The 117,433-nt window shown below is 35.8% G+C and overlaps 2 protein-coding genes across 5 annotated transcripts; both read right to left on the bottom strand.

Annotated features, from left to right (window-relative positions):
* Positions 1 to 66,308: 66,308 nt before the first annotated feature.
* On the bottom strand, positions 66,309 to 74,041 carry DTWD1 (DTW motif tRNA-uridine aminocarboxypropyltransferase 1). 2 transcript variants are annotated; one of them, XM_088172546.1, is made up of 5 exons: positions 73,987 to 74,041; positions 71,666 to 71,944; positions 70,527 to 70,670; positions 69,426 to 69,699; positions 66,309 to 66,601 (listed from the first exon to the last, which is right to left on the bottom strand). In XM_088172546.1, the coding sequence occupies exons 2-5, from the start codon at positions 71,936 to 71,938 to the stop codon at positions 66,372 to 66,374; spliced, it is 921 nt and encodes a 306-aa protein (XP_088028672.1). In that variant the 5' UTR covers positions 71,939 to 71,944; positions 73,987 to 74,041; the 3' UTR covers positions 66,309 to 66,371. The 2 variants fall into 2 exon arrangements, with proteins under 2 accessions (XP_088028672.1, XP_014743272.2); XM_014887786.2 differs by lacking the exon at positions 73,987 to 74,041 and adding an exon at positions 73,489 to 73,829.
* A 13,337-nt stretch (positions 74,042 to 87,378) lies between these two features.
* Positions 87,379 to 116,373, bottom strand: FGF7 (fibroblast growth factor 7). 3 transcript variants are annotated; one of them, XM_014887766.2, is made up of 4 exons: positions 116,165 to 116,373; positions 115,071 to 115,655; positions 91,533 to 91,636; positions 87,379 to 91,145 (listed from the first exon to the last, which is right to left on the bottom strand). In XM_014887766.2, the coding sequence occupies exons 2-4, from the start codon at positions 115,354 to 115,356 to the stop codon at positions 90,951 to 90,953; spliced, it is 585 nt and encodes a 194-aa protein (XP_014743252.1). In that variant the 5' UTR covers positions 115,357 to 115,655; positions 116,165 to 116,373; the 3' UTR covers positions 87,379 to 90,950. The 3 variants fall into 3 exon arrangements, with proteins under 3 accessions (XP_014743252.1, XP_014743253.1, XP_014743250.2); XM_014887767.2 differs by having other exon boundaries at positions 115,071 to 115,640; XM_014887764.2 differs by having other exon boundaries at positions 115,071 to 115,570.
* Between the last annotated feature and the right edge of the window lie 1,060 nt (positions 116,374 to 117,433).

The raw sequence follows: 117,433 nt of genomic DNA, 5'->3' as shown, positions 1-117,433 counted from the left end.
AAACTCCCTTTGTTACAGCTGCAGTTGTTGTGGGATCAGTTTTTAGTGTACTTATCCTGCATTATGTAGCTCACCATCGTAGAGTTTAATATAGCATGATTATTTCACTGCAAAACTTAACTATTGAATTGAATTTATAATGTAGACTTCCCTTAGGATCTTTCAATGTACATGCTGGGGTGCCCTGGCTAGGTGGAAACAGCAGCACCGTTTCTTGTGCAGGAGGCAGGAAAAATACACACATGGAAATACTGAAATTGGTTCTGTCTCTGCTCTCTATGAAGATGCTGTGTAAGTGTTGCAAAGCACCACAAATGACAATCCCACCACAGAGCATATTTCTGAATGCTGTGTCCTGAAAGAAGTCTTGCAGCTGGCAAACTTCCAGGTCAAGGCCTTTGCTAAAGTCACAATGAAATGTTATCACCTGAGAACTGTAAGGTAACACTATGGTATGAATCATGTCAAAACCAAGTTTTCTGACACATTTCAAGTATTTGTGGGGAACTTGAGCAATTGGTTTTGAGAGAGACATTTAATTGGAAAAAAAATCTCAATAAATTAGAGGAAGTAATTTTCCTTGTTTTTTATTTTAAAGGAAGACAACTGATTTAAAAAGCTGGATTGCTTTCCATTTTGTTAATGCATAATGGTAATGTAGAGAGATTGACAGTAATAGATCACTTTGGGAGCAAAAACTTGTTTTAGCAAATGGTTTCTCAAAAAAAGTTATTTTGTGTGCGCCAGCTTCAAAGAAAGTAATAAAAATGTAATGGTTATTGGATGTTGGGCTGAGAATTATTATTTTTAAATAAAAAAAGTATTGACAACATGCATGTTAGAAATGGAAAAAGCCTACTGTGGCCAAATAGTTCAAAGAATGCTGGACAAGGTTCTTCAACCTTACAAGGAGCAGTATATTTATTCAAAAATAGGCTTATAGCCTGAATAATTACAGGATTTAGCCCTTTAACCTGTAATTGGGCTGCATGATGAGTGGAAAACTATTTCTGAGAAATGTCAAGGGTTTTTTTTAAATAGTAGTGGTAAGCTAGTTTGGAAAATATGTGGTATTTGGTATGCTTTTCATAGCAAGCTTAAGTTGTGTTCCAAGCACTTGGCTGTAGGTTAATTAAATGAGAGATGCTTTTTCATGATCTAGAAAATGCTAAGTTTTATACAATACTTAATGTCCTTAGGTTTACATTCAGAATGAACTCTTAGGATGTGATTTTGTGTCTTAATGGAAGTGCTACATATTCCTGAAATATTTCTTCTTATGCTAGCACTCACTTGTCTTCATTAGTGTTGCAATTTTGCCATAAATTGATAACCAGGTGAACAGCTAACAATCTGAAGTGTTCATTGGTGACAATATTGCAGCTATTAATGACTTAATTTTAAAGTGTATGTTTATTTTACCAAGTCTGATAATTGTTTATTTGCATTTTATACTATTAAATTATACATTTGAAATTTCAAGTGGTGTTTTCACAGTTTTAATTTTGAACAAATTTAGAAAACTACTGTGCTGAGAACTAACTTTAGATGATTAAAATACAAGATCTTTTAGTTTAGTCAGTTGTCTTTGTGACACTACCACTCTTGAACAGAGTGCTTAAGGCATTTCTCATTATCATTGTGTATTGATTTGGTCCTGTGGAGCTACTCTATTTCCCTGTGTTGTGTATAACCCTACCTTATTCTCTTCCAAAAGATAAAACCATCCAGATTTTTTGCAATGTATACAGCAACGTAGCTGATAGTGCTTGGCTTTATTTGTTTAATTCTCCTTTTATATAAATTTATAAGGCAGTTAATGAATTCCTACAAAAATGAGTCACAAACACAGATGTGTGTGGTACAATGCCCACCTTTGCAAGTGCAATGCAATGGTAAAAGAGAAATGAGATTGCAGTTTGGGAGATAATTCACATCTTGCTGCTCTTGTGACAGTCCTCAACTAAACAAACATTGTATATATGGGAAATTATTTTTAACTAAACTTTGGTATTTCAGAGTGCTTTAAACAGGGGGAACTTCTAAAAGCTGTGCAGCAAACTTCTTGAGAGAGGTATCACCAGCTGTCCTTGATTTTTAGTGGCTTACATGTGTAATAGTGAATCATATTTGTGTGGGTTTTATGTATAAACTTTTTTAAATCGAGGAGGTTAACACTTGGAGCATTACAGTCCGTGGTATTGAATTTGTAGTCATTGAAGTTTTTATTTTTATTCCTTAAGTCAGGTACAAAAATAAAACAATATACCTCAATTGATATTTAAGAAGTCTGAGTTTAAACATAAACCAAAATTACTGCTTTTGTCTTGCTGTGATTTATGTGAAACAATGTATCCACAGAGAATTCACAGAAGTCTTAAATGTGTATTGGTGAGTAGAATTTGAGCAGTTTTTTAGATGGCCCAGTTTCAGAAGCAGACTAAAATTTGGCCTCTCAGTCACTTGATAGTAACTGTTGTATGGCCAAAGCAGATGGACTGCTTGATGCACAGCAATTTTTCTTGTCTCTCTGATGTCTTGCCCTTAATCTTTCACCACTTGTACACCACATGCAGCAGACAAAGCATCCATCAATGCAGTTAGTCATAACCAGATAAGTGAGATCAAAATTCCTGCCTTCAGCTCTACTTTATTTGCAAAACTTTTGCTTATAAACAGATGTTGGTGGTTCTTGTTCAGTTCTTCTCTTAAAACATTTTGCCCAGCATACTGTATTAAAATCATGCTGCTGTTATTATTGACACATGCAGGTCACACGCTGAGCAGTAATGAAAAGCAGTCCAATCAATTTTGAATTTTGCATGTTGTCATAATTGCAATTATATTCTTTGCATCATACGAGTGAAATTGGAATAAATAGGATCCTTACTGGGATGAATATTATAGACAATTCCTGTGCTTTTCTTTCTTTTTGAGTGTTCCTCAAACATCTCGTCTAACGGATTTGACAGAAATAGCAACATACTCACTTTTTCATTAGCAACAGATTCTCTTATTAAATAGTTTAAAAGTTGAGTAATACAGAGCTTAGATCCACTATCCTTATATAGCAAATGATGTGGGTAGCTCTCAGTCTTCAAAAGGAGTTTTATATGTTAATGTATTTGAACATCTGTCCACATGTAATTGTGGTGTAAATGCATCTGCCCAGGCAAGACAGAATTTTTTCTAACTCTCCTCTTATTCAGTGCACAAAGATAATGAAAGTTTCTCATTTTATTAATTTTAACTCTTCTCATCACTTTGGTATCCATCTCAGCATTATGATAGTGATAAACTCTTTTTGGTGAGTCTTTCTTCTCTAGTGAGATCTGTGTGAAAGCTGAACTGATGCTTGGCTGTTACAATAAGCAGAGATTTCTCTTTGTGTCGTCCTCTGTGTTCTTCCATGGGGTTTGAACAACTTTATAAATGACAATGTGTTTTTAGTGCCTTACTGGTGAAGGAGTCTCTGGGATTCAGAAAGGTACAACCAAAGCAGAATTGCTGATGTCTTACAATGTTTTGTGTAATGCTAACAAGGTGACTGATCATGGACTTACAGAAGTAACACTTCAATTTGCACAATTAAAGTTCAAAATAAGTTTTGTGATTTTTTTTTTTCTTTATAGAATGGGATTGGATTTAAGATTATGATTTCTGATGTCCAGTGTTACTGGTTTTAGGCCATCTTTAGTTTTTAATCAAAGTATCTTAGAAGTTTTAATTTTACAATGACCTAGAAACGGTGCCAGAACAAAACACGTTTTTTGGAGAACCAAGATCCTGTGTTCAGTTCACTTGGACATTAGATTTCAGTTGAAACTGTCCTTCTGCTTCAGTATTGTATGTACAGTACTGTTTCATTGAATGATTGCATCAATATCTGTCATAAGACTGAGCTCTTATGTAATCAGAAAGCAATCAAATAAATAAAACTGCATCACTGGCAATACCAAAGATTTATGCATTCTTTGCATCTGAAGAAGAGCCTGCTGGAGGTCATGTGCATTTTTATAAGGCATCATAATGTAAGAGATGCACAGAAACAGTTTGGTATATGGAAAAGTGGTTCAGCACTTCCTGTTCTCATGGAGGACTCAATCCCACCTAAAATAATTTTGACTACATGGGATTTATTTCATGACTATCAGTGGTGTACAACCACTTAAAGATAAAAATTAAACTCACTAGTTTAAAAATTGTACTCCATAGTCTCACTACAAGATCTTGTACATATGTGTGATTCACTTGAGAGTTTTTCAGAATCTTCCTCAGATCTTTTTGTTTCCAAAATTTTCTTTGGAGAGTGACCTGAGGTAATGCCTGGTTCACTTCACCCTAATATGCTCAACATGGGGAAGGAATTCACTCAAGTAACTGGGCAAAGCTTCCTTTGGACTTGGCTAAAAATCCTCATACTGAGGGCATATGTTGAATGAATGGTTATTCATATTAGTTTCCTCAAATGTTTGGGTTTTTTTAAAATAAGGAATTCAACCATAAAAATTAATTTAAATACCTTTAAGACTATGTTTTTTGTCACAGCTTTCTTTCAATTAAGAACCCTAAAATACGAAAGGGTTTGATAATGTTGCAATTTTTGAATAAATTTTCTAGCATTGAACTTAATTTTTCTTCTTGAAGAGATAGGTTCTTTTACGAGCACAGCATAACTGAAGATTTAACCCATACACAAAGTGATCAAGGGTGGCAAGGTTTTTCTCCAAAAGGTAAGTAACAGTGATGGTTTTGAGTATATTCCTGCAACATCTCCCATAGTTCTTCTGATAGGTTATTCATAATTTTATTTTAGAGTTGTGTCTTAAAACACAAATATGCAAAACTTATAGCTCACTCTTCTAACTCTTAAAGTATGCTCAAGAAAGGAAAGCTGAAGTGCCGTCCTCTTGATGTCTCAAAGCCAGAAACTTTGTACAGTGCCTGTTAAAGGGCACCTCGTATCAAAGGGGAAATGAGAAAAGGTGAGAGGATTCAATCTGTAATTGGATACTAAACTGGTAAAAATTTAATTGTGTTTAAAATGGAAGTATTTTATTCCTCTGCTATTTTGTAATTGCTGTAGATTTTTTTTAATATCTCAAACATGACTTGCAGACCTCTAGAGTGCTGGGCTCTTTGGGACTGTGTGTGCCCAGAATAGGTTCTGTCATACTAATACCAGATGCCAATACCTTTCTGGTCCTGTTTCATACTAAAAGTCCAAGGTGTTCAGCTGCAAAAACATTCAATTCCTTGCTCTTTTGTGTTAGGACTGGGATGCCTGATAGCACCAGTGCTGTTTTGTCTGGCATTTATGTAGAGAAGCATTTAACTTGACCAAAGTTTGGTTGGGTTTGTGTGGGTCAGTTCATTGCCTTTTTTCTCCTCTGTAACTGCAGGGAAGACTGATTTGGGGAGAGACAGAATCCTTGTCCAAATGTGCTTGGTATACAGGATGAAGTGTAGGGGGCAGATCTCCAGCTGAGGATTTGCTCATTGGAATCTTGATGATATACAGACAACTTTGCTGATACTTTTGGGTTTTCTTTGATCCAAATTCTTAGCTCATGAGACATCAACACTTATTTTTCATTTTCACATCAACTGTTATGTTTTCACTCCAACTCCCTGACAGCTTTAGACTGTCTGGTTATGCTATAGGAGGAATGAAAATAACAGCTTTATCATGGACAGAATATCACTGGTACTGTCTCCTACTGCTTTTCCTGTTTCTTTTGGAATGGAGGACCTATTTCAATGGTTTGTAGGAGGTTGATGGGCCCCAGATATCTTTGGGGAATTAATAATGAAACACAGAAAATATAGCCTGTCTTGGAAACTTAGAAGCAAGCTGTTTTATTATATGAAAGGGATGCCTTCTCTTGTGAATTTGAATCCTGCTCTCTTGCTGTACTCAAGTAGGCTTGCTCAGAGCTATAGGAGGAATTGCCTTTGTAACATAAATTAAAATAGACTGATTTAACGTGCGTGAAGCCTTTTTATAATTTTTACCAGAAAAGGAATGAAAGATGTTTCTGCATACTTTTAATTTTCTTTTATATGCTGGAACATTATAATTTTATGAGCATTCATGAAGCTGTATTTTGCTTATTGTTACTTTCTAGTAGAAGTTTGGCTGGAATAAACAGTAGTGTCATTTGGGCTATAAACAGATCAAAGATTTAAGAACTGGTCTGCTGCATATATTTAATAGGTATACAGCTAGTGGAAAGCTATAAAACTATTGGAATGAATTAGGTTTTATAGAACTTACTTGAACATGTTCTGTGGATGAGGAAGTGCTTTTAGTCAGTTGTGCCTCCATTCCATTTAGGAATGGAGCAGAATGACAAAAGGTCTTTTGGATATAGTTAGTGCCACAGGATCACGGGTGCAAAGAAATCAGTGTATTGTGTTGCAAAACGTTCAGGAAGTTTGCCAAACTAACCACGGGAAAAATGGTAGTTTTACTATGAGGAAAAGGCTTTCCTAGTCAGAGGTCTCCCTGTTTAGGTAAATTTCTAAAGGTAAATTTGTTTATAAGTCATCTATTTGTACATCTTCAACATATATAAAATATTTCTTAATGATTTAAAAGAACATAGTCCAAAAAATGCTCACTGAAAACCACCTTGCTTAGAAAGTGTTTCCAGGGATGGGAGGCGTAAAGAGACTTTGAAAATCATATCAGATGAGGAAAATGAGACTTCAGATGCTGTGATGAGAGGTTCCTGTATACAATACTGAATGGGCTAAGCAGGCCATTCCAGTAATTAAACTTTACTGCTTCTAAATATGGATCAGTACAGAAGCAGTTCATATGATCTCTCTACTTGGCACCGTGTTGTCCTGCCTCTCATGAAAAGGAATGGATAGCTTATGTTGAGCTGAGAATTTCTTGTGTGGAAAAATTCAAAATATATGATATTTCACATGTAGGCCTACTGATTTTCTGCTTACTTAAGCTTCTGTGTCTAACTGTTCGCAGTCAATGTGGATGTTTTAGTGATGCAGTGCTTTCCAGCCTGACTCTCCAGTGGAATTTTATGTTAAAAAGGGCAAATAAGATGTTATGAAATGCTTTTCATAGTGAAGTGCAGACTTGGACTTTTTGTGTTGGAGCCACACAAAATAAATGTTTGTATAAAGATGGTTGTTTTATGGAAGTGGGTTTTACATTTTTGAAACTTGTGGGTTCAAAGGGTATAATTTCCATACCATAAGGGGAGTTTTCTTGCTTTTTGAATGAGCATGAACATTAGTCTCTTACAGTTGTCAAACTGAACCTGTGCATGTAAAGGCTTTGTGTTGATTCCTTCCACTATTGTCAGTGTAAAAGGCCTTGAAGGAGAAAGCTCACAGATAGCAAGTCACGGTAAGAGGTTTTAGCACTGTGTGTATTTGTGGAAGAGTCTGGTGTGCTAGTACTTTTTTAAAATTTTTTTTGGTCTTCCTCAAGCTAGATTCTTTAGCAACTAAATGGAAGGCTTTATAAACCACAGCGATGTGTTACTGTTTGCAAGTCACATTCTTGTGAAGCCAAGCACTGTTTCACTACTTAAGAGCTCTTTCCTTTTCTATCTGTAAGAAAATAATTTCAGTAGCAAACAGGGATCTCTGAGTTATTTGGCTCTGTTTTACAGGATCTCATAGACACCTGTTGCTAGTGAGAAGTTGGGGTTTTTAATTGTGCTTATTGTTTCTTTCTGAATGTTGTCTGTCAGGTTTCATGGTGACTTATTTCTTCTAAGGAAGGCAGCCTACAAATCAGTCTCTCCATACAGGACTGCAACAGGATTGTGATTAATTTCTGTATTGAGCACAGTTTGGTAGCCAAATTCTTGCTTTAATTGTTGATTTCATACTTAATAGATGAATAGTCGAGGTACTGTCCTCTGTATCTGAGTGAGCTATGATATATAGCATTTGTTTGGGATATAAAACTGAAGACTGTAGATGTGAGATCCCATTTAGATTGCTAGTAAAGATTAAAACTTCCATCTTGAAACTTCTATCTTGACTGGGCTTTGTTCTACAAATTATCTGAAGAAATACTACTGAAGATAATTACATTTCCTACAGCGGTTTCTTTAAAGATTATCCAAGTGCATTAACACACCTGTAAAACCAAATAAAATTAAGTTAAATATGCTACAACTAATATACATTTCCCCACTTAAGATAAAGTGCAGAAGACAATAGAAATGGAAAACGAGTGCATTCTGGCTCTTGATGAAAATGCTGCTATTGAACTGTTTCCAGAACAACATGTACTTGGATCAGTATTAAAGAGAAGTATTGTGCATGTCTAAGCCAAATGACCTAGTGCATTGATAGTGCAGAGCATATTTCACAGTTATATAAATACCTAAACTGTTTTTGTTTTTCAGTCTGTAAAACAAGTAAATGAGAATTTAGGCTAAAAGCAAAGGAAAACTCTGCCTTAAGTATTTTTGTTTTGAAATTGACTCCAGTAGTTGCCATATTATTGTTAGAGAGAAGCATGCTACTAACTTAATGATTCCAGGAAACAAGGTATGTGACATGCTCCTCTATCTGACATTAAAGAGCCCCTCAAAGCTGCATTGTTATACTCACTGTGCCTTTAGTTAAAAATGTCAATAGGCTTCCACTTTATTTCAGTTCTTAAAGTAATATTTAGCAATGAACAGGTCTTTCCTCCATTATAATGAATACCAATAAGAAGATCATTGCAAATACTGGCAACAGGAAATATTTTTCAAGGAAGTGGAAAAGACTGTTGTCTCATTTCTGCTTTCATTTCATTTATCTACATCTTTCACATTGCTTTGCTTGTTTTAATTTCCTTTCTCTGTCAACCACTATTTTTGCTCTGTGCTCATGCATGCAGTGGTTTGTCAAAGACTGTTTCAGTCCGTATGAATCACTGAAGAATCTTGTGGAAGAAGTTAAACAGTTATGTCACCAATAAAAGAACATGAAATGTCATACCTTCTTTTAAAGAAGGCTGTTAATAAATGAGTACAGTGTTGATGTCAGTCAAGTATCTTAAGCACCCATTTTGTACTTTCACACTAGATTTTTGTATTACTCTAAGCTTAAATAACTATCTGTAACTTAAACATTAGTAACTGAAAATATCTTCTTTATAGATTACAGAATGAAAAAGGAGGAAAGTAAGGGCATCATTAAGCATATCATTAAGTAAGGGCATCATTAAACATCTGTATTTGTAGTAGTGCTTGTCACAAAAAAAAAATGATCAAACAACAATGTGATTTAGATAATTTAAAATCCTGAAAGTGTTACATGGATGTGTAGAAATGTGTAGAGAACTTGCTATTTTGTGCAGATCTACCACAAACAGGTTAGAAAGACTGCAGGTCTGCTCTAAAACATAGCAGTCCTATTTGTCACAAAATCAGGATGTCTTGATAACATGGTATTATTGATGACCAGTTTTGATCACATCTTTATGCTAGGCAAGTATTTGTTTACTGATAGCATTTTCACCTTATTTTTCTTTGCTTTCCTTTTGGTTTTCCTTCTGTGTTTTTTTTTTTTTAATGGCTCTGAGTGGAGGGATACATGATTCGAGGTATTAAAATCCCCTTTTATTTTTGCTTAACATGAAACTTAACTGGTTTTCTCAAGCAATAATTCTTAGAAACTTACATCCTAGGGTATTGTGTTTTGTTTTAGTTTGATAGTTTGACATGAAATATTTGCAAAATAATGTTTTTAAAATGCAATAAGCTTTTGGGCGATACTCTCAATTAGGTTCACCAAAAGAAGGGATTGTTTTCAACATTAGCAGTGGAAGATAATAAAAATGAGGAGTTTTTACACATTTTATTCCTTTCTTTTGTCCTCTGCTTTAATCCTCCCATTTGTTTCCCATTAATGATCTAAAGCAACCTTTCCCTGACTCAAAGCAGTCTTGAGCTTTAACTCTCTGACTCTGAAGGCAATAGGAAACAAACTGTTCAGCTTTCACTGTTCTAAAGACCCAAAAAAGCAGCACAAGTGCATTTTGAAATATGACTTACTGCTCTGTCAACACATAGGATTTTGTTATTATAATTTCAAATGTTAAAGCAATATTTTTGTTAATCCTTTGTCTTTTCTCACTCATATTATCTCCTTATATTTTGTAGAGAAACAATGCAAACAAGAAATACTTAGTTCTTAGTGAGGTTTAAACTTTTGAAATACCTCAGAAGTCTAAGTGATAGTCTTATATTTGTTATATGTTTTCTTGAAACTTTCTGGAATGCTTGGTGACCTTTTAATATAACAATATTTAATACAACTAGTATTTATTACTCAAATTTGGAATGTTTTTAACTCTAAAGAGAACCAATTGCTTAGGTCAGAGTAGTAGTTGTCAGTTTTATGATTTTGTCATTTGTCAAAATTATACTTTATATAATTTTTTTCCCATGGAAATGGCATAGTATTTTCCAGACTATACAGTAGTAATTTAAAGATATCACTGTTTGTATACATTATACTGGAGTACAGTTATACCTCACCCTTCCATAGTCTAAATGCAAAATTATATCGCTTGCCTTCCACAATAAATACTTAATGTATCTTACCTCCAAAAAATATGGTGGAGTTTTTTTTCATGCAGGGTCAAAACCCTTGGTTGTATTTTGATTCAAAGAATTGTGTTCTCATGCTGGGTTGTTACACAAACTCATGCTGATATGAATTTATATATTATATGTACAAATAGGCTGTGAACATATATCCTCAGTTAACCCATGGCATATTAAACCCCATCTGGCCATGCTGGTACAATGTTTTACCTCCTGTACTTGTAATTAAAAACAAGGTTGTAATACTTGAGTAGACAATAGCTGTTTTAATATTCAGACTCACTCACAAAGTTCTATAATGCATTGCTCTGTGGGACATGAATGTGTTCTAAACTTTTAATAGCTTAATAAACTTGAAATTTCACTCTCTGTGGCCAGAAAAGGGCATAATATAACTCCAATTGTTCAATTTTAACTGTAATATGTTCCTAGTTCTGTTTATAGCCTTTGCACCACTACTCTGACCATGGAAATTATTTGCAAGGCCCTCCTGCAATTGTTCTCAAGAACATGTCTGCTTGTAACTGTGAAATGCAAAAGGTAGACTTTAGTGATAGTTTTTATTGACTGGTAATTTGCTTTGAGTCTCTTTCTAGGATCCCCGCCAAATTTCCTGTATATTTACACTTTGGTTACACTGAAGTTTCTTTAACTTGTAAAATACATTTTGAAGAGACAAAGATTGGTGCAACAGTTTCTGATAAGATTCACTCAGAAATGTCACCCTCTTAAATATTGTTTCTTATTAGTTTCTGGCAAATGAAAAGCTAACCTGGAATTTCCTAAGAAAAGGGTCAGAAAGTTGCAAGTATATTTTTTGGCTAGGTAGGTAAGGATGCCAGTGAAATAAGTGCTTGACTTTTGGATTGACTCTCAGCTGTTCCCACTTGTAGATAGAAAGATCACTGTGAACATGGCTGGACAGATTAAGGTAGTTGATGCATAGGGGTCTGAAAGTATCAGAAAGTTACCAAAATGGAGGTCTTGGATAGAAAACTGAAGTTCTTTCTCTGAAGAGTGCAGAAAGTCCAGGAACCCATTAGGGAATATGATAGAGGATTGATTTTCTTGCAGATAATTTCTACAGAGGTTGGAAATAGGAACTTTTTGGCATCTTATACTGTGAAACTCTACTCAGCTCTCTTTGGAAGTCTTAATCATTTTAATCAGTCTTCCTCTCCTTGTTGCTTGTAGAATATAGATTTTCCTCTTCTAAGGCACTAAGTTGTGGTAAGGAGGATCAGGAGATCTTCCTGCACAGATTAAACTGGGACTGCCATGTGATTTCCCCCCAGTTCTGCCCCCATTTCATATGGCCAGAAGGGTTGTGCTGTTGGTATAAGCAACTTAATGCCCAATGCTGGTAAAAAAGGTGTGTGATCTCTATAGAACAGAAGTAGAGTCTTTCTCTGACAGAAGTTGTACCAAAGGGAGAAGATATTGTAAGTCTTCAGAAATGTGTTTGGTACCCTTCTTCCTTTAGCAGAGGAGGAGGATTTCTATCAAGTCGATTCAAATGAATAAATGGGATCTGTTTAGGCTTAAAACAGTCTAGCTGTAGTTGTGGCACATGTTTGAGCAGCTAGATACCTTTAAATGTTACAAAACTGTGGTGTGCTTCTTAATCTGTTTATTTCCACTCACTTGTGTATTTTGATAAACAGGGAGACCGGTACAGTCATTTAATAAGCAGTCAAGGAGGATGGAGTGACACAAGCGTGGCATAAGCAAGTTATAAACTTCATTGAAGCATTACAGTAATCTATTATATGCTTATCACAAATATAAGGACATAATTTGATTAATCTAGAGGAGTTAAAATTTTGATGTTATTATAAATATATGGTAATAAATACCAACTTTCTAATTGCATTTTATTTAATTGTCTTGGGAATGCTTGTAGCTTGAATGGAAAGTTTTTTTTCCAGTTTCTTAGTCAAAGTTGTTTGATGTTTACTAGGATGGACTTGGGAGAATATTACATCCTTTATTGGAATACAGAAAATGATTCCTTAAAGTTCCATTTATATATTGCATGACACTTATTTATAAACTCATGAATTACTTCACAAACAAGTTTTGTGGGAAGAATATTAAATTATTAGTCCCCAAACCTGTAAGCTTTTTTACTATTTACTGAACTAAGTCTATGCTGGCCAGTTAAAGGGTTTTTTGTAATGGTGTATTTGCAACCTTTTAATAATAATGAAAATATGAGATTGCTAATTTGAAAAAATATCACTTGTTGATATAGAAAAAAGTGTATTTTTTCTGAAATAACTTATACAATTGTTAAACTTGTGCAGATACTTTTAACACTGAAACAAATATTTATACTCAACTGGAGTTCATTTCTTAAATCTCATATTAGAATTTTATAGGCATTACAATTTACCAAGTAAGGGAAATCTAAAAATATCAGAAGCTTCACATACTTGAGTATTATTTCTGTGTGAAAGTACAATATATGCCATTGTGCATTTAATACAGTCTTGCCCAGCAGTCTGATTTTTGACTGTTGTTGTGATCTGTTTTATGTAACTTATGGCAAGTTTACATATTTTCATGACTGTTAATGCTAAATTCTATACTAGCAAAAGGTTTAGGAATCCTTTACAAGGAAACATCCTAATACCACGTGCTCATTTTGACAATTTATGAAATGGAAAAGGAGAAAAATAAACAGCATCAAGCTTGACAGAGTTCAAGAAGTGTTTGAACAATACTCTTGGGCACATGGTGTGACTCTTGGGGGGATGGTGCTGTGCAGGGCCACGAGTTGGACTTGATGATCCTTGTATGTCCCTTCCAAGTGAGCACATTGTGAGTCTGTGACCTGCTTAATGAAATATCCATGTTTTCCTATTTAATTCTCCTGATACCATACATGACTGGAAGTGTATTTATGTTTTTCTTCATTTAAAACAGTTCACAAAACGAAGAACTGACATCAAATCCTTCAGACGCAAATCCTTGTTTTTGAAAAGGAAGCCATAGGGAAGACAAACTCAAGTGGGACTTGAGCAAGATATTACTTGCAAATCCCGTGATCATGTCATCATCCCTGCCTATTATCACCAGCACTGGAGTGCCTTGTGCTTTTTTAAGTGACATGGATGAGATTGGATAAGTTGTCATGTTCCCTAACCTTCAAGAGTTCGTTGTTAATTCTTTGCTTTCCTATGGTGAAAGCACTTAGCTTATGTGCAATGTCTTTTGGGTTATATATAAAAAGTCCTGATTTTACAAGTGAATAATATAGAGTGAAAAAAGGTAAGTTATTTGTGCAAAACTTCAGAGGAACAAAGATGAAATCCAGGAATTCTAGCTTGCACTCAGCCCAAGGTAGCTGTGGACAGACCCCATTACATTTATTTTGCTATACTGTACAGTCTTCTAGAGTTGAGACATCAAATTTCTTGTTTTCACATAATGGTGGTGTAAAAAGAACCACTGAATAGCTGAGACTTTTTTATAATAAATAAACTGAAATTTTAGGGTGACTAGTGAAATTAGCCTTGCTGAGGAGTCAGCTGCTCAGTCTTGTCCAACAATAGCTTAGTGAAACCTTTATGGGCTTTGGGCTTTATATTTGCAATAATTAGCCAGTGTAAATTTAAATAGGTGAGAGAAAAATATTAATAGGGAAATGATAGCCAAAGCAGTATGGTCATGTTTTTCAGACTTCTTTTTCTCCACAGATTATTTTTCTGGTGTAAAAAAAAATCAAGACTCTTCCAAAAAGCTGTTCAGTGCACACAGCTTAAACACCATCTCTGAATGTAGTTTTCCAGAGGCATTTAATTGGTTGTGAAGAAAAAGCCTGTAACTCCTCTATCTTTAAAATCTGATTTAGATATCTAAAACTGAATGGTGTTGCATAGAGCCTGAAACGAAAATTCTAAAGATCGTGTTTTATATTCAGATTTGAGTGTGATAAGTGTGGTATACATATACTTGGTCAATCAAATGGACTATACAGAGTTTAACTTTAAAAATACCAATCAGATAATCCTGCTAGAGGTTCTTACTCATTAAACAGTTATGTGAATAATGTATTAATCTAAGTTTCAGCTTTAAAACACAATAGTAATAAGGAAAATAAGTAAGCAGTGATGTCCTATAACACAAAATGCATAGTTCATGATAGAGGATTTTTGACTGTGAAATGTGAAAAGTGAAAACAAAATCTGCCACTGATTTTTAATATGGAAGAATTTCTATCTATCAAAATTAAACACATACTTTGAGGGCTGTGTGAAACCAAATGTGCTTCAGATTGTGTAACAGACAATTATAGCACATGGATTGACCTATGAACTTTAGCAGCAGGTTAACTGGTGTTAACCAGTACAGTTGACTTTTGATGCTTTATATTGATGCTTACACTCTTAAAATTTAGGTTATGAGAATAAAGCACAAATGTTTTGTTAATTTGGAACCAGTGACCAAGCTGGAGGCACTTAATTTGTCACCTCTATATATGTGGGTGGGCAGTGATTTCACACTCACTTCTCTGTTCCTCCTGCAAGCTGTAGGAAGCCATCTCTGTCTCTGTAAAGAATTGATTCCAGTTGGCTGCTACAAGTGTTTGCTTTTGTCTTGCATCAAAAGATGTCCAAGTTACTGTTAGTGGCATGTCTTTAGAATATCTTGCCATCTGCTGCACAGGACTATACATTTGCTGGTTTTTCCAAATTTGAGCATTGACTAATTAGGACCATGGAAAAAATTAAACAAAAGTTAAGGAGGGAAAAAGTAATGGGACAGCTGAAAAGAATCACTGGCATTCCAATACTCTTTAAATAAACACAAGCTGTTTCATGCACTGTACTTGTTTTGAGCCTTAGTTTTCTGTCTGCAATATACAGCATTTATCTAGAGGATCATATCTATTTTTGCCAAAACGTTTAGAGAAATGAGAAATGTTCTACTATAAAGGCTCTGAAAATGCAGCCTGCCTTTGTAACACAAGAGAATTTGGAGCTTGATCACAAGAAAAATACTAGAAATGTGAATTTTTAAAAATGTCTTCACTTGTATTTTCTTAAAAATAAGAATATTTTACTCTGAAAAAGATTTTAGGGAAATGCTTACTAGGTAGATATATCAAAGGACAGGTAGTATCATTTCAGTCTCAATGCTGTCCATTTGATCTCAAGAGCAGCTGAAGCAGCATGTTTTTAGTTATTGTGAGAGATGAACAGTGGTGTTTCTCTAGGGGCTAAACCATCATCAGGTGAATCTGGAAACTGAGCTCTAAAGAATGAAACTTGTTCCTTACTGTTTGTAATCTTCATTAATATTTTCTGTTTATTAGTCTTTGTCTGTGCATTTAATTAGAGTTCTTTTTGTGATGCCTAGGGCTTTTTTCTCTGAGGCAACCAGTGCAAGGAGCCTAAGAGCTACTCCCAGGAGTCAAACTTGGTGCCTGATGTAATCATTTAAAACTGAGCTAGGAATCCCCAAAGTCAGTGGAGTTAAAAAATACACTTGGGCTATTTCTGTGTAATAGCTGTTTTTAAAATTGGTATGTACATTAAAAAATGCAATTAGACATTGAAGATCAAACAACCTTAATCCCAACAACAATGGCTAATAAACAGGAAGTTTTGCTTTAAATTCTTGCTGTCTTTTTCATTTAGAAATCGTGATGATAAGATAAAACTTTGCTGTAAAGGGACAGATAGCACTGTGTTTGAACAGCTTCATCCAGCAGTGGGTACCAGTATCTTTGGCATCCAACTGTTTTGGTGTAAGTGCTTCTGCTGGGGATATTGATTCAAAAACTCATTAACCAGTCAATACATTCAATTTAAAATAGAAGTTTAAAATAGCTTGTGGTTTGAATATTCTTCTTAATGTAAAGATATGCATAAATGCAGGAGGACTTCTTGAATCAAGACTAGAATGTTTTGCTGCGAAGTTAGGCAAATCCAAATTCTGATTAGACAGCTAAATCTATTGAAATAATATGGGTTCTGAGGTTTTATGCTAGTATTTAAAACACTTGGAATATCTACACTTTGAATGGTGCAAGTAATCCATAGCTCAGAATTCCTAGCTTGAAATCTCTGAAGGTCTATGAACGTGAATGCAAATAATCTAGTTTCATGTTATTTTAAAAAGTATGCTCTTTGCTTCTTTTCAGGGGTCTACCCTAATGTGAATAAGAATTTTACCTATTTTTCCTTTCCTGCTTTAAGAATTCATGTTCTCTGTAATTGTCCATGCCTAATACAAACCATTCCATGATTTTAAAAATACATCTGACATAACAAAACCATCATAATGTATATTTAATATGGGTTACAAACATAACTATTGTTTTCCTCTCTATAATAGAGCTTTCTTTGCTTTCTTTTAATCTTTTCCAGAAGACCAACATGTTTTGTATGAAAACAAAGTTGGAATCATATCTGATTTTTTTTTTTTTAACATCTCCTTAGATGATAAAACTTTGCCTTTTCATTCTTCCTCTGCAAGGTTGAGTTTTTGTGTGTGGCCAGGGTACAGCTGCTGTTGGGCTAAGGGAACAAGGCATTGGTATGGCTGAAACCCCAGCGTGTTCTGCAGCACAAACACACTGAATTAGGTGATGATGCTGGCAAATTGTGTTCCTTTAACCTCTTTCTGTCAGATTGCACCTGTGACTTCAGAGTCAATGTTTCTCCTCTTTCTCTCTTCTCCCTTCCTTCTGCTTTTCCCCCTCACACTTCTGCACATATTTTTCTAAAGAAGTAGAGGTTTTCCTTAATGCTTCATTCATACGGTTACAAAACTTTTGTAGTTCATTATTTTTTGGTTTTTGATGTTCTTATTTTCATTGTAAGAGATATATCAGAATTTGTGGAATAATCAAGATACATTGTTGTTAGTGGTAAAGCATACAAGAGCCTGTTTTGTTGATATGTTTAAGATGAAAAACATTTCTGCAAAAACATTTCTTTCCTTTTAGCAGGAACTCCTCATGGTCTTTGCACTTCAAAGACATTTACTCACTAAAATTTCAAATTATAAACACAACAGTATATTTTTCTTAATAAAAATGCCTTATGTAGTAGAGTACAGTAAAAGCACCAAATTTGAATGCCACCACAGATATACTAAGATTGATATACAAAAAATAAGTTATCTGAAGTTTTTGAGTCCTGTGGTCTGTCTTAGGACTTCACCCAGTGCAATTGAAAAGGGCATAGGTCTTTAGGATATTACGAAGGATAAAAATCATAATCACATCTGTTTCATAATATGTTTGGAAGTTTTGCAATTTGGCAGTAGATTATATCTATATGTGTACTGGCCAATTTTTATCTAATTATATCCTTATTTTTCTAGGTGGTAACTAAAGCTCAAAATGATCTTAGGGGCTTAGGGCAAGGAAAGCATAATTGACTTGGCCATGAAACAGCAATGTGGAAGTGTTGTAATTGCAGATTTGTTCTGCAAGTCTTTGTCATTACTTAAATGAAGTTCGCGTTCTTCTTCTTTCTGAATTACAGAACTTAATTACTTGTATATATATATGTATATATATACTTGTATGTATATATATACTTGTATACAAGTATATATACTTGTATATTATGTTTGCAATATGCTTGGAGTATTAATTTTGCAGGCTAGGACAATTCCACACATGAATTTTTTATATAAGCTTGTGTCTCGAGGAGTGCATCTCACTGATTGCAAAAGAAAATTGAAACATGAGGAGTGAAGCCTTATTTTGGGGTTAGTGTGACAGTAGCTTCCCTGACACGAGTGGTGCTGAGGTGCTGTGTCAGTCAGTGCTTGCTGTGGCTGCTGTCTGCTCATGCCCTGGGTGCTGCCCTGGTTGTAGGTACAGCCAGTCTGATTGTAGGTACAGGAGGGCAGACTTGGCTGACTTCTCCAACCTGGTGCTGCAGCATCTGCAGGAGATTCTGTCTGAGTGTCAAGCACTTGCTGTTGGCTGCTGAGGAACTTTTGAACTATTTTTAACACCTTTGAAAATGATGGCTTGCTCGTTTGTTGGAGATGGTTGTGAGTGTTCTTGTCAATGTAGATGACATCTCAAAAGTGATGAGCACCACAAACAACAAAGATTGAGACACTTTAATGTTCAGTTTTGTCATGCCTAACAGTCCAGCAACCTTTTGACAGCCACTTATACATGCACAAAAAACCTCTGCTCTTCTAAAGTTGTTATATTGATAATAGATTCCTCAGTGCCTTTGGACAGCCTGTTGTCAGAGCTGTAAGGCTCAGGAATACTCAGAACGCTCTTCAGAGCTTGTAGCCCTTCAAGCATAACCAATCCCTTATTGGACACAATTTACAAAGGTTTTGTACTGAACTAAGGATTATAGGGTTTATAGTTAATACACCATAGATTGACAACTGGAAAGTACATACTTGCAAGAGTTACTTTTTAATTTCTGCTTATAATATACACGTGGTATTGACAACATTGTTATATCAAAAGGCATACTTTAGCCAGTGAAAGTCAGTTTTGCTGACTCAATGTTACTATTTCATAAGTTGCTTGAAATAATTGTGTGAACAGATTTAAAATGCAGGATGAAAACCTAGCATGAGTACTGATCATGGAGGATTAGGACTCGAGAGAACATACATTCAGAATTGGGTAAGAACATTATAAAATTATTCTTTTTCTCTTGAAAATATATTCCACTGTTAGAGTTACTACAAAGATTGGTTCTACATGCTGAAATGTCCATCTCAACCTTGTTAATAGTGAATGTACATTTTCCTAGGGTGTGAGATTACTTAAGTAACTAGTATTACAGTGTTATCAGCTCTCGTATTCAAGATTAGAAATATTTAAACCTTACTTAATGTGGTTTCGTCCTTTGGTGTCCGACCCGTCCTGCACGCGCAGGTTCCTGTCACCTGTCCCCGCTGCCTCCCGGGCCGTGCCCGGTGTGGCTGTGAGCGGTGCCCGCGCTCTGCAGTGCCCGGCTCGGCCCGCAGGGGGCGCGCGGGAGCGGCAGCGCTGCGGAGACCCCGAGAGTGCGGGAAGGGAACGAACGGGCAGGGAGCGGCAGCCCGGGAAGGGAACGAACGGGCTCCCGGGGATGGCGAGCGGGCAGGGAACGCACCCTCTGCTCCTCGGGGGATCCTGGAAAGGGAACGTACCCTCTGCTCCTCGGGGGATCCTGGCCACTGCTGCTGCCACCCTACAGCCTTGCTGCTGCTACCTGCAAGCTTATTCTTTGCATTGTTGCCTGAACAGCCTTCTGAAATATGTATACATTTTTGGAACAAAGCATCAAAAAAATCTTCCGCGAAGATAGCGTCTGCCATGTGTTGTGGCCGTTTTAGAAGTTGGATATGCTGAGACTAGTTTTCTTTAAATCTATATTAAGGGTTAAGAAGTAAGCTGAAATAATTTCTAGAGAAAAAAAGAGCTTAAATCAAATAATAGGTATTGGTAAAACCTGTTAATTTTTTCAGTACTACAGTTACAAAAAGTGCAAATGTGGGGTAAAAAGATGGCAATTTAATTTGATGATGTCCCTCGGGTGCAATACATGAGCACACTCAGATGTGCCCTACAGTCATAATCTACATTACTGCCTACAGAGCAGGTCGGCTAAGGTGCTATGCCAAAACACTTGTAGGCTACTGTTATGCCATAGGAATTAAGACCTTTAGAAAACACTTATTTAAAAAAAATTTTATGCATGTCCTGCCTGTAAATAGTGTTCCATCCAAGAAGAGGTTCTAAGTCACGCTTTAATTTGCAGCGGTGCCAGAATGATTTTAGTGGGTAGGGGTTTTTTTGTTTGTTTTGATTTTTTTTTAATGGTGATTTTATGGTTTGGTGGTGGTTTGTTTTTTTTTTCTCTAGAACAACTCAGCAGTGTTTCCTTGGTGTTGAGAGAGAACTTCCTGGGCAAAAGAGTCCAGTAGGCTCCAAAGGTTATCAAATAAGCTCATGTAACACGGTGCTTGTTTTACAGTCCTTGTTTCTACTTCTAATTTTCTCCTTTCCTATTGCTTTCCTACTTAGAGAGCATTACATGATATTCATACAACAAAAAAAACTAACAAATTAACAGTTTTAATAAATTTCTTCTGAGCAACTTTATCTCAGACAAATTTAAACTTGCACAAAACACTTATAAAGCAAAACCAAAGACGTTCCAGGCAAAAATATCTAATACTAAAATTAAAACAAAAAAAAGTTAAAAGCAAGAAGAATCTGCTGATGGACTTTCTGATGACACCTCACTGTTATTGTCAAGTGGCCATGTTCCATCCTTACCTTCTTCTTTTGCTTCCTTTCAAGAAAAAAAAGAAATACCCATTTGGACAAAACTAAGAACTTTAATTCTCAGTCACTCTGTGGAAACAGTGCAAAAGTATAACCAGGACTAATTTTGTTACGAGTCTGTCATTGGTATTTAATTAATCCCTTAGCAGTTAATGATTATGGTCTGGTAAGGAGGTTTGTCTTGCCTTGTACTTCCATTCCCCCTGCAGTTGTATGTGTTCTGTTTCAGGAAAGACGGGAGTTTTTTCTTAGAACTGTTTCAATCTTAATAAATTTTTAATTTTTAATGAAAAGAAACAAAAGTAGTATTCTATACTGCTTTGTAAAATCAGTTTTACTGAAGAGGGTCTTGTAGTCAAAAATGTTTCACACAATCCTCTCCATTCCTTATTAAAATCTGCCATTGCTGCTATTCAGCTTGTGTGGGAGTAGCCATACAGGACCAATGCCAGTTAACTGGGGTTTAAATAAGCAGATACACTACAACTTTTTTCCCCATTTTTCTTAGGAACAAGTCTTGTGCTTAAAATCATTACAATGTCAAATTAATGTCACTGTTACCTCCTTAGTGGATTTTCTAAACAGCATTTTATGAGAGTGCCAAAGTGATTTGATTAGAAAATCTGGTTCCTCTTGTAAGAACAAGTCTGTGTTCCTTTTATGTACTTAGGGTTTGAACTCATTAACAAATAATCTAAATTTAAATTAAATTTTAAAAATATAGGGCTCTGAGCTTCATTCATGAGGATGTGGCTGCATTAGGAGATACAGTTAGCAGTTCTACTCTTGGCCTGTTCTGGCTCTTGACTCTTCAATTCATGCTTTCCTCATTTCTGAGTATTTTTCTTCATGTTTCACTGCCGTATCCTGTGATTTATAGCATTCAAAGTCTTCCGATCTTCCTATTTTTTTCCTTTCAGAAAATTTACTCTTTGTATTTTAATGTAATCCTTTTTTGGATTAATTAAATCATGTGATATATATGTAGGGCTACAGAAGTTTTGTTCCTGGCCACATTGTCTCTGTTTAGCTGTAGCATTAGATACGAATCCTGAAGAGGATTGCTGGAGGTTATGTAATGATAACTTCAAAAGTTAAAATGGGACAGTCTTCCAAGTACTGAGTCAGAGAAACACATTCCTGTACTAAATGCCTATTGAGTTGATAGTTCAATTTAGTAAGTCTTTGTTTACTCTTTAATCCTCACAGTGTCAGCTGGAAAACGGAATGTTTTTCTCTAGTAGCCAAGTTAAGGGAGTTGTTTTCTTTTTAGCATTTAGTAGGTAAAAGTGAAATCAGTTTTGCAAGAAAATGTACTTTATAATCTTGTTTGTGTTGAGATAATATATGCTATGTGTGTCTATGTACACTCAAGAGGACATTTTATAATGTTGAATAGGATTCCGTTGCTTAAAATTTGAATTTGTTACAAAAGAAGATACCCTACACATTAAATTCCAGGGGTGATCAACATCATATTGTTTTATAATAGTTACAAAACCAACTGGCTTACCAAAAGTTTGTAGGCTCTTGCTATTGAGGATGATTTGGAGAGAATTCTTTGAACTTGACTGTCTGTGTAAAAGTGTGCCTGGCTCTTGAGTCAGTCCTGTATGAGTTTCACAGATGATTAGGAAGCAGGAAGGCAGTTACTTTGGCACTTGGACATAGGGCTAATGACATCAGCATGATCAAAAGTAAGGGCAAATTTAGAATTTAAAATGTCAATACAAATTATAGTTTATTAATGAATTCGTATTTATAGCAGGCCCATTACTTTACTTTTCCTTTTATGGAAAAAATAGGACCTACTCAGATCAACCTTTTATATTTGGCACTTGAAAGGAGCTATGACAAAGAAAAAAATTAGTTTATGTGGGGTGAACTTAAACTGAGTCAAACCACTGTCTAATCCAAGGTCCTATCTTTAGCAGTGACCAAGAGCAGATGCTTAGGAAAGAGCAAAAGAAGAGGACAACCATTCCAAATTCCTTGTTCTTATTCCTCCACTCTCTGTGTCTCAGAAAGATGGGTGTTTTCTTTGTTTACTTGCTCTTGGTGGGGGGTTTCTGTCCTATAATTTTGGTCACAATTGAAAAGCATGGTAAATTATAGCTCCCACAAAATCTTGCAAATGGTTATTATTTTCCTAAAATGTAAGGTTACTGTTACAAATGTTTGCATTAAACATAGATAATGGACTATGACTGAAGGATTTGAACATGCTTCTGGGTTTCTCTAATGGGAACAGTGACAGCTGTTACTACTGCTCACTTTATTCACCACCCATTGTTTAAGTGTAGGATACAGCCCATGTAGCAACAGAGTATGAGCAGAGTTCTTATTCTATGCCTGCTATCCTGGACATTCTTTTCATTCAAGTCATTTATTGAATGCTGCATTGAGTCCTCTCCACTGCCATCCTAAAAGCTTAGCTTTTCTCCTTCTTTAAGGAGATTTTTTTAGTCGAAAATGGTGCATATATTGCTATTAGCTGAAATTTCTTTCATGGCTTTATTTTAATCATGCCTGTGTCTTAAGAATAAAAAGATGATCCAAGTTTGTTGCACAAATATTATTTTATCCACTGTGAGCTGAACATTTAAATGCTGGACCTGATGGAACTTCTGCTGTTCAGGGGCCACATAAGCCTCAGAATGTAGATATCTGTATCAGAGCTCACTTAGTTGCATGTAAGCAGCTCAGAATGAATGCTTCAAGAAAGCAGAGGACTATTGTATTAGTCATGTTTTGATAGCCTGTAAAATTTCCCAGCTGACTGATGTTCGTATCAAGAACAGAGTCTGGTGGGATTAGAATATCAGACACTATTAAGCATAGAAATGATTTATGCTTTGTTAATATTTGTAACTGCTGTTTATTTTACTATCACATATGTGGAAGATCCTTTTTATAGAACAAAAGCTACATGAGACAATACAGTAATATGTAACTTTCTAATTAATTGATGGGCATTCTTAAAATGATTTAAGATGACTTCATTATGAAAAATGGTCTGAGTTGTTTGCTTACATTATTTTATCTTGCTCCTACTGGCCTTGCCCTATAAATTTGTCAGAACCTCAAATTCCAACAGCATATTGTTGAAGTAAGAGAAACGGCAAAATAGGCTTCCAGAAAATACTCAAGAAATGGATTGTTCTGCAATAATTGTATTTTATGTTTTACTATGGCCACCTAGGTCTGGAAAGGGTTATAATTAGAATCCAGTTAGGTTGCATTTTCTTACCTCTTTTGGTGGGAAGAAGAAACAATGCAAAGGGGATTTAAACAGGATGTATAAGAAAATGAGGAAGCACTCACTTAGATAAAAAATAATCATAGCAATAAATTACTTTGCATAGGTTTCTTCCTAACCATCCCCTTTGGGATGAGTGGGACTGTACAAACCGAGTCATGAAGGCAAGCATTGATGTGAACTTTGATGAACACTTCTGGTGCTTATTTCAAATTTCCTGTAATCTAAGATAATGATTTCCATTGACAGTAATTATATCTATTGTCTGAAACTGTCTATGCAGTAGCTTAATAACATCTGTTTTTCAGCTGTTCAGTGGAAGAAAGTTTCTTCTCTTGGCTTGCAGGTGTACACATAGGAGCTGGCATCAGTGGCCAGGAAGGAATGGAAGCAGCCTTGGCCAGTGACTGACAGACCAATTCAAATACCCCCAGAGGCTCTTAGAGATGCCTGGCAGGCATTCCTGTTTGAAAATGTGCAAGTTCTTATGTTTTCTTCCAGAAAAATTTTGCTTTTATAGTGCTGTGTTTCTGCTTTGTCATCTGTGACTTCTCCACTCAGGTTTGTTCTGGTTTTTAAGTGAGCAAAACAGTGACTTGTACTCTTTAGATACCTAGAAGTTATTGGAAGTCTGAAGAATGAGTTAGGCAATCTAAATATTTGAGAACAAGTATTTTGGAAGCTAAATAAAATAATTATTGTTTCTTTTTCTGTTTTGAAAACATAAAGGTATCTGACTGCGGTTACTACACTTAATGATCTCCTTCATTTCCCCAGTTTGTTGAGACATACTGTTTTCATGTGTTATACACTTCTGCCTCATACTTAGAAAGAAAAGAGAACCATATGTTGTGCTTTAATGGTAAATCCCAGGGATTGTCTGTGTGGTTGTAAGGGGTGTGTAGATAAGCCATGACAAAATTACTGCCCCTATCTAAACTACATCTACCATAGAAGATATCCAGTAAGTAATTCTGTAATTCAACTAAAGTAAAGAGCTCTATTGATATCTCATGTTTTCTTAGAGATGACCTAGATTTCTTACTTTTTTTTTTAATGCTTGCTCTATGAGCATTTTTATTCAGGAAACATTAAGGTAGTGATTTAAGAAATGTTGAAGGAGTCCAAGAGTGGAATCCTTGCAAGGTAAGCATCATTTAAAATTAGTAGTATGTTGAACTGGGAGACTTTTATGGGAGACTTATGGGAAATGTTTAATCAGAGTCCTAAACTTTATCTCTTGAGCATTTAAAAGGTATTTTATGGGAAGGAAAACCTAACCTCCCCATTTTAAAATTTCTTTGCTTAGTGATATTTAATATCAGAAAGAAAAAAATCAATATTTAATTAATTAAGAAAACCCCCCAATTTTAAAATTTGTGTGCAAGATATGCCTATGCTCTAAACAAATGGGGGTTTTGATTTGATCTGTCCCTCATAAATAATTTGCTGTTCAAAATCTTTCACCTCTGTTTAGGAGCTTTCAGTAACCTTAATGGTCATACTAGCCAGTCCAATGACCTTATATTTCAAAAGACTCCTTTCAGCTGTCTAAAAGCAAAGACTAAAGAGTATAAAACTGACACAAGTATGTAATGATACTTTCTCATGTTATTTTCTACTTGCAACAATCTGCATCTAAAAGACTCACTGAATCAAAAGTTGTGCTTTGTTTACCAAATGTGAATGTTTTGTCTTTGAACATTTGCTACATATATCAGTGAGTTCTACAGTGTAAAATTAATTTCTCTTGTACCTGCTGTCTACTAATTTAATTAATGCCCTTTAATCTTTGTCACGGAATTAATCATTATTTGATAGACAACTTTTTGCTATATTTGCTCACCTCTCTTCCTGCTGAAAAATCGATTTATCTGGTGTCTAATTATTTCAATGGTAATTGGAATATCCTTTTATGACATACCAAGAAGCAATTAATATAGACTAATTAGACTTAGGTAACTTTGGTTATTAAGGTGGGTTGATCTAGTAAGGTCAAAGAATGAAAAGGTAAGTAATCTGTGAACACCTTGAATTGTTTGTGTTGGGTTTTTCCTATTTGTGTTTAACTCCTGAAACCACACAGGTGAATTGGGGAAAAATTCTGAACTGCAATTGCAATGTATGTCTCAAAAGTTATACAGAGGTAAATTTAGAAGAGGAAACCACTCCTAATACTACTGGTATGGTTTCAGAAAAGAGAAGCTCACTGATTGCATGTAAGCATGAATAATTGTGAAAATATGTTAGTGTTCTGAGCCTTGGGAAACAGCCTTTCTTATGTCTACAGAGGGTCTTTTGTCACCAACTTCAGCAATTAAACATTCACTTGTAATTTCTAGAATTATACAGGATTGCAAAGCTTCTGCTGAATGTTAGAAAAACCAATGTGCTATGTTTTTTTCTGTTTTGACTCACCTTAGCAAATGTAGTACACGTGTCTTTATTGTTTGGGGTTTTTTGTTTTTCCTCTTAAATACAACATTTGAGTGGGTTGGGTTTTTTTTTTTACCCATTCTATTCCATTTTTTTGCTAGAGCTTTATCCAGAGTTTTGGTTCGATCCAAATTTAAAGAGATATTTCAGACATGTTTTGATTATTTCCTTTCTTGTTCATCTTTCATATTCTTATCACCGAGCTGCACTCAGTGTAGTATTAAAAAAGACTGTCAAAAATGAAAGGGCTTTGATTTGAGGCTAAGATGTAGATTTAGATGGACTGTAGAAGTGCTATGGGTATTTTTAGATGTGCTCATTCAGAAAATGGAAGTCAGCAGCATTAAAAATAATTAGCATATAAGAGAACAAAGTGCCAGCATACTCAAGATGTTTCAATGTTTTTACAAAAAAATCTAGCACTTAAGCTTTTGTGTTCAGAGGGCTGGTGTGCATGTGTCATCCTCAGGAAATCACAATTTCATACTACTTGATTATTGCTGGTTATGATTATATGTTTTCTTCTGTCCCAAACAAAATCCCGGGGCTGGTGTGCTGTATAAACCAGATGACATTTTCTGAAAACTTTCTGCAATGTCATCATCTGATGGTGATGTATATCTGAAAGCTTGTCTGTGTGATGCTAAATACTGACAGTAGGGCAACTGAGGCTAATAGTGCATCAGTGTCATTATTTACCTGGCATTCATTGATAGAATAATCCTTAAGCTGTTTTTACCTGTTCTAATTTCAACTGTGCTTATTTTAGGAGTGTATAGTATGGATTCACCTATATAATAAGTATAAATTACCTTACTAAGTATATTAAGAATAACTTATATAGTAAATAGAAAATCTCATTTTATGACTTGTGTTCAGGAAGAATACAATGCAATATTCTTGCTCTGCTATTCCTGTTTTGAAAATGAGCTTGATTGAAACCTCTATAAAGAAGCAGCATCCTATAAAGTGTGGCATTATTCAAAAGTTTTCAGCTTAGTTTGTGAGCAGATCTGTATCTGCTTTCATGGATTATGTGAACAGAAACTAAGATAAATTACTAGAATTTTTAGGAAATGCAGACTCAGTCTTTGAGAAAGTGTTGCATATTAAAACCTTTCTGGACTGAATCCATGAAAACCTGCAACTTATGTTTGAGTGAGTATTTGAGGCCAGCAGCTACCTTGCTTTGGGCAACTTAGATTAGTTTTACATCTTTGATTCAGAATGTTTCACATCACACAGCCAGCTTAGGCTAGGGCTCTTTGCATAGACGTAGAGATAATTGTTGTAGACAAGACTCTGCAATATCAAATGGAGTGAGAGAGAGCCCCCATGAATGACTAAATGGGGTCACTGAATACACTGACCATTTTGTAAGCTGTATTGCGAGGTGGTGATTGTAGCTTCACATTGTTCTGAAGGTCTGTGCAAGAGAAGAAACTGCTGCTTGTGTTAGGATCTTCTTGCTTTGACTTAATTCAGTTATGGACAATTTTCCTCAAAATTTTTGATGACAGTATAATTTTATTGCCCTGGTTCCTCCTGTCCTGTGATAATGGATACAGTACAGACATTACTGGAGACATTTTTGGCATGTATGAGATATAGAGGATGTACATATTATCTGCTAGTTAAACACAGCCAACTGTAATGAAGACATAGTTAAGCATTTTTTTTGTTTTGTTCATATTTAAAGACATTGACTGGTAAAATCCAGCTGAGTAAGATCTGCTTATGCTTTTTCTTAACAAGAGTACTATGGGAAACATAACATCTGGAAGTACTATGTATGTCAGTAAGTCACATTTATCCTCAGGGTTATTGAGGACCATGTAGAACACCACTAGTGTATTGATAATTTACTTAAGGGAACAATAGAGATACTGAGTTGTTCTAGTAGTGACAGAAACTTGAAACACTGAGTCTGACAGGAAAAAACCCAATTTTTTCTATGTTTCAGCTGTTTATTTTGTAAAGTATCTTCGCATGTAAGAAATAAAGTTAGATAATTCATTTGGCGCTTTCTGCAGGTTAAAATTTTCATCTAAATTAATGTGACTATATAAGGAAAGAATTCAAGTGTTTGGTAAAGTTTTTCTGAAATTATACATTTGGTTATTAATTGGCTACTTGCACTTTTAAAATAACAAAAGGAATTTGTTTGGAGTTGTATAAAGCAGCTGCTCAGTATTAATGTCACGTCAACATCTCAGGCTGCAGGAAGAGAATGAATGAGTAAAGCTAAACCTCAAATGTCAGTGAGCTCTTTATTTTTACAACAGAAAACTTTTGCAAGTGATCAAAACAGCTGTCAGGTTAGGTGAAGAAAAAAAACCAATGACTTGAACACGGTTGCTTTACCAGTGGCGTGTTTTGGGTTTTTTTCAAATAAAACTGTATTCTCTTAATGGCACATTAACTGATTAGGAACTGATGGTGATGGCAAGGGTTGATCATTATCTGCTTTACATACTGAGCACTTTCTGACATCTAATCTGGCTCACTGACACTGTTTTCTTCCTCCACGTTGCCATGTACAAGAGCCATGCAAGCAATCTGGTTGATAGCAAAATAACATGTCTGATGTGTCTATAGTGGGGTTTTATTAATGCCAATTAATGGAATATTCATTGAATTGGAATTTTTTTTTGAAGGCCAGTCATCACATGAAAGAATGGAAAGGGAAAAAGTCAGTTCCTGTCTTTGGGAAGGGAGAGAAAGCAGGTACAATGTTATAGATAAGTGAACTTTAGCTCAGTTCCCATAAAAATAAATATTTGTATAAAAAAACCCAAACCATATCAAGGTGATTAACAGTCAGAACAAATTTCTCATGGGGCAGTTATACAACACTGGTTTAATTTCTGTTTGCCAGGGCATTAGCCCTTCTCCTCTGTGATTAGAGGAGGAACAGTGTGACATATATCTCAACTCTGCAGTTTATATAAACAGGGTGGTAAAACTTAGTCTTGATGCATCTTCTGTCAGGGGGGTACTGGTGTGTTTTGTAGCAGTATTTGGACGTAGGTGTCAATGCTTCTTTAACTAGAAAGTTAAATACTGAATGAGGATTGGAAGGAGTCAGTCCTGGGTTAGGTGCTACTTAATATTTTCATTAGTGATCTGGATGATAGAAAAAAGACTCACTCAGTGAATTTGTATTTGAGATGAAGCTGAAGAGCACAGAGGTTTTATTCTAGGATAAGATTTAATTTGAAAGTTTCCTTTGCAAGTTGTTGAGGTACTCTGAGAAGGGAAAAAGAATACAAGTAACATGGCAAGCTCCCACACATAGAATTTAGGATATATCTGCTGTCTAAACACCATGATAGCAACAACTCAGTAAGTAACAGTTCTGTAGAAAAAGATCTTGATGTTACACGAAGAGCCAATGTGACTTGACAGCGCTGCCAAGTTATAGGGAAGGGAGTCACCTTATGGTGTCATACTTCAGTATGATCAGGCTTAGTTTTCATATTTGAGGGAAGGTGTGGACCAGATGAAGAGAATTATTCACCTAGGTGCAGGGTAAGAATGACTGAGTGCTTAGGAAATTGTGACTTACCAGGAAAGACAAGTGGAACCGGGCTTCCTTCACTGAAACTTTTGTATCACTTTTTTGGTATGTAAAAGGCTGTTGCAAACCCAAAATAGATGGATGTCTTGTGAAGATCGTGTATAAATGCAGATAAATTAAACTAGATACTTGGTAAATTAAGATAGTATCCAGTCGATGCATGAAATTATAAAATTTCATATAGTGTCAGTAGTTCTTGACATTATATCTCTTAGGAAATGTGTTCCATTTCCCTCTATCTTGTGGCAGAAAATGGTCTAGATTGTTTTGAGTGCTTTCAAGTCCTAAGACTTCATGAAAATAGTTTTATTTACTTACTGACATTATTGGTTAACAGTTGGTTTCAATCTTGTGTGATTTTTGTTGGAAAATCTGTTTCATATGAGATGTTTGATTCTTACATATCTTGGGGAAAGAAACACCTGTGCTAATGATGATTTATAAGCAAATTAGCTCACCAGGTCAGTGAGAGTACATTTAAATTGGAGTGGTGTACACACACAGAGCTGTGTGATGTATCAGTGTAACCCAGATAAGATCTGGGGTCCCTGCTAACATGAAATAAAGATGAACTGTCATGTTGATCATTACTTCCAGAAAGTAAAATATTTACATTAAAAGATGGAAGTAGTGCAAATTGAGAATGGAGAAAAAACATTGTTACTTATAGGAACATGGAGAGGAAGTAGAGCTTCTTGATGTTTTATTGTTCATAATCCTGTAATCTTGCTATATCTCAAACTGCTTCTGGGTGTCAACTCCTTTAGCTGAAAGGTGTTTTCAACAAGGTACATTACTTTAAAAACTATGTAATCTGTGTACCCTGAAAAAAATAATGCATTGGAAGAAAATTAATCCCATCCCCCATTTCGCTTTCTGTTAAAACTTTCCATTGAATTTGTAAGGCAGAAGGTAGCGAGCTATGGTTTTTGTTTTAGCATAATTTCATTCCAATACCAACAGAAAGGTGATAGTAACTTTACCACCAACTATGAAATCTGTATTCATTGTACGTGGAATCTGTAGACTTAGACCATTTTAAAAGACTAAGTTATTTGTTGAATAAATAAAAATTAACTTTCTATAACTAATTTTTATTAAATACATCAATTACAACTCAGAAGTTAGGTTTTACAATAATACACAGGATGTGGTGATGTTGTAAGAAGGTATTATTCATTTGTCTTGGGAAAATTTGAGAACAAATCTTGCCCAATATAAGAATTATTTTTCAAAAATCTTGAGCAACCAAAAATCCCCAAGCCCAAAACATATCTGTCTCTTTCTTTTATAGTTTGAGTTCCATTTTTTTGCTGTGAAGCAGAATGATTTCAGTAGACTTCATTTTAAAGTGGCTGAGTAATCTTCTGTAAAAGCGAATGCTAAAGAATTTCCCCTCAGAATCAGTCTATCCATGTATTTTGGATAGTCCTTCTGAAGAGATTATTCCCAAAAGAAGTTGCTTTCACAATACTGTACTCAGAGATTATACATTGTTTTTGGAGGGAGGACACAAGGATGCATTAAATGTTAGCATTTCCAAAGGTTTGGTATGACATATTTACTGTCAGAACATTGGTATTGTAACAGTCTTGTATTTACATACTGCTGTTCTTTGCAGTCTGTAAAGAACATTTTACTATTTTACTGCTGCTCATAAACAATGCTCATTGAATACTATTTTTTCTCCTATAAGAGAGAAAATTTCTCCCAGTTTTCCAGTTACTGGGACTTTGTCTGACAGCCTTGAATTTTCAAGGAAAGATTGATGGAAGATGGAATTGATGGAGAAATTCTTCGCTACTACACCAGCCAATTCTTTCAGGATCTTGGGATGCATCTCATCAGGTCCAGTAGACTTGTTTATGTAATTAAGCTGTCAGTGGAACGAGTTGAAATTTGTGGTCATTCATGGGCTTGAAAATAGAACAAAAAATTTAGGGGATATTCCTTCTCAGCATTTGTCTGTCCCATCTTGCCTTCCACTTGTTTTCAGGTTGAGTCTTTCAATATCTTCCCAAGTGCATTAATAAATGTACTGTATTGGAAAATTAAAAAGTAAACAACCCCCCCATAATCTCTGTTCAAATCTACCTGTAATCTATCAAATTTACTTCATGATGCTAAACAATTTATAGCTACTGGAATGCATTTTCCCAAATGGTATGAAACTGCTTTATCTTCATCTGCTTCTATGAACACAGGGGTATGAGTTCCAAAGTGCCTAATTTCTATACCGAGAGTGATGCATGCTGCCTTTAAGACTTGTGTACGTGGTTCCAGATCATCTTCAGGTATGTTGGGCTGAAATAATGACTCTGGCACAGTTTCATCACTGTGATGCCAATAAGAACAGGGTAAGAGTATGTATGTCTGTCTTTTCCAAATGTTGTGCTATTTCCTGGTGCATAATGTATCTACTATAAATAATAACGCTAATTTGGCCATCATAATATTTTTATTTGGGACACAGTCTTGTGACAAATAATAAAACCAAGATTAGGAGTCTCTGCAGAGGATACTACAGCACCTATTTAAAAACTTGTTTCAATTGCATAATTGACTCCTTGATTAAAGCTTTTTTCTGCATTACTTGTTTATCACTGTGATATTGCAGTAATCATCCCTGCACTGTGAACTGAATTAATTGGCATTTCTCAACCACAAATGTAATCCAAGCAATTGTTTTTGTAATTAAACTCAGTTTCCAGTTTACTTTACTTTGCTTACATTATCTGGTTAGGCAATCATTGTCTGGAACATAATAAAATAATCTAAATTACTGTTCTTGTAAGAATAAACCAAACAATAATTAATATGCTATTGCTTCCCTAGGGACATTCTTTGAAGATTTCAATGAAAACTTAGAGAAAACAAAGAGAAATCAATAGGCTATGGAAATTGTGTTGCCATAAAGGCATATTTGAGCACTTCATTTCATTTGAAGCACTTAGGGAATATTTAGGAATTAAAAAAAATGAAAAAACTAAAAGATTTCCTATGGCAGGATGCCTTTGAGGCAAAAGTGTAATGAATCATGGGAGGAATATTGTTCAAGTGCAGTTCTTGTTCTTAGAACTGAATGAGTTAGACCTCTACAAAACTGTGATGTTGTGTGTGTGTGTGTGTGCCACTTTTTTTATTCAGACTATTATAATTAAACTAGATTATCAGCATTCTTCACTGTAATCCATGGTAGACTTCTGAAAGGCAGAGTAAATACACAAACAATAGCCTAGCTAGGCTTGCTGCCACTGACAGATACACACTTCAGGTTTTCAGGTAGTCACTAGAAAGCCAATTGCATGAGTACCTGTAAGTCTAAACGTTTTTCATAAGTCTGTCACATTAATTTCTGCTCCTAAATGAGGCCTTTGAATCCCTTGCTTTGCAAATAGTGACATCCCTGCAAACAAATTTTAAAAACCCCCAAAACCAAGAAACAGCAAGAGATGCTAACCCTTGTCTAAAGCAAACTGCTAAATCATTTCATGTTAGTAATGCATGTTTAGAATTAACTTCATAGATTGCTGTGAAGATGGTGCCTTTTCTTGCTGCATACTCCACCTGTATGGCAACAAGTTTCAAATGTTCTATGCCTCATTATATTCCTCAAATACATTTGCCTTTCCCTTGAGAGCAATGGCAAACCCCTGAAGATTCTCTTAGTAAGTTGTTGGATGCCACTGTTCAGCTTGAAAGAAACTATGCTTTAAAAATGCCTTGCCCCCACCTTCCCTCAGAGATTTTTTGTGCTTTGCTGGTTTTTGCTATTAACCCTTCAATGAAGGTCTATCTTCTGAATTCCTGGAAAACTGTTAGTATATTCTATGAACAGCTATTGACAAATAACACAATAAGTGTGTTAACAACAGAATAGCTGCTAACACTGAATAGCTGCTATTTCTAAAAAGGTCTTATGTCTTATTGCAAAATCTATTGCTTTATCCAGAGAACTCCAACCTGGAGTGGGCTACATATGTATTTTATAAATATTTTTTTGTCCCAAACTAAGCTGTTGGAGTTCCTTTAGAATATAAGAAGACATAAGGACATAGTTTAAATTGCTGCCAACTATATTGAGACTGAGAAGAGCTGTGGAAAATCTTAATTTTCTGGAGATGGTTAGACTTGGATGCATCAAATACTAGTTGCAAGGGGATTTTAAACATTTAAGTATCCAACAGATACTGTGTCAGAAAGGAAGCACTGTAATTTATTAGATTGAATGCACAGTCTATAATCTGTGTGGAATGAAACAATAAAACTAGAGCTGTTATTACTAGGAGAATAAATGTAAATGTAGAAAGCAAAATCTACTGAAACCAAATGTCCAAGTTCAGCAATATGCTGAATTATATGAGATGCATATTACATGTGAGACAGCTAAAAATGATTTTAAAACAAAAGAATTGTACAAATTATTTTCAGTAATTTAATCTGTCCTTTTGTAATGGAAGGACATAGCACTTGTGTTGAGAAAATGTATGTAGCTAATGAGTTTACTGACCTGCAGGAATGAGCATGATTGTAACTAACCTTGTACATGTACACTAAAGTGTTTACTGGTTCATATTCTTAATGACTTTTAAAGTTTGTTTTGATACATAAAGCATAATTATTCAAAACTATTTACATAACTAGAATGTTCCAGGACCATAAAATTCAGAAGTATTCTGTAGTTTTACTTATGGCACCCAGAAAATGTAATCAATTAATCTATTTCACATCCTAGTTAAAACCCTAGAATGAAGAAATGTATCTGAATTCTACAAATGCTGTAGCAAAGTTTCCTGTAATTATTCTTTCTGCTCTACAAATGGAGGACTTAAATTTACCCTATGCTAATGTTAATTATCTTAGGCAAGCGTTCAAAATTCAAGTGTTATTTTTTATCAGCTCATTTACTTGATGTAGTGAGTGTAATTTATTGTATTGTACCTAATAACACCCAATGTAACTTGGACATCTGGTAAATGTGCTCAAAGGAGGGTCAGGCCTAATATAGGTAAGTTTGCAAATGAAAGGTTCTCATGGGAGCTTGTGAAGCTCCAGATTTAGACAATGCTGTTTTTCATTAGCAAAAACTTGAAATATTCTCCAGCTTTGTAAAGGAAACAAAGAGAACATAAGAGAAAGCAGTAATGTTCAGCTTCAGATCCCATTCTGGCTTGATTACAGCCTGTCTTTGGGTTTAGAATGAGTTGTTTGGGTTTTAGGTTGTCGATTCATGGTTCTGAAGAAATTTTTTTTTTTTAAAGTTTTTTTTCTTTTGGGGACAGCTACTTAGTGAGATTAGAAATGTACACAGGTTTAGGCTGAGAATAAAGGTGTTACAATGACAAGTTTACTAGAAGGGAGAAGTATGAGTTTGAAAATATCTGTTTCACAGGCTTGCTCTCAAGCTCCAGTCTGCCAATTTTCAAAAAAGTCTTATGGAGATTTGGATCCTGTTGATTCTAGGCCTGCCAGAACTTTTACTGCTTTTGCATATATAGAGATAATAAAAAAATGACCTTTTCTTTCCCCCCTAAAACGGCTATGGAAAGAATTGTATTAACAGAAATAATAGGTTTAAAGTGTTTTTTTAATCAGTGTAGTCTATTCTGCACAAATTTCTAGAACAGTATTTCACTTTTGGGCACAGTGTCTGAGACTTGCATAGTATTGAAACAGTGATAGGTTGTGCAAGAGATCTGAGGATTAAGCCTTTTACAATTAGGTATATAAATGAAAATACCATTTCCAATATAATACTGGAATCTAAATTCAAAGACCAGATGCTGGTCTGTAATGCTGTCATAACATCAAAGAATGAAGTTGATAGAGATGACGTATAGAAGTGACTATTGAGGGCTAGTGCTGAAAACCACGTCTTCCTATATTGTGCAACCAGTGTGAAAAATATTTGAATGTTCTTTTGGACTAAGAAATAAAATGAGAACAGTGCCTTTCTGTCTGACCTTAGAAGAATATAGAATGCAAAAATTACTGTGGGTTAAATCTTCTGTTTCTCAGACTTGTATAATTCCATTAGCCGTATGGGGTAGAACAGGACATAGGTTAAGCATTTCAGAATTATTTTTGCTTCTCCTTTGGGTTACTTAGAATTCATATCAGAGGTATTTTGTGTTTATTTCTTTCCTTTCTACAGCAAATGGGCAGGGATTAGAGGGAGATTTTGCTTCACTTTACCTAATACTCATTAACCAAGCAGCTGAGATACTGCAAGTGCATTATGTATAGGAATTACTGCCTCTCTTCCCAAAGACAGCAGAGAGCAATTAATTTGGGGAGTGTATCTGAATCACTTTTTCTTTAACAAAGTTATTATGTATAATCTTAGAATTGTAACAAAAGCCTTCAATTTTTCTGTGGTGCTTCATAAATAAAGATTTTCCTTTTTACATAAAAAAAAAGAATATTTTCTTCCAGTTTTTGCTGCCTTAATGGCCTGCAAATATCATGTGTTCACATGCAGGATAAAACTGAGATTTTTTTTTTTTTCCAATGAACTCATTATAACACTTTTCTTTGTAGAATTATAAATACTGGCAGTTATTTTTTCAGTCAATTAAAGTTCTTATAGTTGTTCCCAGCCTTGCTCTAAGGCCATGTGTATATCTTTTAAGCAAAATGTACTCTGCACTAAATGGCTTTGTTTAGAGTGTTTCTAATAGAAATGTCCCTGCCACATGTATCTGCTTGGTCTGTGTAATCTCTCCTAGAATGTTTTCTGGCATTGAACTGACTGTATGTTTAAGCAATCATACTTCAGTTTTTGCATCTCTGTTAGTAATTAATGTAGCTTGGGGTATCCCCAGTTAAGTATGGGGACAACCAAGTTTTATGGAAATGTCTGCAATCAGGCATTTGGTTGTATATAATATTTTAAAAAATTACAGAAAAACCTTTGAAATTATGTGGGTGTGGTGAAACATTTGTTTCCCTTTTTAAAATTGTTCTAGTTTGGGGCTAAATGTCAGGTCCACTTGATGTTTGTGAGAACATTCATGTTGAATTGGACAGAAATAGTACTTAGATGAAACTGAGTCAGCTTCCAAGGTATTTCACTTATTCTCTGTGCCTACTATTTTAACAGACAACATTGGATTTTAAAGGTATTCTGGAGTATCAAGCCATGAAGGTAAATCAAAATAGTTCAGGGAAGCAGAATGTAACCCTTCAATCACTCAAATTCTGTTTTAAAAGCACAGACAGGGTTTTGGTGTAATAATGTCCTTGAACCAGTACTCAGCATAGGGGCAGTGCAATGCTTAGAAATCCAGTTTCCCTGAAGTCAATGAAAATCTTCACTGACTGCAAGGGATGTTAAGGTAGGGCAGTAATAATCTAGGACTCCTCCTTCTGTGGATCATCATGTGTAGTATGGGTATCTGTGTACAATCAGACACATATCTATATAAAATGTTTGTATGCATATGTGTACTGAGGAGGAAGAGAGACTTTCCTTAGTCTGCTTCACTTAGAGGCTTCACTTCTTTTTTAATAAAACACACTTTATTCACATTCAAGCCAGGAGAAACAAAGTGTCCTTTCCTAATCCTGCAGTTTTGTTATTGGTTTTCTCACCTCGTGTGTGAGTGGAATTGAGGTTGTCACCTCATTGTGGTCAGTTCCACACCTTTTTTAGAGTAAACAGCATGCAAACTTGTATAAGCAGCATCTGAGCCAAGGCCCTTTTATAAACCAAACTCTAATTTGTTATTGTTCTGGCATGTAGGAATGTGTGTGAGAGACCATGTGGGCTGGCTGTTGAAGGCACTATAAAAACTAACAGTGGAATGTTCATCTGGAGATATTCTGTATTATTTGTGAAAACTTGGGGCCCAATCCTGCCACCTTCTCTCACGCTAACCATCCCACTAAGGTCAACCAGCAATTATCCCTCTAAGAATAATATATGTGCATAAAACTTTACTGGATTGGATATATGGATGGAATTTTCAAACTTCAGAGAAACCGTGTATGCTGACATCCACTGGATGTTGAAATTTGTGCCTTTGAAAGTAAATAAAACTAAATTGATATGATCTGGAAAGGAAAAAAGCCTTTGTATTTAGTTATATCTTCTGGTTTAGAGTTGTTCACTATAAGAACTTAAGAGTGAACACCTACAGTGTGGGATTTACCAAAGAAATGTCGTAGTGAGAAGTGGGTTGCACTGTCCTCCTGATATCTGGTTTTTGGTAAGACATCAACTAAATTGAAAGTGGAACATAAACTTGACAAAAAGCAAAATTCTCTGCTGAACAATGCAGACAAGCCGGGGTAGCAATTAATGTTTGAAAACTATATATAATTAAAGATAAGTTTTGAATATGTGAATAATGTAACTATATTTATTCCACAGACTAATTTGTGTCAACTGAATATGATCATCAGATTAGAAACTATAGCAATTTGAGCTTTAGGGATACTCTCCCATTTTTTAGCTTCACCTTTACACAAGCAGATCTAGAGAAGTGGTTTCGACTTCTTTCCCAAAAAGTTGAGCTTTTTTTTTTTTTTTTAGAGCACATGTGTTTGGGTTTTTTCCTGCTGCTTGAACAACAGTCTTTCTTTTTGTGAAATATGTTATACATGGCTTAAGACCTATAGCTATTATAGGTATAAAACAAAACTAATTTTAGTAAATCCATGAAGACATATGGTAAAAAATTCCATTGACAGCATGATAAATGTGTCTTATATTTGGCATAGCTTTAACATACCACTTTTTATTATTTTTCCATAATAATCTCTCACATAAGTGGGGCTGTAATATAAGATTGTTTGCAATGGGAAGTGTGACCTGATCACAACATACAAACAGCACTGTCTGTAGCCTGGAGTGTAACCCGTAATACTGTCTTTGAAGCTACTGTGTTTATTTTGAGGTCTTGCCCCAGGGACAGTGAATTTGGTGAAATAATTTGTTACCTTCCCAAAACTGCAGCCTCTGACAACTAAAGGTGCAAAATTCTCCCTGCTGGTTCTGAATTTTGGCTCCCCACGTAGTATCACATTGCATTAGTGACCAAACAACAGTCAAGAGCAAGTTGTCATTCAATATAAGACACATTTTGAAACAATTCAGATTTGGAACTGGTTTCAAAGCCACTTAAATTTCTATAAGGAATTCATTAAAAAAAACTTGCCAAACACAAACAACTAGTTGTTTGAATGCTGAACCAATTATTTATGTACAGAGGCTGCATATTGAAACGGTTTTAAATTTGAACCAGTTCATCTGAAGCAAAATCAGTTTGGTAAAGGTATCAAACACACAACTGCTTCATTAAACAAGGCATTTTCCCTGCCACTTGCTGCCTCACCACTGTTGTATCCATAAATCTTCTGAAAAGACTTTTTCATATCACTGTGTATGATAGAGCATTCCACTGTGGAGGTAAGAGTGGATGTAGTCCTCTGTGTTCCACATCATGCTGAACGGGCTGTAGCAAAGTAATCTTATGGATTTCTCTTCTGCTCTGTGGATAAAGGAAAAATTTAAGTGCCCTTTCATAGCAAGGAGCATACTTGAGCCCATCCCTGGGCCACTCTGCTGTGTTTGTGTTTATATGAAAATGAACAACAACTGTTTCTGGGATTATTTACACAAAAACTGTCCAGGATTTGGATACCTTAAACAATGAGTTTAATTTTTAGTGTTCAATTGTACAACATCTATACGTCTATGAAAAACTTTCCTTAAATTTTGATGATTTTTAAGAGTAAGTTATGTTTGGTCTAATGTTTTTGGTTTTCTGGTGTCAAGATTTCTCACATTATCCCAATGAGAAACCTCACTCGGGTTCAGATGGAGCCAGCTCTATGCAAATGGTGGCAGTGACCCCTTTGTCTAAGTACTAACTTTGGCCCTGGCCAGATGAGCACAGTGGTGCAAAGCAGTTTTCTATGACCCATCTGCTTGCAAGGGGATGGAAGGGGGTCTCTCTTATGTATCCTCCCTGGTTTGGCCCTCCTCACTTTCAGTAAATCATAGGAACCAATCTGTTATTTTTTCCATCTTAGAGGGAGATTATGAGGTGTTTGCAATTGAAAGAGCCTCATGATTTAGGTTGAGGCCTTCAGTTGCATCTTCTTACCTTATTAAAAGGGGTATTCTTTTTCTTTCTTGATGAAGAAGATGAAGCAAAACAAATCACTTTTCATGTAGTCAACCACAGTGAAGTTAAAGGGAGGAAAAATTACAAACTATGATAAATGTCAGCAGTCAATATTGTTTCTCTTTACAGAACCATAAACAAAATCATGCAACTAGTCTCTAAAAGGTCTTGATGACAGCTCTGGTAAATTTAAGCAATCTGGCTACAAAGATGAATAGTATTTTCCTGTTGCACATTCTCTCTCTCTCCCTGAAACTATTTAAATCTAATTAACCTAGTGTCAAACTCTCTGATTTCCCTCCAATGTTCTAACACAAGGCCTTAAACAATGTTTTTTTTTTAATACCAACTTTTCTTAAAATATTTGATTTTAACATTTATCCTTTTATTTGCCCGTGTACCAAAATAAACTATTACCTCAGTTATATGGCTATGACACTGAATCAGATGGAACCCACAAAAGAAAAACAGTTTTTTCTCTAGCACAGAAAGCATGTGTATACAATGGCTGTCTTGCTCTGGCTCAACTTGGGTATTAGCAACTCTTGTTTTTGCCAGTCTTTCATTTCCTTCCACTGTGTGAAATGTTACTTCAATAAAGCTAGTAAAAAATTTTGTTATTAAGTTCAGTAAGGAAAAATTATGTACTTTTAGCTACAAAATATTAATTTCCTAGACTTGTATAGGAATTCCCAGAATGGCTGCCTATCTTCTGCAGTACTGACAGTGGACTAAATTCTCTGCTGTCTGTAACCAAGGAGTCAGTAGAGCTGCCCTGGATGCAACCTGCTTCAGCATTTAGATCGTCAATATTAAATTGGTTTTGTATCTGTTAGTTCTTTGAGATAAAGAAGATTTTACTCCCTTGCCCAGTTTAGTTCGATTTTAAGCTTTGAAAGTAGAAAAAGTTATAAAGTAATAATAGTATGAAGATGATAACTGGATTTTCAAATTGTTCCATTTTATTAAATGAAATTTTGAAGTTGCTTGGCCTTTAGGCCAAATACTATGAAGGACTGAGAAACCCATAGCTATCTGGCTTGAAAATCTTTTGTTGACAAAACAAGCACAAAGCAACTGCAGCTCTTGTTCAAATTACTACATTCCTACATAACTCTTTAGAAGGAATCAGTAATTCTTTTCTTAATTCCCCAATGAATGAAAAAAACCAACAAAAACGGCAAAGAAAACATCCTACAAGTATTAAATGTTGGAAATAAAAAAGCCTGTAACAAAGGTATGTGGGGTCCATGTCACTACACAATATTCACACAAAGCATCATTTTAGTGACTTTTTTGGCGGCTACCTCCATTTCTTTGAATGAGGAACAATGAATATTTTTGAGCAGTAACTTAGTGGGAGAGATGCATGCTACTTAAACATTCTTGTACAATTTAACAATGCAGGCAGTCTCTGTGTTTCAAATACATTTCCTTTTAGAGGGAGGTGAAATGCTGGACCTGTTTTCCAGTTCACGTAAGGTATATGTTCATCAATGCCCGACATTACCAAGAGGATCTGTGCTGTAAATTCCTGGAATAGCTATGAGCAGCCTTCTGCACTGTCCATGTTATATGCAAGTGGGCTGGCAGTCAAGTATAGGCTTGTCAGCTGATCCACAGAGGTAAAAAATAAAATAATTAAATACCGCAGTCACAAGAAGCAACTTATGCTATGAGACACTACTTTTGATATACATTTTTTCCAGCATTTGTCCTCCAACAAACATTTAAGTTTCAAGCCACTGGTATAAACTTTAGTTACTTTTGAATGTGTTGTTTGAAAATGGATTACTTTAAGATGTCTGTAATACTCTTGTTAAGAGTCTTCTGTTAATTATCTAATTGATTTGGTTTATAGACTTGGCTCTGCTTCTGTAAGTTGTGTCCTGGTATCTGAACCCTAGGGAGTGTTACCCACAATGTTATTTTACCTGATGGTGTCACAACTTATCTACAATGATATATATTTACTTTTTATAGGTACAAATCAGTAGTGCTGGCATCTAATCACTTTGGCAGGGATTTTACTGGCCAGATAGTGATAGCAGAACAAATTTCTCATGTGAAAGTACAGTTGCAGCTAAAAAATAAAATTTTGTACTGTAAGGATAGACTTCTAATGTAACAAGGCAGTTCAGCTTTCCTACGACCTTTCCAAGAGATACCTAATAGCATTTGATTCCTTGGGATTTTATTTGTAGTGTACTGTCTTTAGGTATTTAAGCCATCCTCTAAAAGTTGATTTAATTGCATTTGAGCATTTCTGAATACAGAATTTACTTGATCAGAAACTTTTAAGACTTTCTCAAGGGGTCAGGACTAGAGTCTTCTCAGGATGGTCCCAAAAATGATGTTTTACTAGACCTGCTTCTGCTTGGGCAGGACACCAACATCAAGGACTTCTGTTTTCTCTCACCTGCCTTAATGCAGTGCAGCCAAGGGCAATTGAAGTTTATAGTGAATGTACACTAAATGCAGCCTTGCATTTTTCATTTATTTCTGGCAAATGCTTGATCAATTATTTTCAGTGTAAAAAATGCATTGTTACATCCTGCTTCAGAAGGATGTTCACTGTTTTTAAAAGGACCTTATGCCAGTCTATTCCTTCATTCTGAGACTGAGCCCTGCCTTGTGATTTCTGTTGCAGCATACCTGTCAGAATTCATAGCTGAGAAGAGCTACAGTAAAAGAAAGCATTTGCATAACTGGACAAATAATGTCAGCATCCTTTGCTTTCAGAGTTTGAGTTAAGGTCTATGTCATGTGGAACAGAAAAAGTGCCTCTAGTCATGCTTTGTTTAACTTATTTTTTCTATTTTTTTTTCTCTTATTTTCTACATCTAGTACCTTTTGTATAGATGACCACCTGCTCTTATGGATCAAACCAGCTGTTTAACAATGTTGTATTGTTGAGATAAGGTTTTATTTTTTTTATTATTTCTCTGAAGTACTTAACAATTTTTAGCCCCTGATCTTTAAAGTTCAAGTGCTTTTGAAGATCAGGCATATTACAGACACAGCATGTGATGGAATAAGTGAACATAGAATGCACTTTACTCTCTGTTTGATCTCTCTAGATGCTGATAATTGGTGGTGGCATTGCTGGGCTGACTGTAGCAGTAGCTGCCAAAGCAATGGGAATTGCTGTCAGGGGATTTGATACCAGGTGGGGTAAGAAAATATGGCTTAGAATCTAGAACACTGTTAACACTTTTTAAAACATTCTGGTTAAAGTTCTGCTTTGCTTTGCACTGAAACAAAACATTGTCATTCAAAAACAATCTGGAATGTTTCTTTCTGTCACGGGACTAGGAGAAAGTTTAGTTAATTAATTGCTAATTAACACAAAATTCAAATTACTGATTTCAATATCTAGAAAAACAGATCATTTAAAGTGTGCTGCCTCCTTACTTCCAGCTTAAGAAAAACATCATCTTCCTTCTTAGACTCAGCTATCCTCCATTTTCCCAGCACATTATACCTAGTCTATCCCAGTCCCTTTGAATGTGAGGTTGTGTGCAACTGTTTGACCCCGACCCCTCATGGCTGTCCCTCCCCAGTGTGGGTCATCCCTGGGCTCTTGGTCCTTAGATAAGAGAATTCCTGTTGGTAAGCAGTGCCTGCTTCCAGGAGTGCCACACCAGCTGCCTGTCTCCTCAGCACACCGCATGTGTCTCTGTATCTCTTCCCATCTCTCCCCTTAGGAGCTGACGTGAGAGCAGGGGGGCACTGTGCTGGGCTGGCATCTTTTGGAGGGTGAGAGGCTTTTACGTGGGTTTTGGAGCCAGCTGGAACTGCATGGCACAGGCACTGCTCACACATGAACAGATTAGGCCCTCATGTACCAGGTGTGGTTTGCCTGGCACAGTGTTTAAAGTGCTACTTGTGTTAGTTCACGTCTTGTTCCAGGTAAGAATCTGATTATGGCATTGGGAGCTCAAACATATGGCCCTATTAGCATAAAATGCTTAGTGAAATATGCCTGTATCTAGGTATTTACTAAAAGCTATTAGTGAGTAATGGCTTCATGATTACCTTTTACCTGTTTTTAATCAGTGATTTAGAGTATTCACTTTGCTAATGATTTCATAGTAATTTTCAATTCAGACTCAAAATAATGAATATGTTATATTTACTTCTAAAAGCACCCATGTGTATGACATAACTCCCTTTTTACCTTCTTTAGTAAGAGCTATTAAACTTGTTTGGTTTGCTTTCTTAAATGTGAAATTGGGGAAGAATTCTTCGATTTTAAGCAGTAGGAGTATGATGGATTCAATGAAAGAATGAGCAGTAATTATATGGAGCTGAGGCTGGGGTAAAGTAGAAATCATCCTGCAGAATCTGACATTTTTCAGATGTAGATTACATCAGCATTTAGAAATAACTAATGTGCAGGGAAAATACAAATAACATCAGTGTTGCTGTAACAAATGAAAAATTAATCAATATTACAGTAATAAAGATTGTCTTTCCTTGAAGTCACTGCAAGTCTGTCATGGAGTCCTTACAAAAGTGTTATGGGGTATTAAAGCAAAGTCTTTCATAAGTAATAAAACCACAAACTAGAATATTAGTCAGAGAGAATTCTGTCTGTTTTATGCACTGTGACTTTTATAAGCACGGGAACATCCTTTTAAACAATGACATCCATAAATGCTTTTAAATAATTTCTTCATTAACAAGAATTTTGAGTGTTCGATGCCAGATACAAGAAAAGAAAATTCCTATTTTCACAATTTTAAAGTGGTGGTATAAAACAGTTTTTAATATGAATGGCAGATTTTATGGGACTACCATTAAAATTAATATAATTTTTAGATGACTAAATTCCAGTGTGGTGTGGAAAAGCAAAGTCGTGGAGTGTATAATGATCATATGATATAAAGATGCAGCTACACGTTTGTAAAGGCCCATTAGTTGAAGCAGTTTAAAATGCTATCATTTCTGTATGTGTGAATTTAGCCCAGAAGGATAGGTCTCACCAGGAACCAGCCTGGGCAGTGGGCAGTGAAGCTGAATGCTTGCTGCCCCTGTCCCCCAGGTAGGAGATCACTGCAACAGCCTGTTCTGGAGAGCCAGGTGATGTCTCCAGCTACAGTATTTCAATTTTGCCTTATATTGACGATTTCTGGGGCTGCCATACTTCATTATTATGTTGTGATTTACTCCAGGATGTGTATGGAAGCCAACATGTGTGACTTCATATGAGATAGACTGGCGAGTTTAATGTCCAGATGGCTATTCTGGAATGGTGTAATGAAAGAAAGAAACAAAAATTTAGGGTACAGTGTTCAAGGTCAGAATTCTGTGTAAATTATTTTCAGAGCATGGCATTAGGATTTGTTTGGAGTTTTATGTTCTGCTTTCATAATAATACTAAGGGATGTTAGAGATGTGGTATTAATCCAGATGGACTTGCAAGGAATTTAAGTTTTGAAGGTATCACTATCTTCTTCCTTGGGATTGTCTGGAGTGCAGTTAATCTGTGAAACACATTGTGCAATGTGATTCTTATCAGACAATCATGAGGTGTTTTTTCATTTGAAGAAGTACTTGATTTCTTATTCTCAAAAATAAGCACCATATGGTTTTGTAACCAGTTCCCTGACTGGCCTCCCAGCTCATTTAATCTCTGGCTTCCTGACAAAATTGCTGAATTTCTTTGGTCATGCATCAGAGTAAGGTATTAGTTTTACACAGAAACCTTAACTTGTAAAAGAAAGCTTTAGTAACTCATGTCTGTAGTAATATGCAAATTTGATTTACTAGCATGTATAAAGCAGGCATCAGATCTGTGGGGAACATGTGAAAAGTTTCCAACACATGAAAGTTTTGACAACTATTTATTTTGCTTTCTCATCAGGGTGTGGTGAACACTGGTTACAAGGACTTGCCAAGAAGAATGGCTACTCAAGCCAGTAGCCTTTTTTCCAACAACATCTTGAAATTATTAAAGCTGTTTCTCCTGAGAAAGAATATTTTCACTTAGAATATTTTCACTTTGAACAAAAGGACGATTTAGATTATAGGGCCATTGGTCATGTCATTAGAAGAATTTGGGTAATAAAGGTGAGTTTCAACACTAAAACATTTTTGATAAAAAGCATATAAAATGTGTTGTCTGAAAGCAGTGATTTTGTTAGGGAGTTTAGTCATTCTGAGGAAATGTTATCATTCAATGTCTACATGATAATGCTGGGAGGGGAATTTGGGAATTTCTTGCTTGTTTCAAGCAGTAAAATATGGGGCAAAATGACTTATAAAAATGTCGATACTCTAAAATTACTGCTGTCCTTTAAAAACTCATGTTTTTAAGGGATGTGTTCTGAGAATCAGCCCATCTCCTGAGCTACTGAGCTCTGACTTAGCAATAGAACTTTAAAGACTGGAGTTTATGGATTCAAATGCACACGTGTTGAACACAGGAGTCGGTAAGTTGGAATAGGTGAGCTGTGTGTGATACACTAAAGGACTTCAAGTAGTGCAAGTACTTTAAAAGCCAAACGGTCTGGTGACACTTACTGCATCTTTGCCCCAAGGTCAGGAGAGGTGGGGCATTGCTAAAGATACAGTGGTTTTCTTTTGAAACAACCAGAAGTTTAGCCTGAGAATATCAAACATATTTCAACCCTGATATGACATCATTAGCTATGCCCTGTATAGTCTCCACTGTAATAGCAGCAGTCCTCATGCCTTCCTATATCCTTCAGCCACTTCTTTTGGAGGAGAAAAGGAATTAAATACACAGTTAAATTAGGAGACAGCCATAATATCTGTGAAAACTGATATTACTTGTGTGCTGACTGCAATTTTCTGTATGCAAGATGTTTCTCGAGATAAACTTATTCTTTTTCAGTCAAGTTGATTTCGGATGTAGTTAAGAAGAAAAATTAATTTCTGTAGTCGTGGTGAATTGACGATTGACAGGAATCCATATTTGCCTGCAGGTAGCATTAAACCACAATACAGTCATACAAAACATTTACATATTGGCAGACTGGAATTACTTTTTAGCTAAAAAAGTGGAAAGAGAAGCATATTCGTGTTAAGCTTTTAAGGAAGGTTTAGGTATGTTATCTGTTTAAATGTTTGTCTTCTGTGCTTTCTTTTGTCTTTGCTTTGTGTTTTTCTTGAATTTTTTGTTTTATTTTTGTTCTTTTCCCCTTCAGTGGTAAGTGTATTACCTGAAATATATCAGGCCAAAACTGGTTTAGTAGGAGCACAAAATTGTTTTTTACAACTGACTGCATTTAGTGGTTGGTGCTATTTTGCAGATCAAGGATTATAGTAATCAGTATAAGGTAAAGGCCAAATCCCATTCTATTTACTCATGTGAGTAATCCCACTAATTTTAGAAGGACAAATAAGTCATCATGACAGAACTTTGCTGAAACAGACAGCCCATAATATAAAGAAAGGTAAGATACAGTAGGAATCCATCATAATGATTTTTTTTCTGCAACAGGAATTATTTATTATTTCAATTCAATTATTATTTATTATTTCAATAACATTTGCTAGGGATAGCACCCTTTTTTATTAAAAAATATTAACACAAGATCAGGAAGAGTGATATCCATATAATCTAGGAAAATAATGATCACAATTGGACTTTTATACAAGAGGTACAAGAAAATCTATCTGAATTTCTTGTTACCAGTTAGCATTTTGATAATGAGCCATGCTAGGAATAATATGTAAAAATAAAGTGAGCTTCTGAAAGGTAATGTGGACTAATATTGAAAAGCCATAGGCAGTGGTAAGTCAGGTTCTCTAATGTGTCCTGTTGCTTTCCAGTTAAATGAAAGGCTAAAAATTCACTTTTCAGGATCCTTGGTGAATCACCATATGCCTTTTGTTCCAATAAACTTCTTCTGATATTAATTATGTATGAAATAAAGAGCCAATATAGTATAGGTTAGGATCCCAATCCAGGGCCAATTGAAAATGGACATAGGCTGTTTTCAAAAGCTTTTGGATCAGGGCCTGTGTATACTGCATAACTCCAGATGTCATTATCTGTGTTGAAATATATGTATGGAATGAAAAAATGAATCATATAGCAAGGTTTTGATTATGGTCAAGAGTATTCTTCTCATAAACAAGATTGTTATGCACTTTACATTAAAAAAATGATGGAATGAAAGAATAATGCAAATAAACAGAAAAAGATATGTATAGCACAGCTTTTTGAGGGTTCACTGCCTTCAAGACTCCTGTTCAAATTGAATGAGTAACAGTAGAAATATCTATTAGTTCAAGGAAAGCAAATTCTGGCAGTATCAAAAGCTGATTTTAAAGGAGGGAAACAGAGAGGGAAGTCTGTTTCACTTATTCCTTAACCGGACTTTGAACAGCAGCTGAAAATCCTTCCTTACTTCTCCCAGGGTCATGGACTTAAATGTTTTGTCCAAAGTATCAACCTTGTTTGAAGATCTACTCTCCTTGATTAACAGTGGGCAATTTTGTGTATACTCTTAAAAGTTTTTGTTAAAAATTTTCTTAAATGACAGTACAACTGAAAACGAAACTGACATTTCTAAGACTGAGATTGGAATATATTGCTATTTTCAGCTTTGTCTTGATCAGAGAAATTAATTCTGTACATTGATTTGCTCAGAGCTTACTTGGGTATATTTAACAAAACCTTGTGTGAGTGATGACAAAATATGTCTCCAAGTAGAATATCGTATTATCTTGGATTAATGAAAGATCTGGTCTTTTCCTAAAGAGGGAAAAACATTTCCTTAAACCACTAACACATATGGTCAAAGAGACTAGTACTGGAAGCAATAATATTTTCTCCCAAGGAAGTATTGTTGAGCTCTTTGTGTGGTCTGCATCTTTTAACAATGTTCAGATGCTACACTGTGGTCTGTATTTCTACTAATGCAGTAAAGGTTGTGAAAAGCCTCTGGGGAATTTGACATATTTGATTTTGGAGTTTTTTTGGTGAACCATTTCTCCATATTTGCCCAAGTGGAATATTTTTTATTTCATAAATTTAGTTTGGCAGTCCCATGTGTATCTGAATCCTGGGGTACACACTTCGTTCTCACGTTGGCCAAGACTCTATTATTCCAAAATTAGTTTTCTGGCAAAAACAATGTACACAAGTTATGCATGCAAAAGCATGAGCAGGAAATGCCTTCTGCTATCATGGGTGTCTATGACAACTTCTGTGGAAGAAGGGTTTGGTTTCCATGCCTGTTTTTATTTTATGATTAATAAAGGAAAGTGTTTTTTTACTCTTCTGCATGCATAGTTTTTTCTTTATAGGTTTGGCAGGTATTTTAGGTCTCATGCTTGTTTCTCCCAATCCCTTTTTTAATCAAATAGTAAGCAGATTTATTCTTGCTTGGAATAGTGGATATCACACTACCCTGGGAGTCACACCTGGGCTTCCTTTGCCTCTCATATCAGAAATTGTATTTATTATTCCCAAGTGTATTGTCTGCTGCCTTCTTCTCTCATATGCTTCACTAGGACAGATTTGAATTGAATTTCACTAAAAGGGACCTATAGGAAATCAAAACAAGGTTAATGTCTTCTCCAAAATGAATTACAAATGAGATTACCATTTTAGTTCCTGCCTCAAAACTTTTACTCCTGGCAGTAAATAATGTCTTTTTCATACTTACTTTAAATTCATGATGCATATTCATGCACAAAGATTACTGGCAACCAAAGGATTGTATAATCATATAGGAATGCCAACCTAAGCATCAACTTCATGTTTATACACATTGTCTCTACAGTAAATATATATAATTTTGTGAATGGTAAGATGACAAAAGAAGAAAAGTTTAACAGAGTTAATGGAGTTATGAGAAGTGCTGATAAATTTTGATGCAACCTCAGGTATGTCTGTCTGTATCCTTTGCTTTTTCCTCTGCATAGGACCACCTCTTTTCTGCCTGATCAGTCCAAAAAGGAATACATCTCCCAAATAAAGGAGAGTTTTTCATCAGCTGATGAAGCTACTGGGTTAAATCTTACATCTGGGGTTGGGCTTGTCATGCTGATTAGCACACCACAGTTATCTGTCCATTATTTGAGCAGATTTTATAAGCTGTCTACCTGGTTTCTGAGTCATAATTTCTGGTGAAAAAAGAAGCCTCGTATCACAATTTAATATTTTCAGTGATTAAAGATAAAAAACTTCATTCTAGCATTTCTCTAATATACTCCCCAAAACTGCATGTAGAGACTAAGTCTGCAACCAAAGAAAAGAAAGAGCTGGGAAATGTATAGAATAGATAGAGCTTAGAGCAGCAGGATGGGTTCTGTTTATTGGAATATGAAAGACTATTGACACATTAAAGAGATTATGGGATAGTTTTCAAAGCACAAGACTGGGAAAAGCAGATAAATTAGATAACATAATCTAGCACGAAGTTCTGTAGCTCTCAAAGTAAAACAAAGGTAGAATTTGTTCAATAACTAAATAGCCCAAAGCTAGGAGAGTGGTCTTGGCCAGCAAAATGAGTAATATGAGCAAGTAAAGAACCGGATCCTGCATGAAATATTAATGCTACAAGCAGTGGGGAACAAGGCATATGTGCAGAATCAGGCCCTCTTGAAAAACAGCCTTCTAGGAAAGCCATTCACTTATATGGGCAAATATTTGTCATCTTTCTTCATTAGATCATGGAATCTGTTATCCCTAGGGCAAGGGAAACAATTTTATAGCCCTTTTGTTTTCTACTGTCCTTATTTGAGCATATTCCTTTGACTGTGCTGTGTTTCATTCAAGAGAAAACAGCTTTGCATTTCCAGTGCTGTAATGTTCAGTCAGTTACAAAAGCAGCAGTATTCATTGAAGAACTTAATTCATTTGCTCAGGTACAAATCTCTAGGTAGTTTAGAATTTATCAGGAGACCATATTTACTGTTATTTGCTATTTTAAAATCCACCCTCAGATCCACATCCAGATGCATGTGTTGTTCAAAACTTATTAAAACTGAGGTATTTCTTATTAGAGGCAGAACATAACTGGTATTTATCTTTACTAAAGACAGAGAAAGGAAGTATTTTGGGAAGACAGCAATCTGATAGTAATTAGACCTGAACTGTTCTTTACCTGCCCTTAGGGCTTCCAACATCTTAGAAAATTGCTCAGCACTTACTCTGGAAGAAATGAGGTGTTGCATTTCATTAATTCTTTCAAGTTTTTCGAACGGTACCATCACTGGGGAAAAAATCTAATGGATGTCCTGGAACCTGTCAGAAGGTTACACAAGGTGTAAAATCACCAAAACTTTATTCAGTTGTCTTACAAATGAGTACTTGAGAGGTGTTCTGGGAAATTTGTGTTGCTTCTTGTATTTCATCATTTCCACAGGCCACAGTAAAAGCCTCAGTGATACAGTTACTCTGTTTAACCCCAGATTTCCTCAGGGTACAATATCTATAAACTTGCTCCATCTCAGGATTGTTCATATCCTTATGTGACAGTTTCCCTTCTCTCAGCTTGAAGCATTTGGGCTTAGACTCCTGAAAAGCCCATAAATATTTCTTGCAGATACCAGCCAACACATGGTCTTTGGCCTTTGCAAATGTTTCAAGAATGTTGTTGAATGGTTATGATTTGAGCATCATGGATTTTTCTGACTATATTGTTTTGGATCATACTTTCAACTCATTCAGAGATGTAGGTTAAAAGACAGTTTATTATTTAAAATTGTCGCCATGTGCTCTTCAAATATCAGATGGATGACTGCATGTTTACTAAATGAGGTCATTTAGAAATTTCAGAGCATTTTTACATCAACATATGTAAAATCAAAATGGGAGAGAATGCGGACTTCATGTTTACCTTTATAAAATATAGAAATGGTACCCATGAAGAATATAATGGCCAAAACATTTTTAAATGTGTACAGTGCAGGGCAGGACTAATCTAGCAAAGGTATTTTTTTCATCTTTCAGCTTGAACTAATGTGCTGTAAGTATTTTAGCATGAAATACTATATAGAGCATTAAGAAATAAGCCCGAAAACCATAAAGACTAAGGCAGTAATTGAGGCATTTTAAACTAATATTAGAAAACAATACACCAGTGTTGATTATAATTGAAAACATGTACTCAAATATATGTCAACGGATCCTGGAGCTGAATTGCTGGGAGGCTAATTAGTTTCATAGTTGCTTGCTGAATTGGTGTCATAAAAAATACAGAAACCAGAAAATGTTGAGAGAGGAATGTGCAGAAGTCTAATAATCAAAAACGGATATTCACTCGCAATAACAAACAAAGAAGAAATCGTTCATCTTTAAAGACAATTTTTTTTTATAATTGCCTCCTGGCAATTGTAAAACAGTGTGAAGTGTAGCAATACAACATGGTTGATTTTTTTCTTTGATTTTTGTGGGTTTTTTTTCACCTATTGTACTTCAGCTCAGTTGTGTGCTGTGCAGGAGGGATGGCAGGTTAAATCTTGTGTTCTGTCTACTCAGAACACTTCTGGATCTGGGAATACCCCGGATAAGATAGAGGTGTCAAAGCTCCAGGAGCAAGCAGCAGTAGAAGCACTGAAATCTTCAGCAGAAATTCTGGGCATGGCTCTGGGTGGGTACAGGCACTTTTTTGTAAAGTAAATTTGCTCAATCCACAGCATCCTTGTTATTGATTAATTTCCTGTTCTTTGAGAGGATAAGAAAATATACTGTATGAAAACATAAATTCCTAAAGGTGGCACTTCTATCTAAGGGGTGAAAGATCTTAATTGCTGATTAAAAGTTTTTGTTCAAATCCAATATTGTTCTAAAATGAAAGATTGGTGTTTAAAAAAGCAGTGATCTAGTTAGATGTTTTTGGAACTTCCCATTTGTTACTTACATGAAACAATTTTCTTGTTATGAACTTATCAACTGCCTCAGTTGATCTAAATTACAATAAATTAATGGGAAAATAATGTTAGTTTTAATGCTGATTTGTTTAGGAGGATTTTGTATCCAATACTATGGAGACCAATAGAAATTCTCAAAAACTGAGCCTGAAACTTGGTAAGAGAGAAGAGGGGAAGGCACTACTCTGCCAGTTTGTCACTTAGATTGTGGCAGTCTTCTAAAGCATCCAGAGCTGCTTTGCCTGCCTTGATTCTCTGTAGGGAAAATGTGTTTGGAAACTCTGGCGGGTACATCCACACAACTCTCTCCCATACATGAGAAACAGTGGCTTCAAAGGAGCTGTTCTGGCTCTGTTTCTTACAAGTTGTCATCCCAAAATGTTCTAGCAATGTATTTTTGGAAAAGACTTAAATTAGGTTAAAATTTCCTATAACTATTATATTTCGAATTCATTGTATGAAGAGGAAAACAACATAAGTAAACAGTCCTTTCTTGCTCAATGGTCTGTTTATGTTTTGAGTATGAAACACAATGTAATATTTCATTTTGGATCTAAATAATTTAATTTTGCAGGTCTTACCATTGCAAAATGAATTGAAACCTCTGACCTTCCTCAGCCTGTAGCTGCATTTCACAGTCTGGTTGGTTTGGCAGCAGCAACTCTTACATGAATTGCCAAGTATGGAATTGAATATCCACACCTTGATGTTCACCCTTCTGCCAGCCTTCTCAAAATTGTGGCATATCTGGGCACTGTACTGGGGTGTAGTTTCAGTGCTTCTTTAGTGACTTTTGTGAAATTGCTGGGTACTCTACTGTAGTCTGTCATATGAAATTTAGAATGCAGCTCACTAGAGGCCCTTTTCTGTTTTCCTCAAAATCCAGTTGGCTCCTAGGAGGAGCCAGGGCATAATTATCTTAGGCCCTTTACAAGGGAAGCAGTCTTACACAATTTAGCTTAACAAATTTGGTAGGACTGGAAAACAAGGAAAAGGAGGTTAGTGACTTTGGCTTTTGTGTTCATTAGGAGAGATGCTGATGTTGGTCTCAAGGATCTTTTTTCTCTGGATTTGCTAAACAGTGTTTGTTTAACAAATCTGACTTCGATTCCATAGAGCTTTATTCCTAAGAGACTCATGTGAACAACTGTTGGCTAGAGGAATTGTAGTAAGAGACCTTTTAGATCCCTAAGTAGCAATTGTTTCTTACTGTGAAGTCATACAGTTATTCAAACTTCGTGTTCTGCATAATTACTTCCTATTTGATATTACAAAGCAATCATATCAAACTGCTTTTGTTTTCTCATAATTAACAAGGCTGGTAGAAGGAGTCACAGACTGTGACAAGAAAAAGAGCTGGAGCACTTCCATTTCTGAGAATTCCTTCCAAAAAAATTTCTAACTTTTTGTCTTCTATCTGAAATTGGTGGATCTTTCCTGCAGCTAAACTAATCACCAAGAAGACCAGTATCTTTGGTATTTTTATTCTGTACCATACCCTGTCTTAATTCCTAGTGCTTTAGCATTAAAAATATTTTAGTGCTAAAGGCAATACAGCATTAGAGCAGCCACACTCACTTCCAGGTGTGCTGAACTCGGCACCATTTCTTCCTTGGGCACCACTAGCTGGCTTGCTGACAGCATCCATGGTATGATCAATTTTTGCATTGGGTCCAAGCTGCACCCCTGGATTATTATGCACTCTTGACATTACAGGATTCTCCTCGATTATGCTAAAAGTCTCCAGAGAGCAATTCTTGAACCATTTCACTGCAAATGTAAGTTGTTTGCACGCACATCTAGCACTTGCTGAGTACTCTCCACAAGGGAGTCTCACATGTCAATGGAAAAAATTGGCATAAATTATGAGGAATCAACAAAGCACTCTGCAGAATGTTTATCTAGCCCTATAGAAATTCCTTAACAAGTCTGCAAGACCTCGCAGGATCCCACAAACCACACTGCAGAGATCCAAAACTTTCTAGCCAGCAGCAGTGCTGTAAAATAAGCAGTGGATGTTTATCTAGTCAGATGTATATGTAATCCTAGCCATTGCTGTACTGTGGACTGGTTTTGGAAAGAAATAAGTGAGTAAGGATCTTGTCCTGAAAAGTAAAAAATTATTTCAGCTCCTATTATGCCAGTATAATCTTTGAGCAAAAATTCTAAAGGCATATTTGCTATATTTACATGACCAAACCCAATAGAGGTCATAGGTAACAATCTTCTGGGTGATTAAATGAACTTTAATTTGCTTTTATTTCTCTTCATAAATATTTTAGGAATGATATAATTTCTTGAAATATTAATTCAATTTTTGTTTCCCTAATGTGGTGCATACTAGATTGCAGGGGCTGACAGCTGTAGGTGGAGCAGCTATGCCCATTACTCAAATACCAAACAGTCACTTTGGCTGAGCCTTGTGTGCAGAAGGTTTTCTTGAAACCAGTCTTGACAATTGTGGGCGTCTTGATTGGTTCCTCTGGATGGAGCTATCCTGTTGTGCACTGTGTGTGCAGTAAGGAAATTCCACTAGTTTTTTCCCTTTTCTGTGTGAAAAAAAGACAAAGGCATGTACTTAGGAAACATTTACAAATAAGATGTTGCAGGAGATCTTGCAGCCACTGGACTGGCTCTGTGACAGAATTTTACTCATATTGGTAGTATAAAAAATGAAGTTATGACAACTGGATATAGATGTCTTGTGGGTTTTCCAGAATTAAAATTTGGCAAGAAAACTCCTAAAATGCCAATGACAGCAAAGAAATCAAAATATGTCTGGGTTTCATGATGTGTAACACGTCAGACAGAGATGTCCAGCCAACTGAAGGATTGCAAGCAATATATATGTGCTAGGAGAACTCTTCCTTATTTTTGCCCTGCTTTTTAGGAGCTCCTTTACCCAGAGCTCAAGCATTTCCATGTGGCACTTCAGTGAACAGTGTGAAAGTGCCATCAGTTCAGTTCTGGCTGGTCACACCCTGGGTCATGATTGGCACTCACATGTTGGCATGGAGTACAAACCAGTGGCCTTGATTCCTTCTGATTGAAGTGGTGATCTTGTGCCATAAGAGAACTTGCACAGTTTTGCATGAGTTCCAACTCTGTTGTATGTAAACAGTTCCTAGTACACTAAATCTGGCAACTGAACTTTAAAAACAACTAGAAAAAACAATAATGTGATTTACTTGTGAAACCAGCCATGTAAGTTAATATTTTATAAAACACTGAATGGCCTTCACTGAAAGATCTCACCCAGCAACTGGCTTTAAGGAAGTGCGAAATGTGCTGTTTCATAACATGCGAGATGGGAAATGTTATTTAAACAAAGAACATCTTTGTTTCACTAGCAAAAAATGTTAAGGTAGTTTAGGGAGGAGAACAGAAATAATTTTAAAATGTCTGAAAAACAAAGTTTTCTCCAAAGCGTATCTGAAAATCTGTTTGAAATGTAATTTTTATGCCAAGTGGGATCCTGAAGCTTTAAAAAAAAAAGGCAATGCAATATTGAACTGATGAACCATCTCTGTATCAGCTTCACAGCTTGTTAAAGTAAACTTTAATGAGCTGAAAAATAATGCAGTCTGACTTCCCAAATAAACTACATGGGAATTTACAGCAAATGAACAAATGAACTATTTATTTTGGGATTCTTTTAATGGACTTGGAACTGTTGTTTTGACCAATATACTCATTCAATACATTCACATTTAGGCTTAGTCTTTGCCAAATGTCACTTTTGGGTGGATATGGTACAGCATCTACAGCAGGAAGGAAACCTATGGAATTTGTTGGAACTTGCACTGAAGCTGGAATTAGACTAAGTTATCGAAGAGATAAAAGAGTCTGATTCTATCATTATCGTGGGTAGGAGTTCAGATATTTGCTGTTCAAATTACTCAACCCTTTCCAAGCTACCTCATGTCTTGAGTAACACTGAATATTTCACTGTTCACTTCACAATAATCATGTCAAAATCTTGTTCCCGCTTCCTTTGAATCTATCCAATTCACACTTGTATTCCAAATACTAAAATTTTTAAATACCTCTTCTCTCCTTACATGCCACCTGTATCTCATCTGTTGTTAGCAGTCATTCTTTTCTTGGTTTTGCCTGTAAATACAGACCTTTACAATTATTAGTCGGCTTCAGAGCATACATCTTGGTAGTGCTACAGTGCTCATTGTTCTGTAATGATACAGCATAAGAAAAAAGGGTTAATCAAGGCCCTAAGAATAGTTTCATCAGGTTTACACAATTTGTCATATTGTGAAATGTTGAGATTTTGCAGTTGATGTATATTCCACCTCCAATGTAAGTCAGTCCTGTTCTTTTTGATTAGGCCTCAATGAATAATGACTCACTTGATGAACTCTTCTGGGAGTTTTCCTTGTCTTAAAAAATAATGAAGGCCTTCAGTGCAGGATTGGGGATAGTAGAAGTACAAAGAATTGGCCACAAACCTAAAAGGTTTTGGTTTTTTACCCTTTGAATAGTACTAGTTTATAGCAAAGCAATGTGAGATGAAGTCACTGAAGTTACTTTACTGGACCTCCTTCATTGTGTTAATTCTCATTTAAAAACCCTCCCAAGCTTGCTTTTCCTAAAAATGGATAACCTAGCACTGCCAAGATTATGCAGGGTAATCAGCTATTCAGTCTGAGATTTCTCTAAGAATGGCAAGCTTTGGCCAACATTCATTTTCAATTGCAACAATAACAAAAAAGTTTGTGTCATGGTGTTTCAGAACAGTTTAATTTCTGTAGCAAAAATATACATGGAAAATATTAATGGAAATCAGGAAACATTCAGTTTTCATGTATCCTATCTACAGCACAGTATAACCCAATAAATTGAAATGTGCCAGCTAATCTTTCCTCTTTCATTTTAAAAAATTGCAAATGCCTATGAAGGCATGTGAATGAAAGACAATGGTTCCAAATATGTAGCAGAAAATCCTTAAATATAATAGCTTTTGTATGCTGGATTGCCTGAAGCAATTGAACACTTGCAATGTAGCCAGCTGAAACGTTCTGCACCTCTGCTGAAACCCGAGGGGAAACCTGGGTCTTCTGTGCCCTAAGTCGCAGGAGTTGGAGGTGCTGTACATCCCTGCAGCTGGAATGAAGCTGACTTCTCCAGCTGACCCAAGAATACAGTTGGCTTCTTTCAGAGGCAGCTGCATGCAGCCCGTAGCCAAATGAATGGGTCATCACGATGAGGGGCCTCTGAGAGGAGAGGGATATGGAAAAAAAGGAAGAGAATTGCCAAAGTGCCTCCCCCAGCAAAGCGGGCTGCTGTAGAAAGTAATGTCAAGTGCAGTTCATTTGGTATGGCCACATTAAAAATGTCCAACAGAAAACACTCTAAGTCCTAGAAATTTGTTATTAGTTAAGGCGTTGATATACTTTTCTGCTGAAGATTAAAGAAATTATTTTTAAAAGGGTCAGAGGCTTTACTTGTAATAAAACAGTGAATTCCAAGTAGAATGCTGCCTTGTTAAAAACATACACATAAAATTTTCAATGTTTAGGGTGTTAATGATTTGTGTTTTTAATTTTGTCTCACTTAATGGTCTCTTTTAGATTTATTTTGCTATAAGTCCTAAGATTGTAAGGATGGCAAATATTTTCTAATATGTTCAACACTGCATAAGTAAGGAAGGCTGTAAGAACTGTGATAATTTCTCTGGAGATGCATATGAGATGCAGCATTAGGAGGAAAGGCAAAGATGACTCTATACTTCTTCTGCCTTTCATTTCCTTCTGAGGCTGCCAAATATTAAACTAGAGACTATGTAGGCCACTCACACATGGGGATCTGGTAATTTCAACAGCACCTTTTCAGATCTTTGTATCACCTTGCACTGACCATATTTCCTTCATGGAAGAATTCTTCACTGTTTTATCTGTTTTAGAGCTGCTTTGCATCGCTGGACCCAGCTTTAATGGATGGGAGCCAAACTAGATGATTTTTGTTCTAAGCAACTATGCAGGAGATAGCTCATAAAGGAAGATCTACAAACTAAGTTTAGTACCATGGGATCTTGAATTAACTGCTTCTAGAAAACTCGATGTCAAATGTTTTCAGTTGGTAATCTTAAAATATTTGACTCACTGTTTATCCTATAAACTCAGATTGGAAAGACAATATTATGTATCTGTGTTTCATAAACATCTGAAATAGGTGTATCTTCATTGCTGTCAATGAGGATAATCTGCTTGTGTTGGTGTCTTTGATGCTCTAAGTTTGTTGACATTACATTTGCATGCACTTTAGGAACTTGGGAACAGCAGGGAAATCAGACACTTCTGTATTAGACTGATTTTTTTCCCTTCTGTGCTCCAAGTAGACTTATGCTTGCCCTAAACCTGGATGTTGCTCTCCATGTAACAGTACACTAAATTCCTTTGGCTCATGCCCCTCGGTCACTTGGACGACTGTTCCAGAAAGTAGAAAAATGGTACAGCCAAACATTCTTCTCTGGTGTCCAGGCTCCTGGGAGGCATAGCCAGCCCTGTAGTTAGAAAGGTAAAGAGAAATGGAAGCTCTAACATGGTGCTGATTTTAATACAGACTCTAGGAGACTGAACACATGTACAGACCATTAAGCTTGACTTTACTGGGCAAATTGTGAACAACTTTGAAAAAGAAAAAGAATTTGGTAGGCAGTTGGGTATGTTGGGCAGAGGGATTAGTGCCACTTGTGCAGATATTTCATAAGCCTATTAAGAGTTCCTTGAAGGATTCAATGAGCATGAGGAGGACAAGGAAAATCTATTTGATGCTGCTGATGCTAAAGCTCTAAACCAAATCCTGTATTTTTATCAATAGTGTTGCTCTAGAAATATACCTTTAGTGACCAGCATGGCTAGGGGTTTTAGGAATTATAAGCAATTTTTAGAGTTGTGTTCTACTATCTTTAGTGGTGGTATCTCTTGAATTACTAAAATGTTAATTCTTGGTGCTACAATGGAGTGGGTGTAAATGGAATGCTCCTTGCATGTAGAGCCATGGAATTGAGGAGCTGATCAGAACAGATACTGGAGGTTTGGCCTGTAAGTGAGCAGTGTTGAAATACTCTATGGTATAACATAATGCACATCATCCTCAGATCCCACACATGTGCTCTATTTAGTGACCTCACCACGGCCTTGTGTAACACCACCTCTTAAGTCTTAGGAGTATTTATTTTTATGATATCTTGCATAGAGAATGCATGAAATTTTTAAAATAGTTTTCATTATCACATGGAACTGCCAAGATTGGATTCTAGGTTTAAACACCAACAGATGGATTTAATTTTTTCATTCAGATGAAACAACAAACTGTCATCATTTATTGTATGCTTGATTAATGTGCTTTGGTGTTGTCTTGATAACTTGAAGCAGTGGCTTTTCCTTTCATAATAACACATTTGTTAATATATTTCCTTTTTGTCTGAGATACAGACTTGGCTCTGATCACTGGTGCAAATGACACAGTAAACTCAGCAGCACAGGAAGATCCCAATTCTGTTATCAGTAGCATGCCAATACTGGAACTCTGGAAAACAAAACAAGGTACTGAAAGACAGTGACAGAGTTTAGTACAGAGTTAGTTATAATATATTAATTTCTTACAATAAAAGTGCCAACATATAGAAATATAAACAAGAAATGCCTCTTCTAAATCAATGCCTCATAGATGAATATACATAGGCACATGTTTAGCTGAAAATGATCACTGCCTATACAGAGAGGGAAGAACTTTGCAGAGGCCTAGAAAAGCAAATCCTGGCCACTGCATCAGACCATCCATAAATTGGAATAGCTTAAGTACTGCATGTTACCTTGATTGCTTGAATCTACTATGCTGGTTTTCATGGGCTTCAAAAAATTCAAGCTTTTTTTTTGTTTCTTTCTCCATTATTTTTTCAATGAATTATTTTAAAATGAGCAAAATCAGCTCAGCCATGCCTACGTTAGAGAGCATTCTGCAATCAAGAGTTTTTCACTATAATTTTGTTGGCAAATTCCCTGGCAGCTGCTTCAGGCATTGATTTTAAATCAGTTCCTGGAAAAAGTAAGCCATATTCAAAGAGAAGAGGAAGCTTTTGGTAAGATGGATGTAAAGGTTTATATGTTATATTTTTGCAAACACAGTCATGATAGAATAGAATGCAAGCACTTTTGTATTCTTAACCAACGCAGCTACACAGATCAAAACCAACTTTGTAACCACACTCAGACACGTGTGAGGTTAAAAGAGGAAGTAACGTGATCCAGCTGCTTCAAGCAGACTGAGGTGTGTTACATGATGCTTCTGACAATTGAAGTTATATCAAGTTGCTTCCTTGTCTGCTATAAACATGAAAAAAGAAAAATATTGCAGGATTGCTTCTGCCCAAAGGAAACCTGTGAACAGAAAAACTATTCTGCATATTTCAGCTGCTTAGACTAATCACTAGAAAATGCAGTTTCAGGTCAGCTTAAATTCATGTTGTATTTGGCAAACAATTTAGAAACGAAACTGAACCCTCAAAAATAATTTTTAAGAGAAATAAAATATTATGATGTTCTTGAAGTACAGAATTTTTATTAAAAATTAGGAAATGAAATGAAGGCTATTTCAGCTTGAGCAGACTTCCTTTGCTGGAACCTGAAGTATTGTTCTGTACAACAGACAAAAGGATGCTTTTTTAAATTTAAAGGAGTTTGGTTCTCTCCAGTTCATTAGTATCCATCTCCAAAGCAAATCATTTCAGAAATTGCACTAAAGCTTTTAGATTTCATGCCAGTTAAACTGGCTTATGGGCTCAGCTTCATAGATAGACACTTTTATTCACAGGCAGAAATTACTTTTACAGGTAAGGGAAGCACAGTGCACAGGATCAGAGAAGAAGCAGGAGTCAGTCTGGGGTATGTTGGTGTGGCACATTCTCTTCTGTTCACTCTCCTGTGGTATGTTTCTAAACATCTTATTGCAACACCAGTGGTCTGAGAAGTCAGCAGTAAAATCATGTGGCAACCGCACCAGTATTGCTAAAGTTAGACAAAAATTTCCACTTTCCATGAGGTGAAAATACAGTCAGCTGTCTGTTTTGCATTAGAGAATTAGTTCCCACCTCTTACTCTGGAACTTCAGAATTATTTGAATTTATTTCTGGTAGATAGGGGTGAAGAAATCACACCACTATAAGTAGTTTTACTTTAATGTGATATACTACTTTCAAAATTTGACAGCATCTCATTTCTCTTCTGAATCTGTAAAATGGCAGCTATGTGTTATCTTTCCCAACAAGTGAACAGGAAGAATGTGGTAGATTTTTCATATAAACGCTTCCTTTCAATGTTGGTATTACTAAGTTTGACCAGTCACAATTAACATTCTTAGTGACAGCATTAGAATTTTACTAAAGTGGTGTCCCTCAAGACAAGGAATAACAGTTTAGGAACTGTTTGGAGTCTTTCAGTACCTTAGTAGGTGACCTCATATTCTGTTATCAGTAGATCAGGAGTTTAACTGCCACATATTCTGACCTTAGTGGGAAAGCTTTCCTGTTGTAATTGTGCTGCAATCATAAATCACTTTTGTGTCCCAGACTGCTCTGAGAGACAAGTTAACAGCACCTGGGAGTGTATTAACTGCATTATAGTTAAATTATGAGAAATTAATAGGAAGTTTCCCTCCCTCCATTCTTTTGGCACTTTTGAAGGTAGGAGTAGGTAGGATGGATTTTCATATCACATTATATTTTATACAAGTATGCTATCACCATCATTTCTGTAGATTGATTTCAAAAGCATTCAGGCACTGAAACAGTGTGAGGGAAAAACAAGAACAGATCCTTGTATTACTCTGCAGTTGGGACTGAAGAAGACTATGTGGAAAACCAGATGGACTCAAAAATGGCAAGAAGCAGTAGCAAAGGATTTAAATCAGGTAAGATTACAAGTGCTTTGGGAGGTTGTGCTGTAGATTCCAAGTTGGCATCTCTTTTCAATCTCAATGTATCTTTACCCCATGCACTGACATGACCCTTTATTCAACCTCGGCTTGGATGACATTTCTGCTACCTTCCAGGAAAGGAATTGTTTTTTGTAGCAGCTCCCTCTCTTATTCGTTTTGAGAAAAGGATTAAATACTCCCTCTGACCAAGCTTACAGGCATGCTAAACTGAAGCCACTTCATGCTCCTGGCCAAACAAAGAACAAAAATACCCACAATAAGCAAAAGCAGATGGCTTCGGTGGCAGGAAATGAATGAGGCAGACTGCAGGTAAAATGGTTCTCTGAACACATCGTGGAGGTTTGCACTGACAGGTTCTTTGTTATCTGGGGCCTCCCCACAGGAGGCCAGATGTCTTCTGTTGTGAGAGGAGATAGAGATGCTCTTCCTTTTCCTCCCCCTTTAACTTATGGCTGTTTAAGTTACTGCTAATGGAAGCAGAAGCCTGTTTTTCCCTCTTGGTCTCTGATGTTTTTGGAAACAGAAGAGATAGTGAAGGGGTGTTCTGATATGAAAGAAAAGGCCCAGAACTGGCCTTTACCTCCCCATGACCCTTAATTTAAAGAACAGGGAGGTCAGTGCTGCTAATTGCACTTGAAAGGATTAACCACTTGATTGCTTTCATTTAGTGGAACAAAATTTTTCTTTAGTCTCAAAGCTGGGGAAATGTATCAGTCATACTGAGATGCTTTCAGTGTGAGATGGATGACTTGGTTTGGCTTCTTATACCAACATCAAAATTAAATAGAGGATGTAAATATTTTTATATAATGAGAGAAAGGGCAACTACATCTGCTGCTCAGACAGGACAGATTTGCCACAGAAGTGACAAAAACCTCCTTCCTGCCCCCATAAAAGGTTATCAGAGGAACAGCAACAGACCAGAACGAATTACAGATATTAGGTGTGCCTCTGTCCCTGGGTTTAACAAATGACTCTTGCATTACACCGAGGTTGCACTGGAAGAAAAAGAATCTTAACCCAATTTCTAGACACAGTGTGCCAGATTTAAAATCCTTTCTGTACATTAATTTCAGCTGAGAGTTAAAACTAATTTTCTTTTGGAAAAGGTTCTTAATTCCCATTGTTCAAATAAAGTGAGGTACACAAAACTTAAATTTGGAAACAATTTTTCACCTTATGAAACTATTTTCCAAAAGTAACAAAGAACAGCTTATACAAGCTTTTATCTGACCTCTGCTTCTTAAATAAAAAACATGTTTTCAGGGAAATGTGTCTTGGAAGTAACTGCCCCTCTCCCCCCAGATTTTTCTCTCTGGTTCTTGTAAAACATTAGGTCAGTGGGTTAATTTTATTTTTGTTTGCTTAAAGTGGGTGAAAGTTTCCTTCTCAAGCCATTATACTTGTGTCATTGAAAAAAACCAACAAACAACAATCTTTGTTTAAGAAATACAAGAACAGATGGAAATGTCAAAAGACTATCAAAATTCATACCAAAGGAAGTAACATTAATAATTTTAAAAAGCCAAAATAACTTCTCAACAGCAAAAAGAACCAAATGAGTAGGCAGTGTTGTTTCAATAGCACTGAGCCAACACTGCTGATTGATTTTTTTTATTTTTCTCATTTCTTGGCAATATATATATATAAATTATGTATCGATTAACTTGATATATAGGTAGATATAAAAATGATCTTTCTCATTCTGACTTCAAGCCTGTGTTTCCTGTGGTGTTGTTCATGCACATTTCATGTGCACTCACATAACATAACATAACCAGCATTTTGTTCTGCAAATTGGGATATGTTTTTGTTGTCCACTGAAATGCATTTTTATATGCACTTGTGCAGAGAAGCATACAAATATGAAGTATGATGTAAGACAGTGTATTTGTATCTTGTGTTTGAAGCAATATTAAGATTTCAGTATCCTGAAGCATTAAAAACTCAGTTCAAACTAGCTGTTTGAGCCTGTATGGATTGCTATGGAAGCATAAAAACATTTTCTTGAAGTATTTTCCAAGACACTATTTCTATACACACTACTATAGTTCACCAAGGTGTGAGTACCCTCCTATGGAGTATGCTGCAAGAGATAACAAACACTTGGATGTTTTGTTTAAAAAATAATCTATTGTAATTTTACAGTCTGTCACTTTGACAAGATTGTATTTTGTCTTAAGTAACACATTTCTGAGAATATTCAGAAATATTTATCCATCTTATATTGTACCTCTAATGAAACATTTTTTCTACCTTAGGAATGTAATTTTTATCAATGTATGATCCAAAATAGATTCATATAACTCTGCTCTAAAGTTGTAGCTCAGGTCTATTACCTCTGCCAGCATTGGCTGTGCTGGTATAACTTGGCAAAACTACATTCACATGTGATGATTCTGACAGCAGCATTACACCTATGACAAAACAATCAGCACTAAGTCTTACTTATATTGTTCTAATCTGCCCCATTACTGCAAAAGGAAACACAGAGCAGATTCACAGCCTGCCTAATTTCTTGTCAGAAACCACCATCTTTTATTTTTGGTGCCTAACATTTGTTAGGTGAGTGCTTGCCCAAATAATGATATTATATATCAGTAATAAACAACTAAATTTGTTTGAAGTCTAAAATTACCCAAGAAGTGGAGAATAATCCTATATAACAGTACATGAATGGTACTACAGAAATCATGCACTGTATAGCAGTGTTTAAAGAGACCATTTTTTTATTACTAGAAGAATTTTCCAGAATTAATCTGAAAGTATATAATTCATATTCAATTAATGTGGTCTTTCATTCTGTATTGCTGCCACTCTCCCTGGCAGCTAAACACCACCTGCTCATTTCAGTAGGCCTTTGATGCCATGAAGGTGAAATCAGTATTGCTGTGTAAAGCACAAAGAAAACATCTGACATGAGTATTAGTAACAGTGAAAAGCCAGCATGCTACTTCCTTCTTACAGTTAAAAGAGATCACTCCTTATGGCAAGAGGGATCAAATCCTCCACTCCCGTCTCCGGAAATGTGCTCATCACAGTCAGCACATCAGGCCTGTAGGTTGAAGTACAGCAATATTTAGCAAAATGTAACTGTTCTCAAATAAATAACTCTCATCAGACTGCTTATCTGAGCCCTTCTACAACCTCAAGTGTGCAGGATGAGGTCTGCAGTTCCCTTCTGGACATTATTTAGAGTACAATCTACTTCCAAAAAAATATCCCAGTTGTGTTTGTGCAGTTTATTATTACAAAAAAATAGTAGTGTCATGCACCAACAGACAGTTTACTCTTTTCCAGCACAACACTTGGCATCTTTAATCAATGTATACATAAATGAAAAGAAAAAAAGCAGATTATCATATTGTCCTTTGTAGCTCTCTTTCAAAATCTCCTGATGATAGTCCACAAGGAAATAATAAATTGCTTCTATTGTGGAAAGGTATGTATCTGGTTTTCCCTTCTGATGACGCCAAAAGCATGTTTTCCGTGTCTTCAACTCGATTTGCAGTAACCCTGTAAAGGAAAAAAGAGAAAAAAAAAGAAGATGACCTAGATTAGACAATGTGGATTGGTGGCCAGAATGTCAAAGAAGACTTTAGTTTTGTTATCTGAATTTGCTACTAGCCTGCTCAGTGTCTGCATGAAAATAATTTCTCTTCCTGTACCTCCATTTTTCATCTGTAAAACTGAGGCAATAATTTTATCCTCCTTCTTGGACCACTTTGGAATTTGATGAAGTGCTGCTTTAAGTCCTAGGTTACAATCTCCATACCTGCAGTTAATTATAGGTTATCCTTTCACACAGCCCTCAGTAAACTGCAGTCACTTCACACGGCAAGGGTGAAACTCACACCTACCAAGACTCATCAATGTTAATAAAATTATTATTTCATCTTCTGCAAAGTTAATACTTTTCAAGTGTAAAACAGAATCCCTCAGCCTGTTAGTGTTCCTGAAGTGAGGACTATTTGCAAGAGCCAGGAACTTTTCATTTATGCTTGTTAGGTAACTGAAATCTCAGTGAAATTACTCAGGAGTAAGTATGACAGCAACTCATAATTAACTTTATTAGATACTAAAAGCATTCCCACTTAAGATAGAATTTGGTGCCTGTATGGCACAAGAAAATCTTTAATCTATTTACAGTGTCTGTTCTATTATTCAGATGAATTTTAAACATATATCTTGGTTTTTATGTTTCCTAAGATGCACAAACTATTCAACACTGAAATCACCTTAATATATTCAAGTTCAAATTCACAGGAAAAAACACAAAGCAACCAGTTTCTTTAACAATCATGGTGATATTGCCAATAAGCTCCATCACTCACGTGATAAAAGTCATCATTAACAACAGATTCAACTGTTTGTTTTCTGATCTAGGGATCACTTTTAATGAAGTAATCAATCCTAGACATTACCAACTCTCATGTATTTCTTGTCTTTAACTGATATGGTTTTGTTTTCTAAAGATATATTAAGCATATTTTCCAAGACACAGAAGTATTTTGTGCCCAAGTTCTCTCAGCTTATTTTAAGACTGATGTACTCATTTGCTTTCTCTTGAAGCACAGTTTACTAGATTTACTGTCTATATAAATATAGGCTTACAACACACAAAGCTTTTCTTTACATTTTCTTGGCTTCATTAATGTTTTCATTCAGTATTTCTTGTAACTTAAATCTTAGTAAGTATGGCAATTACTTTTTATTTGGAATTATGAACACTCCTTTTTGAACTTTAGGATATGATGAATATTTTGTTGGATGATGACTTCATTTGCGATTGACCTGAAAAATGAAAACAGTTCTCTATTTTTCATGTACGTACAACATAAAAATGTCATCAGTTTATGCCTAAGGAAACTCTGCCCCATTCATCTTGGAAGTGAAAACTTCAATCTCTAAAAGGGGTATTAATGCAATATATGTTCTTTATGACTTGTACTAAGGAAAGCAATGCATGTGTGCACTGTTACACCCAATGTGTGGATGGGTCAAATTCTCCCATACTAGGAACTGATTTGCATGACACTATGAAACCTCACAGCAATCCTGAAAGGTGCTCAGGAACACAGAGGGCTGCGATGTTCTAGAAAGGAGAGAGTAGCCCACCAAACCAGCATGGTCATGGGGTAACTGGAAAACATTCAGAGCTCCAAAGTAATGCCAATTAAAACTTTTTGACTAATATATGCATAGGCTTCCATGCAAATTTTCAGTTCCCTGGCTACCTGTTAGTTTCCTTGAATTCATCCTCTTAAACTAAGTTTCAAATGCCTTACATTAACTTGCAGTTCTTCTAATCTTTACAGTAATACTTCAATGTAGCTGATAGAGTATGTTTTGTGTTAAACTAAATACTTACAACAGGATTTTAATTAGCCAATACATCATACTAACATGTGGGATTCTTTAATAAACTGACTAGACAGCAAGGCAACATTCATCTTCTGGGTAAGAAAGTTTTTGAAGTTCCTTGTAGGATCCAGTGCAAAGCAGTATTAGTATGCATGTGTGTATATATACACGTATATATATATATATATAGATAGATATATAGCATATAAACTTGTCAACCTGCCTCCTAGCTAAGTGCACTTTTTGCACTAATGAAAGTATTTTCAAACTCCTATTCATCTTAAAAGAAATGGAATGCTATTGCTAAATTGTTTTGTCTTTTGAGGTTTTAATTAGAATTCTTAAATGTAAACTTCTTGTAAAGAACTTAAGACAAAAACTTTTTGTAGAATTACCAGTTTCTGCTTTCAGAGCTGGAAGGGTGTGGAGGGCAAGCAGCCATTCCCCTTGTGTCTGAAGTAGTGAGATTATGGAAATGTCCACTAACAACTTCAGGAGAAAGAGAACCCAAGCCATGACAAACCTGTGCTGAACCTCCTAAAATCCCTCATTTTCCTTCTTGGGGCCTGTCTGCCATCAGCATGTACACAGCTGGTCCCGTGGGTCCCTGGAAAGCAGACAGCCACCAGCAAAGGCAATCTTCCTGGCTTCCTTCTGAGGCCATTCTGTTCTACTGCCTAACATGACAGCTCCCATTCTCTGAGACTGAGGAAATTTTCTCCAATGGAGAAGTGAGACAAAAAATGTGAATGCTTTCTTAGTACTAGTATTATGTTTTGCAAAATAAATTGTATGACATAAAAAGTAATGGAGTTTTTGTCTCAGGAAGCTCCACAGCCCTGGAACAGGCTACTGAATCCTTCACAAACACTCAGATATGGGGGTATATACAAGCTTACATGTGCTCAGGTCTGTTATGTGTCCCCTAATTATTTCTGCAGCAATAACATCTCAGTATCAACTTATATTTTTTTACCTTGAAGTCGTTCATCAGTTATTATCTTGTTAGTTTGATTCCAGGTACTGTCAATAAATATTATTTTCTTCAGTCTAGTGCCTTCACTCCTGCTGCTCGAGATGCATTCATTTGAAGTTTTTTCTTCTTCAGGTTCTATTTTTGCTTGTTTAAGAAGTGGCTCTCTGGAACAGTCATCGTCACTAGCACAGACACCTTTCTTAGTGTACTTTTGGAGATGAAAAGCAATGTCTTTTACAGAAACTGAACTGGGGCCAGGAAATACAAGTGCTATCTGAGTGAAGAAAACAAAAGAGATCCGAGTGTCAATAAAATCTAATAAAGCAACAAGAATTGTTAAAATAAAGAACAGAGGTTTTCTACCTTGTCTATAAACACTTAAGTTGGGACAAGATGAAATAGTATCTCTTAAAAATATTCTATTGTCTAATATAGTGTTAAATCCATGTTAAAAACACGTTAATGAATTGAGATCCTTAACAGAGATTTTTAATAAATGTTACTTCCATGCCTCTACTACCAATGCTAACACTTCTGTATAAAAAGATTTTTCAGCCAAGACAATGGTGTCACTCCGAGGAAGTTCAGATGTCACTTGTCACTGTAGTATATGGGGCAGGAGGGCCATAAAGAAAAGCTTACATTTAAATGAACATATACATATTAAGTTCATAACTCACTTTTTTGTGCTCTATGCTATGGTAGACAAGAGTTGCATTTCAGTTGTTTTCGTCTGTAATGTTAAAATTTTTCAGGCGTTTTAAATGCTGAAGCTGCTAAATATGAGCACAACATTCAACTGCTGTTTAACTTGCTCCAAGTTGAATACTTTCATTTATGGGCAAACTATTTCTTCATCCACAAATAAATCCAATTCTCCACTACGTAAGGTGATGAACATAGAAAATTCAAGGTGGTTAAATTGTGCTGCAGTCTTTCTCAGCCTTGGAGAAAAGGGTTCAGTCTAGAAGTCTGTGTTTGCTCAGCTAAACTTTGAGAGAGCACAGGATGGACTGCACTAATGGAACAGGGCACTATCACTGCAGGAGGAAGCTGCACCTCCCCAGCATAAAGCCTGGCTGTCTCTAAAGAATCTCTTACTTCGTGTCTCTTCTCTTCATATTCTGGAATGCAAGGGTATTTATAAATTGTAACATCATCAGGTGCCAGGAGCTTAGCATGCACAGCAGTGCTTTTGCCGTCGGTTTCATTGGGGTGTTTAATAATGTCAATCTTCAAAGGTAACTAGAGTAAAAGAAGACAAAAGCAGTATTTATCATCACATTTCAGAACATCTGTACAAAAAGTTACTCAAACTTCGGGAGAAATTCCTATGGGTGTGTAATTAAAACTATCTGATCATTTTTGACAGGTTTAGAACTAAGCTAGAGACAAATAAGAAGAAGCACCTTTTACATTCGATTTATGCAAATAATTCGATTTAAGCAATGATGCACTTTGGAATGCTGCCAGCAGTAGTGTGGTAAAATCTCCAGAAACAGAATCAGTAAGGTAAGCTGGATGTGGTCTTAATTTGAGCAATATAATAGTTCTAAATATGAATACTTATCTCTATTAGGTATTCACCCAACTGTGAAAATGGCTATTTCAGTGAAAATACACCTAAGTTTACTAGGTCAAATTTTCAAAGTACTTTTAAAGTATTTTTATGATGCTTTCAAACTCCAGTGTCTTCAAAAATCGTCTAAGATCCTAACTGATTTTGCAAAATTTCTCAGTCCTCTCTTGACAGTTTCCCCAAGTGTCTTAGCTGAAAGGCATTACACTATTTGTATTTTAAGAGTAGTTATCTGAATTACAGAACCATGACATATAGGAATGTCTTTTAGGTCATAATTTATGTAAAATTCACCTTTGGTTACAGACAAATCTTTTGTTCACAATATAATGTGTTCTGGCCAGAGTTACTAGAAACTAAACTTTCAACAACTGTGAAAACCAAGTTGCTTGAGAAGCTGAGTGACTTCAGCCTATACTCTCATCTAGAAGATACATAAATGTGTATGTGAGGATTGGAACATTTTCAGTGTTTGTACATATAATTCCTCAAATAAGAACAGTAATTTTATCTAACTGTATTTTATTCATACTTATAGTTGTGTACAAGATGAATGTCTGTAAAGAACGAGTCAGCAAAAAAATGGATGCAGACAGACTATTCCTGTCCACAGCAACTAAAACCTAAAAGATATTATAAAAAATCATTAAGAGATATTAACCTTCACAGTTGGAATTTCTGTGGTAGGGACAGTTTCAACAGGAACAAAGCATGTATAACAATAAAACATCCTTGAACTATTGCATCGGGGACATTTTGATCTCCCACTCTTTTTTGCCTTCTCCAGTACTTCCTGGGATGCTAACTGTAATTGTTGCAGTGGATTATCTTGAAACGATGATGGAGTCTGCAGCAGCCTTTCCAAACACTCAGTATTTCTTTTGGCTTCTTCAGCATTTTCTTCATTTAAAAGATTAGGTGAATTTAAAGACATGGTTAGCTGAAACAGACAAAATGTTGTTAAATAAAAATCCAATTACTATGAACTAATCTATTGGAAATTATTCTGTATTATCCCATTTAACAAAAACATCTCATCAAAGAACGTATTTCCTACAACCAAAAGAACCTGAGATCTACATCCTTAATTCACAGATGCACATTCATTATCCCACTCACTTAACTCCTGCAGAAGTCTATAATTTCTCTGTTGTTAAGACCTGTGTGTAAAAGTTTATGAAAACACTGGTAAGCAGTGTTTACCTGGATGGGCAATCCCATCAGTCTCCAGTTTGACTACTGACAAGGAATTATGTCTACAGGACAGAAATTTGTAAGACAAAAGTTAATTGTGCAAATTTATATCTCCATCCTGAAGTTTATTGTGTGTGGGCCAACCAAATAACCTGAATGAAATTCCTCTTGGATAGAACTTTGTGAAATAGAAGAAATTTTCCAGAAGAGCTTGAGGTTGAAAAGTAACAGCTAGAAGAGGGCTTTGGTGCCCCATGTACCAGATAGTAAGTGCTGGCCCAGTCTAGACTTCTGCAAGTTTGTGTTTATTTAGTATCATTGCTGGATTTTTTTCAGGCTTTCTTCAGGTGAGCTGTTATCTCACCTCTGCAGCTGGCACAGAATTTTCCCCATGTACTGGGAGCAAGTCATGAGAAAGATGACCATGTGCCCAGCCCAGGGCAGACAGAATTAGTGCTGCTGGGCTATCACAACCCCTTCTGACTGATCCCTTGGGGTGATCCTCACAGCAGCCCTCAGCCAGGAGCCTGCACTAGTCACAAAGTGTCTTTGGCACTTTGTGCTGCATTATTTGCAATGAAAGAAGTTATTATCAGTATTTACTTTCAGCTAATTTAGGTTTACTTTTTGTCATGTCAAGGATCACACTTATGAAATGATGTAGCAAAGTCATGTTTAACAAAAACAAACTAACAGTAAGTCCTGAAATGTAATCCAAAATTAAGCGTTTAAATAAAATCAAGTGTAATAAAATTGGAAAGTAACAAAACCAAAAAACTCAGCTAGGTTTCCAACACAAAATTAAAATCAATTCCAGAAAAAAACCCTGTTATTTTCTGGTAAAATTAAATTCTCATGCATGCTATGATACCTTCCCCTCCCTCTCTGCCAAAGTCTAACTTTTGAAAGGTCAGGGATGTCCACTCAAACACAAAATCTAATATGAATATGAATTTTCTAGTACAATTTGCTTTCAAGTTTCTCTGAGATAAAGGCAGTATACTTTACATCTCAGAGTAACCTGTGCTACTATCAAGTTTCCTCAAGAAGCAGAGGCCGAGAGGCCCTGGAATTGGACATGCATTCCCAGCCTGCAAACTGATTCTCTTCAGTGAAATGTCTTACACGGTGACACCCTGGAGCTGTTATGGATACTGACAGGGGATACGCTGTGCCCAGGCTGCAGCACTATACACACAGTACACTTCAGAAAATGACAGACTAGAATTCTAAGAGCCAATCTCATTTCAGGCACATATTTTTAAGACTAAATAACAACTCCATCTGCACCTCATCTCCAAACCCCTGGTAAATCACTGCCGGTGGAGGGTAGCCTCCACACTGCCATTCTAGGAGAACTCAGAACGTCGGCCGGTGCACGTCGGGCGTTGTGTAAAAGCTCAGGGGGTGCCATAACCTCTCTCAGTGCCGCTGCTCGCTGTATCAGCCGAGCGAGGGAGCGCAGGCCGGGTCCGGCGTGCAGCGCTCGCAGCTCCTGTGCTCGGCGGGCACAGCCCCGGCCGCTGCCGCTGCCCCCGCAGTAACAGCGCGGTTCTGCCGCTCGGGCGTGTCTGCACGGCCCCGTCCCGCCGCCGCAGCGGCACCAAGGCCCCTGGGGGCGCAAAGCCGCTTCCTACCGCGGGCCGCCCGAGCCCGCCCCGTGCACAGCGCGGCCCCTGGGCGCTCCCGAGCCGCGCTGCCTTCTCTCTCCTGCCGCCACCGGCGGGGCGGGAGCTCCTGAGCCGCTCCTCGCCCGGCTCCAGCCCCTCCGCACCGCCCGCTCCTCACCCGCCACCCGCCGCGGCTCCCGCGCGGCCCTCGCAGGCCCCGGAACGAAAGTGCCGGGCTCGGGCGGCGCGGGGAGGCGGGGAGCGGAAGCAGCCCCGGGGCTGAGCGCGGCTCCCGCCGGGCCGGCCCTGCCTGAGGGGCTTGGGTTTGTGTGGGCGCCTCACGCCCTCATGGGCTGTTCCGTGTTTTGTGTTACAAAAACCTGGCCAGAAACCACTTCCACTATTTTATTTTATTTTTTTTTAGTTAGAGTTGGGATTAAAGGTATGTCGCTCTGCGATCTGGACGTTACGTTTCCCATAATTTTAATGGATTAACCCTGAAGCGTACCTGACTTCTTGCTGTCAGTTTCTCCTCCTCGGGTTCCCCGTGGCCAGCACCACAGGTTTCAGGTTCACCTTTCACCGGCTTCCAGGGATTTCCGAGCTCTTTTTTCTTCTTTTTTTTTCACCCCGAGGACTTTGCCAGCTTCCAGCAGCTTTTATTATCTCTGTTTCTTCAAAGAGGTCCCGACCCTGACTCTAGCAGGTGTCCTCCTCACACAGGATCACCACTATGTTACTTTTTATCTTCTTTTTTCTCTTCAGTCAGAGTCGGGATTGAATGCACAAAAGACGGAATTAAGTGTTCGGACTTGGTTATTTGTTAATTCTTATCTATAGTACAGTGAATGCTACAGCACTTCTAGCTAATAAGCTAAACATGAAGAAGTGGCGATGTATCTTGCTCGTTACAAGGTCTTTTAAAGCCAAACAGTCCAATTAAAAACGAACATCTACATTATTTTTACTTTTGACCCAATGACATGTGACCCGCAATGAGGCATTTTTTGTTCAATTAGCAAGTGGTACCTATACCCGAGAAGAAGAGGGACAAGAAGAAAGGAAACCACTGCCCTAAAACCTCCATCTTGTCCCATACCTATTCGTATATTCTAAAACCCCAAATTCCAAACCCTTCACCATGTGATACTACACACTTCTATTCAAATCGCACTATTCTAGTTCCATCATTTAATTTTGGAAACCTTCTCCAAAACCTCAAGTCAAAACCAATACTCTTTAAAAAGTCTGTGCCTAACAGCACAGAAAATTCAAAACTCCCTGTTTCCAAAATTCCAACATTCCAGGTACCAGTTCCCAGCTGGGCTTGTGCCAAGTGTTCCCTGCCCTGTGTCCTGTAGAACTCCAGGAAATATCCAGGAAAGATAGATCAGAATTTCTTTTACCCTGTATTTTTCCCCTCACCCAGTAGTATCCTTAGAGCATATTTATTGACTGGAAGAATTGTGCTGCTGCAGTCCTCTCTGCTTGTTTTGCATCTCTCTCTAAAGGGACATGGGATCTCTGCTGTGAGGTTCCTTGGCCTGGCTGAGGATGCTGCTCCATGTCCAATATTCGGCCTTTAGGGTGAACTTTGGCTAATCTGCAACCTTCACAGAGCTTCCAACTTGTAAACAAAATACTGAATACATAAGAATAGTGGCAGATTTGCCACTTTTTCTTCAGTGTGCATTTTTAGTACACAAATAATAATAGTATAATATTGTAGAGGTAGTGAGAAGGAAATGGAAGTTCTGTCTTTGTGATTAAGTGCCTTTACATATCTTTCACATTCACACTTTTCATATTTAGTATGTTTCTTAATATCTAAGGATGTATAGTAGCATTTTGTGTATTGGAAGGACCTACAGTGAACATGCTCTCTACTATAGTAATAGCTTTGACTGTCAGTTTTAGTTGTCTATAGTTCAAACATTTGCTGATATATGTTATCTTAAGGGTTTTTTACAGACATTTGGGTGACAGCAGTTGTTGATGTTTGACAGCAGAAAATACAAAAGTCTCCTTTTATTTTTGAAGAATTATTGGGGTCTCAAGATTTGGTGAGTCCAGTTGGCTATTGTTTTAACTGCTCATGTGCATGGAGAAGTGAACATGTAGGAATCAGGTCGTGAGCAAAACCTTATGAATGTAAATATGAGAATTGAGTTTGAGTGTAGATTGTATTTCCAAGACCCTTGGGCAGTGCGAAAGAGCTTTGTAGAACTGGCAAACCTTTAAGAGAGCAGACTCTCTGCTGTTAACTTTCTTATTTCTTAAAGCTATACCATGGAGGAAAATGCCTGCCTGCTGTACAGCAATTTTCTGTGGCTGGAACTGTGCTTGAGTGCTGATACTGAATCAAGCTTTGTTTGAAAGATTTGATCAGGCCATGCCATTACTAACGTAAGAGAAAGTCCTGAACCCTGACACAAAAGGTTCTCATGAGGATGAAAGGGAAAATAGTTAGTTCTGATTTTACCTTTCTCTCTTTTCTTACACTAGTAAGACTGCTAGGGAAATCTTTGAGTATATCTGCCTTTCTGGTTTGTTGAAGAATTCATATAATGTGGTTACCAATGATTTGTCAGAATGACATTCTTTTTGGAAAAACGAGGACCTTCCTTTTGGCCTGGCTACGTTATTTGCAAGTATTGATTCACTCAAATATTTTAAACCAGAAAATTGGCTCTTTTGAGTTTTGAACCAGAACTTTTTCCCCCACTGGAACAAAGAAACAAAAAATGTTTGAAAATATGTGGAACATTTCATTATAATTTTTTTAATAGTATATATCTAAGAGGAGGAACGTGACATAAAAATGGAAGCACTTTAAATTAGGATAATATCAAAACAAAGTATTGAATTAATTGTTTACATTTTAAAATTGGTTTTTCGTAACCATTTTACCCTGAAATCACAGAATGAGCATGTGTGTATTAATAGTTTCAGTGTAGTCAATAACATTTCACCAATTTACTTTTTAAAAGAAATAATTTGTCTTGCTGCCCTGCTATTAAAATAGGACATGTCAATGTCCTTCAGCAATACCAGAGTGCTTAAAACCACACTGATGACTCTGTTTTAATGCTTACTAAGTTATTTCAGGAAAGTGATCAATTTGATGGTCAGGTTCTAACAACTACCTTTGGTTCCAACAATTTGCTCAAATATTTAAGCTGCTAGTTTAAATTCTTTGCTAGATCAAGGAACAGTTTCCTCCTGTGCTTCCAAGGCTGTTCTCAACAGATGGAAGGCATTACTGGCCTTTCCGAGAACTTAAATTGCACATGATTTTATTTGTCTCTTTAGAAACATAATGACCCTTTTTTCTTGAGTTATCTCCTTCTCTAACTAAAAAGTTATAGTCTTTTTAATTACTCTGTGTCTGCTGTAATGGGCCTCCCTGGTCTATTTCTGTTTTTCTGGCTCTTTGAGATGATGTAATCCTTTCTGAATGCAGTACATGAGAGAGGAGGAAAGCACAGTCTGCATTGCAGTGTTGCCAGAATTAGAGATTCTTAGATGTAAAATGCATTTGTACTTGGATTGCAATTCTTTATGCAAGATAAAGTTCACAGATTACTTAATTTAATCTTTGTATAATTTTCAGAGAAAGCTGTTTTTACAATGTACTGATTGCAGAAGGAATGGCTGAGTTGTATCTCTCTTGATGGGCTTTACTTTTTGGTGGGTAAGTTACAAAAAGATTATTCTTTTAGTGTTATGTAAATATCTGTATGAACATGAGACTACTCTCAGACTTGGAGAAGAGAATAAACACATGTCACTGAAGCACAGAAACGTGCTCAGAAAATGTCATGCCAATGTGGCCCAGTGTGCCTGGAGGAACATCCTACTGCCCTTGAACGGAGCACCCAACAGGCATTGGCCCAGATAAGTGTTTCCAGCTTTCCCTCAGCCTGTGAGTGTGAGGTGTCAAGTTTATAATTTGAAAAAGCCTAATAAACCAAAGTCCCAGTTCTGCCTGGGTTTTAGGAACATTTTGTTTAGGCCTAAGCAAAGTGCAGGCAAAAGTCTACGCAAGCATGTTCCCTGTAGATTGTGGTGTTAATAAAGGAAAGATGAGCCTAAAATGGTAACTTTTAAGCCTTCCAATCCTTCCAGTGGTGCAGGAGCCCTGTGTTAAGTTTTGTGTGTACACACATTTAGGTGTAGATCTAGATATATGTAAGGTCTTTGCCTGCTTGGAGCTTTCAACCCAGCCCCTATTTTTTGCTAAACCTAGCTAACTTTTAAAGACGCTGGTACTGAGCAAATTACTGCAGAGGAAGCTCTGACTCAGGCAAGTGAGAGGCAGAAAGGAAAGGAGTATTAAATATTTTTAATTATTTTTATGGATAAGACAATAAAGATAAGATTTTTTTCCCTTGGATATAGAAATGTAATTACACCTATCTCTGTGTGTTTTCTAGGGGGTAAAAAAAACTAACTTAAAAAACTACATTGGTTTCTCTATATATTCTAAGATTATCTTGTAATCACCTAAAGAAAGTATCAGTTTTAGACCTTTTTTACTTATCTGAAATGTATTCACAGTTCATACTGTGAATTGTCTTAGCTGAAAATACTGTTCATTTCATTGTGTGAAATAGAATTCATTATGAAACAAGTTTTAATAGATTTTTCAGGTTCCCAAATTCATGGTTGAGGAGTCAAATGGTAGAAATGTGGAGGTAAGATTCTTTAGCTTGCATTTTAAAAAGTACATAACATTCTGTCCTATGGATATGGTTTAACTTGGAATTTAAAGAAGTTCCTCTGATGGCAAACTAAGTCAATTTTTCTAAGATTACATGAATTCAGATATATTGGGTAGTGGAAATTCCCAATACTGTGTAAATATGATGACTGACTTCACTATAAAAAGTGTAAATTCTGGGGTTCTTAAACTCAGCTTGAGTGGGAATTAGCTATGGCTTTAAATACTTTAGAAAAGGCAAATGAGAAGTCACAGTCTTTTCCTGTGAATTCAGGATTTTAATTACCAGTTGAAGAAAGCAGGGCTGATTTTGAGCTGTGTCTCTGCTGCAGGCAGTGATCCCTGTTCCTGAGCAGGTTGGTGACTGCGGGGTCAGGGCAGCTCTCTCCTTGGGAAGGTCAGTTTGGGAGTGAGGCAGAATTCAAGGCTCTGTGAAAGGCCAAGGTTCTACACTGTTTTATCATTTCAACTTGAATTGGAAATGTGTAAGCTTTCATTAATATTTACCATTAACATGTAAATGCTTGATGTAATAAAATACAGACTAGGTAAGTATAAATTAAACCATAAGTAATTTATTTTACAAACGAATTTGAATTCTCACTATAAAAATACTTTTTAAATTTCATAATTAGCTATCAAAAATACTTCCTTTATGCTGTAGGATTAGTAGCATTAAATTGGTACAGAAATATATATAAAGAGGAACAGATCCCTAATATTCACCAGATCATTGTTATCACCAACATAAAACAATCTCTCTGAAATTCTGACTTTTGACCTTTTTTGCATATTAAGTTGCTATTATTAATTAAAATAATTTTATTATTTTTTGCAAATTAACCTGTCATCAAATAGTATTACTCTGATTGAATTTCACAATCTGTATTGAAATAGTTACTATCTGATAAGACTTAAGAACATTGTAAATATTCTGAGTGAATTTTGACTGCTTCACATTTATAAATGAAGGAAACCTAATTCCTGTCATTTGTCCAAGTCCAAATACTGTCAAGCTGATAAAAACAAGTTGTGCAGAGTGAAGGGTAGATTTAAAATTCAGGTGGTTGAGCAGCCTTGATAAACTCTGTGTCTGAACACTGAACTGTTGATAGCACTTGCCACAAAACATATGTGGGCAAACGCAACATTTTTGAGGAAAACTTAAAAACACACCCAGAGAAGCATGCTGGTTCAAGTTGACAATCTGCAATAGTAATCACTAGTCATACAAAATATTAAATGTTTTTTTTTTCCTCAAAAACCTAATGTCTTGGCAGCCAGAGAATGGCCATAGATCTTACTGTTTGCACTGGGTAAAAATCTTGTATGAGTTTGTAATCTACAGCTATTCCTGTTAGAGACATTTGTAATACACGGGCAGAAGCTGCTGATGCTTTCTGAAATGCCTCCTATGGTGGACTGGTAACATTTTTTGTTTATTTGTGCTTAAAGATATGCAAATACATCCAGATAAGCAAGATGCAAGGAATATGGAAATCCTATTAGCACTTCTTCACACGGTTTTGGCACAGCTGAGGATCAATGCTTGCCTCCTAGAACATGTTAGTTCAGTGTCTTCATCTACTTTTTAATTGTGGTTATTTAAAATATTTCTGTTCTTACGTATTTTTAAATTATGTTATAAATTTAATACAACAGGTGTGACTGGATGCCTTACTAATTTTGTATCAAATAAAAATATTTTTGTGGTTTAAACTGTAGATGTTTAGACTTTTAGTCTTAGGTTAACTGAAAATTGAAAAAAAAATCAGTAACAGGCTGAGAGAGTTGTGGGTGTCTGGCAGATCAGTCCCTGTATTTTGCCAGCTTAATGTTGACATACCCAAAGAAAAAAGCAAAAGCTAAACATTCCCATTGCAAATTTTTCCCTTCAGTATTTCTGCAAGCTGAAAGAAGTTCCTATGTGCTTGCAGATCATGTGTCAAATTAAAATCCTTGTACTTTTTACATTTGTCTAGTTATGATTTTTGAGTTTTGAATCTCTGCATTCTGTATACTGAATTTTTTGTTGTCGTTTCGATAGAAAATTGTTCTCAAAGTCTGGAGAAGTCTTTTTCTCTCAAAATAATCTATTACAGTGCTTCAGGACTCTTTGTGGTCATGGTTTCTCCAGAAGTTTAACATATAAATTAATTCTAAGTGTTCTTAGAGCTGTTTTTATTAAACAAATAATCTGCGTATTCCACAAGTACAAAAATGCGAGTGTTTTACTCATGCAGCTCAACTGCATCAGCTTTAGATCCAAGATTAACTTGTCATGTAACTTTAAGGAGCTGTAGTTGAATGTATGAAGAATTAGTTTAGCTAGCAGGTTTATATCATGAAGCTTAAAATAAACTTTTAGATAAAATTGACTGTTTATTTTACTTCGCTTACTTTGTATAATGGTGCTAAAATTTATAAAAGGTATGAGTTTGGAATATTTAGGTTAAGAGCATCAATCAAAAGTGTATGGGTTCTGTTACCTCAGGTGATCATTATGTTCGTTATTAAGAAGAGGAGGAAAATATTCCTGTGGCAGGAGGCTGTGATTATGTACACTGGCTTTGGTTCACTTAGATCCTTAATTGTCTTAATTGTTGGCTGATAAACTTAACAATTGCTTCAGATAATGCATCTTTCAGTGCTGTTCTGAATCAGGAAATACCTCAATATACTCAAGACCAATTAAATGCTTAAAGGTTGTTAAAATGTTTGAAGAAGGATGTGTTGGAATAAGAGCACTAATTTGGGGATATGTGTTTTGGTGCTGCTCCTTTGTGTTGGCAGTGCCTCACCTCACACAAATGTGAGCTTTAACAATGTTGTGCATCACTATTTTGCATACAGCCATATCTGAATTTATGTAGGTATCTTTGCCCTGAGTTTTTCCCCTTTTGGAGCCTAACCCAGAACACTTGTTTGACACAATGGCAGATTTTGTGGCAAATTTTCTTCTTGTTCCCAGGAATGCTAAAGATGCTTTTTCTCAGGTAAGAGTACCAGTAGCATTTTCAGTGACACATGGGTAGCTGCTGCATTTTGGCACATAAAAGTATTAACATGACACATGAGCCAGTGTACTTGCATCCAGATTGGCAGCTTTTGGCTCCAGAAGACAGCTGGAAGCACATCCATGTAAGTACCTGAGAGAGAGACCAACCAGAACTGGTGAGAAAAAGCTGGAAATTGTCATTGGCTGTCATTAAAGGGAATATTTTGGCTCATATAATAGGTGAATAGTAAAATTAAATTATAATATTAAATGATGTGATTTTTAAAAGCTTTGTTTTTTTTTTCTGTAGCAGAAGGTCGTTGCAATTGCTACGGTTCACTTGAATATTTTTACATTAATTTAAAAAAATTACAATATTAAGTCTCTTTTGTAGACTTTTTAGATACAGTGTTATTTTTTCAGGTGTATCCTGAGTGGATATCCTGAGACATATTTTTCCAGACTATCAGCTGTGCATTTCATTGAGAATCTATTGCCTTTATTGTCTGTTGCCTTATGTGTGTAATGCCATGCATGTATACATACATAGAAAATGCAGTACTAGAGATACTGGTGTCAAAGCTGGCTTTATATGCTCAGTAATAATAATTATGATGATTTCTTAACACTGATTTTAAGTATATAAAAATGAGTTAATGTTTTAGAACAGTACCCTGGAAAGGAATCTAAACTGTCCATGGCATTATTCTTAAGAAAAACAAAACTGGATCAAACGTCTCAAAATGGTTTTGCAAAAGCAACTGTTGATAGGCGGCCTTGAAAGTATTTCTCTATAAAAAAGAGCCACTTTTGACAAATATTCTTACAGAATTCAGACTATACATGTCCCAGAAATTTGTATTGGAAGTAGAATTATATTAACATTAAAGGAAGTAGTATTATATTACCATTAAATATCTGCATGTTTTGACAGTAAAAGTTTATGATTTTTAGATTGCATATGTCATTTGATATCCATTTCAAAACTTAGATTTAGAGCAGATTTCTATCTTTAGTGCTCATTTATTTAGATTTCATGACAATGTGGATTTCATTATCTTGTATGTTGAAACTGATTGACAAATGCAATAGAAATATGTTTTTGAAGTAGACGTAAAATACAGAAATATTTTCTCAAAACCTTTCTCTGTGTCAGTCACTGTTTGTTGAGCAGAATTTTCTTTTTAGTTACAGACAGAGAAAATTGTATGTAGAAAAATATCACCCTGAAAAATTTAATTTAGAGAAGGTTTATATACATCAAAGTTATCCATGTTCCAAACTCCTAAAGGGTCTTTAACTTGGAAGAGCTGGATAAGCCCGCAGCGTTCTCTGTAATGTGTAACCACTATAAACAGATAATGGATGGATTTAAGTGAAATTTAGTCAGACCAGAAAAAATCCCAGAACTTTAGGAGACCACTGCTATGGCACAGATTCTGTGTCTGCATGAAACTTATGGTGTGGGAGCTGAGTAAAATTCTAGTGGAATGAAGACTGAAAACCACGAAATAAAGTAAATTAAGTATTGCTGCGAGAATAATTTGCAACCTCAACAAAGCATATGCAAATGTATTAAATTACCAGAACTGGAGCAACCACAAAGTAAGGCTTTTCACCCATGTGCAAACCCAAGCAGAAGCAGAAGGGAGATAGCAAAAACTGTTCTGGTTGACTTTAAATATGTGAATATAATTATTTCAGTTAACAGGCTTGGAGCTCATGCCTGAAGTTTACAGTGGCATAAAAATTTGCGCATTGGAGACAGGAAATAAAGCAATTTTAATTTCATTTGGGTATATTCATAGGATGATTTTCGAAATTCACATAAACATTTTTCTAAATTAAATTTTTTTTAATTTTATGTCTAAAACCAAGGAAATGTGTGTGGAAGAAATGGAATCTCAAAAGCCTTAAGGCTGCCACAGTAAATCATACTACTAAAGATGCTACTGCTAAAATACAAGCTGGTGCATCTGCCAGTTCTGCAGGAGCCAGTCTTGTAAATATTTTAAACATGTAATGCATGTGACCATAGACTTTGGAATGAAACTTACGGTACACTGCAGAATCCTAATTGTCAACATAAATTGTTGCTAATATTTTCAGTTTATTTTGTACAAAACCAAAATGTTAAAGCAATGCAAAATTAAATGTGAATTTTGATCAACTCTAAACATTTATCCTGCCAATATATTGATAAGTCAATTTGATTATGCTGTGAACAGTATTACAAAGCATTTAAAGAAGCTGCTGATCGTCCATCTTGGTTTGATTTGTCACTTATACTAATGACCGCCACTCTTTTTTCTACTCCTTTCTCTGGTATCTGGATCCCATTTTCAGTATGTCTTGCATTGTAGCCTCTTTTGCCCACTTGTTTTCGCTGTCCCAATGGATCAGACCTTGATTTTTATTCTTTCAGTCTAGCCTTCTGTTCTTTCTCATGGCCACTATTTTAACTTCCTTTTTTTCAACCTTCTTGTACTGATGTTGCTTTTGACTTGCTCCCTTTCTGAATGTTATCCAGCATTTTGTTTCTTCAGGGTAGCCAGTTTCTTCTCTCTTCCCCCTTCCTGAAATTACTGTTTTCCTTCAAGCATCTACAGCCACAATTTTATGCAACCAATATTCTCTTAATCCTTTTTGACAGTCTGCACCAACCATAACCATAACTTTTTCTCTCCTTGTCTTTTTTCCCCCTCATTTGTTTTGTTTTCATGGGCTCATTTGCTTTTTCTGAATTTAGATCATTCCCCTTCATCAAGGTAGGAAAACCTTATTTTTGTTGCGAAATAATTCAGAGGAAAATATCTGAGTGAAAACTTGTAAATTTGCATTCCCAGTCCCCAGACTCTATCATTTCCAATGACAGCACTCTGATATATTTTCTCTACAATTAGGTTAAATGCTTGGGAAAAGATGGAGGGCTGTCTCTTGGGTCTATTAGCGTTAAGGAGAGGAGGTTTGGAACATGCTGTTCTCAGAAATCCTGAATTAATGAGGGACTGCAGACACACCAGAGGATGGGGAAGTGTTCTGTCATGTGCCGTGATTTCCACAAAGCTTTCTCTTGTAATGTGGATGTAAAAGAGCTGTGTGAGGCTTTCTAAGCAAAGAGGGGAGTTCCTCCTGAGACCTAGTTGAGAGATTCAGTGTGTACAAATGGATAGGAGTTTATAGAATCTTTGTATAGATTGGCTATGCACAGTTGTGACTTAATTATGTGAACTATCTTACTGTCAGTGTATAATGCCTGTTAGCTTTCCTGAATAATTTTCCTATTTTTTACTTTAGTGTTTCTTTGTAAGTACAATTAATGTGGTTCCTTTAAAATTGAATGTCTGTGTTACTCTCATCAAGTTACAGTCTTGAAAGGAAATTCTTGTTTACAGAATCCATTTTTTGTGTGTTGCTCAGTTTGCAGTACAGTGTTTAGAAGCAGAAATGTATCTGGGTTTTTGAACACAGGAACGTTTGGGTATTTTTTTAAACCCAAAAATCTAAACCCAGTGGAAACATTTTTATAAAATCTAGTGGTTTCATTCCAGTATAATCATATTTCCTTTTAGAGCTTGGTACTTTACTAGTAGATAGAAACAAGAATATGAAAACAAGTAGAAAGTGATTATTTGTGAAGCAGGTTCCATAAATCACCTCAGCTGTTGATTAACCCTTCTGACCTCGGGGAGACTGTTCTAATGACAATAATTTTGAAGTCACTGCAGATGTTATCTTGATTTTTTTTGCCAAGATACAAAGACTTGTTTTTTCCTATGGCAATAAAATAAAAGGGAGAAGCCTTACTATTTTAGCCCTTCCAGTAGTGATCTACCTTACTGCTTTAGGCTTTCAGGGTGCTCACTATTTTAATAATCACTTGTTCTCTTTCATGGCCCCCGAAAAGTTAGTTGCTTCTTCAGATCCACTTTTGTGCCTGGGTTTTGGTGAAATCCATAGGAATAGGGTGCACAGGCAAGTTAGCTGATATATTGATATATCTTACACAGAAATTGAGTGTTCATGGCTTTCAAATATTCCCTTTCCTCGAACAATTTCATGCCATTTTCCTGTACTGTACAGTAACATCAGAGTAACTCAAGAAGAGATATTTGTATCTGTATTTGCTGGGGTGAGCAGAGACACTGATCTGCCTGTGGCACAGGGGTGTCCTGGTAGCAACAGCAGCCACTGTGGATGTGGGTACAGACAGTGCAGCTCCTCTGCTGCCCTGGTGTGATTAGTCAGGTAATTTCATTAGTCAGGTAATATGAGTATGTTCCATGTTCTAGCAGTGTGTACCAGACTTTGTTTGTCTTACTTGTCAATAGGACATTAAAAGTGGCTTGCTTGTTATGTAAGAAATCTGTAAGAGAGCAAGGTTTCAAAGGCCAGTAGATGAACCCTGAAAACTCAGCAGTCACTAACTGAGGACTGGATTCTTGTCCATCAGAACTGGTGCTGTCCAAGGTAATAGTGAACTGTGTGTGTGTTTGGACAGCCAGTTGTTAATGTAAAGGGAATCGGTCCTGAATTCTGATTATATGATATAACATTATAAAAGAATTTCTAGGAGTAGTGAAGATATTACTGGATTAGCTGGAAGAAAAGGGAAGTGAATCTTCTGTTCTACTCAGTTCTGGTGACACCACACCTGGAGTACTGTGTTCAGTTCTGGGCTCTTAGTACAGGAGAGACATGGGCAGAAGGGAGCCCAGGGAAGGGCACAAAGGTGATTAGGAACGGGTGCATCTCTCCCATGAGGAAGGATGGGGAGCTGGGACTCTTTAGCCTGGGGACGGGAAGGCTTAGGGGGAAGAGCAGTGTATATAAATTCCTGAAGGGAGGGGTGCAGAGAGAACTGAGCCAGGCTAACTTCTGTGACACTAGCCCTTATGTGACAAATTATACATCTTCAATCTTATTCCTCTGCTTTTCTGGTTGGAACTGAAGTAAAATAATTATTTTCATGAGAAAGTAATTTCATCTGAAGTGAGTAATTTTGTTTTTCCTACTGTATTGGGTCGATATTTTCAAGTGCCAGGCCTCTAAATAAAAGGGTTTCCCTAATGGAGCAACCAAACTTGGCAAGCTAGGTTTGGCCTTCCAGGCAGAATTAAGAAAATCTCCCTTTTTAGGCCTGGAATGTAAGCAGTTATGGAATTTCAGTGTCTGGAATGCTTTAGATTTACAAGCTAGCTTTCCTCAGACAGGTATTGTGAAGTTATTTACAGGGCTCAAGACTTAACACTTGGTAGTTTTAATATTATATAAAGCCCAAATATTTAAAATTAAATTTTGCTGGTTTATGAATTTCAATGAGTGGTGTTCAAAAGCTTTCTTAGAAATTTTGCTGGGGCAATATTTATAAAGTTAGTATAAATGTAAAAAAAAAACCCTTGTGCAACTCTTTGAATATTTTTTCCCATCTAGTTTCTGTTTTGAATACTGTCCTAATCTTCAGAATTATCAACGCAGAGAGTTTAACATCATTTTCTGCTAGTAAATTCCCCTTCTCCACTGTATTAAGTAAACGTGTGATTTAAATGTTACCTTTTAAAACTCATCCAGTGGTGTAAAAAATTGTACTTCCATTTTTTGTTATTAAATGTTGGTTAAAAAATATGATTTCTAAGTATGGATCTCACCTCTGACGATGACTTTTCCTAATTTGTGGAAAATCATCTAACTTGTCACTTCTTTTTTCTACATGTTAAATGTTATGAAATCATTATAGTATTTGAAAAATTAGTAGTGAGGAGATGGATTTCATAGGCTTATGAAATATTTATACTGCTCAGATACTGGTCACTGAGTGCAATGGAATACTGATGTTTTCATTACTTTATTGATTTAACATCAACTTACATCTTGCTTCAGCTTATTAAAAGAGAATATACATATTTTCTTCAAAAAGTGATTTAAAACACAGACAAGTGTATTTTAATAGTTAATTGAGCAACCATTTAGTAATGTGATTATTACAGATGCTATGCAGAGCCATGTTTTAAAGTACCTGCAACAGAACTAAAAGTGAGACTGTATTGTACTGTATAATATATTTTAATGGTCATGGATATTGTCCAATTGTCATTTTTATTGTTATGAAATGTATTTACATCATTTTGCATACCTTTAAGGACCCACAAGTTATGAGAAAAATACGTAAGTATCCCTGTAAAAAGGAAAGTGTGTTTTGTGTAGTTGTTTGAAGGTATTGTTTCATGAAAAATAACTTTCCTGTGGAATCCTAGACTCATTAAAGTAGGAAGAGTACTGCAGGTCTCTTGTCCTATCTCCTCTCAAATTAGGGCCCACACTGCTTGTACTGGGCTTTGTCCAGTCAGGTCTTAAAACCCTCCAAGAATGGAGATTCTTCTCTGAGATTTCTCAGGTGGGGTTTGCTCATTTGTGTCCCAGGGTGTTTATCAGCAGTAACACTAAAGTAAATAAGTCAAACCTTTCTAATTACAGATCCTGTGTAATGGAGCAGTTTCTGTGAGGTGAGTGGCTGTTGTAGGTGCTGCTTTGACCACAGGAGTTGTATTTCCCTTCTGAACCCCAGGCTGGACAGACACACTGTGTAGTGTCGGTGGGAAACTATGAAAAACTCTGGGAAGGCAAATGACTCTGAAGGGAAAGCAAAGAAATTACACTTGAGGTTGGCTTTTATAACCCTCTTTGCTTGGGTTTTCTTGAACTTTTAGTATTATACAGGTTAGTAATGAGCCATTTCCAGACAGGTGTATCAGTTTATTTATGTATAAACATTTTCCTCCTACATGGTATATTGTATGTCGGTGTTAAGACTGCATTTGGTTGTGATGCAATTGATGTAGGAGGCTTTCGTGAAGATTTCTGACACTTTTGAATTCCTGTTAAAATCTAATAGATTCTTCTTATTATCCTTGTCCTGTAAAAGTTTGCTACTGGAGATCATTTCTGTAAATTTTCTGATTATTATTCTCTGGTTTTAGCACTAATTTTTTTTTTTTTTTGAGTCAGTATTTAACAATAGATTTTCTAAGATAAAGATACATTGAAAATTGCTCAGTTGTAAGGACATAAGAGTGTGGTAGTGATGAATTGCAGCATTTACAGTCAGGTGTCTTTCTGGGAACAATTCCCTCACAGAACACATTTCAGTTCTGACAGCTGTAAAACAAAGCAGCCTTGGCTTACCTGAAAATGGTGACATAGTGATTCATTATATCAAGCATTTAGCAGTAAGGGCTAATTACACTTTGATTCAGGATTTGTTTGACTGTATTTCTGTGTTTTTGAATTACATAATCAAAAGATTGTTTAAAAGAGCCTGTCTGCATCTGGTTTTAAGATTTTTTACATATATATTTATATATTAACGTGCATACATACATTTTAATTAAAACTTCAGTAAAGCTTTTAAGCACAAACAATCCTAATGGAGTTTTGTTATTTTCATTTTTATTTCAACGCTTCCACTAACCTAGTTTAGATATAGAAACTTCTGCTAGTATTTTAATGTTGATCATAAGTGTGAACTTTGTTTCACTGTTTAAATATTCACAGAAAGTAGTGCAGAGAGGTACCAGCAAAAAAGCTTCTTTTATAGTACAGTCTGTTGTGTTCAGTGAACAAGTAATAAATAAACTAGCAAAAGCACAGTGAAGGTTTACTGATAGAGTTGTATTGATAATTTTTTATGCATGGATCTGTTTATATCTTCTTTGATTTTTGAATTGCTAATAGAATTGATTTTCAAATGGCACTATTAGTTAAAGAAGAGGGTTTCTTTAAAAATAAATATTTGTCAAAGGAAATTATTGCCGTTTTCTGTGAGTGCTCTTAAAATGAAAGTATTTCACGTAGGAAAAAATGGTTGATTCTAGTCACTTGTTATTCAATGCATAACATTGAAGCATTTAAGACCATTTTAAATTAACTTGACTCTATCCCAGTCACGTCTGCTGCTTTAGCTAGTTTTTGGTGATCTTTATCTAAGTGCAATTATCACAAACCCAAGAAAAAGTGTAGGGAAACTGGATTAAATGATACAATGCATAAGTCAGGTAGGGCTTAGTTGAGCAGTTCCATAGCTAGAAAGTCAAGATCAGGTCACAGTGATTTTAGCTGTAGTTTCAAACTAGTCAGGCAGGCTTGCACATATTTCTGTATCTGACTGGAGGTTCTGCCATCTGAGCATTATTTCCAGTGCCTGCTGGAACTGTAACCTTCTTTTACCTGGCATAACTCTGAGCATGCCAGTAATTCAATTATCAAGAGTATGTGGCATAGATTTTTAAAATTTTTGCATTGTTTCTTTTGAGATGTCCATTGTGTGATTTGCTGCAGGCTGTCATTTTTGTCTGCCATCCAATGTATGTTGGCAGGAGGGTTGTGTACTAGGCTTTGTGTCTGGTCACAGAAAAAAATTCATGCATCTCAGCCAGACCATTTTGTTTTTCCTTTAGAATTAAAAGCATATGAAACAGATGCAGCTTAATAAGTATCTTTTTTTATAAATAACATTTAAATAACTTAAAACAATAAAGTTCAAATACAACTTAAAATAAAGTTTAATGCTGTAACAACAGAAAAAGCATGTATAAGAATGGGAAAACAATATTGAAAGCTGTATGCCCTAACAGGAATTATACAAAAGATAGGATATGTTACATAAAAAACCTTAATATGTCTGAATTTTTGCTTCATAGTTATATAAAATGTTAATTTGTGAAAAGTGAGATGAAGTACATTATTTATTCCTATTTTTATTTTACATACACTATTTGAAACATCTTTTAGAGCAGCATTAGGTATTTGTTTCATTAATAGATAGGAACATTTTGTGTTAGAGTAAACTTAATTTTTCCAAACTAACTCTCTTATCTGAATACAACAATAAACATTTACAAGATTATATTTTTTTTGATCATATAGTTTATGTATAGGATATCAGTTTCTTGGGGGAAGTATTTAAAATACTGCTCAGCCTCCACATTTTCTATTGACTTGATAATCTGACAACTCATTCCAGCAGCCTTAAAGTCTGACATATTTTACACAACATTATCATCTGCTTATTATTATTATAGCAGCCATATTTAAGAAGCAGATAGTTTTTTAAATAAAATATTATCAGATAATCAAGTAATGACTTATTCTTCAGGGTAAATTAATTTAAGAAACTACCCAGTTACAATGACTAAGATAATGATTGTACAACTCTTTAGAATTTTTTACAACTTTTAGTTAGTAAATCTGGTTTTGTGTATATTTTCAAATCTTTTTCATGTAGTCTCTTAAAAATAAACATAAATGCGCAAGTCCAGCTTGTTCAGTTTCTCAGTAGTATTCCAGCCTCTCTTGGTATCTTGTCAAACAGTCTTCTTAAAATTAATCTTCCTGCTGGAACTAGTTCTTTATAGATCATTTGTGATTAGGATATTGCCAGAGGAAGAAAGTGGGATGCTCTGTGTTCTTTCTTTGTTTTTTTACCTTTCATTGGAACCCCTTTGTGGTTTAGTGTAACAAACATCTCCTTTCCTTTGTGTGTCCATTTTGCAGAAGCGTACGTATTGTAATGGTTTTCCTCAATCAGTTCAATGAAGTTGCAGTCCTCGTTGCATACTTTCTATGGAGAATAAATAATAAAATATGGTAAGGCAAGTACTGTCTTTTTAAATACTTAGATTAGGGAAGATGGGAGAAGAATAGGCATTATAGACCCTGCATATTGGGAATATTTTAATAAATAAATTTGACCTCTGAAATCTGAGTATTGAATATTTTAGCTTTGTATATTCCCGCTTAGTATTCCACATTTTGAAGAAGTATATAGGACTTAATCATTCAATTTATTAAATGGACATGAAAGTATAATATGGGGTTCATGGGATAAGTCCAGAATTCATTTTACTTAGTTAGGAATCTGTTTTATAAAAATACCATACAAATGCTACATCTCAAAATACCTCTAAGATTATAGGGATGTGCACATAAGAGAAGTTTACATCCATACCTTTCCATAGAGCCGTCCTGACTTGTTCATTGCCAGAAAATATTCACTTTCCACTCCTTTGATTGCCACTATTCCAACTGCCACTGTTCGAATTTCTAGAATACCTGCAAAGGTACACAGCAAGGGCTGTAAAATGGTTGGTTGTTCTCCAGTTAACTTAGCAGGTTTAGTTGAACCTATGTTCTGTAATATTTCCATGTTTATTGAAAATCTGCAGTGATCATTCTTAGAATACAGAAAAATGATGTGTATTCATGTGAAGAAAGGGCTGGACTTCAAAAATGCCCTCTGTGTGATCATGTCTGCATAGAGCCACTTTAAAATTGTATATGCTGAAATTGTGATGTCAATATAAGTAATTTCTCTATTTTCAGAGAATCAGTGTAGATTAGAATTTATCAGGGTTTCATTTGGAATGTGTAGTTAGCCATGAAGGTTCACAGAATTTGTGTAAAGCCTTTATTTTGAAGTCTTATGTAGCAGTATCATCCCCTTGAAAGAGTGTAAACCTTAGAACTTGCGAGTGATAGAAAACAGACCACAGTGTCTTAAATAAGATAAAGTATTTGCTTGACCTTTGTGTGCTTTTATGACTGATTGGAGCTGTAAAGATACGTGTATTTGAAAATCATTAAAGGCTGTCTTGAGAGCTTATTTATTCAAAACCAGAAAACATTTAGTGTTTTCTATCAACTGCTTTATTTTAATCTCTTTGATATATATCAGCAATACTTTCTGTAGTCACTGTGATGCATTTAAGTTACCTGCACCATAAAAACAATATTCTTTTGTTAATATTTAAAAATAAAAAGATGAATGCAGGGGGATTATGCAAGTTATTAAGGAACAACAGGTTGTTTTCAAGCTTAAGTATTATTAATCTTGTCTTAAGCAAGTTTAGAGTTATACATGTGAGTTTGAGCTGTGTCTTTCAGTATTGAGTCACTGACAGAACTCTGCCACTGTGCTGTGACTCCTCCAAAATGGGGTCTTTCAAAGGCAGCCAATTCGAGGCAAATTGCAAGAGCTAAGCATGGGGGAGACAAATGAGGGCGGTGGGAGAGAGGCATGTGTTAGATTATCACCTGAATTTCCTCTTTAACAAAACATTTCCCTTTTTTTCCCTTTCAAGTTGGCATTGACTTTTCACAGCCACACAATAAGAGTCTTTTCTTAGTTAGGTTTTTAAGAGAGGCATTAAATATCTTCAATATTTCTCCTTCCCTATCCTCTTGTGCTTTGCTTTCCTTTGTGTTCTGTTTTGCTTTTTTCCTCGATATTATTGATGTACCAGTCCTGGAACATATGGGTATTTTTTTCTTCCAATTTTCTTTAACAGATCAGTTCCCTCCTCTCATGGTGTGTGCACTGCTGGGCATTCAGCTCGGAGCATTTATACTTCTGTACTCCCCTATAATGCCAAACCATTTTTTTTCTAAGTAAAGCTTTTAGAATCTTTGACAAGTTCCACTCTGCTGCAGGCCTAGCAATAGTTCTAACAAAGGGCAATCTGTAACCGAAACTTACAAAAATTATATTAACTATCATTTAAATTTCACTTTAGAAAAACCACAGTGAGGCTAAAAACCAGATGAACATCTGCATTTAGCTTAACAAAGAACATAACAGTCGAAGGGATCTCTGGGTCATCAAGTCCAGTGCTCTGCTCGCCTGGGAATTGCATCAGATAATTCTCTTTTCATAAACTTTGCCAATACTAAATTGGAGTTGTTATTTCTTTGCCCCCAGTGTTTCTGCTGAAGGCTGTTCCAGAGTTTGATTTATTTTAATGGCTAGAGACTTCGTAGTAATTTGCAATCTGCATTTCTTCAGTGACAGCTTATATCCATTTGTTCTTTTGCCTCTGCTGGCCATTAACTTAAAGGGAGATTTTAAAAAAAAAAAATCTATGTTTGAGTTTTCTATTTATACGGAATTTTTAAAAATGAAAGAGTTAAAATTACTTTTTAAAACAAGTCATGCTAATAGGAATTGAGATTTCCTTGAGTAAGCTGATGTTGGCTGAAGTTACAGTAGTAAGAAATCCTACTACTTTAAAAAAGGAAATGCCAAAATGTTTTGTCCAAAGCAATATTATTATTATTACAATTTTACTTTTCTTTTTTTAGTCTTTTCTTTTTTACTGAAGTAGATTGTGACTAGCTTGTTGGAGTTACTTTATTTTGGTTTGGGGTACTTTGTTTTTCTACTTTCAATGTCTTTTCTTGTCTCAAACGAGAAGCTCTATTCTTACGTGCTTCCTAAGTAAAGGTATTTAATCCTTTCAGTATCTATTCATGAAAAGAAAAGAAAGTCACAAAGCTAGGATGGGGAAGAGAAAATTCTTATACACAGATTGTTTCATTGAAATACTCTTTTCATACTATAATAACCAAAATTACTTTAAAGACATGCTTAAATTAATTAGATATTGATGAGGAGAAATTCAGAAGGCCAGGCTTCCACAAGAAGCCTTAAATAGCCCTTAAATATCCCTGATTTCAAAATTAAAATGTAAGATGTGTTCTTCAGTTGCTTTATCTAAAGCATCCCCAGAAAAGTTTGGAAGGTTTAAGAGAAGACTTGAATATACCACAAAGTAACTGGGAAAGAAATCAGATTAAAACCAGGAAAAGAAAAATAAAACAACTTAGACATGGGCATCCAAAATTGAAAACAACTGTACTTTCTATAAAATCATCATGAAATTCCAAACAATTTTATATGGTTGTATGGTCAGTGTATCAAATGTATCTTAAATTCCTGTAGTGAATGAAATTTCTTACAGATCTGAAATTCCTCTGATGTATGTAAAAGACACTCAGCAGAGATGGGCAATAGTTTGTCTTTGGAAAAGATGCCTATGGATGGTGGCAGCAGTCTTTGGAACCACTTGGTGCCAATTAAATAACAGTTGATATCCGTAAAAAACAACAACAACAACATCAACAACAAAAAAAACCTAAAAAGAAAAGGAACAAAACAAGCCTTTAGGCTAACACAACCGTTTCAGTGGGTGAAATATCAGGTTTTGGAGAAAATTTATGTTATAAATGAGGTGTGTTTCCTGGCATTCTGGTCTAGAATGACAGTTGCTCAGTACTTTACAAGCAGACACTTTTATGTCTAGACTTATTCCACAACCTAGCCTGAATGACAGGACATTACCTCAGGCTGGAAATTTATGCAGAAAAAAGGGCATTTAATTATATCACTGATATAAAATTGAGCGTTGTCACGTGAGATGATTCTTTCCTGGCAAGTAGTATTTGATAATTTTATTGCCTCATATTAAGTGTTTTTTTCGGATTCAATTAATATTTTTAAATCAGCATTTTCATCTTCCTTTTATCTGTTAGACTTCTTTTTGCTTTTACAACACACTGGCGTTGTATTTGTTAGAACAAATCTTTGCTTTTGTTGCTACACAATCTGTTTTCAGACTATATTAAAGTATTTTTATCTCTGTGCAGACATAGTTTGATAGGCAGTTTTTGTGTTTGCCCATAATAGCCTTAGAAAACAGTAACAAAGTAGCAAGAGCCTTGTGATTTAGCAAGGGCATTTTTCTTTATTCATTTGTCAGTTAAGTGGCTGAAAGAGCAGTTGCAGCTCTGGCTCCTGAAAGCTGTAAGGAATCCAGTGAGTGCTGCTCATGCCTGAAAATCCCACGGGCAGGGATAACCTGGCAGGGGGCTTTTGGAAGAGGAGGGGCAGCAGAAGCACAGAGGGAGATCTCTTTTCACGTTCTAGGGAACTGCCCCAGTATGGCAGGATTGTTCAGGAAGATTCTGGAGGCACACATTGTTCAGTCCCTCATCAGCTGGCTCAGTTTCCTGACATTCCATATGTTGCAGGTATCTCCTCAGTGTCTATCACATAAGGTTTCTGGTCACTGCTCCTCAGTTTGCCAGAGTCACAGTGTCTGTAGACATTCATTCAAAGAGATGTTTTGGCATCTGTGACATTTTTCAGAAAGCTGACAGCAATTTCATCCAGGTACATGTGTTGTGAGAGCACTATGATATGTACAGCACTTTAGTTCTTGTGGCTCTCTGTGCAGTGAAGTTGAAAAAAAGCAGCCTGTTGCTGATTTTTGGGGGTAGGGAGGCTGGCACTGGCAGTTCAGCACTTGTGAGGAATGTGTTTGTGAAACACTCTTTCCTCAGCAGAATGGTCTTTAAAAATAAAGTATGTGAAATCTTAAATAGGGACAGAGGGGCAGAAAAGACTTGGACGGAAAATGAGTCAAAACAAAATGTAACTTCTAAATTTCACTAACTTGTGTTTCTCATTAATTGAATTTGGAGCACATATTTATTAATTCAAATGACCTTTGCAAATAATTCAAGGCCAAGGAAAATTATCTCTTTGCTTAGAAGACACTGTTTAATGATAGGCAATGTAATTTGTTCTATTGTTCTGGGACGTAAGAAGTTAATGTTTATGCCTCTTAAAGCCAGAAAATATGATTCATGATGATCAATCTTGGAAAACTTTCATGATGTTATTGGTATGTGTGTGCATTTGGTAAGCCAGCATAGCAAATACATTCATTAGCTGGTGTATTGCACTTAAATGCTTTTCCAGAAGAGTCTTATCAATGAAATTAATACTTTTATTGGATATTTTGAAAGTAATTTTTTTCAGGAAATGTTTTTCTATCTTATTTTTTTAATATAGTGTCTATATTGTAAAGTATTTTGTAAAATTTAAGTTGAATCTTAATTTTTTTTAATGGATGCATCTTGAAGTTAATTTTTAGGTAAAACAAACAATTTGTGTGCTCATTCTCAAATATAAAAACTAACAGTTGAAAAAAATTGCTGCAAATAAGGGTATTGATTTAAGATATTTTGTAATATGACTTCATTTTTACCTTTCTCTATTATTAAATTAAAATTGATAAGAAGTAGAACTTGCATTTGTATTGAGTGCTTTCCTTAGCAAGAGAATGAAGGAATGTCCTAGATGGTACCTCATAGAACTCCCGTTCGTAAGCTTTTAAAGTAGAAATAAATGTACAGGTATATGTTATAATGCCTTTCAAAGCAGGAGGTTTCTCCACCCCAGGAATATTCTGTCTGTGGATATGATTTTAATAAACAATGAATTATCAGAAAACAAGTTGGTACATACATTCACTATCACGTTCTTCTGTCTCCTTGTGATACTCACAATTCTGATTTACGTCATAAACACATGTATGTTATTATTTACAGCACTAAAGGCTAAAAATGTTCTTCAGGGGAGGGAATTTCTGCTGTATCCGTGTGTGCATTGGCTGTGCATGTGTAGACTCTCCGAAGCACTTTAAATATGAATATGGCTGTAAAAATTATCTGCTCACAAATAATGGATCTGTCAAGGATTTTCAGAACAGTTGAAGCTACTGCTTCAGTGAGGTGCCAGACATCTGGATATCATGGAGAAATACTCAAAGCACTCAAAACTCCTGGGTTTGTCCTGTCTGTAATTTCCAAACAGGAAAAATTGTTGTCTGAGGAAACGTGATGAACAATAGAGAGGTATTCCTTGAAGACTTGATGCAGCACATTGTTCAGCATACTTGAGCAGCAGAATGAGCTTACAAGATTTAGTCCATGTACAGAACATTTGATTAAGCATAAGTAGCTGATGTTTAATTACCCTTTTGCAATTAATTGGGCACAAAAACAGGAGGCTTACTGTATTAGAATCACCTAATTGCTAAACAGAAATCCATCTAAGTATTTTTTGTACTCCATTAGATTTTAATTTTAAATTTTCTTTATCTGACTTTACCTTATCCATATATTTCTCCACTGTTTTTCGGTCATACAAACTAATTCATACATGCATTGCTAGATGCAACACCTTTATGATAAACCATTGTCCTTGTGATACTCAACAGCTGGCAGATAAGTTAGGTATGGAATATGAGCCATGACAAGATTTATGAAAGAAACTGCTAACTTGATAACTCTGTGAAAACAGTATAAAAAAGGCAAGATAAGAACCAAACATAAGAGGGATGATACAACAGAGAACTAAAATGATTGTTTAGAAATGCTGTTATTTTACTTACAATATCTGTTCTTTGCATGTGTACTTGCACTTGTGGATGTTTACCTTTATGACAAAAAAGGAAGGGGTAAGCCAAGTTCCACTCTTAAGTCTGCATTGTTCTAAGTATTTACAAAGTTTCTTATGCATCATCAAATGTATAATCTGCCCTTCCAACCATGTATGGCTGATACTACAGTGTGAAGAGTGTGGTTTGAACTTTCAGACTGATGTTTGGAAATACGGTTTCCTTTTTACTTTAAACTTAACACATTTGTTCTGCAGTGGGAAATATTAAAAACTATAATACCTATTTTTAGTAATTTTTCAAAGTGAATAAATGTAATGCAGTGCTCATCAGTTTACAACACTCCATAAATTTTACCTCCTCTAATTACTGTAGTGAGAATTTCACTGACCCTATTGCAATTAATAATTGCTAAAGATAAATATCTTAAAATTTTCAAGTATTTTTCTTTATTGTACAACCTGTTTTGCCTCAGTTTTGTATTAGCTCTCTGTTAATTTTGGTGAGTTAGAAGATAGTTTTATAAATCAAATGCTTCATTCTTCATTGAAAATGGTGGCATAGAATTGGTGTAGAATGTTCTGACTCTAAACTGCTGCCTTCTGTGCATGTCTCTTTTGGACATTAGCTATTCAGACCCCTCTATTTCCAATATTTCTCTTGATTTGATCTTCAGAACCAAATGGTGTGACATTTTTCACTAAAGTAAATTGCAGATTTTATGGAGCTCTTCAGTCTGGAGGTGTGACTTGTGAATAGCAGAATGTAGTAACAACTGAATAACATGCTGCCCCAGGCAGTCCTTCTCTTGGGAATGTCTCATTAAACTTATTAGAAGCCTTTACTTTGCTGATCTCCACTGCTTTAGATAAATATTTTCTTGATCAGCCTCTTAAGACAGCATGTAGTCATTTCTCATTTTTGCAGGAAACTACATTTCCCTCCAATAAAATTTGCCCTGAAGCTAAACATATGGTTATAATGAAGAATAATATTATTTTTTAGAATTAATACTGTCATGTAAAATCCCAGTCTTAATCCTCAGTCTGAAAAAGTGCTCTCTTATTACAGTATTAATAATTTACTGATATGAAAAATGGAAAAAAAGAGTGGAATGACTGTTTACAAAATGTAATTGTTTCCAAGCAGTAATAAAATTAATGATTTAATAGTTTAGAGCTGAACTTGTACAACAAATGCTTTCCCTACAGCTCAGATGAAGGCTATTTCTAGTATTTAAATATTTTGTGCCAATTTTACTAGAATAAATTATGTTTTCATGCTCTGCAGACTTTCAGAATGTAGCCTCAAAATGCCGAAAGTAAATGTAAAATGTTTCTTATTAACCTGTTCACAGCAAAATAAGATATATCCAACTAGAAGTGCAAAACTTCCCAAATTCACTTTCACTGTCTAGAGCTATTTTAAGTATCTGAACTTGGAAAATTCCACTTAAGACCACAGCCTCCCGTTTTCCAAATTCTTCCATAATGCAAAAGTCTTTAGATAGATTACTTTGTCTTTCAACAAAATTTTTGTTACTATGTTATTTTGTGTTTTCATCTGGTAATGAGCTGTGTTTGCTCTTTTCCCCTTTCCTGAGTTAGTGATCACAATTGACATAAAATTAGTCATGTCATTTTTATGAAAGACTTTTTCTTCTGTTTTTCTAAGGAAAAATAGGAGTGCATGTTAACGTGCCTTTTCCATGTACAAGTATTTCGTTCTCTGAATTGTGTTCTGAGGAACATTAAATCCAGGTGCATGTCTTGTATATCACCTGTATGAAACTGGCTGCAGGCAGTCTCAAAATCAGCCTAAACATAACGTGGCAAGGGGTGCTGGATTTATTCAGCTAAATGAGACAAAAATAAATCCAACATAGAATCCGCTCTTTTTATATGAAATATTCCCTGAGTTCAAGGCCTTGCTGTTTTGTTCTGTGTATTGTTCTGTCTCCAGCTGTTCCTGTGGCAGGAATTTAACTGAATCTAACAACTGCCTTCCTATGTTCTTTGAGGATAACTTAAAATTATACATCGTTGAGACACATTACTAAAAGTAAATATTAAATGCCTGTAGATTGATCATAATGACATTCTGCAATGTGTTGTCCATTAAAATATATAGTACAGTGCATTTTAACAGTGAAAATGGTCCCAGAAGTAGCTAATAACAAAAATTATTTAAAATAAGTAATATTCAGAAAGTGGTTGCATAAGAAAGAAGGTGGCTGCAGTATTCCAGAGCTTGAGGATATCCTGAGGGGCCTATGGCATAGCAGCAAATAGTTTTAAATGGTTTAGAATTTTAGACAGTAAAATTTTGTTTCACATAGTTAAGAGCTCATTTCAGTCGTAAACACTGCAATCCCTCTTGAAGAGAGAATCTCCCACCCTCAGTAGTTATGTAAAATGTAGGGCAAGCACTACCCAACTGAATAGATTTTAGTTCCATTTCTAGATCAGATCTGTTATTTTGTGCAGGAACAGCTGCAGTTGGATATCTAAGTATATCAATTACAGTGTCTAGAAGAACACGAGCAGGCACTATGTAATTCCTTCCAAGGTACAAAATGCAAGAAGCTGCTAAGAAAATCTTACTAACCCCTTGCTGCCTCGCAGAGTGGGAATTGATAGAAACCAGCTGGCTCACTCCTGCCTTCAAAACACTACTGGACATATATTTGAGAGGCCATTTGAGAGGTTCTGGTTTGCTGCTGACAAATAATTTAGATTTAGTAGAACTTTCAAAATCTGTATAAGACCAGAGACTAAATTATGAACTAATAGAAGGAGAAAATTAAAACCCTCTCAAAATCAAAACCAATCCAATAATCTAATTCAATTCTGATAAATAAATTAGGATTTTGTAGCAGATGTTTCTCCTGTCTTGCTCAGTATATGGATCAAAACGTGTGTCAATTATCCTACCATTGTTGTTTTTTCAAATAGCTTAGGTCGTTCCTTGTCCTAATTTTGCCTAAAGTAATTCATTTCCTTCTAATTACACACTGTTTTTACCAGTCTAAAATTTAAGCCTGACTGGAAGCCCGACTTTGGGGATATCAGTAGAAAATTTGCCATTACACATAGGCAGCACTTTGGAATCTCTCTGTTTACATGACCAGATATTTGTAAATGTGTCACTATCATCCAGTTGTTACCTTTAGTTATTATCTCGCTTTACAATTTTATACCAAAACTGAGAACAACAGCAGCATCAGCACCAGCAGAGAAAATTGTTCCTCTGCTACAGCACCAGTTGCTATTACCAGAGCAAATAGACTGTAGGAGCTGCAGCCAAACTTCTCTTTTGTTCTGTATTTATTTGTGTGATTTTTAATCTGCCTTTTTAAATTCATCTCAATTGATCAGTTGGAAAATCTGGACTTTTTTTCAGTTTTGACTGCAAATGCCAAGATGCAGAAGTAATCAGATGTTAATCATCTTGAATCTCGTGATAAAAGTATCCATGCACACTCTTACTTTTGTCTATGTGCATAATATCAGGAAGTCAGTGAGAAAACAATTTCAATTAGAATAATGTAAACATTTTCTATTTTCTACAGTCCATAGCCTTTCTGTGCTTTGCTTTTTTTCATTAAATAGGAGTAGCGGCCTCACTTTTCTGTGACAGTTGTACCCTGAAAGTAGAAACCAGAGCTCTAAAACTCACATTCCAGTGTGTTGTGATAGAATAGTATGACGTTAAAGTTATCAGTCATAGCTAATGTAAAAGAGGAATGGAATAAGTAGTAAGTATTGAACAATTAATAGAGCATAGGATTAGCCAAATTATATATTTCTTTGTATGTTTTAATTAACACATTTTTAATATATTATTGTTGTACACAATCCAGTTTCCCATTACTTTTGTTCTAATTTTTATATCCTCATGTGGGAATCAGTCCAGTTGTATTTATTTTAATTAAATTATCAGTTTACATTAGCTAAAGATATATAGAGGGAACATTAAAAAGGGCAACTGTGAAGTTGGAAAGCTGCTTTGTTTTCTTGCCCGTTGTTCCTTTGCGTTATCACCAAGAACCCCACATAAAGTATTCTCTCAATTAACCAGAGGAGAGTATGTAAAATATGGTAGAAACCACTTCACTTTCTCTACCTTTACCTTACCTTTACCTTTCTATTTAACCAAGGAAAGTTTCTGGTGGCCCTGAGCTGCCTAAGGAAGGATGTGAGCTCTCCTGTGCCTGTAAACTGCACTACTTCATTATCTCGGCTCTCGAAGCACACGGGTACTGCTGTATCACTATACAGTGACTGTTTGTAATAAAGATATCTGTGACCAGTCTGCTAAAGGATTTAATAACTTCAATTCAGATCCATTCTGGCATCCATATTGCTATATTGGTAGAATTCCAAATTTCCATCTCTGACAATAATCAACCAACCTGTTTGATAGACAACAGTGCAGTGCATTGGCATAAGTGTAAAGACATACTTTTCTCTTGACCTTGAAACAAATGGCAGATTTCATACCACTCAAGCACTAGAGAACAGCTTCAGTCAGGGGCCTTTGAGAATGTTCCACTTTTCAATTTCTTCTGCTACAGTCTGTTCTTATATGTAGTGGTGTCATGAAATTTTGATGAGCCCCATAGAAGTACTACATAAGCAACCTGTAGCAGAATATATGGACCTCTTTAAAATCTGGGAAACAGCTGGTCTGTGAATAGTAGATATTTGAAAACATGCATTTCAGTAATGGGTTTGAAGGACCTTGTTCAAGCAGGGAAGAATAAGATATTCATTTTAAGGAAATAGAGTAAAATGAGATTTCCTCTATAGGTTTGCAAAGCTAGACTACTCAGGTCATGGTTAGTGGGGTTTTAATGTAAGAATCTGGACTGCGTGGCAGAGGCTGCATTTGCAAATAACGGGTTTGCAACTCTTCCATTTTTATTTTGTAGTGGATTTGCATTAAGCTTGCATAATTCTGTGACAGGCAGACTCAGTTTGACAGCCTTTTTTGAGTCTGCATTGTATTTATGATCATTTCTACTCCTTATGGCACTATTCGCTCCTAGTGTTTGCAACATAAAAGAATAGTGACTCTGTAACTTAGTAGAATAGTAATTCGTTGAACTTAGCAGGAAATTTTTGAGCTGCCTTAAAGAATGTACAGTTAAAAGTGCTCAGGGCTTGGCTGTGCCTGTAATGGTATGTTCTAAAATGTATAAAGAAAACCTGTTCTTAGTAAAGGATTTGCTATGCTTTTTGCTCTGACTGAAACAATTACGGCTATTCCAAACACTTAAAATGGTGAAGAAACCTCTTCTTTCTTTGCATAAAATATCTCTGACTTCAGCTCTATTTTTCCCCAGCAAAGAGCTGGGGAAACACTACCCAAGTTTACTGAGATGATTATTGTTTTTTACCACACAAAATGAAACAAAGTAATTCTGCTGTTCTAAACTTCATTTTTTGTACCACTTTAATTCCCCCATGAGTATCAATATATTCTTCATTCATATGTAAATGCAAATGTTCTATGGTAGGAAAAAATCTTACAAAACAAGATTATACTTCTACTGTTGAATATATATTCACTATAAATAATGCTATCAGTTTTTAGTCAGTATAGAAATGTCAATCTGTGGTTTTAATATAGGTCAGAAAAACGTAGAATAAACTTCCAGTAATATCTTCCATCTATAAATATAAATATACACATATGTTTGAAAAGGGATAACTATTTTTCACACTGAGTATCCTAAACTGGGTACATTCTGATGTACTGTGCTTTTCAGACCATATCTTAAGTAGAATAAATAGCGATAGCAGCATTACTCTTACATAGACATTGGTAAGATAGAGAAGTCATTCTGACTGGAAAGTCAGGAAGAGATTAATAGTGGAACAGGAATTTCATTTTTCTTTATGCCCAGTATTTATTACCAATGTTATGAAACGGTATCTTAAAGTAAAAGCACATGGATTTGCAGAAGCAATAGTTATTATTTGCCATATTTTTAAATAAACTCCTCAGCCATGGATAGGCATCAGTAACAAAACTTTTACTGATTTCAGTAGAGCCAGACTTACAAATGGCATATATTTGTCTCTTTCCTAATATGGGTCTTTCAGCTCTTGAGCAAACTTTTCCTAATGAATCACAGGGTTAGATAGCTTTTCCACTAGTCAGTAACTTAACTCCTCCACAGCTGTGCAATATTCTTTACTTTCAACAGCAACTATTTAGACCATCAGTGATAGTTTTCCATAGTTCATCCCTAAGTCAGTACGAATAGAAAAGCCATACTTCGACTTTTTGTTGGAAAAGAGCTAATGCTGTACTTCTTGGCAATTATTTTCTCATGTTGATTACATCTCTGTGTTGTTGAGAATTTATTTCAATCAAATACCATGCACACAGAGAGAGAATTTTTTTTTCACATACAAATTGATGTTAATGAAACGAATATGGCATGGTCTGACAGGGCTCCAATGCGACTTTTTTGTACAATACCACCTGTGATGTAGATTGCAGCACATGTGATTACAAGAGATGATGTATATAGAATTCCTTAGGAATCCACTGACAGAGGTTAGTTTGGGGTGCAGCTGCCAGATAGCTCTTAAGAGGCAAACACAGAAAGGAACCTCCTACTGTGATGGGTCTGGTGTCAGAGAGTAAACTCGGGAAACGAGCACTATAACAAACAATTCTCCTTGCTAAGCTCAATTGAGCTGAAAACACCCAGAACTGCATTGTTGAAGTATGAATAAGACAATATAATAAATTGTGATCCAAAATCTTCGATTTTCACAGTGCTGTATATAGACAGAAGTATTCTTCATTTTTCTACGTCACCTTAAAAAAGGTGATCACCTACATTCTAATTGTGGAATCTGGGTAGTCTATTGGGGAAATAATTTGTACAAAACTAATATTCATTCAATTTTTTTATAGATGAATAATGGTGCCCTAAACAAAGTTATATCACAGACAGAAAACAATGAACAGTGATGTGAAGAGGAAGAAAGGGAGAAAAGATTTTTGTAATGGCATTCATGATTTTAATTGAGCCCTATCAGAAGAAAATGTCTTTATCATATGTATGCAAGATTATCACTTACAAATTATTAGGACAAAGTCAGAGAACATGGGTTCTGTAATTTTTGTCTCATACAGTTTCATAACACTGGCAACTTGCACATTTTTATAGATACCACCTAAAGTGATGTCGAAATTTAAGCACCATATGTATGCTGTGGGGTTTAGGCTTAAGTATTGTACTTTTTAAAGGTAGCTCGAAGTGTCCCTTGAGTAGTTGTCAGCCTTTTTAGAGAACTGTCTCTGAGTTGTCTACAGATCCTATGTGAAAAGGATAGTGTACAGATAGCTACTTGTGTTTATGGAATATTTTGTTATGTAAGAAGAAAAATTCTTGTTTTGACAAATATAGAAGTGCATTCCATTTCAAATGTTGAACAGTTCTGAATAATTGTCCAATAATTTCTCACTATAATTATAATAAATATATCTTTTATAGTTTCTCTTATAGTATTCTCTCAAATAATCTGCCTAGATCAGAGTTAGGTTGTTCATCACCAAACTAAATTGGGGGGGGGGGGGTTATGTTATGAATAATTTAAAAATTCTGCTTTTGGTCTAATGATAGTTTTATGGTTTTGGTATAGACCAGTTTAGCTTCCAGTATTCCCTCTGGATGAAAGTGCCATTTCAGAAGTTCTCATTAGAATGTGTCCTAAAATGATGTGACTAAATTATAGGAATTCAAATTCAAAACATTGGATTACTTAGCTAAAAAATCAACAGAGCATGATTTCTGCGAAATATGTGGTAATAGTTTCCTAGAAAGATGTGGTAATTTTTTCTTCTTTAGTTTACTTGCATGATGATTCTCTTCAGTAATATAGGCTGAATTTCCCAAGTCACATAAGGGTGCAATCAGAAATGAAGACATGCTAAGTAATTTTAGTTCGATATTTGGTAAAGGAGGCTGAACAGCAGTTTGCTAATATAAACATTCTGATTGAAATTGGTGTATAATAATCTAAAAGCTTGGTTTTATTAGTAACTGTGTTATTTTTATTGCTCAACTTAAAAGGTATTTAAAGGGATGAGTATAAGTGGCCTGTGACTCTTGCCATTTACTTTATAATTTGAGCAGACTCTCTTAAGGCTACTCTCAAAATTGATGTAACATTTGATTTCCTTTGAACTAATAAATATCCTCTACAAATCCAACACAAATTCACCCAAATATGTGGCAGTTGCACTGTTGCAAGGTAGGAGAACATGCCAGATTGTATTTCACAGCCTCAGTAAGAAATCTTTCCTGGCTGCTGAAGGAGATGCTCAGAGAGAATAGCTCAGCTCTGTGAAACAATGCCAGTGTTGATGGGGTGGCAGGATGCAAAATAGAGCAAGAGGCTGAAGGCACCTGTGTATCTGATTACATGCTAATGAGAGGAAGGAGGGCCGTAGCAGGCCCTTGGAGTTGGCCAGCAGTTAGGAGGGGAAGATTCCTTAGTGGGAAGAGGCTGTCCATCTGTTCTCTGCTGGGATTTTCTCCACGGTTCTTATGTTGTCCCTTAGCTAGTGTGGTAGGTGGTGTTTTGTTTCCTGAGTGGATGAATTATCTTTTTGGAATCCTAAGTTGGGCATAAAGAAGTTTATTTCTATTTTTTTCCTGATGCGTATGCAGTGTTTTAGAGCTCTAAAGAGCTTCTTTGCCCTGGGAATTATGTACCTTTTTATTTGGTTTTGGTTTTTAGTCTTTGCTGGAAATACTGAGCAGAATCTCTATGCTCAGTAAATAATGTAAGAAGTTTGGAACTTGGAAGAAGAGTGGAACTTACTTAAATGGGAAGAATGTCTTTTTGTCACTGTTAGTTTGAAAGTACTTGTTGTATACAGTTTCACTTTTAATTATTAGCAATGTTTGTAGGCAGAGTGCTGTGTGAGTTCTGTCACACTTGTGGTTCAGATGTGGTCAGAGATGTGCTTAGTACATGTCAGAGAACTCTTTTTGTAATATGTTCTAGTATGGTATTGCTAAGATGGTGCTGAACTAATGCAGGCACTACTGCTGTGTGTGGAATTGAGTTGGGATGAATCTCACTTTGAGCACAGATATTTGGCCCTGTCCTTATGTAAAAGGTAGTATTATAATTTTTTTGTTGTAGCATTAGGAAGCAACATGGCTGTGATGACTTCAGGACTTCTTAGGTGCAGTTTTCCTACAAGCAAACATAAAGGGCTGCTGCTGAGGGAGATCTGCTGGCCTTTCCCACGGCTCTTGTAAGGCAGCTCTATCAAGCAAGTTTCATTATTTGAATCACTCTTTGCTGGATTTATATAGCTAGTTCCCTAAATCCTTGTAAAGTGTCACCAATAAGCATTCAAAAACTGCTTGGATTTCTGTGTATCATCTTGCACATTATATGCAGTCCCCAAGCTGCCTGGGCTATTCCAAAAGAAATAAATTAGCATGATGGAGTTAAAGTTGCTTTGAAAGCTGGTGAAAGTTGCAGTTTCCTATTGTGTTAGTACTGACTGCACTCTCCAGGATTCAGTTATCCTTTCTGGTTTACTTCAGACTTTCTGTCAGGGAGTACAACTCTTGTTTTCACAAGGAGCTACACAAACACTGTTTACTTCACTCTTCCCTTAACTACATCAGCATTCTCTCCCGAATCCATCTGCTTAGTGACTAGCTAGAGAGCGTGAACATTGCCACCCTTAGAGATCATGTAGACCACTCAAAGGGCAAGTCTATCATCACCCTGTAATGTTGTGAATGTGTTATACAAGAAGCCAGCAGCTCTTGCAGTGAGCATTTCCACACACCTGGCATGTAGAACTCCACATCTGCTACTGCATTCCAGCTGTGCACACAAACAGCCACTGAACAATGGCACCAGTTCACCTGAGCAGCTCAGGGACTACAGCACAGATTCACATACAACCTCTTCCAAATTTGATGTTGGTTATGGTTACTTTTTCCCTAAAATATTTTTCACCTCTAGATAATATGTATGTTCATCTAAAAGAAGTTCTGTGTTTAACAGTCATAAAGTTTGGGGGTTTTTGCTGTAAACATTTACTTTTGATTGAAATATCAATCCTATGTGACATTTAATGGTCATAATAAAATATATAAAATTAGCACAGGTTATTAGGGAAAATCTGCTTCTTTTTAACAGTCGAGGCTATTTTTTCTGCTTTGAAATGCATTACCTTCTGGTCAGACAAATATTAAAATTCCAAGGTGTCAAAATAGCCAAGGACAAGTCTGATCACCCTCTTTTTATAGTCTATAGCACCTCCCAGTGTCTGTTGACACATTTAAAAGGAAGCTAGCCAGCTTACCAAAAATGGGAGTACTAATGCTAGGAAACACCCTAAAAAAAAATAATTCCCCAAGTTATGGGGGTATTAAAAAAGTGTCATTATTGAAGAGATAGAGATGAGTGTTGTGTGTTGATCTCTGTTGAAGTCACTGTGGTTATTAATGCCATGGAATGGTCATGTTTGCTGTTTTCATTTATAGTTTTGAGTTGATCTATCTGTACTCTGGGCTTAATTTTGAAAAACTGGATGCAGAAGGAAGATTTCAGTGTTTTTAACAGAGTATCTAGACCCTTTAATAACTTCATTCTGGTTTTGTTCTTTGTTTTAAAAGCTAAATAACAGAGCCTATTGATTGCATTGGTATTTTTATTGCTTCTTTGGTGTGTTTTCATGAAATTGTGGGCCACATCTTGAATATCCACTTCTAACTTTTCAACGCCAATTGTTACAAAGACTTTTTTCCATTTGTATAAATGATGTCATGTGTTATGAAAGTTTTAAAGTGTGACAATTCAATACTATGATTGTTGACCTCTATTATGTTACTGCCATAAAAATTTTCACTATTAACTTTTTATTAATAATGTTTCTAAATGGCATACACCAGAAAGCTAACTTGATCCTTCTTTCATATCCAGAATTAAAAATAATGTCAAAGGTCAAACAAGACAATTGAAATGCAGTTGCCAAATATAATCATAGACAGTCAATTATGCAATGAAAGCAGTGTGCCACCCATGAAGAGTAACAGCCTACATTTGTGTAGACATAATCTGTTTTGATGAGAAATGTGTTCTAAAATATACTGCTAGTTGATAGGTCTTGTAGTGTAGTGTGGAACAGTGTAATTATATGGTTTAGGATGTCTTGGTCTTCCTAAGCTTTAAGGAAGATGGAGAGGAAAGCCAACTCTATTCTGTGTTCCAGGATCCTAGAAATCTAAAACAATCACTTTCAGATACTCCAACAATACAGAAAGCTGGAAGCTGTGAACGGGAATATCTGGATTTAGGCTTTCTTTTACAAGATTGGCTGTATAAGGAATTGAATTTTATACCAAATTCTATTTGGATTTCTGTATGGAAATTGCTTCTTTAAGATTCATCTGAGCTCTGTGTTTTTCTGTCTAGCAACTAACTTCAGGACTTCTAGTTCATCTTCTATTAGTCAATTAATGTTCTATTATCAAATTATTTAATACTTGTAGTATTAGCACACAATTGATTTGTGGTTTGGAAGTTTTTTCAGTAATACCTTTTAAAGCTCTTTACAGAGAGGTGAATAATTCTTTTTCATAGAGGCACAGAGAGTTTGAACAATTTTCCCAAAGTCTGTAAGCAAATTGCTTAGAAGTTTGGACTAGCCTCAAGTCTCTCGAGTCTCAGGTCAGGGGCACTTCAGCACATTTTCTTCAGGATGGAGCAATAATATACTTAATGATACAACACTGAATTTTTTGAAGATTCAGAAGTTGAAAACAATGTGGGGGGGAAAGGAGCTGCAATTTATCTTTATATATATACTGTAACTGCTTCTGCAGTTGGCTGCTAAATTTGATTGATCATTCTATAAAAATGCACTATTTCTCATTTCTGATGAATTTCAGTATTGAGAGATTCAGAAAAACTGCCAAGTCACAGCTGAACTACGAGAGTGTATCAAGGTTGAAGGAATCAGTAAGGACAATGTGTATAGACTCAGATTTTTTCACTGCTCATACTGATGTTGCTCAGTGTTGAAGCTCCCCCATGCAGGCATAGCCCTGCTGGTGTATGTTAGCTTGTGGAGCTGCTGCCTGGGCCTGAGCCCAGAGGTCTGAGTTTTCCCCCACAGAGCTTATGCAATCATTTTTGTTCGTGAGAGTGAGAAGAAAGTGAGTGTAAACTGCTACTGTCTGGCTTTACACATATTTTTCAGCTGGCAAATGTCTAAGAATAGAGAAGGTGATGAAGATTAAGGAGGTTAATTCAGAAGTTGTAAGCAGTTTTAACTGTGTTCTGTGGCACCCCTCTTACACTGTGCCAGTTGAGCAGTGATCTGGATGTTGATACGTGAGACTGAAGAATCTTGCTGCAATCTTTCAGGGCTTCACACCCTGCTCTCTTCTCACCTCCCCAAAGGCTACGCTCACCAAAAAAGTCAATAGAAGCTGTAAGGTACAACTCAGCTGCTTCTGTTATCTGCATCTTTGCTAAAACCCATCTTCATCAGCAGTTGAGGGTGAAAACCTGGGATTTGTGATAAGGTGTAGGCTGAGGGATGGGAATAGATCTCTCTGCTGGCTCACACTTGAGGGTACCCCCAGTGCCAGATAAAGAACTGGAGAGGCAGTAGGGGAATCTGGTATATTAGGTTTGATTAATTACTGTGGGAGAGAAAGTTATCCTTGCTGCTGTGGGCTAGGTTTTCAGAGGATATGCATATATTTCCATTTGAATTAAATCTTTTTGTTATAACTGAAGATTAGCAGACTACTAATGTGAAGCAAAACCACTTTCATGTTAGTGAAGGTTTGTCTTCTCCTGGCACAAACTGTGGGTTGAACCAACAACCTTTTGAAAAACCAAGAATGCAGTTGCAGAGACAGACTTTCTGTTTGTCTGGAACACACATAACCCTTAAGTGAACCTGGTCCATCAATACCTGCCTTGAAATACCTGATTTTCAGAAGCTGAATCTTCTTGGCTCTCTATGTAATATGTATTTAGACAACAGAAATAAAATTTATACAGTAACACAGCATACATACATTTGTTTTATACTAAGAAGCATATATAAAATGCTAGTGGAAGTAATTCTGATTTCTAAACAAGTTGGAATATTTAACCACTAAGATGTGTATAAAGTGTATTTTGTCATCAGTTAGGGTTTACATCTGAGCAAAACTGAGTTGAAGTTCATTTAATATTGCTGAAAAAGTGATAGATTTTGGTCAAAAGAGAAGTAATTTTCCAAGATAAAATTGTAGTCAAGATTTCAGCCATTTTACATCAAGATCTCACTGGACTACTTTCTTTATGGTTGGCTTTACCCACCATAAAAGAGAAAAGAAGAGGAAATAGGCACTTTCTGGGTTTAGAGCGCACATGGAATATGATAGGATCAGACATCTTAGGATTCAGGTTCCGGGAAGGCTTTTCTAGTAACTAAGAGACCCTTTGAAGTCTTTAAAATGAGATTCCAAAGGCAACAGAGCATGGAAAGTCCTAAAGCATCATCTAGTCATAGTTAAAAATCCTCTTGGATAGAGTCAAAACAAACTCTGATTTTTGCTGCCTTTTTTCTGAACAAAATTAAGTAAATCAGGCAAAATTCTGAAACACAAACGGAAATGAAGGAAGGAGTAAACAGTGATAAGGAGTGATTTTTTTTTTTTTTTCTATCAAAGATAAAGAGTTAGCAAATCACCTTGTTATCTCCAAGATTTGTTCAGTCAATCTCACGTTTTAAAATCATGAATTCAAAAAGAGTATTTTGTGTGCCCACTTAGATTCTTTTCCTTGAACAAGATGCAGAATTTATTTTTTTGTTAAAAAGGTTTGGGCTTTGGCAAGTTATAGTAATTTTTTGTCAAAGAGAAATTTTTTTTATGATTAATGACAGATTTTTCTGGGTGACCTAACTTCTTGGCTGCTGCCTAATTCTTGCTTTAGTTTTTCAGTGAGTGACTCAGTTCTCACTTTGCCATTTAGTTTTCAGATTGAAAGCAAAGCTGTCAGGTGCAAAGTGATTTCCCCTGCTTAGAGGAGATCACTGTCCTCTGATTTGATTAATTCACTCTTGAGTTATCACCTTTATGCCCACCAGAAGGCTCTACTGCTTACTGAAACGTGCACAGAACCATGTTCTTTGGGTACCTAACAAGGTCAGCACTGTTGTAAACAGGATTTGGCAATTTGCTTGCACTGGGACAGGATAAACGTATTTCTTTAACTAAGCAAATAATTCTAATGTTTTTTGAAGCAATTGAATGATAAGTACAGATTGCTTACAACTGATGAGTGAGGATTTGGTTCAGCATTTATTTATGTAATGAAATTTGTATCTGCACACATTTAATTCAGTGGCTGGTAACTAAAAACCTTAGAAATTTTAAAACTTTCACTATTTGTGCTGTTACTTGCATCGTATGTGTGTATATATTTTTTTATTTTTAACTAGAGGAGTTTGAAATACAAAGACCCTAATTCCTCACCATCTTGGCATTCTCATAGTCCCATTTGATAAGAGTATCTCTATGAATTTTGGCATTTGCCAAAGCTGTGATGAAGTTATCTTTTTACAGACATTTCTCAATGTGAAGATTGTTCTTCACAATATTCATACTTCACACCTCATGGACTGAAAAGAAGTAGTTAATTTGATCTACAAAACTGTCAGGACAGCTTCCTTTATGAACTAAGTTATGATAGGTAAAAATATGATTTTTTTTTTTAGATTTTATTTTAGTAGCACAAGTTAGTGAATTCAAAAGGGAAAAGAATTCCTTTTATTTATTATGTAAGTGGAAAATTAGGATAAAATGAGAAGAAACCTCTTGGAGCAACACTTTTCGTGTCCATTGATTAGTTTGACTGCAGTAGTTCTGGCATTCCATCCTATGAAACAGGTTTGATTTACCTTTAATTTTCAGAACTGGAAATCATGAAACAAAAATGTTTGAACACACACATAAATATATCCTTTTCATCTGTATGGTTTTAAAAAATATGCTTTTCACAGAAGGATAAAAATTGCCTGTTTAAACTTCTAATGTTAATTTTTTTTTCCTTAGGGAAGGTGTACTAGTCCAGGTGGGCATTATTTTTTCTGGGTTTTTTTGTTTGTTTGTTTTGCTTTTTGCCCCCTCATATAACATTATTTTCTTTATGGTTATTGATTTTAGTAGAGCCATAAGCACATCTTCAGAAAGGCTGTTTATATCTTTTGGTGAACAAAGGGTATGACAAAAAGTTTTCCTATAATAGGGCTACAGTACTAATTTCTTTAGTTTCTCAGAAAATCCAGCTTATCAGTGTTTGCATTTTTCTAGTCCTCTGTCTATATTTGCCAATATATTCTACTTGTCCAAAAAAAGCATTTGGGTGTTATTCCTTAAGATACAATAGATAAATTAGAGTATTACACTTAAGATGGTGGGAACTTCCTACATAATTCAGCCAATTTAAAGATGGTTCATCAAAGTGCCCATCAGTTACCAGATAATTATTACAATTTCATTTGATTTTTCTCCTCGTACTCATTGTCTTTACTAGAAAAAGGATTGGATTTTTTCCCCACTGCAATATAAACTTAAGGGGTTAGTGACTTGAGTTTGCCTTTCTGTAATTTGCAATAGTTACCATCACTGAATTATCGTGAATTGTTCAGACAACTACAAGAAAGATTCATCATTGGCACAAGAGGATGTGGTGTTCTCTAATGGGCTCACTACAGAATGTTTAAAGGTGCCATTAATGTGCTTAAGCACATGGGATCCTTCACAGAACTGAGAGCCTCTGCTTGAATTTGAAATAATGCTAAATTGCTAACAAAGTTTTACTTAAGCATCATGGAACTAAAAAAGCATCTCTGTATAATTAATTACTCAGCTCTAGATGCTGTCATAATATGTTTGTAAATAATAACAACAAAAAAACCTAGGTACTGTGAACATTCACCAATCTACATTAATTCCGAAGAATCAGTTTCAACAGTCAGTAACATTTTTTCCAGTGATTTTTATGGGAACAACATTTCACTTCAAAACTAGTCCTATGGATCTCTATTGTAGCAATGCCCTCCTGAAACTCCAAGGGAGTCTTCTTGAATATGGACCAAATAATTTAGTTGGCTGCTGGCCATGTGTTGTCTTTCAGAGGAATATGGTTATTCACTATGTAATAGTGTAGGAAGAAAGGAGACATATGGAAACAAATTTTAAAAGAAACAGTAACATTAGTCAATGCAGTTTTAGCCACACAAGTTGCCAAACACTTAATGTAGTCATGAAGTAAAGAAATAAAAGATGAAGCCCACTAGCCAGGCACGTAGCATGCGAAAGTGCTGCTCTGATAGAAAACAAGCACTCAGCTTCAGCTGAAGGCTGAAACACACAGTTCTTGAAGTTTGATTTATGGATTTCTTTGGCTGCTGCTGTTATAAAAAGCACACTATTATATACAACAAATTAAAACTTTTTTTTAACACAGCACTCTTGGAAATATATTTGTTCTTTTATTTGTCTCTGAACACTAGACCAGCATGTCCCTGGCCCCTTTTCATTATAATTTTGTTTTGAAATGTGCAGTATAATCCTATGTATTTTCCTGCTGCATCTTAATAAAGTAATCTCTTTTTCAAGCAGATGTCATGTTTCTCTAAATAAACAATGTTTATAACAACACAAAAGACAAAATAGCAAAAATAGTGACTGTAAAAATTGATGCCTTCAAATATAAATCAAAGATTATATAGGTATTTGTGTGGAAAATACATGTTAGTACAATTATTTTTCCAGTTCAGAATTTGTATTTGATACAGATTCATGAAATATTGTATGTCCATTCTCTCTAGATGAGTCATGGTTTTGGAAGAAAGGGAGGAGAATAATTTTTCAGCATCAGGATCATTGTAATAATGAACTGCAGAAACTATAATAGATTTTGTTCCTGGCTTGGCAAACTATGTAAAAGATTTTGCAAGAGAGTTTACATAATTCTTTCCATTGAACTTTCTAGTATTGCTAAGTTTTAATTGTTAACTCATACACACCAAACTTTTAGGTAGTTTGTGCACTACATAAATGTGGTTTAATATTTCAGGAATATTTTATGAGGAGAGTTGGTGGTTATACATTTTCGTACATACAACCTTAGTTCACTTGTTAGAATAGGCTCTCTGTTTGATAATAGTTCCCAGCTGTAACTAATACGTTAGCATATCTACAATGTAGTATTTAAAATGACGCATTTCCAAATCAATAGCAAATGTCCTGCTGTAGGATTAATTGGAAAACTTGTTTTACACAGTGGTCAGTACACAATACAAAACTCTTTTGGAATTACGGTAAATCAAGGAATAGGAAAAAATGATGTGTAAATTTCTAAAAACTTAGGGAAAGCAAAAATATTACTTACTGTAGTTGTTGTTTGCTTCTCTTGTCCCTTTCACTTTGCCTCGCTTATCAATCCTCATATACCACTGAGTTCGACAGAAAAGTCTTCTCACTCTTACATCCCCCCCTTCCATATAATCATAGCTTCTGGTGTGTCTCTCAGGGCTGGAACAGTTCACATTTGTAGCCATTTGCTCTGGAGTCATGTCATTGCAAGCTAAAGATATAGTGCCCATTAGAAAGATAATGTAAAAGTATGATCTGTAGAGCAAAATTGGCAGGATCCATGTCAGTATCCATTTGTGCATTATAGTGCAGTGTTCTGGGTGTTCATGAACAACATAATGAAAATTAAATCTCAAGTAGACTGTTGCTCTTAGGTCACCGACCTGCCTTCTGTCTTTACGAGTTACAGATTCATTTAAGTGAGATTGCTCCCTCTTCTAGAATTCTGATCGTTATTCCTTAATAGTTAATGGCGAAATAGAAGAGCTTCTTAAATATCTCTTCAGTCAGAATATCCTTTAAAGACACAAGTTATAAAAACCTTTGTTGTTGTGACCTTCTTTACTACTTGAATTTGCTGCTTGCACTGAAAGTAAAAGATCTGTGAGAAAAGGTGCATGTGTAAGTCGTTATGCTCAATTGTTACAAATGTGCAAGGATACATTATGCTAATGAAAAGTACTACACAGAAATACATGACATGCTGAGCTTATTTTAAAAAATATACTAATGCATATACAATAGATATATCCCATACAACTTTTTACATAACCAGACATTTACACTGATTGTAAACACAGTTCTCTCTTCAGTTTTAAGTCCTTCCAAAAATCTTATTGATTCATTTCAATTCTCATGCATGATAAAATTCTCCTGATTACTCCATACCTATATATTTACTATTAGCACAATCTATCTTACAACTTTTCTCTAGTTCAGGTTTCAAAATAGATCTCATGGCTTTAGCCCTGTGTTTTTATTCCTACCCTTTTCAGATTATTAGTAGAAATAGTTTTCTTAATTATTTTTTAGCATCTAGCATATAGAATAACGAGAAGTTATTAGCTATTAGAAACCGTTGAATGATCTTGTAAAGGACAGATAACTTACTTGTTCCTGTTGATAAGAGCTGGATACCCAAGTACTCCATTTCTGTTGTCTCCTTTTTGCAACATGAGACACTCCACTGTAGCTACAAACTTTTTCAGCTCAGAAAGACTCCACCAGAATTATAATTGTTTCCATAAATCAACACGCTGGAGAGATGGTGTGTATGTGCTTTTGCGTGCGCGTGCATGTGTGCGTTGAGCCTGTTCAGTCCTTTTCGATAAATACCTTTGCTGACCTCACTTGGAAGCAATTAGAATTTAACCAGTCAGCTGTCAGTTGAATGCACGAACAAAAGTAAAAGGAGACTTGCATTGTATCGTGTCCAATGGTCATCAGAGGGAGCTATGTACATAGTTTATGCTTTAGATCTCCAAGAATCTTCTTTCTAAAAATGTATATTTTGTGCTGCGTGGATAGAATTGCCTCACATGCTAGTTAGTATTTCTGTGCTCTGGTTTAGGTCAGTATTTTTCTGTCCTTAAAAATTCCTCCTCCTCTCTTTTGTACTCACATGCTTATCTCTGTGCTTTCAAATCTCTTCTGCAGTTTGGTGGATTCATAGTCTGCTTAGTGCCTTTCTGAAGGATATGTGAAACGTGGGTCTGTTACATACCGTGGAGAAGAGTGTGCTATAACCACTAGAGATCATGAGGTGTATTTTTATATCATGGATTTGAAAAGAGGGACCACTGCACTGAGGTTTTACTAGGTCACTAGGTGAAAAGGAGAACGTATATTTGGATATTTCCAAGTCTGCATTCAAGCACAACCTTTATCAGCTTGAAGGAAAAATTGCTACTAAGGAACGGCCTTTCTTAGCATATGTAGTTGGTTGTGGAAACTTACAATGGGAGGATGAAAACTGGCAGCAATGTAAGAAAACCCCTAATACTGCACACCAAGCAACAGCTTAAAATCTAGAGAATCAAAATCATGGGTGGATACACCTGGTTTTCTGCTTTTGTGTACCTATTTCCCTCTCTGGCATCAGCCTGCTCATGTTCCATTTCACCCCTAAATCCTGTTGAGTTTCTGATGAATGCATTTGTAAAACACACTGAAGCAAATTTTTTAGTAGCTCTTTATCCTGTTTAACTCCCCTACTGTTAATGTAAGTACACCTCAGTCCCTTTAGTAAGTTATATCAACAAGGAAAGTTTGGAGTTAATCCAGTTATTAAGAATAGTTTACTTATGTTTAATAGTTTATGCTTGATAATATAATGCAGTTTATCATTCCATGCTTGTATCCCATCCCCATTCCTTTCCT

The sequence above is a fragment of the Sturnus vulgaris genome, chromosome 13, assembly GCF_052056855.1.
Source record: "Sturnus vulgaris isolate bStuVul1 chromosome 13, bStuVul1.hap1, whole genome shotgun sequence".
In the NCBI taxonomy this organism is placed as follows: domain Eukaryota; kingdom Metazoa; phylum Chordata; class Aves; order Passeriformes; family Sturnidae; genus Sturnus; species Sturnus vulgaris.
Note: the sequence above shows the minus strand (reverse complement) of the source record. Positions and strands in the feature narration are given on the sequence as shown.

What these genes read in the sequence shown, in the direction of transcription:
- DTWD1 (XM_088172546.1), bottom strand. Translation starts at nt 71,938, where the DNA reads ATGTCTTTAAATTCACCTAATCTTTTAAATGAAGAAAATGCTGAAGAA. An exon ending in CAGAAATTCCAACTGTGAAG is followed by an intron (nt 70,671 to 71,665) that starts GTTAATATCTCT and finishes CTTTTACTCTAG; the next exon opens with TTACCTTTGAAGATTGACAT. An exon ending in AACTGATGAACGACTTCAAG is followed by an intron (nt 66,602 to 69,425) that starts GTAAAAAAATAT and finishes TTTCCTTTACAG; the next exon opens with GGTTACTGCAAATCGAGTTG.
- FGF7 (XM_014887766.2), bottom strand. Translation starts at nt 115,356, where the DNA reads ATGCACAAATGGATACTGACATGGATCCTGCCAATTTTGCTCTACAGA. An exon ending in AGAAGCAAACAACAACTACA is followed by an intron (nt 91,637 to 115,070) that starts GTAAGTAATATT and finishes GTACCTTTGCAG; the next exon opens with GTATTCTAGAAATTCGAACA. An exon ending in CAGGACGGCTCTATGGAAAG is followed by an intron (nt 91,146 to 91,532) that starts GTATGGATGTAA and finishes TATTCTCCATAG; the next exon opens with AAAGTATGCAACGAGGACTG.